The 144,179-nt window shown below is 32.0% G+C and overlaps 4 protein-coding genes across 4 annotated transcripts; 3 read left to right on the forward strand and 1 right to left on the reverse strand.

Moving 5' to 3' along the window:
• Nucleotides 1-9,717: 9,717 nt before the first annotated feature.
• LOC130452001 (KRAB-A domain-containing protein 2-like) lies at nucleotides 9,718-10,284 on the forward strand. The gene has a single exon (XM_056791361.1). It carries the CDS (start codon nucleotides 9,718-9,720, stop codon nucleotides 10,282-10,284), a length of 567 nt encoding a protein of 188 aa, XP_056647339.1.
• A 57,598-nt stretch (nucleotides 10,285-67,882) lies between these two features.
• On the forward strand, nucleotides 67,883-72,400 carry LOC130451957 (uncharacterized). Its single transcript, XM_056791314.1, has 2 exons — nucleotides 67,883-69,225; nucleotides 69,286-72,400. Exons 1-2 carry the CDS (start codon nucleotides 68,109-68,111, stop codon nucleotides 70,260-70,262), a joined length of 2,094 nt encoding a protein of 697 aa, XP_056647292.1. The 5' UTR covers nucleotides 67,883-68,108; the 3' UTR covers nucleotides 70,263-72,400.
• Nucleotides 70,414-72,162, forward strand: LOC130452002 (uncharacterized). The gene is made up of 3 exons (XM_056791362.1): nucleotides 70,414-70,472; nucleotides 70,515-70,919; nucleotides 71,565-72,162. The coding sequence occupies exons 1-3, from the start codon at nucleotides 70,414-70,416 to the stop codon at nucleotides 72,160-72,162; spliced, it is 1,062 nt and encodes a 353-aa protein (XP_056647340.1).
• Nucleotides 72,401-100,230: 27,830 nt separating the features above from the next.
• Nucleotides 100,231-101,278, reverse strand: LOC130452004 (uncharacterized protein K02A2.6-like). Its single transcript, XM_056791363.1, has 3 exons — nucleotides 101,048-101,278; nucleotides 100,605-100,932; nucleotides 100,231-100,550 (listed from the first exon to the last, which is right to left on the reverse strand). The coding sequence occupies exons 1-3, from the start codon at nucleotides 101,276-101,278 to the stop codon at nucleotides 100,231-100,233; spliced, it is 879 nt and encodes a 292-aa protein (XP_056647341.1).
• Between the last annotated feature and the right edge of the window lie 42,901 nt (nucleotides 101,279-144,179).

Here is a 144,179-nt window from a genome sequence, read left to right on the forward strand (position 1 = left end):
ATGCTGGGAATGCTTTATATATTATATAAATCAGTGTTTTTACAATTAAATATATAGATATAAAATTGAATAATATTGCAAACAATTTTTCAACAGAGTTCAAAGATAAATGTCTTTTTCTTAAATTTTCTTGAGCGAAACGTTGATGTGTAATAAAATTGGAATAAACTGACCTTTTCCAATCCAGCGATGAGAGATACCTGCGGTTTCTTGCCTACAGGTGTGAGTTTATAGATGATTCGATCGGTTGTATGTTTCTGATGGCACACTTGATGACTTGTTCTTTTCACTTTCTTGCACTTTGGTTAGCGAGAGAGTTCACTTTGATTTACGTGTATGAGATTTTGTTTAGTTTAGAGTTGCACTGGTTTATCTTGGGGGATTGTAATGAACTAGTTGGATGAAGTGGACTGTCGTGTTTGTCGTTCACTACAGCACCCAAGTAGATGTGTTGTTTTCTTCGACGAGGTTGCGGAATGAAGGACCAGTCGTAATTTTAAGTAACGTTTAATAAAAACACTTAAATACGACAATATTACACGTAAATCGATGTACAAAATAAGCAACAAGATAAATCAACAAGAATGTCCACAGTGATATATAGTTGGTTACAAAAGATAGCGAAGTTTATATGTATATTTTTCCGGTTATTCTTGAACGAAGTAACAGAAAATTGCACTTTTTATGTTGCGTCGTAACGCGAGAAATATTTTGATTATTCAGGTAAATCGTAATTTTGACCGTTTGTAAGGTTAAGATTTTTTATGAGTTGAAAGTGAGAGAGAATCGTTAAGTTGATTTAGATATAGTTCGTTAGTTTTAACGCGCACTGTATGTTTAGTTTCTGTTAAATGTTATGTTAAATTTTATTTATATGGGCTAAAATGGGGGTTAAAAGTATCCCAATATCGTGGTAATATTTTGTGTTAATTGCCGTAAAGCAATAAAAAGAATCTATATTTTTCAAACAGCTTTTTGAAATTTCTCTTTTGTTTGTATAAGGGTTAACCAGATGGACTTGGAATAGTTTGTAAAAGTATAATGAAGGTTTTCAAAAGTTTTCAATAGTAATTGCTTTTGTGTTTATTTGAGAGAAAGTTATCAGTGACACTTTAGAAATTTAACGATTGGTCTCTTGCGGAGAGAGAGAGAGTTATATATTAGGAGTTTAAAGGTACAAAGGACATTCGACATTTGTCATTGTCTCAAAATTCATAAAATTGTGAAAGTCTTAACGATTATGGTATTTACAGTATGTTGAATCGCAACAACTTAAAAACCATATCTCTTAAAAAACGTGCTTCTGTAATCTTCATCAATGAAAATGTATCACACATCTATTATGTTTACCGCGTTTATTAAACAGACTATTCTTTATAATAGCAATAGGACTTTATTGTCAATTTTCAAAGTTAGAGTCATGTTAAAGTTAGTTAAATGTTCAAACATTACTTTTAAATATAACAGCTCTTTCACACATTCTGCAGCTGCAATTAACTCTGCCTCAGTGCTTTACAAGGCAACTACAGGTTATTTTCGTATTATTTCGTATACTCCAATTAACTAGATCATTACAAAAATAGACTGCGTATCCTGCGGTACTTTTACGAGTTGTCTTGTCACCCTCAAAAGCAGAATCACTGTATGCCTATATTTTCATCTTGTTATTGCATTTTGATACAGAATTCCATCCTCTTTGGTATTTTTATTCACATCATTTTCTGTTGGATTATCTATTTTCCTACTACAAAATCCAACTGCATAAGCTGTAGCGAGTTTTACTCGATATGTATAGTACTTAAAACTTATTTTGCCTGTTTTTATATTATCCAAATTTTCATCATATACCATGAGACTTTTCGTGGGTTTTGTATCATTCATGTAGAATCTCTAAAGTATTTCTTCTATATAATTTTCTTGATCTTGAGCTTGATAAAATCATTGCTAAGAATGAATTTCATTGAAATTCTTAATTCCTAAACTTTTCTCAATTTCTCCCTCATATTCCCCAATTATCAATTCATCATCCAATTAGATTGCTAGAAACACAGTTCCTTTTTGGTTTTTAAATAAACATTGATCAAAAGTTATTAACTGTAATCCATATTTTTCTAAAAATGAACTAAAGTGTTTGTTCTATATAAGTAGTGCTTGCTTAAGTCCATATAATGACTGTCTCAGGCTGCATATTTGATTGCTTTCCCTTTCATATCCTTGAAGAATCTCCATGAATACTTCTTCATTCAAATATTCATATGAAATATGTCTTGAAAATCTATACCTTTTTCTTGTCGACATTTCCGCACTACTAATCTTGCTTTATAAGTTCCGTCATCTTTTTCTCTTTTCCAAACATCCATCTGTTGTTTAAGATCTTTTTATTCTGTGCCTCTTTTAGTTCAACTATATCCCATGTATTATTGTTCTGTAATGATTCCTTTTCTTCTTCCATGGAAGTAATTTATAATCTTTATACCTTTTCGGTACTTCTATAGATCTTCCTTTTATGTTTCTGCTTTCTGTGCTTCCTTGTTCCAAATCTAACATCTCTGCTTCGCCTTACCTATTTCAGTTTCCTGGCCATATTAGTGTTCTCCTTTTCCGATTCATTAAAACTCTGCTCAAGATTTCGTGTAGAAGTGGCCTATTCTTTAAAAATTTCCCTTTCATGAACTTGTATTTCTTCCTCGATTTCTTGGTCATCAATCATGGGTTTTTCATTTTAATTTTCATAATTTTCTTTTATGTGTTCTAAACATCTTCCTGTGATTGTTTCATAACCAATTTTCAGGTTCTCTAAACACAATATCTATTCGTATTGTTATCTTGTGGTCTTTTTCATCCCATAGTCTGTATCCGTTTTAACTAAACCCCCCATTTTAAACTTTTCACTTCTTCAATCAATTCCTTCAGATATCAGGTTTTTTTTTAGTCTACATTACATATGGGTTTTTATTTTGCAATGTTCTTGTAGAACTTCTATTTAAAAGATATGCTGCCACTCTTGTTGCTTCTCCTCAAAACATTTTATCCATTTAACTATGGTAAATATGGAACTGTTGAATCTATTTCTATTCCCTTTCGCTTGCATGGGTTATTCGAAATACTCACTAAAATAATTTCAGCTATCTGGAACTTTCGGTTATACCGGAAGTAGACTCCAACTTCGTTATTTTAAGAGGAATACTATGGTTTCTATAAAAGTTGTGGAATCTATGCGAAATTTCAATATAACTTTATATGAGGCATAGTATGGATAAAATCCACCATTTTATAATTATTTCACATTTTCGAAATTTTTGGACACACACAGTTTAAATGAATCAGGTCTAATGATTTTGATATAATAAAAAAAACCATTTCGATATGGTTCCGCAAGACCATCGCCATCCAGAGAGACTGGTGTACAAATTGAAGAAAAATAACGATACTCTTCCATCAACAATCCCGTTTGACACGGTAAGACCGTCAACATCTTATGAAAATAAATCAGAAATGGATCTTTAAGATGCCATGGTTGCTTTTGAAAATGCTTAAAATGTGCATCTAAGAATATAAGTTATACATTAACAGAATCGTTTATTTACATTCTGAAAAGGTTGTCACAAACCCTTTAATGAAGTAAAAATCTTAATTATTTTTTCTAATTGTTTTGAAGAAAAATGTTTACATATGTGTTTGAAATTGAAGGTATGTAGATTGTTCTTTCATATAAGATATAAATGAATTTTTTAAAAAAATTTCAAGTCCTGTTGAGCTCCAAAAGTATTGATACGTTTACTTCCGTGCCCTTGCTGTTCTTCACGCGAGTTTTTTTGGACAGATAGTTAATTCAGATTTAATCAATATATTTAATGATCACAAAAAAAGTTGTTTAGCTAACTTAAGTAGTTTGAATAAATTATTGTTACCAATTTTTTGGTGTATAGATGTAGTAATAAAACAACACTGCATATTGACATGTGCAGTGTTGCCGTTTCAGTTGGGAGGCGGGAAATTCAAAAAGTGATGGACTTATCGATCTGGCTTTGTAAATACTATTTGAGAAGAGGTGATTCATTAGTATTAGATATTGTCAACCTCTTAAAAGCATTTAGCTTGTGTAAATCATACTCATCAATATGCATATTAAATGCATATTCTGTATTTTACATCAGTCTGAAAGATCCGCTTCATCTAAATTTTCATAAATTGAATTATTACACTCATCTGAAACTTTCAGTGCTTCCAAGAGTGAGACTAACTCTTGTAACCATCATGAAGAATGTTCTAATAATATCACTGGTATCGAGGTTCCATTGAAAAAACAGGAAACTAACATGAATACTGATGAATTACCCGAAGCAAGGGACCTATTGTGTACTTCATTTTGCAAAGACTTTGTGGTAGTGAAGAACTAATTTAGCAAAAAAATGTCTTGAATTTATTGATGAAAGAGGGGGAAGATTTTTCAAATTTAAATTTTTGAAAATATTTTTTAACCATTCCATCACCCAAGAAGAGCTTTTTCCCGATCGCTATCATATGGTTTATTTAGTTAGTAATGTTATTATTGAGTAGAGATATTTAGAGAAGTAAGTGAGACTTCAATATAATGAAGGACTCGGAGCACATGATTTGTTGGGGTTTATTTAACAGATACCAAATTTTAAATTGTCCACAGTATCCAGTACAAGATGAGTAATTATTGAACTTACCACTGCATTTGAAAGTTATTCTAATTCAGTCTGAGTAATGATAGACTTTCCTCCAAGAAATAATCCATTGATAATTTGCAGTTGTTGTTTTTTGTTTCTTCCAAAAAAAATGGAACAAATCACATATTTTGTTCAATACCTTTAGTGAGTTTACTAATTCAATCAACTAACGATCTTAATCAAATGATACTCGGTAATATTTTTTTGTTGTGTACAAAACACATAGAGACTAACGGAGAACATCAAAACAGGCGTCTGACAGTGTAATAGTAAGTGTGGTAGTAGTACATATCTTGGATTTCTCATAAAGAATATTCTTCTTATCTTCATAGTATCTTCTGTGGACTTTTACTTTTGTGATATGTTAATTCAACAAATTTTCAGCAACTGTCTGTAGGTCCTCAGTGTCGATTCATTGTACCATCAACCAATCAACATGTATACCATAAGTTTTTACATATATTTATTGTAATTAAATATTTACCTCTATTATTCGATTCACTTTCCCCATTTTGTTATCTATTAGCATCTTCATTGGCCATTCGAAGTATTATCTGATGTGGAATTTTCAATATTGCCATTCGTTTTCCTAGTGCTTCTTTCACAGATCTCAATTTGTCACTGTGCAATCCAATCAAACGTTCATTCCATAATTGTATCCATTCATTTTGAGATTATTATTGTAAGTATCTTTGGCTCCATTTTCCATTTCTTCATACCTATACAATTCGAAATTCTAAAGTCACAATCAGTACTGAAAACAAGTGAACAAAATAGACAAGCTACAAATGCATCATTTCGACTATCCTTATTAACAGCTAAATATGTAACAGCTCACTCTGTAGGGTAGAATATGATTTCACCATCAGCCCAAATAATATCTGAAGTTTTCTTCACTGAAAAGGAAGGAAAAAATTGGTCAAATTCACAGTTACAGTTTTAAAACAAACTTTTCACTTCAACATGATGAAAGTACTGATGTTGCTTGCCAGGCTAATCTATTAGCCTTTCTGGCTTGTACATTTCATTAAGTCGCGGCCTAAGCAATCCCGATTTTTTGCCATTCTGTGAGATGAAATGGGAAGTGAGCACAAATTATTCCTGCTTCATTGTGAAGTATGGTTATTTTTTTCAGACTAGTTTGAGATTTTTAAAGGAAGTCACCTAATTTACTTAACAAAATATGTAATTTAATATTAAATATTGTTGACCAACTACTAATTATTCCATAAGATACTCCAAAGATACTAAAGGCTCTCATGTGAATCCATCCAAATGTTAATATTATATCAATCATCATATACAGATAAATATTTTTAAAAAATCTAATTCTTTTTTGTAACTGGACATTCACAGACATTACAATACAAACTTCCAGGCCTAGTTCAGACCAAGCTACCATAGTTAAATAGGTGAATATGTTAGAGTATGTAAAATTCTTTTTTTTCTATTTATTATTTTGGTAAATCAGAAATCAGGCTCTTTTACCTACATATAAATTATTTGTAAACTACTTCTAGTGTTTGTGTAGTGCCTATACTTGTTATTAAAAAAGATATTCAATTACTTGCCAACCCCTTAAAAGCATTTGGCTTGTGTAAATCATAATCATCAACATAAAACATTGTGGTGTGTACATGAATATTTTCAAATACACACTTGTACTTACAAATAAAGTTCAAAACTCTCTTTTCAGTCAACATTTAGTTCATTACTTAAACTATATTCACCTAATCTTCACGTATAAAACTTAAACGTAAGTAAGTTTTCCAACTAAATACCAATTCCGTTCTTATTATTATAATGAATTCCGAAGTTCCTTTGTTTGAAACTTTGGTTTACTTTGACCTTGGACGAATAAAAAAGATGAATCTAGCTGGCATGTTTGAATATAATTGAAGCCAACTTACAGTAAACCTCTATGTTGTCAAATTTTACAATTAATGTTTATTATACGGATTCATGCTACGTTTCAAAAATCAATAATAATCTGGTTATAGTTCTCACTAAACTTTTTTTAGGCTTCCATTCCAGGCAGCACTAATGAAATTTTGAAAAGAATGCTGGAAGCAGAACTAAAGCATTCTCCAGAGTTGAGGTCTTTTGCTGTATCATTAAGTTTCTATTCATTACTGAAGTAAAGAAGCTTTAAGTGCATTAAAACCAAAAGCAAAAGAATTTTGTGACAGAGAAATTGTATGCAATTTGATTTGTGATGGAATTGCAATAAAAAGACTAATTTAGTAAAAAAGTGCGGTGAATTTAAGTGGGGTATAAGTTTTGTCAATGAAATTTGATGGTGTGTCAAGTCTTTAGGGGCCATTTTTCAAATTTAAATTCTTTAAAATTATTTTTTAACTATCCCATCACCCAAGAAAAGCTTTTTATATTTCCATATGTCTGTCAATTGGTTAAATTAGTTCGAAATTGCTCAGCTACTTACAAAACTCTACTCAATAGTGTCATTGCGTGAAGATATCTAGAGGAGTTAGTAAATCTTCAGATAATGAAGGAAATGAAAAGGAAAAAATGAAAGTTAAATTGACAACCCAAATTTTAAGTGAAACTACACCAGATGCCCTTCTTTATTTATCGAGAACAGATATTAATACATATTTCCATAATGAAGGTGCTACAGCTGAATTTTTTTTAATTTTTAACTCTCTTAATAGATTGACAAAGTAAATATTTTAAAAACTACTTAGTTCAACAACAAAATATATAATTGAATCAATTTATTATTTTTAAAACTACCTCAATACACATATTTCGATTATTTCATTTTCTTTGAAACTAGCTATAACGCAATCATATGTTTATATCAATTTTTCAAAACTCAATTTTTATCTTTTTCGTGGTACTTCTATGTTCGAATAATGTCATGTTTGCTTTCAGCTACGGGAAAACAATAACAAACTGTCGTTAAATTTGCTTTATCGTTCTCAGTGTATTGTGTTATGATCCATCTTTTTTTATATCAAAAATCTACAAAAAACTTTAAAAATAGACAAGATTAATATGAAAATTCATATGATAGGACACTCGAATAACTTATATGGGCTCTGGAATAAAGTTGAAATTCATAAAGATGTGTAATTCGGTGAAGAATATAAAGGTAAAATAAATACTCGGATTTAAAAGATTATAAAAATCAAGATTATGAAGAAAGCAGAAGTGAAAAACAAGATGAAAGTAATGTGGAAAATGATGCTGAAAAGATGTGAGAATGCTTATCGTTTGAAACTATACTTTGTATCAAAAACTCTCAGCTTCTACCAATCATTTTTCCCATAGTATATTTCAGCAGTGATTCTATCATTTAACATCACTTTTGGAGACTGCTTAGTGGATAGATCGGAATACGAATCGAATATTTGGGCAAATTACTATCGACAAACTTTGTTCTGTTGAAGTGTATAGCCTGCAGTAAACTCCTCCACATCACCATTAAAACTGGAAAATTCTTCAAACTTGTTCGATCTAAATTATCGAGCTATACTTTAAATGGTTTTTGATATATATGTTACCGGCAATGTGTATAATCCGGTATTGTATACAATACCTAGGCAATGTATAGAATACCTAAAACGGGCAGGTAAAGTATGAAATAGAATTTATTTTACACTTTACCTAGGTATTTTATATAATGCCAAACTTGCAGAAGGTAATGTAACACTCGAACGCAATTGTGGTTATTACAAACAAATAAGTACGGTAAGCTTCATAGAACCCTCACACCCTTCCTAGAGGCGCCATTTCAAGCATTAATGGAAGTGAATCGTTTTAGCATGACCGTTCACTCGCGAGTGTACACCGCACGCGGGTATCCTTTGCAAATAAAATTAAATCCTTTGACAAGAGACGGCACGGCGCCAAGGCGGCGAGATCAAAGTAAGTTCGTTTAGATAATGTCGGTACACCCGAACGCAATTGTGTTTAATAAAACAAAATACGAATAAAAATTATCGGGACACACAAGCTAGGTGCAAAGATAATTTTAATCCAAAATATGCGAAAGTAGGTAAATTCAAAGTAAAATTATACCACAATTCTTCATCACTCGAACTGTCAGAGTTACTACCACCCGTATTTTTAATAAGAGAGCCATTATCACGCTTTGAATCCAAAACAAAATATTTAGGTACTTATTTTCTCCTGTAATTGCGTGAACTACGTATACTTATGTTCCACATAAATGTGGAATTACCTTTTTTATTAATACTTTCTTTTAGTTTGACTTACGGCTGGAGCGTCTCTAGGTTGCTACGGAGGTAAGTGCATAGGTGTAATTTATCCAGAATCTTATCAAATGTCGGATTTTTTGAGGATAAATTCAATTCGTAGTACAACAGTTCACAAACACAATCTTTCACTACGGAGGCCCTTCGATATAAAACTGTCAATTTCACTTTCGGATGTACGCCGCACGCGGTAGCCTTTGTAAATAAAATTAAATCCTTTGACAAGAGGCGGCGCGGGCGCGGCGGGCGGGCGGCCGGTCAGGTCAAGGGAGCCGCCGCTTGAGAAAAAGGATACCGCGACACTATTTAAGCAAACAGCCGCATTTCTCCATTTCATTTCGCGACGTGCGATGATACTGTTAACACGTGTATTGAGCTATTTGCGTCATAGTTATTACTTTTACTAATTTTCGTCAGGTAGGAAAGTAATTTAATTTATTAAAAAATGGCGGCCGAACAACGAATAGCTGAGATGAAAGAAAGATTTTATTCACAATTACAAATAAAAAGAGAAGCAGCAAATACAAAAAATCGCACGTTTATTGAAAAAAATCGTTATGAACAATTGATAGAAGAAACAAAAAATGCAAAAACGGCTGAAAAAAAGGCTTCTCGGGAAGCATTATGATGTTATAACTGTTGGTCAGAAAGATAAGTTGATTTTTCCTGTGGATGCTACTACAAATAATAATATTATACTTTCAACAGAATTTAATTCTCGCTGTCAAGTAGATTTGATAGACTATCAATCTCATCCAAACCGGGATTATAAATTCATAATGGTCTATCAGGATCATCTCACAAAGTTTGTTATATTAAGAGCCCTGAAAACAAAACACGCTGAGGAAGTAGCGTACAATTTACTGGATATTTTTACACTGATTGGTGCACCAGCCATCTTACAATCGGACAACGGTCGAGAATTCGTAAACCGAGTGGTCAGTAATCTTAAAATATACTGGCCGAACTTAAAAATTGTGCATGGCAAGCATAGACATTCCCAAAGTCAAGGGAGTGTCGAACGAGCTAACCAGGATATTGAAAACATGCTTACAACTTGGATGCAAGATAACGATAGCGAACGTCGGAGTGATGGTCTGCGATTTGTACAACTCATGAAGAATAGGGCGTTTCACTCAGGAATCAAAAGAACACCTTATGAAGCTCTTTTTGGGTCGAAAATAAAAGTTGGCATATCTTTGCCTTTTGAGGATACTCACAACCTGGAGAGCGAAGAAGATTTAGAAAAAGTGATGAAATCATCTTCAGAATCTGTAATAGATGCGGCTGAGACATCAGAAACTGAAACAGCTGGCACTCAACCTCTACAGGCACCAGATCAATAAAACGCTGCACTCGATAGTTTTAACATCGGTAAGGAAGCTTCAAATGTCCAAAGTGGGCATGATGAACACATGGCTATCCCAAATACTAAGAATGTTGTTGAGCCTACGAATGTCGAAAATCTTCCTTGTGAGGTAAATGATCAAGCGTTACATGATCCGAATTTGGTATCAGTACGAGAGGAGTCATTGAGTTGTGCACTTATATGCTGTGTTTGTTTCGAGAAGACAACAGGTGGTCATTCGTGAAGAATGTGCAATAGGCCTATTCATAATATTTGTGCTGCTCCGGAAGAAAATATTGCAGAAGGTTTTGGATCCAAAGTTGCTTGTCCTTTATGCGCAAAAAACGCCTTTTCGATACAAAACCGCATCAGAGCCAAAGAGAATTTGATAGTACAAGCTCAGAAAATGCTTAAAACTTCTGAAAAAAAAATCCCTCCCGTATCGTTGGGTACCACTGTACGCATTCCTGTTCTAGGCACAAAGCAAGGCGTTGTCAAGACATTGTATTCAAGACAACAGTTAACTGTTTCTCATCAGAAATTACTGCAAGAAGAAGACGTCCCCAATCTGGAAACGACACTCCGTACAGTTGCGACTTTTCAATCTACGGGAACAGGACAGGGCTTTGTGAAATGTAGCTGCAAAAAAAACTGTGACTCTAAAAAGTGTTCCTGTGTCAAAAGTAAGGCCCTGTGCTCTTCAAAGTGCCATAATAGTTTGTCGTGTAAGAATAAATAAAACCTACTTTTACTTAAAATTGTGAATGCCTATTAGACCTACTTTTTGTTATAAAGAGAATTGTTTTGTTTGTGAAGTTCAATTACAAAATTACTTATATTATGTTAAAAGATACTTGTAATGTTATGTTACAAACATGATTGTGATTTTAAAGTTGATAATAAAGTTTATTTCAAGTAAATACAACATGTTTCATTTGTCCGCTATTTGATAAGTAAGTCTGTTAAGATTTATTGATATTAACCGGCTTACCTAACATTAGTTTAGTCTTAAGATTTATTTATTTTACACATTACCGGTGAACCAGCAGGTATTCTATACAATCCCTAGGAATTGTATACAATACCTAGGTAAAGTATGAAATGGACAATGATATTCATGATATTTCATACATTGTCTGGACGCCCCAAGGATTGTATACATTACCTAAGGATTGTATACTTTACCTAGGGATTGTATACAATACCTGAATTATACACATTGCCGGTAACATATACATTATACTATAAAACTCCATCAACTTCTTATTAGCCCATGATTTCTCTCTTAGCAAATAGATAATAGTAAAATGCGAAAAATCGTCCAATATTATTGAAAGTTATGGATAGGTAATCGTGATTATTAGGTTTTATATTTATAAATGAAATACACAGTGGTTAACATTAATATATTAAGTCTTTATTTAAAAGACAACGTTTTCGAGAAGCGTCCTCACGCTTGAAAGAGTGGGTTTGTACTAACTAAAAACTAATAATAAAATATTTACAATGAGGTCTAAGCCTCTCCTTAAGAATAGTAAAATTACAGATGTTTTACTAAAATATATGCATTAAAAGAGTCCTTTGTGTGACCCATGTGTCCGGGGTCATAAAACACAGGTAGGACTTACTTTTTCTTTTCTAAAACATCTTTCAACTAAATGTTAAGTTTCCTTAAACATAAAATCTAAGCATAATTTTAAAATACTAAAATAAAAAAAATAATTTGTAAAATAGGATTCAATTTTGCTCAGAGAAATTCAACCCGCCCCCTCAAAAATGAATCCCATCCATAAAAACAAACTTGTAAAAATACAGTCTACATAATGATATTTTACAACTAAAATCCTAAGTATTAAGTACTCCATACATTTCTTACAATATTATCTTTACTTGAATAAAAACCGTAATGACCCTTCTCTCAACGTAGTCCATCAACTTATATGACTCTACCTGGTCCAACATTTGTTGCTTAAGGGTTTAAGGGAAAACCCAACATCTTATGGGAAAACCTTGCCAGACCAATTTACAATAGTGTTACAAAAAAAAATTCTTAAAAACTATTTCAAGTCCATTTTTGTTCTGAGCTCCATAAATTTTGCTCCTGTCAGTGATTTAGTCAATACATCGGCTATCTGCTGATCTGTAGGCATATAAATTAATTTGATTAGTCCCTTTTCTACTTTATCACGAGAATCGTGATATTTTATATCGATATGTTTCGATCTTTTGTGACTTGATGGATTATTTGCAATACTTATGCATCCATTGTTATCTTGATATATTATTATAGGACCTGATATAATTATTTTTATACTCTCTGCTAGTGATCGCAACCACGCTTCTCGTGCAGCCTCATACAAAGTCATATATTCAGCTTCTGGAGTAGAGCCTGCCACGGAAGTCTGCCGCTTCGTAGCCCAACAGATAGTACAATTTTCGTATAATTTAAACAGATAACCCGTCGTACTTTTTCTATCATTAATATCACCCGCCCAATCAACATCAGCATATCCACTTATTATATTTTTATAATGACTTCTAGTATATACTAATTTTAAATCGATTGTGCCCTTTAAATATCTTAAGATTCTTTTTAAATATTGCCATAATTTAATATTATTTTTGTTCCCATATCTACTAACAATATTGACTGAAAAACTCAGATCTGGGCGAGTACAAATCATTAAATACATCAAACAACCAATAATACTTCGACATGGCTTATTACAATTTTTATCTAAATTTAAAGCTTCATAATCTATTTTGTTTTCAAGAAGACTATTTTCTGGATCACAATCTTGCATCTTAAATTTTTCTAGAACTAATTTTACATACGCACTTTGATCTAATGTTATGACTGACTCTGTTCTGGAAACTCTTATATCTAGAAATAATCTTATTTCTTTAAGATCTACCATTTGAAATTTATGCATTAAATATTCTTCTAAACTATTCATCGTATTTTTATTCAGATTGGCAATAACAAGATCATCAACATATAGTACGACATAAATATTTCTGGAAATATCCCCCAAATCTAAGATAATGCACCGATCTACTGGAGAATTTTGAAAATTCATTGATTTTAAAGTTTTGTCAAATACCTCAAACCAACACCGGGCTGCCTGCTTCAAACCATAAAGTGCTTTGTTTAATTTACAGACCTGACCCTTTTTACATTGAACGCCCTCAGGTACTCTCATAAAAATTTCTTCTTTTAATTTGCCATTCAAAAATGCTGTTTTTACATCCATTTGGTGTAGTAACAGATTATTCTGGTTGGCAAAAGCGACAATGAATCTAAAACTAGATATTCTAGCAACTGGCGCAAAAGTTTCGTCATAGTCTACCATATATTCCTGACTAAAGCCTCTTGCTACTAAACGAGCTTTATATTTTCAAGGACTACCAAATTCATTATTCTTAATTGTAAATACCCATTTACAGTCTACAATATTTTTATCAGTAGGTCTTGGTACTAATGTCCAAGTATTATTTGTATCAAGTGAATTAAGTTCACTTTCAATAGCTTGTTCCCATTGAACTCTATCCGGCCTATTTTTAATTTCATCAAATGACTCCGGTACAGCACTTATTATTATTTGAGCTGATAACAGACATTCTTCCGGACTACCAGATTCATCATATGATATTTTAGGAAGACCTCTGATCCTTTCACTCCTCCGACGACTGGCGTCAAAATCACTATTTTCTATTTCTAATCTTGGAAATTTATTTCTGGGATCACAGAGTACATCTGATTTCTTATTATCAGATTCATTACCTGGTTTATCATTCCCAGTTTTACATACACTATCTGATTTCTCAATATCAGATACATTATCTGATTTATATAGATTTATATACACTATATGATTTCTTAATATCAGATTTATTGAAACTATCTGGTTCATCATTACCAGATTTATTTTCCATCACTGAAACTTCAAATGAATCAGTTTCATCTGCGGAACCCTTATTTGTTTTGTCAGATGTTATACCTGGCCGAGACACTATATAATTTATCTCGTCCACAATAACATCCCTTACAACGGCATGTTTATGAGATGCTACATCCCATACTCTGTAACCATTTGGTTCATAACCAACCAGAACACCTTTCCAAGATTTATTATCGAATTTAGTTTTATTGAGTTTATCATCTACATATACAGTAGAACCAAATACTTTTAAATATTTAAACAAAGGCTTTTTGCTATGCCACAACTCATAAGGTGTCATCATTATTTTTAATGCTCTACTCGGAATAATATTTATCTAGTAAGTTGCTGTTAAAACTGCATCACCCCAGAAAACTTTATCCAAACAAGATCCAGCTATCATTGACCGAGCTTTTTCTGTAATTGTTCTAACCATACGTTCAGCAGCGCCATTTAATTGAGGAGTTCGCGGAACTGTTAAATGATAAGTTATGCCTTTATTTTTACAGTAATCTTTCATATCATTTGATAAATATTCTCTACCGTTATCTATGTATAAGTAATTTAATTTGAGATTGAAATGTTATTCACTTTTCGCGACAAAATCTTTAAATACTGAAAACACCTCTGATTTATGTTTAAGCAAATATACTACACAATAATGAGTATAATGATATAGAGAAATAAGCCAACATGATTTTTATCATTTAGTGCCGTCGGAGTGATTGGAACACATACATCAGAATGTACAATAAACAATGGTCTTCTTACATGATCTCGATTTTTAACTTTATTGAAAGGTAATCGAGTTTGCTTGCCATTAATACAAGCTTCACATATCTTATCAATCGGATTAATTTCTTTTATTTCTTCGAAATCATCTATCATATTATGTATCTTTAATTTTACAAATTTATCCTTACTTATATGACCTAATCTCTTATGCCAAATGTCATAATTTATTTTCTTATTGTCGAGTATTTTGACGACAGAATTTATTTCGTAATTTTCAATAGTAAAGTTTATTTGCGTCAAACTATTTAGTGGCTTACCTTGCATGATAAGTGTACCATTTTTACTTATCTTTACTCCATGCTGATCGAACAAGATGACCATGCCTGACTTTTGGAGCTTGGAAACCGACAGTAGATTGTATGGGACTTCTGGACTGTAAAGAACTTCTCCAATTGTCACCTTTACGTCTTTGTTGGTTGTCACATTAATTGAACCTCGTTTGGTTGCTGAAATGTACTGCTCGCTCTTGGCAACTAAAATTTTAATTGCTGTTCCAAGAGGCTCAAATGTTCTGGCCATGTCTTCTCTGTTTATAATATGATCGGATGCTCCGGAATCTAGCAAGAAAACAATTATATTTTGATTTGTTTCAATTAATTTATTTCCACCAGTCATAAAACTGATAGCTTGCGAATTCGGTTCCACTGATTGAGCAATTTGTGCAGCCTTAGTTGTTTTTCGTTCGTTGTACTCTTGGTTTTTCTTAAAGTAAATGCAATCTCTTCTTATATGTCCTATGCGGCCACACTGATCATTTTGTTTTATTTTTACTTTTAAAAGAGTTTTTAAAATTCTTGGATGGCTTGTGACCATTCTTAAATTTTGATTTTCCATTATAATTTGATCTCCGGAAGGGAAACTTCTTTTCACTCGATTTATCACTATTTTCGGCAACTAATATTTTTGTACTAGTATCACGATTTTGTCCTTTCACTTTAATTTCGTGATTCAATAAACGCGATTATACAAAGTCTAAATCTAGTTGATCTTCACGTAATGTTTCGATTGCAATAGATACTGCTTCATACGATGATGGAAGTGTTTTTAATAAACTAAGTACTTTACCTGCTTCATCTATTATTGATCCAGACGCTAACAGATCATTTACGTACGTATCAAAAATTGAAAAGTGTTCTCTTAGTGGCATATCAGGCGCTAATTTTAATTATGATAGTCTTTGATTCATCATCATTTGTGTTGGAAGACTTTTTCGATCATATACAGAATCTAATTTTTCAAAAATATTCTTAGCATATGTCACATCCGTAAAATGAAGCAGCGAGTCCGCCAAAAGCGAACCGACAATATTATGGGCAACGTCATTCTTTTTATTGATGAGTATACGGTGCTCATTCAACAGTAGGCGCACTCTCTTCTTCCAAATACTATAATTCTGTCCATTAAAAGGAGTTATTCCTCTTTGCGAATTTAAGTTCGAATTTGTCATTGTGTCGAATTATCTCAATTTACTCACAATAAAATAATTCACTTAATATATCTTCTATTTAAAATATTTTTTTATACACACACTACAATTATCACTTAATTGTGGAATGTCTAACAAGTACTTTTACAAGTTTGATTTCGATCACAAATTTTTATTTAAGTTCACTATTTTCACGATTTAATTATTCACGTTATCTGGGCCCATAACCTATTTAAAGTTATGGATAGGTAATCGTGATTATTAGGTTTTATATTTATAAATGAAATACACAGTGGTTAACATTCATATATTAAGTCTTTATTTAAAAGACTAAGTTTTCGAGAAGCGTCCTCACGCTTGAAAGAGTCGGTTTGTACTAACTGAAAACTAATAATAAAATATTTACAATGAGGTCTAAGCCTCTCCTTAAGAATCGTAAAATTACAGATGTTTTACTAAAATATATGCATTACTCCGAAAAGTAAAAGAGTCCTTTGTGTGACCCATGTGTCCGGGGTCATAAAACACAGGTAGGACTTACTTTTCCTTTTCTAAAATATCTCTCAACTAAATGTTAAGTTTCCTTAAACATAAAATCTAAGCATAATGTTAAAATACTAAAATAAAAAAAAATAATTTGTAAAATAGGATTCAATTTTGCTCAGAGAAATTCAACAAAAATTGAAAGAAAATTTCTTTTCATTTGTTTTTTAATCTCTAACTTGTTTCGAATTTTAAATGGGGATTCAAAAAATATAGTCAGAGAGATTAACTATCACCGAAGTGTGACATCGTGTGACAAGGGGCATGGAGGGGCCAATAGTTTTGTGATGTCACAAGTTAAAATTCGAAATACTAAAATGCAAAGTGGATGTGAATTGAAAATTTAAAAATTTTTATAAAATGTTGGAATTTATGTTAATTTTATTAGATTATCATTTAATAAAAATAAGTAAAAATGAAAATAGCTGTTTTCTCTCGATTATTTTTAAATACATACATAAATTTAAAAAATGTGTGACGTCACATCAGGAGGGGGGGTTATAAAAATGTGACAACCTGTGGCAAGTACGGGGGGAGGGGTTCAAAAGTCCTAAAATTCGTGTGACGTACTTTATGGATGGCCCCTTATCATTGTTGCCGGTAGTAAAAAGTGAAATAGTCCACTGATGAAAAGAAGTCCCAAAAAGTACACAACGTTTAAAAAAGGCTGCAAATCGGCAACGCTGCATATTTTCAATTTTCCTGTCATTATCTGTAAATTCTAGATTAGTCGTAGAGTACGAGCCATGAGGAGTAACGTGACACGACATCTGATGGACACAAGCGGAAATAGGTAGTATCTTCTACCGCTAACAGAGGGCGCTAATAGCACGGACAGAATAATCTCGTTGGTTCGAGAAAGTTCTGGTGTCTTCCGCTCATTTCTAGATGGCAGTAATTGGAATATATAAGAAGACTAGTGGCACAATCACAAGTCAGTTCCTATGACACTGTTGTTAAATAAAATAGTGCGCATCTCCTTAAAACGTGTTTGTGCGTGTTTAAGTTTAAGACATCTTTGTAACAGTATTTTGATTTGAATTGTTGCTGTGGTATTTAGTAGTATGGAAAAGAAGCGAAAAATTGATACTGAATGCAGAAAATTCAAAGATCAGTGGAACATTCAGTATTTCGTAATTGAGTCCAGTAACAAGGCACTATGTTTGAATTGCAATGGAAGCATAGCTGTTCTCAAAGAATATAACATTAAGCATCATTATGAAACAAAACATTTTCAAAATTATTCAAAATATACAGGAAATTTACGGACATAAAAATTCTAAGCTATTAAGCGCGGATTGAAATCGCAGCAATCTTCATTTACAATACTCAAAACTGAACAAGAGGCTGCAACTCGTGCCAGCTTTCGTGTGGCTCTTGAAATTGCAAAACCATTCACCGATGGAGAAATGATCCTAAAATGCATAATTGCAGTAAGCGAAGAAATGTGCCCTGTGGCTCAAAGGGTAGAAAACATCGTTGAAAATATATCCTCTCAACATTTCGACAAAAATGGACATGTTGGGTGGTTTTTTTGGGCCTTGGATGAGTCAACGGTGTTGATTTATTTTCGAGTAGTAGATAAAAGCTTTGAAGTGCACGAAGAACTTCTTGATATGTATAGTATTCATGGCACAACTACTGGTACAGATATTTTTATAGGAGTTGAAATGGCCATTAATCAAAAGAACCTTCGATGGAAAAACTGTATTACAACTAATGGAGGCAAAATCAATCTGGAAGAAATTGATACTGTTTCAATCACAATTACGAAATAAATGTGTTTCCTGTCGATTTTGCAATCGAAACTTTGAGTGCTTTGAAAATAAAATTTGATACTCGTTTTTCGGACTTTGATGCCATTGCGATTCAAATTAAGATTTCTCAGAATCTTTTTGATACTGACATTGAAACCCTAGCCCTGGAACTTCAAATAGAAATGATTGATATACAGTGCAGTGATATAATTAAGAACAAATATCAAAACTCATCTTTGTTGGAAATTTATAAGAGTCTTTCACTGACACAATTTGATAATTTGCATAAATTTTTTCGTGGGCTGTTTTCTGTTTTTAATACTACTTATTTGTGTGAGAAGACCAAAATAAAGTACACAAAAAATGTTTAAATCTAAATTAACTGATGAGCATCTTAAATCTCTTTTAATAATTGGTACCTAGTAGAATTAGTCCACAACTACAAACTATTGTCAGTGGAAAATCTCAATTACATAAATTTCATTATGTCATTATACTTGTTATAAGTTATGTTTTTATTTAAAATGTATAAAATGTTAGTTGGATTCATTTCAATAATTTGTTAGTTGTTATATACTGAAGTTAAATTTTCTGCATAGTATACATGTCTTTACTCATTACAATTATGTGTTTCTTTATCCAACTTATCACAAAAAAATAACAGCCTTCATTTATTGTTGTCTGTAGGTCTTTGAAAAATCTCTCTTTGATGTTTTCTTCTCTATTATTTTCGGGTGCATATATTCCTATGATATTGAGTAGTTAATCTTTTCTGAATTAATATAGTGACCCCTTCCTTGGCTCTTGTTTCCTTCAACATAGCTTAAGTGGTTGATGCAGTTTAAGAATATCAAGGGGTCTATGTCGCTAAATAGATTGAATGTATTCAAAAGTACAATTTTGATATCAGCTATCTTAGTACCAACTCAGTATTTAGACGATCGTGCCAGCAAACTGTTCCCTCTGCAACTAAGCTTATCCTGAACTAAAATATTATATGTATTATTTTCCTATTATTAAGCCAAATTGTTATTTTATATTATATTAAGCTTATCTCACTCTCTCTCTCTATCTTCCCTCTCTCTCTCTAACCTAGAGTTTGGTTGTTAATCTGGAGAAGGCCTAGTATCCAGCAAAAGAATGAGAAAACTATACGACACTGAAACCACATATGACGATATTAAAGAGAGGGAGAAAGTATGGTTGCACAATACGACGAGGAAGAAACGATATAATCGAAACTCAACAAAAATACTTCTAAAGTTCATACTAAATCGTGAAAATTATTATTATTGTCATCTTTCGTATATGCAAAATCCCAATGGGAAACCTTAAGTAATCCATCAAAATCAACTAGCACTGTTCGAAGAAGTTCACTCTACCGCTGGCCTGCAATACCGCGCCCTATCAAGAACGCACGACGGTGGGCAAAAATCTACTGCGAGAAATTTAATGAATTAGAATGAGAGAATCTAGATGAGTAGATCTCAGCCCCCGGCAAAACACTGAGAATTAAACACGTACGTCTTCTACCTGTTGATAAAAACATATTTTATGATCGATCCACTTACCGCGATGTATGGAAATCGCGTCAAATCCTCCGAGAAAATGTATTGGAAGCCAACGTGAAGAATTTGAGCATGACCAAAATTCCGAGTAACCACTTGGATTGGCGAGTCGTCAGGAACATGATTGAGGTTTTGTTACAGGTTACCGGTGTTCACATATTAATGCGAAGCTATCCACCTATCATCAAAAACATATGGCAGGAAAGTGCAGGAATGGTCAAATTGCAATTCAAACATCCAGTCCAAATTATATATAACTTCAATGAGGAACTTCTTTCTGACGATGGAGTAATGTTACGCACTTGTCCATAACATGAACTGTGAAGCCAGTCCTGTTCGGATACTATGGAAGTCTAAAGATTGATTGATGAGGCAGTGTCTTTGATATTGCCTGAGTAAATGTTTTCATTACAGCGGCGGAAAACATCTGCTCACATGAATACCAAACATGCAGAAAATGCGTGCTGCATGCTTTTTTAATTCCGGGTAATTATCCAAACTCTTGAAATATTGTGTATAAAATGCAAGAGCGTTAATATCATCAACTTTTTCTTTCAAAATACTGTCTGAATGAAGATCTATCAACTTGATTTGCTAATAAACTGGTGGCCGTAAAGCTTCAAAATTGAATGGATTGTTGAAAATTCAATTTAGAAACTAAATTACAAATACTAGAAAAAAATAAATCTAATAAATCTAATAAAAACTGTCGTCAATGTTCTCTTATAAATTAACCACATACAGTTTCAATAAACCTTAAGGTATTTAAAGTCATCAACGGTTGCCTTTGAAATAGTTTCTAAATGCTTCTTCGGTTGAGGCTCGGAGCTCATCTATATTATTATGCCGATTTGCATAAATCTTATGACCACAAAAAAAGTCTATAATACTTAAATCCGATGACCTCAGGGGCCATCTGATGAGTCCTTAAATATTCTCCAACTACCCTTGACTTATAAGCGGGCGCTCCATCTTGGGGGAAAAAGGTATGTCCTCCCGCAACTCTGGCATATTTTGAAATATATTTAGGTATCATTGGGCTGTTAAAATACCCTCAAAAATTGTATATACAACTTTAGTACCCAATACAAAACATGGGATACTAAAACCAAATCGGCATGGTTGTCTTGTATTTTCCCTAGTACCTATATATACTACCCAGCCGCTTGTATGGGATTCATCAGACCATATTACCTTTTTTGCAAAATTCAGATGATCATTACTTTTGGTTAAAAATTAATTTCAAAATTCCAATCGTTTAAATCGATGGTCAAGATGTAATTATTGGACAATTTTAACCTCATACGTTATAAATTTAAGCTTTTTTAATAATTCTTACTTTTTTATGAGGCTCCTACCTCTTCCTCTATTTTTTCACAGGAACTTTTGTGGTCTTGCTTCCACACACACTAAAACATCAACTTCGCCAACCAACATTTTATATGAAATGAAATTTACTGAAGATAAGATAGTGATAGATCAATGTATTCAGAAAAAAAAACTACGTTAAAATAGACAGGGTGTTTCATTTGAAAAATATCAAGTATGTTCCCAATCTTAAAAACAGTGCTCTAAAAACATTTTTGTTTTCGCTTTGTATTTCAGGAACAAAAGTAGTTGGAATATTTCTGTTTGTGATTTTAAAAGTTTAACAAAAAAGTGATACAGGATCGGGAAAAGCGACATGCTTATGTCTTTGATAATACCAGATATAAACTGCCGTCTCAACCAAAATGAGGTACGGTGAACACAAAAAAACACCCTATTCGTTGTACGTATAATTTTTATTTGGACTTTTAATTTAAAAAAAAACGAATTATTAACACTGACAATTTATTTGAAATATAAAGCAGTCGGATTGGATCCAGCAATCATAAAATCCTCTTCTCCTTTTGTTGATTATCCGTACTTTTTAAGAAAGGGGCAAATGTTTTGATTTTTGAGGTACCTGAAAACGATTGTTATTCAATAAGCAAATTTATTTGTTTATAAGCAATAAATTTAATTTACATCTTCAATATGATGTTTTCTTTGACATGATACCATCAATCAACAGTTAATCTAAAGATCAGGAATATTACTTATTTTCACAAAAACTGCCAATATGAATGAGTCTGTTGTTATTTTTAAAAATTAGTATATATGTTAGTAGCTACTTTATTAGAAATGCTAAAAAAATACGAACACGTGGAGTTTCATACGATGTGGTTGTCACCAAGAATGATTATTATTAAAGTTTGGGGGATTTCTTTGAGAATAATAAGAGTTTAAGATAATGTCACGTGATTCGAAATTATTTCGACATATTGATAAAAAATGTAATCGTAGTATGATAGACTAAACAAAGTGTTTATAAAAAAGTAGTACAGTGAAAGAGTTCTTAGAGATTATTGTCATTTTCAAGCGTTTATTCACAATCACAGCTTCAGAGGTGAACATCAAGATAGTTCGTTCCTGGAGAATATTCAGGAATGCATCTTAACATCATCTGTATCTTGGAAGCCACATTACTTATGTCAGACTCCTCTACCTCAGAGTTTAGTATTAACGTCACGTACAAGCATAGTAGACTATAACATAAATAGAAATGATATAGAACCACCCAATTATCAATGTAACTTAAGTATTAACGATTTAAACCGTAATAACACGACAGAAACCAGAGATAACACTACAATGGCCTGCCAGTCCAGTGTTTTATATTGCGTACCCATGACAATTGTTTTCTGCCTACGCCTCTCTTTCCTTATATGGTCAATTGGGGTATTGTACATCTTTCTCCACAAAGAAAGTGACCCAAATATCCAACCATTCGCACCTTGATCAAGTTGATCAACTCCTTCTCAGTTCCCACTCTTCTTAGTACATCCTTGTTCCTCACTGATCTGTCCATGGTATACGCAACAATCTTTGAAGGGTCTACATTTCGAAGGCTTCTATTTTATTGATGGACGATATCTTTAATGACCATGTTTCCATGCGGTACCGTAAAATTGACCAGACATAACATTTGACCATTCTATAATGAAGATCACAGGAGAGATTATGGTTACACAATATCGGTTTAAATTTAATGAATGCCTGTCTTGCGTGTTCAATGCGGCTTTTAATTTTCTGCTAGGGTCCCATTTCTCATTTAGCTATCCCTAGATATTTAAACGTCTTCACTTGCTCGATAGGCGTGTTGGTGTGGTTGGGCTCTTCAAATTGCATTTCAGCTTATTGCCATGCACTTGGTTTTTGTTGCATTTATTTTTGAGCCATATGATTTCCCAATATTGTTTATTTTGCCTAGTAATAATTGCATCTCGAGTACGTTGTCTGTGAGTATTGCCGTATCGTCTGCATAGCAAATATTATTCAGCGGTTATCCATTAACTTCAACACCATAATCAGAGCCTTCAAGAGCCACTGCAAAGATTGCTAGTCAACTTGCAATAAATCAGATAAAAAAAAAATTTGAATATTGTATATTTGTATATTGAAGACATCATAAAGTTGTGTGAGATATGATAAGTAAATAAATAAGATTTCCACCCAAACCAAAATTCATGGTCATGCCTGATAAACCCTTGAAAATCGTTCATACTAATCTATTTCAAGGTAATGGACAGAAATTCCTAATAGTAATAGAGCATTTTCCAAATAGGGACAAGCCCACCCCATAGAAAAAGGAAGCGCACTGAATAACGCCCGCCTTCTCTAAGTCTTAACTCGCCACTGACTACACTCCATGATATGAAATAATCATTTACTTTACCATCCAGACTACCCCAGTTCAACGATATTTGCGAAAGATTTCATTTAATTTTAATCGAACACCTTAGGTTTCCCCAAACACAAGATCTACATTATCCATTAAATAACGAATGTCTTAGGCGTTGCTAGGAAACAAACAAAACCAAATGGAACCTATAAATGGAGCATTATACAGTTTATTGGCAAAATTATTAATAAAAAAGTGAGTTGTCAAGATACTATTCATATTTCCTTCTATAATAAACAACTGACCTTTAGTTTTTGTATTAGATGTAGGTGGTGTCTGAATCCAAATTATTCTGCTTTCTGCAACAAAATAGATTTGATTATTAACAAGGAAAAGTTTCAGATGCATTGAGCTAAATTCGGTGTTTTTCAAAAGAAAACCTGACATTGACAACTTTGATATCATATGTAATTGTTGGATTTGATATATCAATATTGTATTATAATTAGATAATCCTAAAACAAAATAATATTTTTATTAACCATGGGTCTAAGTAACATTTTTGCTAATAATTGAAATTTGGGTATTTCATTAATGACAAATAAAAATAAGAGGATTCTCTTAGCAAAGCCAAAATCATTCAAAAAATTGATGACAAAAACTTTTTCTAGTTGCTACAGTCAGGGCTATATATTCAGCTTTTGTTGAAGAAATAAAAACTGTTGATTGTTTTTTTGGGATTCTAACATTCAGTTTCTCCAAATATTTTAAATAAAAATCCTGTCAGTCTAATCTCCTGCCAAATCTAAGTCAGTATATCCTAATATTTTTATCACTTAGATTAGGTCGTGTAACTAATTAAACAATCTATTAATTCACGAACGGGTTCCTTTGTTTCAGTTTTAGCTCCATTCAAATATATTCTATATTCGACCGACAATGCTCTGTCACCAAGAGATCTTAATAAATGATTCAATGTGATATAGGAATACGAACCCTTATGAGGCTTATTTGCTGAGATATAGGGCGTTCAAAATTTTACATCAAAATCAAAAATTTGCCATACATCAAAAACGCCCTAAAATTTCTTATTCAAATAACCTAACCAATATGCTCCTTAATAAAGTAATATTTTGACATAAACAAACTTTGGAATAATTTAACCAGTGGCACGCTGTCAAGGTTAATTGTCATTTTTATCCTCCTATTTTTCACGCCACTGTATATATATATATATATATATATATATATATATATATATATATATATATATATATATATATATATATGAAATAGAATAACTATTGGAGCGCAAAAAACTATGGGGATTACCGCCAAGATCAAGAAAATAGGTTTATTGGTTCGAGAGATGTTAACGAAAAATTTGATTTTTTTTAACATAACCTCGAAATTTCGTTTCGGATCGTTTTTGATTTGATGATAACTATACGAGCTAAAAAAAACTCGTCTATATCATTCAAAAACGTCCAAATCGGTAGATTGGTTCGTAAGTAGTTATTTTCGAAGCAGAGAACAGCTAATTATCAGAGTTCGGAGAGATCAAAATGAAACATAAATTGTAATTTTGTGTTCGAAGATCTCGCTTGAATAAAACTTAAACCGATTTAAGTACGTTTACCGCTTTATTTGCTTGCCTTGAGTGAACCGAAAACATGAGTCGTGAGCGGACAGAAACGTTAGACACATGCCTGATTTTACAAATTTTGATTGAATTTCTACTTCTAGTTCTAAACGAAAAACAAAGAGTTATTTTCTCTCCCAATTTTATATATTTTAATCATCAGCTAATCCATATGGAGAATTTTACATACCTTCTGCATTTGTACTTTGCACAGTTGGTTCCTGAATCCAAATTAATCTTCCTTCTGCAACACAATCAATTTAATTAAGAGCAACCATATACTCATCACAAAAATAAACAAAAAACATGGGGAAGCATCAAAATATTTACAAAACTGTTATTTGTTTAATAGGTAAATCTCAATTTTTTCCAAGTAAGAATATACCAATAATTTTAGGTCTCTTTCAATCGATAATAAATTGTTGTCTTGATGAAAATATTACCTATAATAACAAAACAAATTAGCTATTGAATACCAAGGGACAGAATCCAATATACGGAAAAGAGAATTTTGAGAAATGGTTCACATATATCATTTTTTTCGAACTTAGAATAAACCAATAATTTCAGGTCAATTTTCAATCAATAATAAATTGTTGTCTTTATCAAAATATTACCTATAATAACAAAAATAAATAAACTATTGTACACCAGGGATGGAATCCAATATATATAAAAGAGAAATTTTTAAAAATGGTTCACATACATAGGAACGAGAAAATAGTCAATGATAAAAAGGAACTAAATAATTTAAGTAAAATTCATAGATAAATTTTTATGCAACTATGAATAATTTAATTTGTAGCTGCCACGTATATTTGAGTTGTGGAAACCAAAGAAAAATTTATCTTTCTTGTTAAAAAAAGATTTCTATTTTGAAGCTATATATATAATCATGCTGTAATCATCAAAATCAAAATAATTTATCAAAAAACTGTCAAAAAGAGTTTCAAAAAATAAAAACAGAAAATTAATTGGAATTGATGAAAAAATATCAACTCACAGTAACATGAGACTTGTATGTGGAAATGAAAACAAACAAATAATGAAAAATTACAAGATAATTGTCAAAAAATTGCGAAGCAGAAAAACCAAAATTTTTTTCTATTTCTATCCAAAAAAGAATAGTTGATACCTACATTTCTAAATTTAAAATTATCTCATATAAAATTTACAAATACTTGTAACATGAATATCAGAATAATGTTTTATTTAGGTTTATGTTTCAAATCATAAAACTATCCATTACCGAATCCATTTAATTATGAAATTATAAAATGAATTGATAGACAAAACAATTATAATAGATAAACAAATTCCTAATAACATTTTCCAAAAATTTGAAGAAAAATTTCTTTACAGAACCGTTTCTTTTTAAAAAATGCAGAGCAAGAACTGTTAAAAATATTAATAACCTAATATTGAAACAATAACCAATTTATAAAAATTGAAATGAAATAATATTGAAATGGATCAAAAATTTAATTGAGATTGAATTGAATAGTTATGAGTGACTAATATCTTAAGTGATATTGAATGCAACACCAAAACACCAATCATCTAAATAATAAAACTCAAAATAAAATAAGATCTGACAGTTGTAATATTATCAGTAATTTCAAAAATAAATTAAGAAGCAGTAGTGAAATAATATCATCTGATCTGAAATTGGAAATTAATAATGCCATATCCTCTAAAATATATGGTCTGTTAAAAGTGCACAAATCTATAACACCTATTTGACCAATTGTTTCCAGTATTCAGATACCTCTAACCCTAACCTAAATTATTTGAGGTGCAAAATGTAACAAAAGACAAGTAAACACGCCTCGTGGCGACTAATAATAATAGACTGTTGCCTATACACAACACATTTATAACAACACATACAGAGCAAATTATTTTTGTTTTGTTTTAAATTGCCTGATTATTTTTAGTTAAAAAACTAATAACCTTTCATGGAGGTAAAATGAATGGTGTTGTAGAAATTTGCCTCTAAACAAATGTCTGCAAGTATGTAATTTACAAATTTATTAATTATTCATTTAACTTCGAATAATGATGCATAAGTAGATCAAAACAAATAAAAATTATTCATAATCTCAATTTCAAACAAAAATGACTTATCAAAGTTATAAAGCTAACTCTTAGAATAACATACTTCAAATATAAGAATGAAATAAATAAAGAAATTGTCAGTTGTACTATAGGACTTTCCATATCACATACAACATAAATATTCCATTCTTTTTCCTGACTGTAAATGTAAATGACTGCATTACTGCTGTACCAATAAAAACAAATTGAAATTATAAATAAATAATATCAAAATATGTTGATAAATACTTAAAAGAAAAGTCGAAACTTCAAAATTTATCTTTCTTTTAAAAACTATCAAAACTAATTTTGAAATAGAAGAGACCTAAAATGAAGAACATTTAGATGCATTAATATATACATATATACATATATACATATATATATATATATATATATATATATATATATATATATATATATATATATAAATTCACTTACTTCCAAACATGATAAGCTTCTATATTAATGATATACGCCAACTATAACAAAAATGAGCTGTATATAGAGTTCAAAAATATTATAAAATGTCTTCCTTAAAATGATTATGGACATTTGCTGGCATTCGGCGGAATTTCGGAAACTATTCTCATCCATCACAGAACTAATAGTAATACAAGGTTCGTTCCAACCAGGTTGGGGTTGACCTATGTTCCAGCCTTTGCTGCCAACCCAAAAACTTGAAATGACTGACAGTTAGCTGGTTGTTAACCCATAATAACTAGATTTCTCCCTAGAATTGCAACTTGCACGCAATAAAAATGGCAAAATACTAAATTGTTTGTTCTTTGCGAATATGTAATACTTCCCTATGACAGTTTCTATATATATGATACTTCTATATGACAGTCTCTACATATGTGTAATACTTCTATATGGATAGTTTTTATAAGTGGAAGACCAAGAAAGACAGAATGGCAACGATTTCTCTATCCTCCGCATATATGTAATACTCCTATATGGACTGTTGGTATGGTGCGTATGCCATTTTTATTGCGTACAAGTTGCAATTCTAATGAGAAATCTAGTTATTTTTCGCTTAACAACCAACAAAATGTCAGTGTCAGATCAGTTGACCATAGAAGTAACCTAATATCTTTTCGATCTCGTGGTAAATCTAACCGTGTATATAATCTTTGGATCTAAATTTAATTCGATTTTCTTCTTGTTGTTCTTTCCAATATTTTTATTTATTTTTTATTATTGTGATCAAGAATGGATAAAGCATCCTGCAAAAAGTAAGTAAACTATACATTATTTTCTCATATATACTGTTACGTTTTTGCCTTCACCTCTTTGTCTTTTTACATTCTTTCTCGACAGTCGGCTCAAGACTGTCGAATTCATAGCAAAAATAATGGATTTCATTATATATTAAAACAGATATTATAATTACATATATCATAATTAGTATGTATATGTAAGTTAATCATAGTAGTAGAGTAGAGAGTCGTGTGCTTAAATTAAGCCTGTGGTAGGCCTGAAATGAATTGTAAAAGGTTAGAGAGAGCTCCATTAGCGTAAGATCACGGACATGTAAACAACAATTAATAAATATAACAAATATTAACAATACTTATACCTCACAACTGCTTTAGATTTATTACATATTACAACAGATTGTGCCATGAGAATATCATCAGGGAAATAAATAATTTAAATTCAACAAATCTCACTGTGAAGGATGTTAAAAAAGGTTCATTGTTATAGGATCCAGTTTGTAGCTGAAAAGCTAAAAATATAAAAAAATGACCTTCTATTTATTAATCAAGTAGCATCCAATGTGTTCAAAGGTAAATTAAATCTAAAAATTATAGTAAGTAGTATATAAAGTATATCAGAAAGTGTATGTAATTTTTAGTTTAAATATTCAATAAGTGCTTAAAATTTCTCTTTTTTTGTAGCAGAACCTTGAACCTGAAATTGTGTACAGTGATGTAGAAAGCTTGGGATGCTTATCCCAAAAAGGATAATCTGAAACACCATCTCAGTAGGGCCCAAAGTCATTCAAAATAAAAAAAGGCGGTAGAACGGAGGAACCAGAAAAAGAAAATATCACAAATCTATTCACCTCTGCAGTAACAGTGCTGCCAAGTACAAATAAGAATAGTGAAGAAGTTCATCATCAGCTAAAAAGCATCATTTATTTGCAGAGTAAGTTTTTTAAAAAAGTACTAAAAAAGAGGCTGTCCCCTGCTCATATTATCTACATATCATTTAATCTGCCATTATTACTCACTAGAAATTGGATCAGTGAAATTAATTAATGGAACAAAAACTATAATAACAGCAGAGGGATATGTAGTTGATGGAAGACTTGAAAACTATCAGTTTCTAACTAAACAAACTAAAATTTCTAACCTTTAGTTTGATGCAAAAAGAGAGCAATAAAAAATGAATTACTATTCAATTCTAATTATATTTTATTTCTTATCTTTTTATTTATTCTACAGTTTCCTTTTTTCAATAGTTCTCATAATACTTAATATTCAATAAAAGTATATCTAATTTATATTCTATTACATTAGACTTTAATATCTAAAAGTAAGTAACAATTTTTTAACTTAAAACTAAAAATAGAAAAACTAGATATTGAAACAATATTGTTTTTCCAATGTATTTTATTCATTATTCACTCATTAAAATAATTTGTAACTTCTCAGATGTGCAAAACTTCTCGTGCAAAAGCGGCTTCTGCTACACATTCAAAAAATTATAATTTGCATTTCTTGTAGTTATAATTCAAATTCTTTGGAAATTTTTAGCCACTCTGCTTTAGTTGTTGAATATCATTATAGAAACAGAAAGCAAACATTTTTAAAACAATAGAAGAAATGTCTATTGCAAACTAATATTTTTGAAAAATATCATGTAAATTGAAAAACTCTTTAGATTTTTCACTCAATTCACTTTCCTATTGCAATGTTATAATTTCCACAAAAACAACAGGAATAAAATGAAATATAGTGCTCTCTGAAATTCAGTAATAAAATTGCAAGCTTTGAAAACTTTCCCCTGTAGCTAGGTATCTTAGTGTTACAATGAGTTTTTCAAATGTTTCTTCATCTATTGTCAAATAATTTTTGAATGTTTTTTCACCTAGTTCTCTAACTAAATTGTTTCTTTTTGTTCTATCTAACCACAGCCCGGCCCTTCACTGCCTGGCTGCTTTTTTCTGCTTCCATACTCCAAAAGGAAGGCAGCCACAGATGTAATTATTGCCAGTGATGCACCAACCCACTTTTTCTTGTTTACTTTACTTTTACTTATACAATTTTGTAAGTTGGAATTTCTGGAACCGTTGGCAATAATCATACTGAATACACTGTTTACACTACTACACCAACACAATTACACTGTCTGACTGTTAGTCAGTGTAATTACGAATTACGATAACTTGGTTTTTGAAATGCCACAGACAGTGTAATTGTGAGTGTTGATGTTTCAGTATATAATTTTGGTTAGTGGCAGCCATGTTGGGATGGCAACAGAATTGTAGGTCAAATAAAGTTCAATATTCGTCTGTGCAATATTTTGAACTGGAAATTAAATAATTTTATTTTCTTTTAATGAAGATCTTTTAGGAAATTTAATTTGTTCACTAGTTCAAATTAAATGGTAATAAGGACTTTGGTCTATTATTTAAATAATATCTTTTAACGAAACAATCAAAAATAGATATAAGTATCTGAAATATATTTTTGTATAATTTGTATAATTTAGGAGCATTTTTTATTAACGAAGAAATTTTAAAAATTGTAAAAATAACTGTTGAAGAATCTTTGAATTTTTCTGTTATAATTTATGCAACTAGACGATCGTTATTTGATACTGCATCTGTAAAGAATAATTGTAATGCCCTATATGGTTAGATAAAGTGATTGCATCCGCTACAGAAAGTTTGATTGAAGCCAAAAATGAGTCCTGAAAATGACTAAAATCATTAACATATATACCAGCATATACAAATGTTTTATTTCTGATTATTCATTTACTATCAAAGAAACTTTCTTCTTTCACAACTCCTTCCAATTTAAATGAATAACTTGACGTCCCCATACGTTTTTTACTATAGCTGCAATTATTGTTGGAGGACATGCTAGTCTCTGAGAAATGTTTTGAGTCATCACAAATTGCTTTTATTTAATCTGGAAAATGTGTCATGGTTGTAAATGAAAAATTGTGTTTATGTAAAAATTACGGTGTTTGAAAAAATACACCTTACCTCCTTTAACTTTTTCCTGGCTTTTACCAATTGTACCAGCTTTCATATATGAAACTATAGATTTTTGTGTAACAAGTACCTTACATTTTTCTTTATATATATATTTCTTGATGAATGTTTAATTATTAAAACCCTTTCCATTTTCTACATTTATATGCTTATTAAAAATTTTACAAGATGTTTACCGAAATTGTGAAAATCTAAAAATTGGTGTATCGAGCCATCATCATATACCTATATTTAAAAGGGTTAAGAAGATTTACGAAGATATGCTTAATACCCTTGACAATCAATGTCCTTTGTATGCAACCGTAAAAAATTGGACTGCAAGCTTCAAAGGAAGTAAATTTTCAATTTCATTGAAGATGTTTGAATGTTGACCAAAAGCGTGCAAACGTAGAAGATGTAGACTTCTTTAACCGAATTGTTACCATGGATGAGATTTCGGTACATTTCTACGATCCTGAAACAAAGCAACAATCGAAGGAATGGCGACACTCTGGTTCTCCAAGACCTAAGAAGTTTCGTGTCCAAAAATCTGCTGGAAAAGCTCTTGCTTCAGTTTTTTGGGATTGCCATGGAGTACTCATGATTGATTTTTTTTTCGGATAAGGGTAGAACAATAACTGGAGATTACTATTCGACATTACTGACCACAATATGGGGAAAAATTAAAGAGAAAACACACGAAAAAGCTACTCAAAGTTGTTTTGTTTTGTTTTCGTAGGACGACGCCCCTGCACACAAATCTCATGTTGCCATGCAAAAAATTCATGATTTAGGATTTGAATTACTAGAACAACCCCCTTATTCACCAGATTTAGCTCTGTCCGACTATCATCTCTTTCCTCAACTGAAAAAAAAGTTAAAAGGTCGTAAATTTTCTTCCAACGAGGTCTGGTTTACAGAGTAAGAAGAAACATTTTTTTAAAGGTCTAGAGACGTTGCAGGTTCGCTGTAGTATGTTGAGTAATAAAATATTTTGGCTTTGAAATTTTGTTTGGTTCTATAGAAGGCTAAGAATTTTTCAATATATCATCATACAGTAAGCAAATTGGTCACCTATTTTACTATTTTTTATCCCAAAAATCTTTTGTGTGGTTGCTACTTCTTGCTAGATGTGTACTGTGATATATAATTAAAAAAAATTCAACTGCTGGAGTATTTTTCGTGTAAATGAATAAAGATAGAAATTAATATATTCTCTATACACTATGAATCAATGTAAGTCTAAAAACTAATCAAAATTGTAATTCGCATTAAAAATTTACATATATGTTACAAAAATTCTCATATTATTTTAAAGTATTTAATTTTCCTTCACACATTTCCAATCTTAGGAGTGACAAAAAAGAATAAATATTCTCAACTGACGTGCTTAAAAATTTAATTGATTCTTGTGTGTTTTTTGACACGTTTATACCACGATGATTCTAAAAAAATATTTTATTTAATTATGTAGTAACTATTGCAACTATTTAATCTGATAATACCTCTGTTTATCTATTTCTCATTTTTTGTAGGGTATTATAAGAACCCCAGCCAAACAACCCACTTTTAATACTACTCGATAAAATGATTAACATTCTCTGCTTGTACATTTCTAGGTATCTAAAATTTGTTAATATTCGTCTCCTTTAATATGATATTCGTCATTGTCATTTCCTCTCTTATTTCAATTCTTACTATATTTGGTGTGTATCTCCTGTGGGATTTTGAAAAAAAATTATTAATTTTTTTATATATTTTAAAACTTTACTAATAATATTGATAATTCATACTAAAAATTTAAATACAATTTTTTTCAATTAATTATAAACTTTACACAATTGATTGAATTTAAAAATAAATCACGTGACTATGAACGCGCTACAATTGGTCAGTTGTGACATCATAATGTTAAAGCTATTTCATAACAGGACAGTGTTTACGGCTATAACACATGACTTAACAATAATATTTACTGCTAGAAAACAATTATGTGGTTGCACATGCATTAGCATTACTTATGTGTATTTATCACAGAAGTGAAGATCCGATACAAACTGAAGTAGTTTGCTGAAAAAATTATCAAAAAAACCTCTGCTACTGCTGCCGAAAACTTTCAGGATAATAGTATATTTTTCGAAAGAGGTGATTCAATTTGTCAATAATCAACAAATAAATTCGGAAATTGGGCAATTGAACTTTGATTTAGAATTGAAAAAGTTTATAAGAAGAATCTTTATGTAAAGAAGCTGAACAGTTAACTATGGACGTAATCCTAAAGTTTTAGGAATCTGCTCATTGTAAAACTGACAATGGTTCGCTAGTTCAACAAATCATTGGTGCGAGTAAAGTTCATGAGACCAGTGCTATGACACGAGGCAAAGAATATGAAAAAAACGTAATTCAAGTCTTGAGCTAGAAATAAAAATACACATCTGGGGATGTATCTTGTATCAATTTATCCGTTTTTTGCAGCATCTCCTGATGGAATGACTGGCAATGCCATTATTGAAGTAAAATTTTCCTCCAGTTGAAAATCATTGAATACGTTTTTAACAAAAGGTAAAATTAACTTGAAGTGTAACGCACAAATGCAACTACAAATGTAATTGACAGGTATAAAATAAGATTTTTTCTGTTGCTGAATTTAACTTTAAAATGGAACTATCTACACTAAAAAAAGCTCTCATTAAAGAAACTTTAATATTTTGGTCTAAAAATATATTTCCAAAACTATTAAAATCTGTACAAACTCAAAGCAGACAGTAATGTTATTGGTTTGCGAGTACAATAAATAATAAAAATAGTAGTTTCAATAAAACATACATCTAGTAATTTATTTTATAATGCAAATACTCCTATGTTTAAGTTGAAATTATAGGCGCTTGTAAATTCACTAGTGCTGCAGTAAAGGCAACAATGTAGGTAATATATTGTGATTAACAACCTCAAGAGGTTTCAGGAAATCTAACTCCCTCATTCTTCTATTTAAATACGTAAAGCAGCGATTTGTTTGCTTATGACAATTTCAATCCAGAATTAACTGACGGTGGTCTAATAAATTCAACATTTTTATTATCAAGAAGTGAAACAATGTTTTTGTACCCTCTACCGGCCATGACAGCACAAGCTTCGGGTAACTCTTCTAGTAATCCGCTTTCTTGAAATAATAGCTCATCCGAAATCTGACCTCCAAATCCTCTTAACATGAAATTTATGAAACCATCTGGTGTATAAGATATCAAATATTTTAAAGTATTACACTTTTTATATTCTGGCCAAGTTAAAGATTGGTATTCTGGATCACTTGGTTTTTCAATTTGTACTTCAAATACATCTATAATAGCAATCACGTGATTATATGAAGTTCTAAATTAGGGATGGGGAAACTTTTTTCTTCGCGCGCCAATTTTTGCTAACGAAATTTATGGCGGGCCATGTTGAGGCATTACGTTATTTACTAAAATAAAAATAAGGCCATAATTTTTCTGAAATACTAATTTATTGTGCAGTATTAAAAAATAACATTTAATTAATTGAACTTTAATTAGCTGCGAAGTAGAAGGTTGAGGGGCGCTGGTCTTTGTGCATCAAATAGGTAGTGCGTTCGACGACAGTCGGACTTACGAGTTTTATGCCCGACGTGTACTGCCTTTACTGCCAATTCATGAGAATGTAATTTCTGATAAAAAGAAAATTGTACTTAATTTTTGTTTGCTGGTCGCGGGCCGGATTTCAACGCTTTGCGGGCCGGAGATGGCCCACGGGCCGTGGTTTCCCCATCCCTAACTAAATGGTATCGGTAGTATTTTTTATGTCATCAGGCTTCGGCATATAAATAAGCTGTTTTAATAAATGTGCCAATACAGGAACCGTTTTATTGAAAATAATACCAGCATTGCTGACACTCATTCCAACCCCGTCAGTTAAAAGTCAAAATTTCAGCTTTTTCCACAGCTGTTAGAATTCATAGAACTAGAGTCGGTATTTTGTGAAGGCTCATAAATAAGTTGTGATCTATTTGAATGTGTAAAACTAATAGATGATAAACTTATCTGAGCATCAACAAGTAAATTAGAAATTGATTTTTGACATAATGGTTTTATTGGAGATGTTGCAGTACTTATGCTACCAGTTTTAATTGGTGAGCAGGATTTATCTATTTTTGAACTGATACGCTGCGATACTTAGAACCACTATTCAATTATACAGCAACAGTACGATTGTTAATTTTAGTTTGTGTTTTAACATTGACCTTTTTGTCGGATGTTACATTTAAAGGAGCAGGGATCCATTTCAATATTTTCTGACGATTCACTAAAAATTTCTTGAATGATTTGTTGTCCGCATCTTTTTTTGCAGTTAGTCGAGAAATCGTTCTAGTGCCTTAGTAATTAGATCAATGAGAGTAGAACAAATAGACAGTAGCCATCCAGTTTATGGTCTCATCCGGTGAAGAAGTGGTGAAGCTTCTGGAGACAATCACAAGAAGTAGTGACGTCACAGAAAAATGGCGTAGCGTATCGGGACGTAATAGAAGATATTTTTTATATAATAAAAATGTTGGCCTATGCGGATTCGAACCATTGATCTATGTGCTCACACTCGGCTACACCATTACGACTCAACGGGAATAAATTCGAGATGAATCTATTTAAAGAGTGTGGCGCACCGCTCTGGTTGAACGGAAGTGTTATTTTTTATATTTTAAGTGGTATTTTTGAAAGTGCGCAATTGTGCTTACAGTTTTGTTAATAATAAATGTGAGAACATGTGTGTGTGTTTGTATCATAATGTCGTTAAAAGAGTATAGACGCAAATTGGAATAGTTTACTAAAAGTGCTCGAGGGCTGGATAAAGATATTAAAAATCCTTAAAAATCGACGACTGCCACCTACTTCAAAATATCCACTTAATAGAATTAAACCGACTACAATATGAATAATACAATGGACAAGCATACCGTCAAGAATGATATTAATGTGTTTGCAATAACATGTGTAATTTTAGCAACAGTATTTATTTTAATATTGAAAATTGTAAATATAAACATTAATTATTCATGTAATTTAGACATAAATGAGGAGTTACATTGTGTTTTATTAAAACTTTTCATATGTTTTTTTATATTATTTATCAAAACAAAAATAAGTTACAATGGTATTATACTTGAAAACCAGTATCGAAGTCGTTCTATATTAATTCTTGTACAATTGAAAGTTCCATTGGTATGGCAACCCTTTGAATCTTTTTTGGATTTTTCCATGGCAGAGGATGTTCCATCAAATTTGCAGACATCAACAATCATCATAGAAATTTCATATTCTTCACATTTCTTTTGTAAAAATTTAGCTTTTTGATTACCGCGAACGTGAATGTAATCAACATTAGGCTTACGCTTTTCAAAATCTCGTCCAATTTTGCATAATCAACATCCCCAGAAGAATACTTAATTCCATAGATGTAAAGTTCTAAACACTTGCTTGCTTTTTTATCTTGATTGTTTAGAGAATCGATTGGTTGTTTTTCTGTTGCGTCTATCCATTTGGAAACAGACGATAACATATCGGAGTCTCTCAACAGAGGAGCTCGTTTTAACTGACCAAATCTCATTTTTAGCGTTCATTTCCATTTTAACTTCCATAACGCAGTTTCCCGATGACAGCATAAGGTATATTATATATATATATATATATATATATATATATATATATATATATATATATATATATATATATATATATATAGAACAAGGAAAGACAATTCCTTAATTAAAACTGCATGTTTCCATTCAACATTTTTCAAGGATAGCTAAATAAAAAAAGAAATAGCGCCCTCTAGCGTATACGTTACTCATTAGGTTGTTTCGAAATTATAACTCTTACATCGGTAGAGCTCTCTTCAAAAAGACTAAGTTACGTAGAACTGGACATACAGGCGTTTTTTCATAATAAAGTTCCCACTTCCCCCCACCTCTTATTTGAAGAGATAGACTAAAACTTGTAAAATCAAATATACACTGAATTTCTTGAAGAATACGATAATCATAGTTTAAATTCATCTCAATTAGGCAAAATTTGTAAATTATTCATTTTATAATTTTTGGTATTTAATTACGCCCTGTAGCGGTGGACCTACAACTAATTTCCAGGTTTTTTCGAGGTCACTTATGTTATAAATTTTTTTTCCGAAGCTGTACTATAAACGGTTCCCGAGATATGGCCAAGAGTCATTCTTATTGGGACACCCGGTACAATACCCCGATTGACCATACAAAGAAAGACCGAAGAGAAGAGAGACGTAGGCAGAAAACAAGGATTTCAAAAATGTATATGTACAATATAACAAAACTAAGACTTCTCTATCCATAGTTGCTGATTTAACACAATCAACATTAGATACAATTTGTTTAGTCCTACATACATGTCGAAATTATTTCGAATGACGTGATATTATGATATTATGTGCGTATTTTTTTGGAATTTCGAATAAAGTAGCTACTAACCAACAAAAGGAGAAGAGGATTTTATGATTGCTGGATACAATAGTATCCGATTTGAATTAAGAGCAAATCCGTCGGCTTTATATTTCAAATAAATTCTCAGTGTTAATAATTCGTTTGTTTTTTGAATTAAAAGTCCAAATAAAAATTATACGTACAACGAATAGGGTGTTTTTTTGTGTTCACCGTGCCTCATTTTGGTTGAGACTGCAGTTTATCTCTGGTATTATTAAAGACATAAGCATGTCGCTTTTCCCGATCCTATATCACTTTTTTGATAAACTTTTAAAATCACAAACAGAAATATTCCAACTACTTTTATTCCTGAAATACAAGGCGAAAACAAAAATGTTTTTAAGATTGTCTCAAAGGCAACCTTTGATGACTTTAAATACCTTAATGCGTATTGAAACTGTATAAGACAACGTGGACGACAGTTTGAACTATGGAGTGTAGAGAAGGAGTAACATCTCTTATGGACGGTACGTTTAAAATATGGTCTGAATTCTGTAGGGATAATACGTGGTGCTATGGGATTGAAGTTAGACACTTACTATATCTGAAACTAGCTTCAGATTCTATAAACTAACGAAAACAGAATATTATGTAGGTGGTGAAAAGAATTAAACAACGGTTAAAAATATTTAAAAAATAGTAAAAAAAGAATACAAAAACTTGTTGTATTTCAGGATGTATAAGTGGTTCTTTAAAAGATCGTGGAATTCGTTCATCTCAAAATATAAAACAAGCAAGTCTCTTTGGAATACCAAAGGTAAGTCATGTTTGAATCTGTTAGAAAGCAAAATTCATTAGAGGAAAATCAATAATTATTTATCCATGCTCCCAAAATATTTGTTGATTAACATTGATTTCTCATTAAATTTGAAAAATAATAAGTAACACAGTGACGTTAATTCAAAATCATTAAATTTATTTTATAGGACGCTACGCTACTAACACAATGGTCTTCTATTTTGAACATGACTTTAACGAAACATCATTGTATCTGCGATTATCATTTTAAAGAAGAAGATATTGTGAAATCGCGGAAGATTGATTATTCAGGTGGAATAATCAAAGAATATGAATTGAAACGATGGACCCTATTGCCAAATGCTGTACCAGTTAACCTACAGCCAAGACAATATGATATTGAAGTAAAGTTTTATAGAAAATTTCATTGACTTTCAAAGATATTACAAAATTTGTACTAACTTTAAATGTAGCTTTCAGAAAATTGTATGAAAAAAATTATGAAAACGAAGATTTGAAAGATTTTGAACCGACTTTTAAGTTTATAATGCTAGTTCATAACTTAATAAAAGCAATGACTGCAAGACATAAATCTAATTCACCACACACCAATGAAACTTGTAAAAATAGAAAGGTACATTAACGTACAATTATTTACGGTACAATTATTTTTTTTGTGGAAAGTTTACTAAATCGAAAATATATATACTTGAAGAAACTCATACATTTCGTGAATATAAACCAATATTTATTATTAATTCGCAGGCTATAACAGATTTTTTAGATTTTTTGGAAGAATGGGAGTCTGGTATGGAAATTTTAGGGGTTTCTATGCCTTTTTCTGAAATTACACTAGCTTCAACACTTGAAATAACTGATATGATGCATAATGAGTGTTACTTTGAGTACTTTATGACATCTCGTCTATCACAGGATTATCTGGAGGTAATAAAGATTTTGTAATTACTTAGAAATATTGTAAGCATTTATTATATTTGTATCTATTTCAATTTCAGCAACTTTTTTCAATAATGAGGTACAGCTGTGGATCTAACGAGCACCCAGACGCGAAATGGTTTTTGCAAGTTTTCAGATTATTCTGTCTGTTTTAGCTAATTCGACCACCTAAAGGTAGCAATGTGACCGGGGTTGAATTGCTTCAAAGTTTTATTCAGAATAAAGACACTATAAAAGCTTCAAAAAAAAACTCACGAAGAGTGGATTCTTAAACTCGATGAAGCTTTGGAAAATTGTGCTTTGCCAGGTGACCAGGTTCTTATATATGGAAATGAACAGGGTCAAAAAGAAGCAAGTGATAATGATAACTCCAAAGATTTGAACCAAATTGTTGTTCGAGAGAATGAAGACAAGCTCATAGATCATGACTAATGTAACTTATACTAGTGAACAAGTATTAGCATATTTGGCTGGCTATGTGTCCCGTAAAATGAAAAAAAAACGAATTCTGCAAAAATTGTTTTGATTCTTTATCTTCGGCTGGATCGGTAGAAGAGAATCAACAAAACGAATTAATCAACGAACTGTCCTTGTATGGCGGCCTAGCATATCCCAGTCAGGGATTGTTTGAATTAACTCGCCGGTTAGAAAATACAGTTTTGGATGTTGTTGGGAAAAAGGAAATTGAAGGGAATACTATACAAATGATTTTTGATCGAATTACTCAAATTCAATTGCCCAAAATTGGTTGCCACGAACATTGTGCAATCCTTAATATCTTATTAGATGTTTATTTTTTATTAAAAACCTAACCTAACCTAACCTAAAAACTTGATATATTTCTGTACCTGCTTGCATAAGCTAATTACCAATGATATTTTAACAAAACTATAATTATTATATTTGTTGAGGATAGAGTTCCATATTTTATTTCTATGAACCAAAATGTTTTATTTTCAATTATTTTATTATTCTTATTGATATTTTTATATGACTATAACTATTATATTAGTTGCTAATGAAGTTCAATATTTTATTTTCATGAACCGAATATTTTTTTTATTGATCTAATTCTTTCGCTATAATTATTATATTAGTTACGGATAAAATTCAATATTTTATTTTAATCAACCAAAATATTTTTTTATACTATTTCATTATTGTTACATGATTCTACTTTTTTTTCATATTAGAATATATGTATTTTCTAAACCAAATAAATTGCTAAATAATAAAGTTAATTTAACGAGATTCTGTTTTGTTAATCGTTTCATTATTTTAATACTACTAATTTCATTATCACGGTGCATTATTTAAAGCATTACTATACAGTTATTTTCAAATTAAAAAAAAATTCAAGCGAATACCCTCTATAATCAGCGCCACCTATTTTCCCATCAAAAATCAGCTCACATTTTTTAACCCAGAGACTATCCTTCTCTACACTCCATAGTTTGAACAATGTTATAAGATTTAAGTTTTTCCAGTATTTGTAATTTAGTTTCTAAATTAAATTCCCAATTTTCAACAATCCATTCAATTTTGAAGCTTTACAGCCACCAGTTTATTAGCAAATGAAGTTGATAGATCTTCATTCGGACAGTATTTTGAAAGAAAAAGTTGATGATATTAACGCTCTTGCATTTTATACACAATATTTCAAGAGTTTGGATAATTACCGGAATTAAAAAAGCATACAGCACGAATTTTCTGCATGTTTGGTAGCATCTATAATTACTTAAGATTACGATTACTTACAGTTTCCCATTGGGATCTTGCTTATGCGAAAGATGACATTAATAATCCTTTTCTCGATTTAGTATGGAATTTAGATCTCTTATATCCCTTCATAGTTTTCTCATTTTCTTGATAGATACTTTGGCCTTCTCCAGGCTAACAACTAAACTCTAGGTTAGATAGAGAGAGATAAGCTTAACATAATATAAAATAACACTGTGGCTTAATAATACGAAAATAATACATATGATATTTTACTTCATATTAATCGCCCATTTACTTCCTTCCATTTCCAAATCATTTTTAGGTACTACGACTTCTTCAGGATAAACTTAGTTGCAGAGGGAACAGTTTGCTGGCACGGTCGTCTAAATACTGAGTTGGTACTTCGCTAGCTGATATCAAAATTGTACTTTTGAATGCGCTCAATCCATTCAGCGACAGAGAACCCTTGATATTCTTAAACTGCATCAACCACTCAAGTGCTGCATGGTCAGTTGGAGATAGGAACCTCCTACCATAAAGATACGTCCATAGTTTTCATCTTATTCTTAATAACAGATCCTATATCTTCTCAATCATATGTTATGTTCAATGATAAATATTGGCAGAAATATCGTCCTTCGTAGTCGAAATCTTCTCTTTAATATTGACAAAAATATAGTTTTTCAATGTTGAAATGTCATCTTTTGTGGTCAAAATTTTCCTGTCCATTTTAGAATTTGGTTAGATCAAGATGGGATAAACACTATTTACTATTCTTACTGGACGTTTAAGTAGATGAACAACGTATGTCTGACTATAGAAATAGGGAAAAAAATTATATATACCATTATTATTCGCTAATCTTGTAACATAAAAGTATAATGTATAAATAAAAAGAGATTTTTGTCAATGTAAGGTATCACGCACGTAATCGAGACAGATTCGTTGCGATGATAACAGTGGGAGCGCTAATCTTGTAATATAAAAATCTGCGGTTAACTGATAGCGTCTTATTACTGAAATACAGTTAAAAGTATTCCTATATCACAATCGTTGTGAAGAAGTGATTCATGAGTAAAAATGCAAATAAAATTTGAAAACATTATTTCTTTGGCCAGCTTATATAATATCAACAAAATACTTTATCAAAATAAAAAACATACAATATTATCACCTTTGCATAAAAAAGTACCAACTCAATACTCAACGAAAAGTATGTATATCAATCAGTTGTTCTACAGTTTACAGACTAATTATAATTACCTAATTATAAAATAATCTTTCTTGCTTTCTGAGTGGCAAATTTATCAATAATTTCCTTAAAACCTATTTTTTCACAGATTTCGAATTTAATTTGAAGAGAGATTTTCTTTGAAGAACCACTCTATTTTTCAGAATACTCATATTTTTTCTTGGCCTTCATCAGTGTATCAAAATCAGAACTTCTGAGATTTCCTGCAAAGTTTCTAATTTTGTTGGAACCTTAATACCAATGACATTATAAGAACATTTTTCTTGTTGGTTACAAGAGTTATTCATACTTTCAGAAGCAGAAGAAGAAGTTTCAGGTGAGTGAAATAATTAAATTTCTAAAAATTTGGATGAAGCGAATCTTTCTACTACAAAATCTGCAATAAGTATGCATTAACAACATTTTTCCAACAGACAATAAATACCTTTCAGATGTTGAACCTAAACACTGCCAAGAAGTACCCGGTTTAATAACCCCAAATTTAACATAACTTTTTGCCCGAAAACAAAATTATTTTCTTGGTCTTGAAATTATTTTTGTTTAGATTAATTGTGGAAAATATTGCCCATTAACCAAATTTAGTGAGAACTGAAGCCAGATCATAATGATTTTAATTATATTACGATTTATAAATAAATATTTGACAACATTGAGGTTTACTGTCAAACCACAAGTTTACAAAAATCGTGTAAAAATGAGACAGCAACTGAAATAAATGAAGAAAAACCATTTCGATTCGAAGCTACCAGTCTAACAACATTCATAGAGAAAAGACTATTGTGCAGATTGGGAAATACAACGATAACCTTCAACTAGGAACATCAATCCAATCTAATACCGCAAGAGGAAAATAACGATAAACCTCCAAAGAAAAAAATATGTCTAGTTTAGATGCCTCGGTATAATTCCGCAATCCCGCTATTATCCAGTGGAGTCAGAGAACTGCATTAAAACGTTAGCCCTCCATATCTACACCCACTTACAACAAAACCACAAACTGAAAATCTTACAAGATGCTTTCAAGAAAAAGATTAATCCGATATAAATCCGTCAGACCTACAGCATCCAGTCAAAATTATCCACAAACTGATATAAATAGAGAAAGATCATGGCGACTTGATTCCGCAAGTCTACCGACATTGAACCAGTATAAGACACAGATTGAAATAAATGAAAAAAACCAGTTCGATATGGTTCCGCAAGTCTTTTACCATTCAGAGACAGTAGTGTACAAATTGAAGAAAAATAACGATATTCTTCCACGAAGAACATCGATCCCTTTTGATGCAGCAATGCCGTCAACATCTTATAAAAATAAATCAGGAATGGATCTTTGTAATTGCTTGAATTTAAGATGCCTTGGTTGCTTTGGAGAATGCTTAAAATGTGCTTTTAAAAAATGTGGACCAGAATGTAAGTTTAATCGACCGTTTTACATTAACAGAATCATTTACTTACATTCTGAAAAGGTTATCACAAACCCTTTGTTGATTTCAAATCTTGTTGAGCTCCAAAACTATTGATACGTTTACCTCCGTGCCCTTGCTGTTCTTCACGCGAGTTCTTTTTTGACAGTTAGTTAATTCAGATTTAATCAATATATTTAATGTTTATAAAAAAAGTTGTTTAAATAACTTAAGCAGTTTGAATAAATTATTGTTAGCAATTTTTTGGTGTATAGATATAGTAATAAAACAACACTGTATTTTGACATGTACAGTGCTGCCGTTTCAGTTGGCAGGTGGGAAAATCAAAAAGTGATGAACTCATCGATCTGGCTTTGTAATTACTATTTGGGAAGAGGTGATTCATTCATTAGTATTAGATATTGCCAACGTCTTAAAAGCATTTAGCTTGTGTAAATCATATTCAAGCATATTTATTGAATATTCTGTATTTTACAACAATGCATGAAAGAGCCGCTTCATCTAAATTTTCCTAAATTGAATTATTACACTCATCTGAAACTGAAGTCCTTCCTAGAGTGAGACTCTCTTATAACCAATAAGAAAAATGTTCTAATAATGTCACTGATATTGAGGTTACAATAAAAAATAAAAACAGGAAACAAACATGAATACATGGACCTATTGGGTACTTCATTTTGCAAGGACAAGGAAAAACTAATTTACAAAAAAAATGCCTTGAATTTATTCATGAAAGTGGGGACAGATTTTTAAAATTCAAATGCTTTAAAAACATTTTTTAAACATCTCATCACCTAAGAAAAGCTTTTTATTATTATTATTTTTTATTTCCCGATCCTATCGTATTGTTTAATTAGTTAGTAATGTTGTTCGACTTGGAAATGATGAAGGAGTTAGAGCAGAAACAAAAATTAAAACAATACATATTTTCTACGAAAAGGATTTTAGTGATCTCAAATATTTGAGTTTATCTACTCGAAAGTAGTTTTTTCATAACTACGGAGTTTTATATAAAATCATATGATTTGTTGGGATTCATTTAAGAGATACCAAGATTCAAATTGTCCACAGTATCCAGTAAAAGATGAGTAATTATTGAACTTACCACTGAATTTGGAAGTTGTTCTAATTCAACCTGAGTAATGGTAGTCTTTCTTTCAAGAAATAGTCCAAATGGATCAAAGTACATATTTTGTTCAATGCCAGAGTGAGTTTACTAATTCAATCAACTGACTATCTTAAATGAAATTATACTCGGTAATATTTTTTTGTTTTGTACAAAACACATAGAGACTAACGGAGAACATCGAAACAAGCGTCAGACAGTGTAATAGTGAGTGTGGTAATAGTAGTACATGTCTTGGATTTCTCAATGTGAATATTCTTCTTATCTTCATAGTATCTTTTAAGGACTTTTACTTTTGTAATATGTTCATTCAACAAATTTTCGTCAGCTGGCTGAATGACCTCAGTTTCGATTCATTGTACAATCAACCAATCAACATGTATACCATAAGTTTTTACATATATTTATTGTATTTAAATATTTACCTCTATTATTCGATTCACTGTCCCCATTTTGTTTTCTATTAGCATCTTCATTAGCCATTCGAAGTATTATCTGATGTGGAGTTGTCAGTATTGGTATTGCCATTTGTTTTCTTAATGCTTTTACACTTGTCAATTTGTCACTGTGCAATCCAATCAAACGAAGACTACGAATAAGAAGTAGAGTAGTTTGAAGTAGAGAAGGAGGTCGAAGTATAAGGAGAATAGCAGAAAGATACTTTTGATTGGCGGTGTCGTGATTTTTAAAAAATTTTCTGTCGGAATTCAAATTTCCGTTCTAATTTTTAATAAAAATTTGTAATTTTCTCACTAAAGTTTGTTGAAAAATCCTATTTTCCCATTAGTTTTATGCAAATCATTATGCCAAATTTTATCATTTTCATGCTTTTCCTTAAATTTCGAAGAAAAATTCAATTATATTGTCTTAAAGCGTCATAAGTACGAGTAATTCCATGATTAACACGTTGACCGCAGAGCCAAACATGTTTATGCCCCTTTCCGTCAATTTGATGCCCAATTCCATTTGGCACAAAAATTTCATAAATATGACTAAACTCATTGTTCAACTGTCAAGCCGATAATGTTTCTTATGTCCAAGTCAATCAATTTTATTTATTTTTCAATAAATTCCAATAAAACATTTTGAAAATAGCAATTTTTTTCGCGTAATTTCGATGCACAAATCAAAGAATTCCAACATTTAAGGTAGAATATTGTTGCGTATCATAAAAAGAATAGATAGAAAATTTTTGGAGACTCTCAAAAACAGCAGTGAGCGAAGAATTACTTAAACTAAAAAAATTTGGTTGTTGTATTATACTTGTATTTTCTAAAATTAATATTCATCATAATAGAAGGGTGATAGTAAATTAACGAAATTTCGACTGGGAAAATGTGAAAATCAACCTGGAAAAATCGGGAGGAGACTAGTACTTGATTTTCAATTTTTACTGGACACCCTATTTCAAGAAAAGTTGTAGATGTAACGTATAAAAGTATGGACAAATGTTGACTCGTTTTTCCTGAATTTTCTGTATCTGAGTTGAGAAGCTATGTGCACATCCATGTACTCTGCTTGGAGTTGAAGGTAAAGTTATTCCAAGTGTCTCAGACAGAACTAAGACACTGAATGAAAACTTTTACGAGAGACTAGAGTGCAGGAAAGCACATTCATTACTTCCTCTACCTTCAGTTGAACTATCAAGAGCTTCTAGAAGAGCGGGGAGTGCAGGAAGTTGTTTCATTAAGGTCAACACAGCTTGGAGCATTTCTATACACCTTGTTTTACACAGTGACTTTGAACTATATTTACCTAGTTTAATTCAATCGGAGATATAGACAGTTGCTGTATACTACAAGGAGTTAAATCTTGGAAATTCTGGTTTGGACTTTCTTAACTATTCCACTTTTCGATTCGATTTACTTCGGCGCAAATTCTGAAGCTAGATATACTGTGAAATTCCCTTGGCCGAAACAACTCCCAGTTGCATCTATAATTTCATCTTCTATATAATACGTTTTGGACACAACATGAAACCACCATTTAATAATTGGAATAAGCTTAATTGAGGTGCAATCTGCGAAACGGTTTTTGTTGGTAAAAATCTTGAAGAAACCTATGGATATTTAGCGTCAGTGTGTGAAGTAACTTTTCTTAATTTCAAAACTTTCCCATTTTCTGAAAAATTCTACTATTCAATGGCAAACAGAAACATCATCTAAATAGTTTTAGTTTGAAAATAAAAAGGTATAAGACATCAATAAATCCAAAATATAAGTCAAATTCACTTTATTTACAATCCAAATTACAAATTTAATGATATGAATATTCACTATCTATGGAAATTTAAATACCCGGATCTCATCGACGGTTATTGAACAAAGTCATAGAACATTCTAATCTTGGAGCTTTTGGCGAACATTATCTAATCAAAGTGTTTTTCGAACTAGAGTTTCCATAGATAATCCAATTGTTTTATCCTAATTTCACAAAATCTGGTTGCGAATGTGAAGAATCAGAGATCAATGTCCAATTTGGCGAAGATTCAATTGAACTACTCATATTATTGGTTGTTATACTAATAGATGGAGTATTGTAAATATTCTCAGTAGTTCTAGAATCACTAATTTCATTTATTATTTATTCTGCTATTTTTTTTCTATATCCGTATATTCTACTTGATCGTGATTGGTTTTTTCTATCAGATCACCAGATGCAACATTTTCCTACAGACAAATTTAGAAATTATTATATTAAAAATTGGTATTTTCATCTTATCTCTTCATTCACAAAGTTATCCTCAAATCCACTTGATGAAGGACTGGCTTTTCCACTACATTCACTTTGTGATTGCTCTTCTAATAGACTTTCCGTGGTTAAAATGGTCTTTGGAGCTGTACGCTACAGCAGAACATTGTAAAATAAAGTGTTACGAGAAATCTGCTTGATTTTTGAAGAAGACAACACTGTTCATATTCCGAGTTGATCTACTCGAGGTTACTGGAATCGGAAATAAGTGAAATTGCCAGTTTAAATCTGGAGGAAGCCTGATGTGAGAAGTATTTTTCGAAGTCCACGAACTAGTGATCAGTGGCGGAAGGCTGCAAATTTTTTTTAGATACATTCTAACAATACTTGTATAAAAAAAAGGGCAGAATACATTTGTACAAACTATAATTATCGAAATTCAATTAGTTTATCTGAATTACAAAATATTTTCTGTAGCTAAGGTGAATAATAGGTTTATATTGTATTGATTGTAACGGACATTTTTGAGGATAATTTGGTTTTTCCTTTGCTGTAAAAACGAGATATTTTTTTATATGGCATATTTGTTTTCTGAGTAGAAAAGTACAGGATTAAGTTTTAATAAACGAAAGACAAAGAGTTATTTTCTTCTATTTTTTTTCAAATTTTATATATTTTGCGTAGAATCAATCATGACAACGTTAAGTTCTGTAGGTAGAATTGGTCACAACATTAAGTATGCAAAACTCAAAGTTATAAAAGTTTTACATTTGTTTTTCTAAAGACTGCGAACCGTGGAGAACTCGTTAGGCGCTACATGCGTTTCCGTGGCTCAATAGGCAGGAAGTGAAGAAATTAATAGAAAACTACAAACCACTCAAAGCGAAGATAACAAATATTGAGATGAAAATTGTACTGAAAAGCGAAGAACCGATTTATTAGCGACCAAGAAGACTATCGGCATCGGAAAAAGAAGAAGTAGATGATATATTGTATAAATACGATAATGGATTAAAATTACTTGTCATTCCAAACAACATCAACAACAAAGAACAAAAAATAATAATAAAAGTCCACGAGATAGGGAATTTTTGAAAGAAAAAAACAGAAGAAATAGTAAACAAGGAATTCTACATACCAAGACTAAAAGACAAAATAGAAACGATTAAAAATAACTGTATACCTTGTAAATTATAGAATAAAAAAGAAGAAAAGAAAGAATGAGTGCTTCATCCTATACAAAAGCTAGAAGATCCGCTAGAGAGGTATCACGTCGACCAATTAGGACCAATGAAGTCAACAAAAAAAAATATCAGTACAATTTTGTGGTAATTGATGACTTTTCCAAATTTGTGTGGCTTTACCCAACAAAATAAACCACGACGAAAGATGTGATATGTTGTCTTAGCGTAAAATATTTGGAAGACCTTCAAGGATAATATCTGACAGAGGATCCGCGTTCCGTTCTGAAAAATTCGAATCATATTGTCGAGAAGAAAATATTAAACATATGTTAACAACTTGTGAAGTCCCACGAGGTAATGGAGAAGTGGAAAGGGTAAATAGGAACCTTATACCAGTCTTAACAAAACTTAGCGGCCGCAAGTTGAACTAAATAAAAATTCTATTTGTGTTTAATTTCTAACACACTAGCGCCTCCCGCTATCCAAACGCCAAATTAAACACGATTCTATAGACACTATCTATCTCTGTCGACCAATCGCCAAGCTAAAACACTATTCTATGGACACTAGCGCCTCCTGCCGGTCAAACACCAAATTAAACACGATTCTTTAGACACTATCTATCTCTGTCGACCAATCGCCAAGCTAAAACACTATTCTGTGGACACTAGCGCCTCCTGCCGGTCAAACGCCAAATTAAACACGATTCTATAGACACTATCTATCTCTGTCGACCAATTAGTTTATCTGAATTACAAAATATTTTCTGTAGCTAAGGTGAATAATAAGTTTATATTGTATTGATTGTAACGTACATTTTTGAGGATAATTTGGTTTTTCTTTTGCTGTAAAAACGAAATTACTTGTCATTCCAAAGAACATGAACAACAAAGAACAAAAAATAATAATAAAAGTCAACGAGATAGGAAATTTTTGAAAGAAAAAACAGAGGAAGTAGCAAACAAGCAATTTTACATACCAAGACTAAAAGACAAAATAGAAACGATTAAAAATAACTGTATACTTTGTAAATTATAGAATAAAAAAGAAGGAAAGAAGGAATGAGTGCTTCATCCTATACAAAAGCTAGAAGATCCGCTAGAGAGGTATCACGTCGACCAATTAGGACCAATGAAGTCAACAAAAAAAAAATATCAGCACATTTTTGTGGTAGTTGATGACTTTTCCAAATTTGTGTGGCTTTACCCAACAATGCCCTGGGGTTTTGCTGTCTCTCTTCTGGGCCCTCGTGGTCGCAGCGTTGCCAGGTATAGCTTCCATATAAAATTTAGAAGTCGTAACAATCAATCTTAACAAACTTAGCGGCCGCAAATTGAACTAAATGAAACTTCTATTTGTGTTTGATTTCTATACACACTAGCGCCCCCCGCCGGCCAGACGCCAAACTAAGCATGATTCTATAGACACTACCGCCCTCTGCCGGACAAGTGCCAAACTAAAACACGAACTGGTGCCATCTAGCAAAGAATAGTCGAACTGAAAGTACATAGCGGCAGCAAGTTGAAGAAAATAAAAATTCTATTTGTGTTTAATTTCTATACACACTAGCGCCCCCAGCCGGCCAGACGCCAAACTAAACACGATTTCATAGACAGTAGCTCTACCTGCCAGCCAGAAGCCAAACTAAACACGATTCCTAAGACACTAGGGCCCTCGTCGGCCAGATGCCAATTTAAATACGATTCTATAGACACTAGCGCCCTCCGCCGGCCAGACGCCAAACTACACGTTTTTATAGATCCAAGACCCTGCCGCCAGACAAACGCCAAATTAAACATGATTCCATAGACACAAGCGCCCGCTGCCGGTTAGACGCCCAGCTAAACAAGACTTATGGTATATATGTTGATTGGTTGATTGTACAAAGAATCGACACTGAGAACATACACACAGCTGCCCAAAATTTGTTAACTGAACATATCACAAAAGTAAAAGAAGATAAGAGAATATTCACATTGAGAAATCTAAGACATGTACTACTACTTTTACCACACTTGCTATTACACTGTCTGACGCCTGTTTCGATGTTCTCCGTTAGTCTCTATTGTTTTGTACAAAACAAAAAAATATTACCGAGTATAATTTGATTTAAGATCGTCAGTTGATTGAATTAGTAAACTCACTAAAGGCATTGAACAAAATATGCAATTTGATACATTTGGACTATTTCTTGAAAGAAAGACTATCATTACTCAGATTGAATTAGAACAACTTCCAAATTCAGTGGTAAGTTCAATAATTACTCATCTTGTACTGGATACTGTGGACAATTTAAATTTTGGTATCTCTTAAATGAATCGAGTAGATAAACTCAAATATTTGAGATCCCTTAAATCCTTTTCGTAGAAAATATGTATTGTTTTAATTTTTGTTTCCGCTCTAACTCCTTCATTATCTCGAAGTCGAACAACATTATTAACTAATTAAACCATATGATAGGATTGGGAAATATAAAAAGGTTTTCATAGGTGATGGGATGATTAAAAAATGTTTCTAAGAATTTAAATTTTAAAAATTTGTCCCCAGTTTCATGAATAAATTCAAGGCATTTTTTTGTAAATTTGTTTTTCCTTGTCCTTGCAGAATGAAGTACCCAATAGGTCCCTTGCTTCGGGTAATTCATCAGTATTCATGTTTGTTTCCTGTTTTTATTTTTTATTGGAACCTTAATATCAGTGACATTATTAAAACATTTTTTTTATTGGTTATAAGAGAGTCTCAGTCCTGGAAGCACTTAAAGTTCCAGATGAGTGTAATAATTCAATTTAAGAAAATTTAGATGAAGCGGATCTTTCAGACTGATGTAAAATACAGAATATGCATATTGATGAGTATGATTTGCACAAGCTAAATGCTTTTAAGAGGTTGATAATATCTAATACTAATGAATCACCTTTTCTCAAATAGTAATTACAAAGCCAGATTGATAAGTCCATCCCACCTGCCAACTGAAACGGCAACAATGTACATGTCAAAATACAGTGTTTTCTCATTACTATATTTATACACCAAAAAGTTATTTAAACAACTTTTTTTATAAACATTAAATATATTGATTAAATCTGAATTAACTATCTGTCAAAAAAAACTCGCGTGAAGAATAGCAAGTGCACGGAGGTAAAGGTATCAATAGTTTTGGAGCTCAACAAGATTTGAAATTTAAGTGCTTCTGAAAGTATGAATAACTCTTGTAACCAACAAGAAAAATGTTCTTATAATGTCATTGGTATTAAGGTATTAATAGAGTGACTCTTCGAAGAAAATCTCTCTTCAAATTAAATTCGAAATCTGTGAAAAAACAGGTTTTACGGAAATGATTGATAAATTTGCCACTCAGAAAGCCAGAAAGATTATTTTATAATTAGGTGGTTATAATGATTAGGTACTTAGTCTGTGAACTGTTGAAGAACTGATTGATATACTTTTCGTTGAGTATTGATTTGGTACTTTTTCATGCAAAGGTGATAATATTGTTTGTTTTTTATTTTGATAAAGACACCTAGAAGATGCTTGATGCTTTACCTATATTCTCTGGAGGTGTCAGATACCACCAGGAAGCGTATGTAACAGAAGACGAGGATCTGCAGAAATCCCACATAAAGATTGGGTTCCTCACTATATACTTACATTAGTTATCTCGAAATCCGGAAAGTGGAGGATTTCAATACATTTATATAGCTTGTAGACTTTTATTACTTTTTTTTGGAGAAATCCATTTATTTTTATTAGTATAAAAAAGAAGAAAAATATTTCAAGGTTATGATAAGTATGTTGGATACAAATAATCAATTGTAAAAAACAAAATGTTTTTTTTGGGGTTATGTTAGGTAAATTTGACATTAACGCGTTTGTATGTCAAATATTGATATAAATTGGAAACCGATATGTCTAGGTTGAGAAAAGAGAAGCGTTGCTTTTGCGATGCAATTAAACCGGGTCCTTTGAGTTATAAACGCAAAATTATGGAAAATTTGAGAAATGATACACCCGCTACGGATAGTAATACCGATTGTAGTAGCGTCCCAACGAGTTCGAGCGCTCGAGATAATTCCAAACCAACACCCGAAGCTACCAAAGAAGAAAACATCAAACTTCAAAGAATGAAAAGATTTGAAATGCAATCGGACGGTGTTATTACATCTATTAATTGCGATACGTAAGATAATGAATTTTCTTATAAAAAAGACAATGTTAAGGATAAAACTAAGAATAGCGAAAGAGTTTTGTTAATTGAAGCACAAAATGTAAATATTCAGAGTCATTATTATACAATTTCTTAAACTATTATGATTATTTGTATTTACTACCAACTCCGGAAGTTTCTTTTCAAGCCATTTTCAAGGTAAGTTCATCCTCAAACTTAAGCTTATTTACCAATACTTTCCATTTGTACCTATCCATGGTTATTTTCATTCTCTTTTTTCTTTGTTCCTTACATAAATGTAACATAAACTTTTGACTTTAAACAGCCCCTCAAAAAAAATTCACAGCAATTAAATTTGGTGACATAACCTATTTCGTATTTTCCAAAATTTTAAAAAAACAGACTAAAAAAATATTTTTCGTCTGGATGTTTGGTACAATGACCTCAATTTGTAGAAAAATCTGCGGGACTTTGACCTGTAAGGGATTTTAAATTATTATAACTGTGTTAACGAGTTGTGTCTGAAATATACGTGACCACAAAACTGAACTCTTAGTATTTAAAGCCTCATGATATTTCTGACAATTCCGGTATTAAGTTTAATCAAAGATTTCATCGGATGAAGAATAAAAATTAATTAAATTTTGAGTTTTGGACTGGTATTCGTTTAAACGTAATAGCATCCCAAAAGCCGTTGGGATATAAAACGACGACGCGCAGTAATCACCATTTTTAAATTACCCAATCAAAAAAAAAAAGAATTAAATAATTGACGTTTCTTGAACAGAAAGGATTTTTCAAAATTGTTCATTTGTGGATTATTTAAACCTACGAACTTTTGATTTGAGGTTAACTCAACAATTAAATCACCGCGCGTTGTTCAACACGATACATTTTGATACTTGTCCAGGTAAACATCGAAATATTTAATTTTCAGAATCAGTTGATTATTCAAAAGTGTGAATAAACAACAACAGTACACAAAAAATTAATTCCTTGGAGTTACTAAATCGAATTAAGCTACAATTGATTTTTTAAAAATTAGTCAGAGAAAACTTTGTAAGTAAATAAGTGAAGTTTCCGTTTGTTGATATATTATTGGAATGGATTTTACATTTTATGAATAGCACTTGTCAAATCTTTAAGCAAACAAAGCGGGCATCTCAATTCGCTAAAGCTTCGTAACAGAAATTTTACATTTCATAATAACTTGGGAATATTTTGTTTATTCCCAAGGAATATCGAGTTTGTGTGTAGTTTTGCCCGTTTCTCCAAGGATAAATTCGAAAGAGAATTCTCTCATGTTTCAATACGAAATTACTTGTAATGCAAATTCAGTTTTATTATAAAATTTCGTTTGTATATACGTGCATTATAATAAATTTTAATCTAAAGACTTCCTCGAGGAGCTCCATATTCAAACCACCTTATTGTTTCCCATATGGAATTTTACGATGGGTTCAGTATAGGCCCAGACTTGGAGCAAGTGTCCTAAACGTGGTGGGACTGTGATTCAAACCTGGTTGGGCTAACGTATGACTATCATTTATGTATCCCAATAAAGTTGGGCTAAAGTATAACTATCATTTATGTATCCCAATAATGTTGGGCTAAAGTATAACTATCCTTTATGTATCCCCAGGAAGTTGGGCTAAAGTATAACTATCATTCATGTATCCCAATAAAGTTGGGCTAAAGTATAACTATCATTTATTTATCCCAATAAAGTTGCTCTAACGTTTTTAATAAAGTTTATTGTGGTGTTTTATTCTAATATGATTGGAGGATTTTAGTGGGGAGTATGGGACACCCAAAATGATTTATTTTCATTGGTTGTTGTTGATTTATGTCAAACGATTTGACCATACTTTCGTCCTTTTTTTTATTTGGCTTAACTTTTTTTACTTTTTTATTTACTTAATGAGTCTTTGTCGCGCATTTTCAGATTGTGGTTTAACGAAATGGGTCATGTGGATATTTTTTTCATTACAATTTCAACTAAACACTATCTCAGTTCTACCATAAGATTACTTAGTTTAGGAGTTATTCCCGACGCTGTTTAAGGGGATCATCGTCATCGGAAAACCGTAAATTGGCCGCATTACAACGAGGTCCGGTTTCAACTTCTAAACCATTCCCGTTTTATCGTCAGATATATAGAATATACGTCAGAAAATAACTTTTTTTTTATCTCTTTCAATCTGGACTCGCAGAATATGTTACCAATAGAACGATTGTCGATGTGATTACGAAAATAAATATATTGTATGAAAGGAATTTATATAAAACGACGATTGTTATAATGATAATCCACTGAAATGTTTACCTTCAGTTTTTGAAGAAGACAACATGGTTATATAAACGCGAATCAATCATCTTATTTGTGAATGTTGTCGATTAGCTGAGGAAGCTGTACAAATGCTTTTTCAAGATCAAAAATCGATAGTGATTCAGATTCGATCAACTTTATTCAACAAAATCCCCACCTAGAGCAGTTTTTCCAAGAATTATTCGAGAGGTAGAGGTTAGGGGATTACTATTAATGGAGTAGTGCAATTCCGAAGAATCAGCTACCAAGGCACGTCTTTCCCGAACAGAACTTCAAGATCAAAAAGGGTTCATACTTTTTCTTTTCGCATTTTACATAAGTAAACAGTTTTATTTAGAACATGGTTCTGTTTTGTAGTTAAAACTTTCATTCCTTCGACGTAGAGGTGGTTTTCCTTTGGTTTTGTATTAATTTTGATAGATTCTTCTTTGAAACCAATTGGTGAGTCGAAAAATAGACATTTGTTTTAAGAGACTTTCTGTTTCAATTAGAAATCAAAATTTGTTTGTACAAACTTCATTTTTCAAAAATAAGATGAGATTCGTCTTTAGAAACTTTGTTTTTCAAATAGCAAACCAAAATTTGACTTCGGGAATTGCCATTTCGATAAAAAACAAAATTCGCCTTTGGAAACTTTGTTTTTCGAAAACAAAAAAAATATTGTCACTAGAGGCTTTCTTTTGCAATTAGAAACCAAATTTTGTTTGTAGAAACTTTATTTTTCAAAACAAACCAAAATTGGTCTTCAGAAACTTTGTTTTTCAAAAATAAACCGACATTTGGTTTTCATAACTGTCGTATTCGAAAAAACAAACGAAATTTGTTTTGTTTTTTCCAAAAATAAATTGTCAGTTATCATAAAAAAATGTTGGTGGATTTCTAGGAACCAGAAATAAGTGGACTTAGGGAGAGATACATAACATATAAGAAAAATAACTCTGCCAGTATGGCCGTTGGGCGGATTGAGTAGCTCAACGACCATGCTGCCGGTCCCAAGCCCGGATAAAAGAGGAGGGTTGTAAGGCAAGGCTAGCTACCTACCCCATGTAAAACAGCCATTTGCTCAGAGAACGAAGAAACTAGCCTCGGATAGGACTGATAAAACTTATAACGACCCGGCAAAGTTAAAGAAAAAACGATTTTGGAAGCGACAACAATTGCGAATAGCCACCTGGAATGTTACATCAATTGCTAACAAAGACTAAGAAACCATAATAGAGAAAGAAACATAAAATAGACATATGTGCCTTGTCTAAGACGAAAAAGAAAGGAGCTGGCAACTTTAGAATCGCGGAGTATACATTGATATATAATGGGAAACCAAAAGATGAAAGAGCAGCATCGGGAGTAGGCCTATTAGTGCAGGAGAAATACGACAAAAACATAATAGACATAAAGTATATAAGCGACAGACTTCTACAATCCACGTTTAAATTTACAGAAACAACTAAAACCCATATATTAAGCGTGTATGCTCCTGATACGAGTAAAAGTCAAGAAGAAGCAGACTCATTCTATGATGAACTGCAGATCACCATGGATAAGATACCGAAGCAAGACGAAATTATGATACTGGGGGATTTTAATGGAAGGATTGGTAACGAGGTTATTAGTGGAATTAAGAATCGGTTTAACGAAGAACACTCAACAGCGATGGAGAACAACTCATACAATTCTGTGCACATAATGAACTACGCATTAACAACACGTTTTATCCCCATAAACAACAGCACAAGTATACGTTCGAGAACACAAGAGGACATAAATCGATTATAGACTACATTATTATAAACAGAAATATTCATCCCTCAAAAATATTAGATGTCAGAACATTAACCTCAGTAAACACAGGGACTAACCACCATATGGTGCTAGCCATAATGCGGAACTGCGTACAAAGGAAAACCTAGAACAAACCGAAAGTGACAGAAAAGCTGAACATAGAAAGCCTTAGCGATGATACCACAAAATACTTCTACCAGCAAAGACTAAGGAAGGCAATAATAGAAAACAACATCTTGAAAGATGATACCGTAGAACTAGCATGGAAAAGATTAAGTACTAATATAAGGACAGCTGCAGAAGAAGCATTAGGCAAACGAAAGGTGAACAGGAAAACAGGGAAACGGAAAGCCCAACACGAAACAAGAAAAAAGGAAAGCATATCTTCAATATAGAAATCAAACAATAACATATGCTGATTATAAAGTCGTGAGGAATAGGACAAATATGGAAATACAAACGATTAAGAGACAATTCTGGGAGAAATACTCATCAGACATGGAAAACGACTTATATGGGGGACAAAAAAAGATCTGGAATATGATAAGGAACATCAAAAGACCAATCAATGAATACATCCGCTCGAAAACAATAACGTTAAAAGAATGGGAAAGGTATTTCCATGAACTCTACGGTGACATAATAAGAAGCCAATCCACAGAACAGAAACAAGAAAATATATCTGAGGAAGGGAAGACATCCAACAACAATTAATATCAAAAGACAAAATTGAAGCAACAATGCGCAAGATGAAAAATAGGAAATCACCAGGGCTGGATAACATTAATAACGAGCTTCTTAAATATGGTGGCAATGAATTAATACACCAAATGCATGTCATGTTCAACAAGATATACGACCAGAGAAAAGTACCAGGGGAATCGAAAGTAAGCATAACAATCCCCGTCTTTAAAAAAGGGGAAAAGAAAGATCCAAATAATTATAGAGGGATCAACCTCCTAAGCACGACTTCAAAATTACTAACAAAAATTATTGCAGAAGAAATCTCAAGTAGCGGCATGAGCGAAGAACAACAGGGATTTAGAAAAAATAGATCAACCATAGACGCTATATTCATCTTAAGACAGATTGCCGAAAAGGCCATAGAGTACAATAAAACCGCGTTTATGTGCTAGACTTAACAAAAGCATTTGACAGAGTGAGATTACATGACGTCATTGAGCTACTAAAAAAACGAGGCGTAAACCAAAGGACAATAGACATCATTCGGGACATGAACAACGGAAATAGCACATATGTAAGAGTAAACAACGAACTCTCCAGTAAAATGCCAGTATCAACAGGGATCAGACAAGGAGATAGTCTCAGCCCAATACTCTTCAACATTATAATGGACGAAATCATAAAAGAAGTCAAAACGGCAGGCAGAGGATACAGAATGGGAAAATATGAGTTTAAGATAGTTTGCTACGCTGATGACGCGCTTGTGATATCTGAAGATGAGGATAATCTGCAAAAACTGCTACACAGATTTGAAACAGTTGCAGGAGAATTCAATATGATCATATCGAAACAAAAGACACAATCCTTGACAATAGCGAGAGAACCAAGAAGATGCAAACTGGAAATTTATAATAAAAGTGTAGAACAGGTTATGTCTTTTAAATATTTAGGGGTTAATATCACGAGCAATAGGAACTTGAAACAAGAAGTCAAAACGCAAAGAACAGCAGCATCTAGGATATCAGGATTCCTTCGAACCGTGATATGGAGGAATAAATTTTTAAGTATCGAAAACAAAACACGGATATATAAAACTTGTGTCAGACCAGTAATGACATACGCCATAGAAACGAGGGAGGGGACTGCAACTACTAAACGGATTCTTAGAACAACCGAGATGAAGACATTACGCTCAATTACAGGGAAAACACTAAGAGACAGAATAAGGAGCAATGAAATCAGAAGAATGTGTGACGTTCCGGATATAGTGAGATGGGTCAGAACTAGAAGAAGAGCATGGAGAGATAATGTCAATAGAATGAACAACGATCGACTGGCGAAAATCGCAAAGGAAGAGAGACCCGAGACCGCCTGGAAGACCACCAAAGCGCTGGTATGAGAGCTGGTCCTCGCAGTGAGAACTTAGGCTGCCTCTTTGAAAACACAAGACACAGTCTTAAAATAAGAAGAAGAAGAAGAAAAATAAGATCCAAGATTATTTTATATATCAAACAATATATGTGAACGTCCATTTTCAAAATAAAATAATTTCGACTATCAAACCAACAATAGATTGTATTCAACGATTTAATTTAATGAAAAGTTACAAAAATACAAAATTAATAAAAACGTATACAACGTAAAGTTTTACACTCCGTTAGAACTTCATGTATGTCCTGGAAAAAAGACATAAAAAATCCCCCAAAATAAAATACGTTGCGAAAAATATTCCGAATAAAAAATTTCACAACGAGGTCGTATTAGAGAAATTTTCAGTACCTAGCCGGACCTAGACATGTCTACTCCTTATATTTTAAGCCACTTTTCTGGACATTCGAATTTCATTGTGTAATGAAACGCTTTGGCATATCTTGACAAACGATTACCACTCGAATAATTGTTCATAGTCGATTTTTAGCCAATTACGTTTCTCAATTCGTAAAACTGAATGAATTATTATGTTAATTCATTACATACTGTTAATACGAAATGTACAAGTTTATTTTGATATACAGCGTACTACAAGGGATTTATTTATAAAAAGCAGTGGCTATATAACCAAACAGACTAAATACATTGTTTACGCCGATATAGATTGACGCGCGTTTCGATAACCAAGTTATATCATCTTCAGAAACTGAATATAAACTGTTTATTCTAATAGCATTTAGGCCCTCGAAACCTCCCGCATAGATATCTGATTTTTCAAAAGCTTTACCTGACTTTTGTATATGTTTATTTAATTTCTTATTTTTTAGACCTTTTAATATGTTCATACTTCTAAATTTTCTTGATTTTTGTAGTCTGTTATTTTGAAAAACGTCAAATTTTTATTAGTATTTCAAAATTAAATTGAAATAATGTCGAAAAATAGACAAAAATCATACTAAATATGTAGTTATTAGTAAAAATTTAATAAAAGAACGTCTAAAAACGTACAAAAATATAAAAAAACAAAAATAAAAGTAACGTGTAAGTCTTACGTTAAACAAAGTCGAAGAAAAATATTTAACAGTATAAAATTTATTTAAAAAAATGGTAGTTTCGTTGTTGTTGAGTTTCAACCCAAAACTCATCAACCTCTATATATTGGAAACCAAAAAAAAAAAAAAAATCAAAAACAATTGCTCATAATGGATAGAACAAATTTTTAGAAAAATATAGAAAACCAAACACGTTTATCGGTTAAATAATCACTCCCCGATTCACATCAATTTGCTTTTTTTATGGTGCACGCGCGCTTTTTGTATTTATTTTCTATGACACTTTTCCAATTAGAGTTGATTGGTTCTTGTTTATGTATCCATCTTTTCATAGCGAGAGGAATAAATATGCATTTTGAATGATTAAAAATGTAATAAAAAAACTGGTATACATTTTATCACAAAAAAACATCCAAAAACAATAATGTATGTAATGTATAAAACATGGAAATTCGTAATAAAAGTTGCAGACGGTGGTAGAATGAAGCTGTTAAAGTAACAGCGATGTTCAGAAACTATAATTTTGTATAATGTTCAAAAAAAAAACAACAACAACAATATATATATATATATATATATATATATTTAAATAAATTTATTCATACAATTTAACAAATTAAAGTTATTTATTTGAAAAAATGATTATTAATAATAACAGTATGAGCTCTAATAGTAACTATTTAAACATCTAAATTTTCGGAATCATTGTCTGGTTTTTCTACACGATTAGAAGTATCGACAGCTTCTTCATCGAAAGCTAATTCTAGTTGAGGTATTGTCGTATCTTCGTTATCGTTTTCAATAATAGTACCCAGTTTGAGATCTTCTTGTTTATAACTAGAAGGTTTGCTTAACATGATAGATACATTCAAATCTTCAACGCTTCTTTCAACTGGACTCACGAATCTAACGGTTTTCTTCCATTTAGTTATTATCGGTTTATCGATGTCGGTCAACGTGGCATTCACCGTTTGATTCTTCTTTATAGATATTTTAAGACTTTTTCTACGTAAAGAATGTCTTGGTGGTACACGAGTTAATTTCTCCAAAAGTACTATGGGGAATGTACATTCCGTTTGCGTGGAAGTATAGTTAATTGTTCTTCTTAATATATTCATGTTCATCATTATAGTAAACGATTCAGTGATTATGACAGGTGTCAAAACAGATCTGTTAATTTTGATAAATAAACTGTCAATTATTATTGTAGAACTAGATATTAGAATGTGGGTTTTTTTACGTAAAAAGCAAACACAAATTTCGATTAAATTCTAAGTTTATGTGAAAAAAATGTGGAAATAAAAGTTATAGATCTTTTAATTTTTAACAACTTTGTCATTTAACTTTTTTCTATAAGACTTCTATAAGACTGTCAGAAATCGAGATAAACCGTTTTTCATCGAACTATTATTTTTTTGTTCCAAAAATTATCAACCAAGATTTATGTACTGATGAATTGTAAACTTTTAATACGAGGACGGTTCGAATATAAGGTAATAACCTTCGCTGGTTACATATTTTTGGGACTTCTTCAGAAGGTTTTTGATCCTTGGACAACTCGGATAAACTCCTCCATCAAGCTTCAACTTCTTCATGAGCTCTTAAGAGTAGATTCGGAGAGACGTTTGGAGTTTTGTCAAATCTTCATGAGGAATTATGATGAAAATCGAATGTGGAATTATCTTAGATTGTTTTTGATATAATCATTCAGACAAGAATCCCGAGAAAAAAATCGTAGATGAACTTGAGATTTTTAGTTGGAATTCAACTAGTTTTGTTGGTTTTTATTGGAAACTTTTTGGTGTGAAAACTTTCTAATTGCCGTGGTTAAGAGACGCCGCGTTTGGGGTAAAACTTAGGTAAATAGTCAGACCGAAAATTACGAAGTTTAGAGAACGAAGTATGTTTTCACGGCAATAACAATTGTCTACAACATCATATCATAATCTAAAATATTCATTATTTAGTTATATCTTTTCACTTTTTACCGTTCTGGAAAGGAAAAAAAATCCTATTCTGTAGGATTAATTTATAGAAGTTTTTATGTAATTCCAATATCAAAAAAACATGTTTGTTTAGACCGTTCCATATATGTATGCAAATCAAATTAGTTTTTCACATAAAAACACAGTCAACTATTTTATTTTCATTTTTCTTTAATATGTATGCAAATCAAATTATTTTTTCATATAAAAACACAGTGAACTACTTTATTTCCATTTTTCTTTAATATCGTAGAAGTTTATTTCAATTTTTTTTTGAAAATAATTTTTAATATTTTCATAAATTTTCAAACATTACATCTCTAAGCGCATTTTATAGTTTTCATTTTTCTGTAATTACTACAACTGATGATTAAAACATATACGTATTTAATTAGATCAGTTCCACGGACGTTTTTCTATAAAACGAGGTTATCAAAAAGGATGATCTAACGAGATAACATTTGCTATAATTCAGATCCTACTAAAACTTCTATCCTCTACTCTAATTATTATTTTCCTATCAAAATCTATCAACGTCTCCAACAACAAACAATACAATCATTTATTATTTGTTTGTTATCAACTAATACGTCGTTTTAGATCCAAATTTTAATATAGTTTATGGAAAATGTTTCCACCTTAAGAACTAACCGTTTCTTCTCAAAATAGGTGATTATTAATGAACATTTTTCTTCTGCAAGTGAAAATTTACATCTTGTACTATAATCATTTAATTCCACTTAGAAAAACGATTATTTAACCTTCCATTAGGCGCGCGGATATTTCTAACGTATTTAGTCGCGTTGTATCTAGCAGATACATATATCAAATAAATTTTTTTTTTGTTATTATTATTTTTAATATAATAATACAGCAAATTTTATATGAATACTTCTTTTCTCCACTTTCAATTTAACATTTTTGCAAGTAAAAAAAATAATTATTTTATATGTAAAATGTGTAAAATTTTAATTAGGTTATCGCCAGAACTAGAATTAAAGTTACATTATTTATTCAATATATTTGGAGTAATCACCCTCTTCAATTTATTTATTATAACATTTATTACAAATCATATTTGTATGGAGTTTTATACATAAACGAATTCCACATTTTTTACAACAATATGCAGACACTGACGTTTTCTTATTTTCTACATAACCTCAATATCAGTGACATTATTATAACATTTTTCTTATTGGTTATAAGAGAGTCTCACTCTTGGAAGCACTTAAAGTTTCAGATGAGTGTAATAATTCAATTTAGGAAAATTTAGATGAAGCGGATCTTTCAGACTGATGTAAAATACAGAATATGCATGTAATATGCATATTGATGAGTATGATTTACACAAGCTAAATGCTTTTAAGAGGTTGACAATATCTAATACTAATGAATCACCTCTTCTCAAATAGTAATTACAAAGCCAGATCGATAAGTCCATCACTTTTTGAATTTCCCACTTGCCAACTGAAACGGCAACACTGCATATGTCAATATACAGTGTTTTTTTTATTACTTTATTTATACACCAAAAAGTTATTTAAACAACTTTTTTTATAAACATTAAATATATTGATTAAATCTGAATCAACTATCTGTAAAAAAACTCGCGGGAAGAACAGCAAGGGCACGGAGGTAAACGTATCAATAGTTTTGGAGCTCAACAAGATTTAAAATTTTTATAAAAAAATTCGTGTATATCTTTATATTATTTCAGTCACCTGAAATTTTAAGTGTTTCTGAAAGTATGAATAACTCTTGTAACCAACAAGAAAAATGTTCTTATAATGTCAATGGTATTAAAGATCCAACAAAATTAGAAACTTTGCAGAAAATCTCAGCAATTCTGATTTTGATGCACTGATGAAGGCCAAGAAAAAATATGAGTATTCTGAAAAATAGAGTGGTTCTTCAAAGAAAATCTCTTTTCAAATTAAATTCGAAATCTGTGAAAAAATAGGTTTTACGGAAATGATTGATAAATTTGCCACTCAGAAAGCCAGAAAGATTATTTTATAATTAGGTAATTATAATGATTAGATACCTAGTCTGTAAACTGTTGAACAACTGATTGATGTACTTTTCGTTGAGTATTGATTTGGTACTTTTTCATGCAAAGGTGATAATATTGTTTGTTTTTTATTTTGATAAAGACACCTAGAAGATACTTGATGCTTTATCTATATTCTCTGGAGGTGTCAGATACCACCAGGAAGCGTATGTAACAGAAGACGAGGATCTGCAGAAATCCCACATAAAGATTGGGTTCCTCACTATATACTTACATTAGTTATCTCGAAATCCGGAAATTGGAGGATTTCAATACATTTATATAGCTTGTAGACTTTTATTACTTTTTTTTTTTTTTGGGGAAATCCATTTATTTTTATTAGCATATTTATACTCCGCAATCCGATTCAAACAGTGTCTAATTGAATCTGACACCGCTCAGACGTATAAAAAAGAAGAAGAATATTTCAAGGTTATAATAAGTATGTTGGATACAAATAATCAATTGTAAAAAACAAAATGTTTTTTTGAGGTTATGTTAGTTAAATTTGACATTAACGCATTCGTATGTCAAATATTGATATAAATTGAAAACCGATATGTCTAGGTTAAGAAAAGAGAAGCGTTGCTTTTGCGTTGCAATTAAACCGGATCCTTTGAGTTATAAACGCAAAATTATGGAAAATTTGAGAAATGATACACCCGCTACGGATAGTAATACCGATTGTAGTAGCGTCCCAACGAGTTCGAGCGCTCGAGATAATTCCAAACCAACACCCGAAGCTACCAAAGAAGAAAACATCAAACTTCAAAGAATGAAAAGATTTGAAATGCAATCGGACGGTGTTATTACATCTATTAATTGCGATACGTAAGATAATGAATTTTCTTATAAAAAAGACAATGTTAAGGATAAAACTAAGAATAGCGAAAGAGTTTTGTTAATTGAAGCACAAAATGTAGATATTCAGAATCATTATTATACAATTTCTTAAACTATTATGATTATTTGTATTTACTACCAACTCCGGAAGTTTCTTTTCAAGCCATTTTCAAGGTAAGTTCATCCTCAAACTTAAGCTTATTAACCAATACCTTCCATTTTTACGTATCCATAGTTATTAACCCCTAGTTTCTCATCCCTTTTCTTTCCAAATCAATCTTCACACCATCTAATATCTTTGGATCATTATTCTCGATCATCAAACTTTTATTTTCATTCTCTTTTTTCATTGTTTCTTACATAAATGTAACTTTTGACTTTAAACCACCCCCTCAAAAAATATTCGCTGCAATTAAATTTGGTGCCTTATAACCTATTTCGTATTTTCCAAAATTTTAAAAAAACTCGGGGGGTACATGATAGATTTTTGCTTAAAATTCGATTATAACAGAATAAAAAAATATTTTTCGTACGGATGTTTGGTGCAATGAACTCTAGTTGTAGAAAAATCTTTGAGCGGTAAGGGATTTTAAATTATTATAACTGTGTTAACGAGGAAACCTATTAGCTTTTGTATGCACAACTCCGCGCGCGATTTCCCAGTTGGTTGTGTCAGAAATATACGTGACCACTAAACTGAATTTTCCAACTATCATATGTTAATAATCATGTCGGAGCTGCGATCAAACCACTGCTACTAAAAGATATGATAAACGGAACTTGAATTTTGGATATATCTCGTAGAATTCAAATCCTCATGATATTTCTGATAATTCCGGTATTAGGTTTAATCAAAGATTTCTCAGGATAAAGATTAAGAATTAATTAAATTTTGAATTTTAGACTGGTATTCGCTTAAACTTAATAGCATCCCAAAAGCCGTTGGGTTATAAATCGACGACGCGCAGACTTTACCATTTTTAAATTACCCAATCAAAAAAGAAGAATTAAATAATTGACGTTTCTGGAACAGAAAGGATTTTCAAATTTCAAAAATGTTCATTCGTGGACAATTTAAACCTACGAACTTTTGATTTGAGTTTAACTCAATAATTAAATCACTGCGCGTTGTTCAACACGATCCATTTTGATACTGCATTCGAGCTTATGACGTTATTAATCTTTATTTTTGATAATGAGGACAGTTGAGCTTTTGGACTGAACAATTCATCTCGAAATAATGCTTGAAATTGGACTTTTAATTAATAAGAGTGAATCCAAAAGAGCTGATATCAGATCTCATCCTTCCAGAAAGTTTTCTCAAACACAGCTTCGTTTACCATGTGAGTTTTTCCAAAAATAAATACAATAAACGGCTATAAAAACTTGTTGTTTGGAATGTCTACCTCAAGTTGCCTAATCTATAATTAACTTGTTTCATGATAAAAAATATTATTAAGGAGCTTTTATATTTTTTCTGGGAATTGTGATCAAATAACTTATAAATCGTGCGAAAAAGAATTAAATAAAAAAAACTGGGTTTTGAATTTATAAAACAACTTGTCCAGGTAAACATCGAAATACTTAATTTTCAGGATCAGTTGAATATTCAAAAATATGAATAAAGTTACAATTGATTTTTTAAAAATTAGTTAGAGAAAACTTTGTAAGTAAATAAATGAAGTTTCCGTTTCCGTTTGTTGATATATTATTGGAATGAATTTTACATTTAACGAATAGCACTTGTCAAATCGTTAAGCAGAAAAAGCGGGCATTTCATTTCGCTAAAGCATCTCCAAAGAATATCGAGTTTGTGTGTGTTTTTGCCCGTTTTCCAAGGATAAATTAGAAAGAGAATTTTCTCATGTTTCAATACGAAATTACTTGTAATGCAAATTCAGATTTATTATAAAATTTCGTTTCTATATGTTACGTATATGACACTTCACAGTGCCATGTACTAGCTTGAATGTTCTATGGTCATCTGGCAAGTGACAGTTGGGAAGCGGGGGACTTAGATAGTTAGGTTAGAACATATAGAGGAACGAAGTAAAACGTGTTCTCAAAACTAATCGTGTTTTATTTAAATAATAATATTAAAGCTAACCTGAAACATGGTGTCAGGTGTGAATTAACAAGAAGAGTGAGTTTAATAAATATAAAATACAGAACTTTAGTTGAGAATAAGATTTTAATATGGATTCAAGCGGATTTAAACCGCCATCAAGTCTTGTATTTGATCAAAACCTTCATAAAAATTATGAGAAGTTTAAACAACATTTCGAAATTTACTTAAAAGCAACCGAATTAAGAGGAAAGTCAGATGAACGCAAAATCGCTTTGTTTTTAAACTCCGCTGGTGAGGAGGCTATAGAAGTATTCAGCACATTAAGTCTATTAGAAGATCAAAAAGGAAATTACAAAGAAGTCATAGCAGCTTTTGACAATTATTATAAACCACGCAATAATGAAACGTTTGATCGTTTCAAATTTTTCTCAAGAAATCAGGCAGAGGGAGAAAGCATGGATCATTTTATAAAAGACTTGAAATTATTAGCTAAACCGTGCAATTTTGGAACTCAAGAAGATAGTCTTATAAGAGATAGAATAATTTTAGGGGTCCAAGATCATAATTTGCAAGAAAAACTATTGGGAATAAATAATTTAAATCTGGAAACTGCAGAAAGCACTTGTAGAACAACAGAAGCTACTAAGCTTCAAGCAAAAGATTTAAACAAGGAAGAAGTGAATTTAATTCGAAGAAGAGGATACAGTCAAGGTGACCCTAGTACTAGCGACAGTGGCAATAATAACGGAAGAGAGTACAGGTGCTTGAAATGTGGCAGAAGACACACCAAAGGCAAGTGCTTTGCTTTCGGAAAAAACTACGCTAAGTGTGGACTGGAAGGACATTTTGCTGTAGGATGCAAAACAGGATACAATAAAAAAGATAACTTTAGTAACAGTAAGATAAATAAGAACAAAGGTAAATATTTTAACAGTCACAATAGAAATATAAATAGTAATCAACATGTAAATCTTGTTGATGAAAATGATTCGAGTGATGAAGATTTTGTTATTAACAATCTAACTGTATTCAATATTTATGAGAATGATAATTCAGAACTTGAAAAAATATGGACAGAAAATGTATGTATTGATAATAGTGTAATTAAGTTTAAGGTTGATTCTGGAGCTCAATGTAATGTGCTTCCAATAAGTTATATAAAAAAATTAGAAAGGGAGAATGACATAATACATTCAGAGCAAAGTATTATAGCCTATGGCAACAATAAAATCAGAGTTGTAGGAAGTATAATTTTAAAATGTTTAATTAAAAATAATATTCAAAATGTAAAGTTCTTGGTTGTAGATATACGAGGCAAACCTATTCTTGGATTAAAAACCTGTGTAAAATTAAATATAATATGCAAGCTGGATGAAGTTAACTTAAAGAATAAAAGAGATCCTAAAGAAAATTTCATCAATCGGAATAAAAAGTTGTTTGAAGGTACTGGTAAGGTTCCGTTTAAATATAGGATTTTATTAAAAGAGGGTTACAAACCAGTTGTAAGTAATTGCAGAAGAGTCGCTGGAAAAATTAAAGGAAAGCTAAAAAACACTTTGGATGAGTTAGTAGACAAAGATATAATTGAGAAGGTCGATGAACCTTCAGAATGGGTAAGTAATATAGTATGTGTCGAAAAACCTAATTCAGACAAGTTAAGAATCTGTTTAGACCCTATACATTTAAATAAGTATATTTGTATAGATAGGCATCCTATACCAACAACAGAAGAAATAGGCTTAAAATTAAGAGGGAAAAGTATCTACAGTGTGATAGATATGTCAGATGCCTTCTATCACATAGGATTGGTTAAAGATAGCCAAAAATTATGCACATTTATAACACCATTCGGTAAATATCGTTTTAAGAGGTTATGTTTTGGTCTATCATGTAGTCCAGAAGTTTTCCAACGAGTAAATGAAAGAATTTTCGGAGATTTAAATATCCCAATATATTTTGATGACTTAATAATTGCTGGTAAAGACGAAAGAGAACATGATTTGATAATGAATAAAGTACTAGAGAGAGCTAAACAGTTTAATGTAAGATTTAATGCTAACAAGTTACAATACAAAGTAAAGGAAGTAAAATACTTGGGGCAGGTTTATTCCAAAGAGGGGATAAAACCAGATAATTCATATGTAGAGGCAATAATGGCTTTAGAAGCGCCAGAAAATAAAAAAGAATTGCTGAGAATTCTGGGCATGGTAAATTACTTAACGAAATTTATACCAAAGATGTCAGAAATAGTAGCACCTCTAAGAGGTTTAATAAAAAAATAACGTAAATTTCTTGTGGACTGCTGATCATGAAAATACATTTAGCAATCTGAAAAAAGTTATAGGTAATTTACCAACCCTTAAAATATTTAACCCAAACTTACTTATTACAGTACAAAGTGATAGTTCCCAGTATGGAGTGGGAGGGTGCTTTATGCAAGGAGGTCAACCCATAGCATTTTGCTCAAGACGTCTTACTGAAACCGAGACAAGGTACGTACAAATAGAAAAGGAGTATTTATCAATTTGTTTTAGTCTAATTAAGTTTCATCCGTTTGTTTACGGTAATAAGATAACAGTACAAACCGATCACAAGCCAATAATTGGCATTCAGCAAAAAGATAATAATAAAATTACGTCCAGACTACAGAGAATGCGCTTGAAAATCTTAAAATATAATTTCGAAGTTGAGTACATACCAGGTTCAAAGATGTATATAGCTGATCTTTTAAGTAGGTCATTCATAAAAGACAAAGTAGATGAAGATTGTGAAATGGAAGAGGTTGTGCATACAATTGACATTGAAAGACCCATTACAAATAGTCGATTAGCTGAGGTAAGCAAGGAATCTTTGTATGATAGTACTCTTAAAAAAGTTACTGAATATTGCATTAAAGGTTGGCCAGATAAAAAAGTATTGAATAACACTGAACTAAAGCAGTATTATAAAATAAAAGACGATCTACTGGTTCGCCATGGAATTTTATTTTTCAACAAGCGAATTTGCGTACCCAAAAAACTACAAAATCATATGACTAGAGAGCTACATAAATCCCATTTTGGCATGGAAAAAACAAAGAAGTGGGCAAGGAAAATATTATACTGGCCGGGTATAATAACTGATATTGAAAATTTTATTTCAAGGTGTCGCATATGTGAGAAATTCAGCAGAAATAAAATAAAAGAACCGCTAATACCGCACGAGGTACCTAAATACCCATTTGAGATAGTGGGGTCTGATATATTAGAATACGCATCAAAATATTATTTAGTTGTAGTCGATTACTACAGCAATTGGATTGAATTGAAAGAAATACAAAGAAAAAGTATAGAAGAAAACTTAAAACAATTAAAAGTAATATTTTCTAATTTTGGATTACCTGCAAAGTTTATATCTGATAACAATCCCTACAACAGCTTTAAATTTAAAGAATTTTGTAATCAATACAACATACAATGTGTTTTTACGAGTCCCAGGTACCTGAAGTCGAATGGGTTGGCTGAAAAAGCCGTACACATATGTAAACAGTTATTAAAAAAGTGTAACAATGAAGACGAAATATTTGTTCATTTGTTAAATTACAGAGTTACACCACTATGTGGTCTTGAGGCCTCACCTTCAGAGTTACTACAAAGCAGGTTACTAAGAACAGGTTTGCCTATATCCAACAAATTATTGGAACCCAAAACCACTAACGAGTATGGGAAAAAAGTAGAAAGAAAGTTGGCAGTAAAAAGCTATCATGATAAATCTGCACGTAGCAGCTCGGATTTTAACGAAAATCAAGATATACTATTTAAATTGAAGAAGGATGGGTATTGGACACCGGGAAAAGTCTTATCAAATACTAATACTCCACGATCATACTTGGTGAGTGATGAAAATGGCAGGGTTTATAAAAGAAATTCTTCCTTTCTAAAAAATACAAAAAATCCAACGGTTATAAATGCGTCAAACAACAACGAAAATATAAACATAAACTGTAAACCTAGTAGTGCTGATGAATCAAGTGAGAACACTTGTTTGTCTAATAGAACTGATGTATATAATGAAAACGGTTGTGGAACTAATAATAATAAAACGGCAAATGAATGTACAAGTGTCAAGGAAGCAAATAGCAAATGCACAAGATCAGGTCGGGTCGTCAATGTACCAAATAGGTTAAGAGACTATTATACATAGCGAAAAAAAATATTATTATTAGTTTCATGTCTAGTTTATAGTATTAGTTAGTTAGTTAGTATTTCAATTATTTCAGTATAAGTCCAAAAAGGGGAGATGTTACGTATATGACACTTCACAGTGCCATGTACTAGCTTGAATGTTCTATGGTCATCTGGCAAGTGACAGTTGGGAAGCGGGAGACTTAGATAGTTAGGTTAGAACATATAGAAGAACGAAGTACAACGTGTTCTCAAAACTAATCGTGTTTTATTTAAATAATAATATTAAAGCTAACCTGAAACAGTATCTGACACCTCCAGAGGATATAGATAGAGCATCAAGCATCTTCTAGGTGTCTTTATCAAAATAAAAAACAAACAATAATATCACCTTTGCATAAAAAAGTACCTACTCAATATTCAACGAAAAGTATATCAATCAGTTGTTCAACAGTTTACAGACTAAGTACCTAATCATTATAATTACCTAATTATAAAATAACCTATTTTTTCACAGATTTCGAATTTAATTTGAAGAGAGAGTTTCTTCGAAGAGTCACTCTATTTTTCAGAATACTCATATTTTTTCTTGGCCTTCATCAGTGTATCAAAATCAGAATTGCTGTGATTTTCTGCAAAGTTTTTAATTTTGTTGGAACCTTAATACCAATGACATTATAAGAACATTTTTCTTGTTAATTACAAGAGTTATTCATACTTTCAGAAGCACTTAAAGTTTCAGGTGAGTGAAATAATAGAAAGATGTACATGAATTTTTTAATAAAAGTTTCAAATCTTGTTGAGCTTCAAAACTATTGATACCTTTACCTCCGTGCCCTTGCTGTTCTTCACGCGAGTTTTTTTTGACAGATAGTAAATTCAGATTTAATCAATATATTTAATGTTTATATAAAAAGTTGTTTAAATAACTTTTTAGTGTATAAATATAGTAAAAAAAAGCACTGCATATTGACATGTGCAGTGTTGCCGTTTCAGTTGGCAAGTGGGAAATTCAAAAAGTGATGGACTTATCGATCTGGCTTTGTAATTACTATTTGAGAAGAGGTGATTCATTAGTATTAGATATTGTCAACCTCTTAAAAGCATTTAGCTTGTGTAAATCATACTCATCAATATGCATATTAAATGCATATTCTGTATTTACATCAGTCTGAAAGATCCGTTTCATCTAAATTTTCCTAAATTGAATTATTACACTCATCTGAAACTGTAAGTGCTTCTAAGAGTGAGTCTCTCTTATAACAAATAAGAGAAATGTTCTAATAATGTGACTAATATTGAGGTCCCAATAAAAAATAAAAACAGGAAACAAACATGAATACTGATGAATTACCCGAAGCAAGGGACCTATTGGGTACTTCATTTTGCAAGGACAAAGAAAAACTAATTTACCAAAAAAATGCCTTGATTTTATTCATGAAATTGGGGACAGATTTTTAAAATTTGAATTCTTAAAAACATTTTTTTATCATCCCATCACCTATGAAAAACTTTTTATATTTCCTAATCCTATCGTATGGTTTAATTAGTTAGTAATGTTGTTCGACTCCGAGATAATGAAGGAGTTAGAGCGGAAACAAAAATTAAACAATACATATATTCTACGAAAAGGATTTAAGGGATCTCAAATATTTGAGTTTATCTACTCGAATCATTTAAGAGATACCAAAATTTAAATTGTCCACAGTATCCAGTACAAGATGAGTAATTATTGAACTTACCACTGAATTTGGAAGTTGTTCTAATTCAATCTGAGTAATGTTAATCTTTCTTTCAAGAAATAGTTCAAATGGATCAAATTACATATTTTGTTCAATGCCTTTAGTGAGTGTACTAATTCAATCAACTGACGATCTTAAATTATACTCGGTAATATTTTTTTGTTTTGTACAAAACAATAGAGACTAACGGAGAACATCGGAACAGGCGTCAGACAGTGTAATAACAAGTGTGGTAAAAGTAGTAGTACATGTCTTGGATTTCTCAATGTGAATATTCTCTTATCTTCTATTACTTTTGTGATATGTTCAGTTATCAAATTTTGGGCAGGTGTGTGTATGTTCTCAGTGTCGATTCATTGTACAATCAACATGTATAACATAAGTTTTTACATATATTTATTGTATTTAAATATTTACCTCTATTATTCGATTCACTTTCCCCATTTTGTTTTCTATTAGCATTTTCATTAGCCATTCGAAGTATTATCTGATGTGGAGTTGTCAGTATTGGTATTGCCATTCATGCTTCTTTTATACTTGTCAATTTGTCACTGTCACAATCAAACGAAGACTACGAAGAACAAGAAGAAGAAGAGGAGAAGCAAGAAGTAGAGGAGGATAAAGAAGAGAACGTGGACGAAGTATAAGGAGAACAGCAGAAAGATACTTTTGAATGGAGATGTCGTGATTTTTAAAGGAATTTTCGGTCGGAATTCAAATTTCCGTTCTAATTTTTGATAACAATTTCTTAATTTTCTCAATAAAGTTTGATGAAAAATCCTCTTCATATTATTGGTTGTTATACTAATAGATGGAGTATTGTCAATATTCTCAGTAGTTCTGGAATCACTAATTTCATTTATTATTTATTCTGCTACTTTTTTATTTTTTTCTGTATCCTTATATTCTGCTTGATTGCGATTGGAGGAAGCCTGATGTGAGAAGTATTTTTCCTTTTATTATTCGAAGTCCACGAACTAGTGATCAGTGGCGGAAGACTGCAAATTTTTTTTAGATACATTCTAACAATACTTATTTAAAACAAAAGAGCAGAATACATACAATAGTACAAACTATAATTACCGAAATTAAATTAGTTTACCTGAATTACAAAATATTTTCTGTAGCTAAGGTGAATAATAAGTTTTATCGTATTGATTGTTACTGACATTTTTTAGGGAAATTTGGTTTTTCCTTCGCTGTAAAAACGAGATATTTTTTTATATAGTATATTTGTCATCTGAGTAGAAAGGTACAGGATTAATTTTTAATAAACGAAAGACAAATAGTTATTTTCTTCTATTTTTTTCCAAATTTTATATATTTTGTGTAGAATAAATCTTTTATTTTAATCATGACAACGATAAGTTCTGTAAGTAGTAATTGTTCACAACATTAACCAAGCAAAACTCAAAGTTATAAAAGTTTTACATTTGTTTTTCTAAAGACTGCGAACCGTGGAGAAAAGCTCTACATGCTTTTCCGTGGTTCAATAGGGAGGAAGTGAAGAAATTAATAGAAAACTACAAACCATTCAAAGAGAAGACAACGAATATTGAGGTGAAAATTGTACTGAAAAGCGAAGAACCGATTTATTAGCGACCAAGAAGACTATCGACTCCCGAAAAAGAAGAAGTAGATAGATAGATAGAGGAATGGTTAAAAGATGTAATAATCAAATCGATTTTTTCGGATTTCGCTAGTCCTATTGGACTAGCTAGAAAAAAGGATGGCCGAACCGAGGTACACAAATGGCAATAAAAAGGATATTGACTAGAGAAGAGTATGAAGATATTTATTTAGAGCATGATATATTGTATAAATACGATAATGGATTAAAATTACTTGTCATTCCAAACAACATGAACAACAAAGAACTAAAAATAATAATAAAAGTCCACGAGACAGGAAATTTTTGAAAGAAACAAACAGAAGAAATAGTAAACAAGGAATTTTACATACCAAGACTAAAATACAAAATAGAAACGATTAAAAATAACTGTATACCTTGCAAATTATAGAATAAAAAAGATTCGCTAGGAAGTATCACGTCGACCAATTAGGACCAATGAAGTCAACAAAAAAAATATTAGTACATTTTTGTGGTAGTTTATGACTTTTCCAAATTTGTGTGGCTTTACCCAACAAAATAAACCACGACGAAAGAAGTGACATGTTGTCTTGAAAAATAGCGTAAAATATATCACCTCGTCCTGTAGGAAAGAAAGAAGGAATGTTTCATCCTAAAATCAACAAAATCAACCACGACGAAAGAAGTGATATGTTGTCTTAGCGTAAAATATTTGGAAGCCCGTCAAGGATAATATCTGACAGAGGATCCGCGTTCCGTTCTGAAAAATTCGAATCATATTGTCGAGAAGAAAATATTAAACATGTGTTAAACAACTTGTGAAGTCCCACGAGGTAATGGAGAAGTGGAAAGGGTAAATAGGACCCTTATACCAGTCTTAACAAAACTTAGCGGCCGCAAGTTGAACTAAATAAAAATTCTATTTGTGTTTAATTTCTATACACACTAGCGCCTCCCGCTATCCAAACGCCAAATTAAACACGATTCTATAGACACTATCTATCTCTGTCGACCAATCGCCAAGCTAAAACGATTCCATAGACAGTAGCGCCCCCAGCGAGCCAAACTAAACAAATTCCCATAGACACTGGCGCCTCCCGCTAGCCAAAAGTCAAATTAAACACGATTCTATAGACATATAAATCTATTTCAACAAATCGTCAAACTAAAATACGATTCTATAGTTACTAGCGCCCCCTACCGGCCAGATGCCAAATTAAGCACAGTTCCATAAACAAAAGCGCCTCTCGCTAGCAAAACGAAAAATTAAATACGATTCTGTAGACACCAGTGACCTCTGCCGGCCAGACGCCAAACTAAACAAGATTCCATACACACTAGTGCCTCCCGCTAGCCAAAAGTCAAATTAAACACGATTCTATAGACATATAAATCTATTTCAACAAATCGCCAAACTAAAATACGATTCTATAGTTACTAGCGCCCCTACCGGCCAGACGCCAAATTAAGCACGGTTCCATAAACAAAAGCGCCTCTCGCTAGCAAAACGCCAAATTAAATACGATTCTGTAGACACCAGCGACCTCTGCCGGCCAGACGCCAAACTAAACAAGATTCCATAGACACTAGCGCCCCCGCTAGCCGAACGACAAATTAAACACGATTCTATTGACCGATCGCCAAACTAACGAAACACGAATTTACGCCATCTGGCGAGGAATAGTCAAACTGGAAGTACCTAGCGGCTGCAAGTTGATCTTGATAAAAATACTATTTGTGTTTGATTTCTATACACATCAGCTCCTCCTGCCGGTCAGACGCCAAACTAGACACGATTCTATAGACACTAGCGCCCTCTGCCGGCCGGACGTCAAACTAAACACGATTCTATACACGTCCGCCCTCTGCCGGCTAAACGATAAACTAAAACACGAACTAGCGCTATCTAGCGAGGTATAGTCGAACTGAAAGTACTTAGCGGCCGCAAGTTAAACTAAATAAAAATTCTCTTTGTGTTTAATTTCTATACACACTAGTGCCCCAAACTAAATACGGTTCCATAGACGCCAAACTAAACAAGGTTCCATAGACACAAGCGCCACCTGCCGGTCAAACGCCAAATTAAATACGATTCCATAGACAATAGCGCCCCTGCCGGCCAGACGCAAAACTAAACACGGTTCCATAGACACTAGCGCACCCTGCTGGCCAGATGCCTAATTAAATTCAATTCTATAGACACTAGCGCCTCCCGCCAGCCAGATATTGTCAGTCGTTTTCTTAATGCTTAATTGACCCTTCTCAATTTGTCACTATGCAATCCAATCAACCGTTTATTCTATAATTATATCCATTCAGATTTGAGATCATTATTGAAGGTATCTACGGCTCCATTTTCCAATTCTTCTTCATACTTATACAATTCGAAATTATGTATGATTGTACCATTCAAGTCCAGAAAGAAATCATGCTCATATACGTTTCAAACGATAAGCATTCTTACTTCTTTTCAGCATCATTTTCCTCATCATGGCTCTTCACATTACTACAAATATATAATAATAATTTGTTCTTCAGCTAAGTGGTTTTTAAAATATTTATTTTGCCAATCTATTACGAGATTTAAGTATATTAAATAAATCATTAAAATTTAGAAGAAATTCATCTGTAGTACCTGCATTAAGGAAATATGTATTAATATCTGTTCTCGATAAATAAAGAGGTACAGCTGCTCAATAACCATCACAAAAAGCCATTACATTGTTTCCACCTTTACACTGATAAATTTCGCAAATCATGCAACTTGGAATTTCGTCGAAATGGTCCAATTACAACTCTGGTTAGCAAAAAGATATCGAAAAAAATTATATATCATTAGAAAATCTACACTCTAGCGATGTTTATAAAAAAACAAAAGCTTCCTACCAACTTTACTTTTTTTTAAACGCATGAATTGTTGTAATAATATGAATATTTAAGATATAATACATACTGTTAAAGTTATGAAGTTATAACTTCTTGCATAAGTTAAAATAAGAAGAGACATGAAAATCAGGAAAATGAAGAAAATAAAGTGAATTATTGAAGAAATGAGTTTTAGAAAATATCTTGTTTAACAATTCAACAATTTTCTAAGTAAAATTGGGTTGGATGTCAGTAATTTACAAAAAGTTTTTGTCATAATAGTACAGCAAGTCAGCAATGTAAAAAATGAGATCAGGAGTTATTATGCTATATACTATATACAGCTATATATGATAAGGAATCAATCTGATGAGTTTTAAACACGAGAAAAAAAGGATTATGATAGAGTGGAGTGATTAACTCCACTTTTATAATAAAATAATGAATTTTGATCTTCTGCTTTAGAAGATAATCTATAAAAAATACATCGAGTGAAAAAGAAGACATGTACCAACAAAATTAAAAGGAGTATCAGAAAGAGGCATATTCAAAATTATACTTATCTACAATTATTCTATATATCTCGTAACAGTAAAGGATGACAGAGAGTAGAAAAGCTAAGAACAAATGTGCGAAAACATTTAGAAATGTGGTCCCCTCAAAATTCTTTATATATATAATTAATATAAAATAGATACCTTCCATAGGACAGCTGTAAGCCTACATTTTGATGTTTAGGACTTGTTTTGAAAAGAATACTGTTCCCTTTTCGTTCTCTCAACGTTTTTGCTTCCATTAGAATGACTTGATAACAATATACTTTCAACTGGTTGTTGAGAAGCTAAAAAAATAAAACAAAAGTGTGTGGGTATGTATCAGTAGAAATGGCATTACCTCACCCAATTCAAACAAACATGTTTCTTCAATATTCAACAACTCTAAAATACCTTTGACATGGAGTGCAATAAACCATGAAGTTGCATTACAATGTATTCGCTAAGCTAAATTTACACTCAACCAAGTCATATGCATACAGGACTTTTCAGGAAAATTCTCATTACTCATTTAGTTTTATTGGCAGATATAGTGTTGAATTTGTACAAAGTGATGAAATGGTAAGTGACTTGAAAGTTCTTATTCAAAAACTGGTAAGACAATAATTTGAAATAATGATGGAAACATGACATTGCTAAAGTTATTTTTTTCAGACTAGTTTGAGATTTTCAAAGGAAGTCACCTAAAATACTTAACAAAATATATGAATTAATATCAAATATTGATGAGCAACTACTAATTATTTTGATTAAGAGTAAATTTATTAGAAAAATATTAATATTTAGACAAATATCAACTCACTGGCAACATTTTTCATCAATTCATTGCAAACTACAAGTTACTTATTTTTCACAATTGGGGTGGAGTCTCTTTAAATCAAACCAATCAAAAATTACTCAATATTTTATTTTCATACCTCAGAAATATGAATAAAACAAGTAAGATGTGTCAGAACAATACGGGGATCTTTTCTATCATTTATTTATTGTGCAGAAATACCACAGTTCATTTGAATGATCTTTATCTTGCAATTCCATAAGGTAGGTACTCCAAAACTACTAAAGGTCCCCATGTGAATCCATCCAAACGCTCCTATTATATCAATCATTATATACAGGTAAATATTTAAAAAAAAATGTGTTGTTGGGGATTGTTTTATCAAATTTCCAAAAATATTTCCTAAATGATAGAATCACTGCAAAAATCTTCAAAGCCGGGTAGATGCGGTTCTCTTGTTGCTACTTCAATAATCTAATTCTTTTTTTGTAACTTGACAATTCTTTTTTATTAGAGGCCATTTTGGTAAATGAGAAATCACGCTCCTTTACCTAAAAATAAATTATTTGTAAACTACTTCCAATATTGGTGTAGTGCCTATACTTGTTATTAAAAAAGATATTCAAACACTTGCCAACACCTTAAAAGCATATTCATCAACATAAAACATTGTGGTGTGTACGTGAGTATTTTTATCAAATTACTTAGTTAAAGGTGTAGAAAATGTGAAAAATAATTGTACATGCCTACTATAAGAATCAAAATTTTAAAAATTTATACATTTTCAGTCAAAATTTACTTCATTACATAAACTACATTCACTTAATCTTCACGTATAAAACTTAAACAAAACTTAAGTTTTCCAACTAGATACCAAATCCGTTTCTAACATTATAATGAATTCCGAAGTTCCTTTGTTTGAAACTTTGGTTTACTTTGACCTTGGACGAATAAAAAAGATTAACCCAGCTGGCATGTTTGAATATAACTGAAGCCAACTTACAGTAAACCTCAATGTTGTCAAATTTTACAATTTATTTGTTTATTATCTGGATGCATGTTACGTTTCAAAAATATTTATTTATACATCGTAATATTATTAAAAACCAATAAGAATGTGGCTCTAGTACTCACTAAATTTGGTTAATGGACAATATTTCCTACAATTGATCTAAACAAAGATCATGAAAATAATTTTGGCGAGAATGTTTATGAAAAAATATAAGCTAGGCAACATTGCAATGTAACTGTATTCATTTATGTTTTTGTTTTATCTAGCATATAATGTTTGAAAGAAATAATATCAAATACTAGTTTTATTTGAATACAAATATACTATAGACATATACCAACAAATCTTCGAGACAAACATATAGGTTTTTAATGAGGATATGCTTATTTATTATAATTATTAGTCAATTTAAGTCAAAAACAAGATGAAAGTAATGTGGAAACAAAAAACAAAGGCTAATAGATTAGCCTGGCCAGCAACTTCAGTACTTTCATCAAGTTGAAGTGAAAAGTTTGTTTTATTTAAATTGTAACTGTAAATTTGACCGATTTTTTTTGCTTCCTTCTCAGTGAATGAAACTTCAGATTCTAACCTACAGAGTGTTCTGTTCCTTTTTTAGCTATCAATATGAATAGGCAATAAGATGCAAATGTAGCTTGTCTATTTTTCTCACCAGAAATTGATGTTTTCGTTATTGAGTTTGACTTTAAGAATTCTTTTTCTTTGTACTGAAAGAAATACATATGTTTTTTTGTGAAAAGTCTTTACAGTTTTGAAGGTTTCATACTCTCATCAGCAAATACTTCGAATCATAAAACACACTGAACTAGCAAGTTGTCATCTGTGCCAGTAACCACAAAAACCATATTTCAAATAATCAGCAATGTACTTATGGTTCGGTTTTGCCTTCTTAGGGACCTCTTTTAAAAATTCTAAACTAGCCTAATAAAAATAAGTTTTGCATTGAGATGTTTATTATTATAAATTATTAATAAATGAATTTTGTCTTATCACTTGTTTTTAAATAAGTATTTTTAAGGCAATTACCATTTAACCAATCTAATCACTTTGTACAAATTAAACATTATATGTGCAAATCGAACTAAACGAGTAATGGAGAACTGTTCTGAAAAGTTTTGATTGTATGTGACTTGGTTGAGATATTATAGATTATAAGGGAGACTAGCTAAAACGTTCAAATAAGATGAAGATAAGAGAATGCTTATCGTTTGAAACGTAAATAAAAATGATTTCTTTCTGAACTTGATTGATACAATCATACATAATTTAGAATTGTATAAGTATGGAGAATTGGAAAATGGAGCCGAAGATACCTCCAATAATGATCTTTAACTCGAATGGATACAATTATGGAATAAACGTTTGATTGAATGGAAAAGTGTTGATTATTTCATAAAGTACGCGAGGACAATTTGTGTGCTGCATTTACTACTACCTACTGCTACCACCACACTCACCATTATACTGTCTGACGCCGGTTTCGATGTACTCCTATAGTTTCTATGTGATTTGTACAAAACAAACAAACAAAATATTACTACGTATAATTTGATATCAGATGGTTATTTGATTGAATTAGTAACTCACTGAAGTTATTGAACAAAATATGTAATTTGATCCATTTGGTCGAAAGATACAAAAAACTACAGGAAGAAGTGAATATGTAACTAAATCCTAATTTTAATGTACGGACAAAAATAATTATTGAAAATTGTGAAGTTAGTGCTCGTTTCTATAATTGATCTTCACACAAATGTTTTTGTAATCCATTTACTTAACACACTTTATCTGTCTTGATTGAACTTCTCTGTGAATATGTAACTAAATCCTAATTTTAATGTACGGACAAAAATAATTATTGAAAATTGTGAAGTTATTTTGGTTTTCTAGAAAATCCCAGTGAGATAGATTTTGTATAGAAATTTTAAAACTTTGACTTATATTTTGTATTGATTGATGTCTTATACCTTGTTATTTTCAAACTAAAACTATTTAGATGATGTTTCTGTTTGCCAATGAACAAGAGAATTGTTCAGAAAATGGGAAAGTTTTGAAATTAAGAAAAAAGAAAGATCGTTTTAATTCCATAAAAGGTTATTAGTTTTTCAACTAGAAATATTCAGACAATTTAAAACAAAATATGCTCCAGTCTCAACAACTAGGCCACGTAAGGATTCACATTCCTATATCAAAATGAATTATTTATTGAGATCTCTCTGTGGTAAAGCATTGCCGGTCGAATATAAAATCCCAGCGGGGCAGTGTCATTCAAACTATTACCAACCATAGAGGCATGTATAGGATGAACCGATTGAGTATCGGTATAATAACAGCTCCCTCTGAAATGTTGATGAGGTGAGTGAGAACTGTATCCCAGACTACTCTAATAAATATCGATTTTTTCTCTATTTGTTTCCCCTGTTATATGTGAATTTTATTTTTTTATTTAAGGATAAGGCTGAAACTGTTGAAATTAGGCATAAAAAATGATTTGCATAAAATTAATAAAAAAAAAATGATTTTATAACAAACTTTATTGAGAAAATTAACAAATTTTTATCAAAAATTAGAACGAACATTTTTCCTTCAAATCACGATACCATCACTCAAAAGTCCTCCTCCTCTACTTCTTGCTCCTCTTCTTCTTCTTCTTCGTAGTCTTCCGCCGAAGATTCCGTCTCATCACCCAACTTCGCGCGTTTCTTCTGTTTACCGCCGCCATCCTCACTCGCGTATCTCTGTCGCTTCGTGTTTCTCGAAGATTTCGCATATCTATATATGAAGCTGTACTTTTTCAGTCTGTCGAGCAGCTTCATTTCGACAAAATGAATGGCTTGTTTGACGGCTACGTCCATCCTGAGTTTGAGTTTATTGAATTTATCGTTCAGCACAAGGTTATCGTCGATATTTTTCAAGAACGGTTTCAAATTTTCGGCCTTCACCCAAGATCTAGTCACCGCGTCGGAATCGAAAAATGTCACGTGGTAGTGCGTCTGAAAATAATCGTTATCCGTCAATACACAGTGTGACTAACTCCATAGATCGAATACCTTGTGTCGTTTCAAGAATTTTATCGAAATATATTACGAAAAAAAGTCGATTAATCACCCTGTATATGGCCATCAAAATTTACAAATTAAAAAAAAAATAAAGCTGTATACGAGTTTACAAATTTCCCACTCTCCACTTTCAATTGATAAAAAGAATCGCACTCTATTTAAGGTAACTTGAAATTTATTTCGATTTCCACTCCAAATGAAATATTGGAATAAGTAAAAAAATCACCCTGTATATAAGGTAACTTAATAATTTCGATATTAAAACAAAATCATCCTGTACGTGACATGAACTAAAAAAATGGTACTTACAACACTAACCTAATGAAAGTGACCAAGATAAATATTAGACTTACCGGTTCTAAGGAATCTTTCAAGCAAAAATAATTCTCGATTTCCGGATCATCTTCCACCATAACCGGCCACCATGGATAACCTTCGATTTTCGCCCAGACGATGCTACCCGCGTTATATTTATTAAATATCATCAGCTCCTTTTCTTTATCGTCGATCGATTCTTCCTTGATTTCGCATCTATTATACCTCCCATCTGGATTCATCCAACAATACCATTTGTCAGATAGATCCAGGGGATCTTTTACGTCGGGCAGGTATCTATACTTATCGCAAGAGTCGCAATATACGTAGAGACCGACGTTTCTGAATTCTTGAAGTAATCTCATTTTCTCGTAGAAGCTCTCGTTCAAAAAATCCATATGTTCCTCCTCTTTCGCATCTTTTCTGTTTAGAACTTCCTTGGAATTGGCGTCGCTACAGTTCATTGGTGGTGATGCATCGAACTCATCTGCAGGAGTCACGATAATCTTCGTATCGTTAGCATCTTTTTCCTCCTTTGGAGCTTGGAGCGATACCGTTGAGTTTTGGTTTTGATAAGTTTGTTTTTTCTTCTCCTTAACCATTTTCAACCAGTTATTGAATTTTGTCACTACCAAATTTTTGTAATACAAATTGGTTTCTTTACTCAAAGTCGACGGCATTTTAAAACTTCTACAATTTTAATATACAAATAACACTTATTAACCGTCTTACTTTCATTCACTTAAAAAAATATTTTTGACAATTGTTGACTTTTGAAATTTAAGCACTTTGAAATGTTTATCTCGTTAACCAATCGAAATCATCAATTGATGATATCTTTACGTATATTTAAGAAAAAAACGATTTTTCGCGTTGTACATCACGAAATAAAACCGCTATAATTACGATGATTTAACTATCTGAAACAAATAAAATGAAAATATGTAGACATATATGTAATACCAACTGTCCATATAGGAGTCTTACCTATATGAGTAATAATAGTATAACCATTGTATAAAGAATATTCTTTATACAATGTTATTACAGTATATGTTAGACAACGTATTATAACAAAAATAATATTTTACAACGATGCATAGAATATTTTTTGTGTTGAAAGTTAAAATGGCAACATGCTAGTACGCTGTGAAGTTGGCTTCTAGTGATATTAGACAGTTTAGGTTATTGCATATCTGTCTTTATATTAAGTTATAACAATAAAAAGGATATTTTTATTCTAATAATACTAAAAACAACAAGTTATAGGTCCGAGACTTTTCACTGTATAAATAAATAATTCCGATTACGAAACTAAAAACGAAAATTCATTAGAACAAAAAACTTTTCTGGAAACTGTAACATAAATGGAATAACTTTAAAAGCATATAGAATTATGGACTTGGTTATAAACCGCATAGGTACCGAGTAGTATGAATATATAAAAACATACATTTGTACATACATACATAACACATATTATGAGCTGTACTGGTAAATGATGAAATATTTGAAAAATTGTCTAAGCTGAATGAAGGAGATACAGAACAATTAAAAGGTAAGGTCACTCAAAAATTTTTCAGCTATATCTATAAGAGAAATGACATTCAATATATCTGTATTCGTAAGCGATAATAATAACCACAATGAGAGGCGATGAGTACACATTTAAAAAACTAGAAAATCAAAGCATGATGAAATCTACAAAACGTGACATAAGCGTAAAAGGTATTGGAAACAAACATTTTGATGAATGCTTTCTTCAGAATGTTATAATATTTTCACTGGAACACAAAAGTTAAGTATCAGACTGGATAATAGAATACATAAAAATGGTTGAAACTAAATTTGATACAAAAGTTCATTAAGTAAGATAGGAAATAATGGAGAATATACGAGTAAACGAATGAAAGAATATATGAAAAAATGAGGTACTATTCTTGATTATACTCCAGCAAACTTCCCATAACTTAATGGAAAATTGGATTGAGGGTAAACCTTGGACACTAAGAAATCTAAGTGTATTTGGCTCAGATGCGAGGATTTGGCGAAGATACTCGAAAGGATATCGGCTCTGGAATAAAATTGAAATACATGATATAAAAATAATAACTAGGATATTAAAAGATAATGAAGAAACCAGAAGTCAAAAACAAGATGAAAGTAATGTGAAGAATAGCCATGATGAGGAAAATGATGTTAAAAACAAAGAACAAATAACGTGAGAAGTGTAAAATAATATTGAGGAGAACAAGGAACAGGAAATAAGGAAATCAAAAAGAAAAATTTCTGACCTATTGTGATTTTCCAACAAAAACAATATTATTTCCTTAAGAAGCTTGAACAATCTTGACAGCACTTTACCTCTTAAGAGCGACCGTACTTCACAATGAAGCAGGAATGCTTTTTGCTCACTTCCCATTTGATCACACAGAATAGCAAAAAGTCAGCAAGTTAGCAAGCAACTTCAGTACTTTCATTAAGTTGATGTGAAAAGTTTTTTTTCAAAACTGTAACTGTGAAATTGAGCGATTTTTTTATTTTCTTTTCAGTGAATGAAACTTCAGATTCTACCCTAGAGAGTGTTCTGATCCTTTTTTAGCTAGCTGTCAATATGAATAGGCGATATGATGCAATTGTAGCTTGTCTATTTTGCTCACCACAAATTGATGTTTTCATTAGTGAGTGAGACTTTAATAATAAGTTCGAATAAGAGGTGAGAATGCTTATCATTTGAACTGAACTTGAATGTTACAATCATCATAATTTCGAATTGTATAGGTGTGAAGAAATGGAAAATGGAACCGAAGATACCTACAATATTAAACACAAACCTGAATGGATGCAATTATGGAAAGAACGTTTGATTGGATTGCACAGTGACAAATTGAGAAGTGTCAAAGAAGCATTAAGGAAATGATTGGCAATATTGAAAATTCCACATCAGATAATACTTTCAAATGGCTAATGAAGATGCTTATAGAATACAAAATGGGGAAAGTGAATCGAATAATAGAGGTAATCATTTAATTACAATAAATATATGTAAAAACTTATGATATACATATTGATTGGTTGATTGTACAATGAATCGACACTGAGGACATACACACAGCTGCCCAAAATTTGTTAAATGAACAATTCACAAAAGTAAAAGTCCTTAAAAGATACTAGAAGAATATTCACATTGAGAAATCCAAGACATGTACTACTATTACCACACTCACTTTTACACTGTCTGACACCTGTTTCAATGTTCTCCATTAGTCTCTATGTATTTTGTACAAAACAAAAAAATATTACTGAGTATAATTTGATTGAAGATCATCAGTTGATTGAATTAGTAAACTCACTCTCTACTCAATAACAACATTCTGTAGGCTGTTTGAATTTCCCGCCTCCCAACTGAAACGGCAACACTGCACATGTCAATAAGCAGTGTTGTTTTATTACTATTATTACTATATCTATACACGAAAAAATTACTAACAATAATTTATTCAATTTGCTTAAGTTATTTAAACAACTTTTTTTATTAATAGCAAGGACACGGAGGTAAACGTATCAATAGTTTTGGAGCTCAACGAGGTTTGAAATTTTTATAAAAAAATTCATGTATATCTTATATGAATGAATAATCTACATACCTTCAATTTCAAACACATATATAAACATTTTTCTTCAAAACAATTAAAAAACACAATTAAGATTTTTATTTCACCAAAGGGTTTGTGATAACCTTTTCAGAATGTAAATAAATGATTCTATTAATGTAAAACGGTCGGTTAAACTTATATTCTGTTCCACATTTCTTAGAAGCACATTTTAAGCATTCTCCAAAGCAACCATGGCATCTTAAATTCAAGCAGTTACAAAGACCCATTTTTGATTTATTTTCATAAGATGTTGACGGCATTGCTGCGTCAAACGGGATTGATGTTCTTCGTGGAAGAATATCGTTATTTTTCTTCAATTTGTACACTACTTTCTCTGAATGGTAATAGGCTTGCGGAACCATATCGAAATGGTTTTTTTCATTTATTTCAATCGGTATCTTATACAGATTCGATGTCGGTAGACTTGCGGAATCAAGTCGCCATGATCTTTCACTATTTATATCAGTTTGTGGATAATTATTACTGGATGCTGTAGGTCTGAGGATTTAAATCGGATTAATGTTTTTCTTGAAAGCATCTTGTAAGATTTTTCAGTTTGTGGTTTTGTTGTAAGTGAATATAGATATATTTTCGAGATCAAATCTTACTTTCTTCTTTTTGGAGGGCTAACGTTTTCATTCAGTGCTCTGACTCCACTGGATATTGACGGTATTGCGGAATTATACTGATACGTCTTAACTAGACATGATTTTTTCCTTGGAGGTTTATCGTTATTTTCCTAAATAAAAATATTTTCAAGACCAAGAAACTAATTTTGGTGAAAAAGTTTATGAAAATATATAAGCTAGGCCAAATCGTTATGTATCTGTATTCGTTTGCGATAAAATGGCTGCCTTTGTTTACTAAATACTGAGAAAGCATTTTGAATAGATTTTTTGGAGTGAAATATTTTTGAGTGTTTAGATATTGTTCAAGTGATATATTAGTCTTAGTTTCAAATTTTAGTAAAGCTTTTTATATTTCCCCATTCCAGTCATATGGTTAAATTAGTTACTTACAAAACTCTACAGAATAGTATCCTCGAATAATGTATATTTTGACTTATAATATTATTATGAGGAAAGCAGTAGTCAAAAACAAGATGAAAGTAATGTGAAGAAGAGCTATGATTAGGAAAACGATGCTGAAAACAAAAAACAAGAAACAGAAAAGTCAAAAGTGTAAAATGAAGAAAGAAAGAACAAGAAATAAGGAAATAAAGAAGATAAAATTATGCCCCATCGCGTAATTTTACAACAAAAACAATCATAATTCATTAACAAGCCCAAACAATCTTGACAGCACTTTCACTCATTTCATCGCACAGAATGGCAAAAAGTCGGGATTGCTTAGGCTGCGACTTAATGAAATTACAATCTTCACTGTATTATCAACCGCCGCTGGCTAAATTCTTTTTCTGTTCAAAGTCAAATGCCTTTAAATTTATTGTTATGCTGCAGTTTTGTTATTTTTCAGTTTTTATGGAAAAATAGATTACATAGTTAGATATTTTTATCGTATTCCTACATCACAATCGTTGTGAAGAAGTGATTCATGAGTAAAAATGCAAATAAAATTTGAAAACATTATTTTTTTGGTCAGCTTATATAATATAAACAAAATACTTTATCAAAATAAAAAACATACAATATTATCACCTTTGCATAAACGTAAAGTATGTATATCAATCAGGTGTTCTACAGTTTACAGACTAGGTACCTAATCATTATAATTACCTAATTATAAAATAATCTTTCTTGCTTTCTGAGTGGCAAATTTATCAATAATTTCCTTAAAACCTATTTTTTCACAGATTTCGAATTTAATTTGAAGAGAGATTTTCTTTGAAGAACCACTCTATTTTTCAGAATACTCATTTTTTTTCTTGGCCTTCATCAGTGTATCAAAATCAGAACTTCTGAGATTTCCTGCAAAGTTTCTAATTTTGTTGGAACCTTAATACCAATGACATTATAAGAACATTTTTCTTGTTGGTTACAAGAGTTATTCATACTTTCAGAAGCAGAAGAAGAAGTTTCAGGTGAGTGAAATAATTAAATTTCTAAAAATTTGGATGAAGCGAATCTTTCTACTACAAAATCTGCAATAAGTATGCATTAACAACATTTTTCCAACAGACAATAAATACCTTTCAGATGTTGAACCTAAACACTGCCAAGAAGTACCCGGTTTAATAACCCCAAATTTAACATAACTTTTTGCCCGAAAACAAAATTATTTTCTTGGTCGTGAAATTATTTTTGTTTAGATTAATTGTGGAAAATATTGCCCATTAACCAAATTTAGTGAGAACTGAAGCCAGATCATAATGATTTTAATTATATTAAGATTTATAAATAAATATTTGACAACATTGAGGTTTACTGTCAAACCACAAGTTTACAAAAATTGTGTAAAAATGAGACAGCAACTGAAATAAATGAAGAAAGACCATTTCGATTCGAAGCTACCAGTCTAACAACATTCATAGAGAAAATACTATTGTGCAGATTGGGAAATACAACGATAACCTTCAACTAGGAACATCAATCCAATTTAATACCGCAAGAGGAAAATAACGATAAACCTCCAAGGAAAAAATTATGTCTAGTTAGGATGCCTCGGTATAATTCCGCAATCCCGCTATTATCCAGTGGAGTCAGAGAACTGCATTAAAACGTTAGCACTTCATATCTATACCCACTTACAACAAAACCACCAACAAGATGCTTTCAAGAAAAAGATTAATCCGATTTAAATCCGTCAGACCTACAGCATCCAGTCAAAATTATTCACAAACTGATATAAATAAAGAAAGATCATGGCGACTTGATTCCGCAAGTCTACCGACATCGAATCAGTATAAGACACAGATTGAAATAAATGAAAAAAACCATTTCGATATGGTTCCGCAAGTCTTTTACCATTTAGAGACAGTAGTGTACAAATTGAAGAAAAATAACGATATTCTTCCACGAAGAACAATTTAAGATGCCATGGTTGCTTTGGAGAATGCTTAAAATGTGCTAAGAAATGTGGACCAGAATGTAAGTTTAACCGACCGTTTTACATTAACAGAATCATTTAATTACATTCTGAAAAGGTTATCACAACCCCTTTGTTGAAGTAAAGTTCTTAATTGTGTTTTCTAATTGTTTTGAAGAAATATGTTTATATATGTGTTTGAAATTGAAGGTATGTAGATTATTCATTCATATAAGATATACATGAATTTTTTTTTAAAAATTTCAAATCTTGTTTAGCTCCAAAACTATTGATACGTTTACCTCCGTGCCCTTGCTGTTCTTCACGCGAGTTCTTTTTTGACAGTTAGTTAATTCAGATTTAATCAATATATTTAATGTTTATAAAAAAAGTTGTTTAAATAACTTAAGCAGTTTGAATAAATTATTGTTAGCAATTTTTTGGTGTATAGATATAGTAATAAAACAACACTGTATTTGGACATGTACAGTGTTGCCGTGTCAGTTGGCAGGTGGGAAAATCAAAAAGTGATAGACTCATCGATCTGGCTTTGTAATTACTATTTGGGAAGAGGTGATTCATTCATTAGTATTAGATATTGCCAACGTCTTAAAAGCATTTAGCTTGTGTAAATCGTATTCATGCATATTTATTGAATATTCTGTATTTTACAACAATGCATGAAAGAGACGCTTCATCTAAATTTTCCTAAATTGAATTATTACACTCATCTGAAACTGTAAGTGCTTCCAAGAGTGAGACTCTCTTATAACCAATAAGAAAAATGTTCTAATAATGTCACTGATATTGAGGTTCCAATAAAAAATACAAACAGGAAACAAACATGAATACATGGACCTATTGGGTACTTCATTTTGCAAGGACAAGGAAAAACTAATTTAAAAAAAAATGCCTTGAATTTATTCACGAAAGTGGGGACAGATTTTTAAAATTCAAATTCTTTAAAAACATTTTTTAAACATCTCATCACCTAAGAAAAGCTTTTTATATTTCCCGATCCTATCGTATTGTTTAATTAGTTAGTAATGTTGTTCGACTTGGAAATAATGAAGGAGTTAGAGCGGAAACAAAAATTAAAACAATACATATTTTCTATGAAAAGGATTTTAGTGATCTCAAATATTTGAGTTTATCTACTCGAAAGTAGTTTTTTCATAACTACGGGGTTTAATATAAAATCATATGATTTGTTGGGATTTATTTAAGAGATACCAAGATTCAAATTGTCCACAGTATCCAGTAAAAGATGAGTAATTATTGAACTTACCACTGAATTTGGAAGTTGTTCTAATTCAATCTGAGTAATGATAGTCTTTCTTTCAAGAAATAGCCAAATGGATCAAAGTACATATTTTGTTCAATGCCAGAGTGAGTTTACTAATTCAATCAACTGACTATCTTAAATGAAATTATACTCTGTAATATTTTTTTGTTTTATACAAAACACATAGAGACTAACGGAGAACATCGAAACAAGCGTCAGACAGTGTAATAGTGAGTTTGGTAATAGTAGTACATGTCTTGGATTTCTCAATGTGAATATTCTTCTTATCTTCATAGTATCTTTTAAGGACTTTTACTTTTGTAATATGTTCAATCAACAAATTTTCGTCAGCTGTCTGAATGACCTCAGTTTCGATTCATTGTACAATCAACCAATCAACATGTATACCATAAGTTTTTACATATATTTATTGTATTTAAATATTTACCTCTATTATTCGATTCACTTTCCCCATTTTGTTTTCTATTAGCATCTTCATTAGCCATTCGAAGTATTATCTGATGTGGAGTTGTCAGTATTGGTATTGCCATTCGTTTTCTTAATGTTTCTTTTATACTTGTCAATTTGTCACTGTTACAATCAAACAAAGACTACGAAGAACAAGAAGAAGAGGAGAAGTAAGAAGTAGAGGATAAAGAATAGAACGTGGACGAAGTATAAGGAGAATAGCAGAAAGATACTTTAGAATGGCGATGTCGTGATTTTTAAAGGAATTTTCTGTCGGAATGCAAATTTCCGTTCTTTTTTTCGATAACAATTTCTTAATTTTCTCAATAAAGTTTGTTGAAAAATCCTATTTTTTCATTAGTTTTATGCAAATCATTATCTATGCCAAATTTTATCATTTTCATGCCTTTTCCTTAAATTTCCAAAAAAAAATTCAATTATATTGTCTTAAAGCGTCATAAATATGAGTAATTCCATGATTAACACGTTGACCGCAGAGCCAAACATGTATGCCTCTTTCCGTCAATTTGATGCCCAATTTCAATTGTCACAAAAATTTCATAAATATGACTAAATTCATTATTCAACTGCCAAGCCGATAATTTTATTTATTTTTCAATAGCAATTTTTTTCGCATAATTTCGATGCACAAATCGAAGATTCTCAACATTTTTTTCCGCCACAATTAGGGTACAATATTGTTGAGTATCTTAAAAAGAATAGATTGAAAATTTTTGGAGACTCTCAAAAACAGCAGTTAGTGAAGAATTACTTAAACTAAAAAAATTTGGTTGTTGTATTATACTTGTATTTTCTTAAATTAATAATCATCATAATAGAAGGGTGATAGTACATTGACGAAATTTCGACTGGGAAAATGTGATAACCTGGAAAAATCGGGAGACTAGTACTTGACTTTCAATTTTTACTAGACACCCTATTTCAAGAAAAATTGTAGATGTAACGGATAAAAGTATGGACAAATATTGACTCGTTTTTCCCGAATTTTCTGTATCTGAGTTGAGAAGCTATGTGCACATCCATGTACTCTAGTAGGAGTTGAAGGTAAAGTTATTCCAAGTTTCTCAGACAGAACTAAGACACTGAATGAAAAATCTTACGACAGAATAGAGTGCAGGAAAGCACATTCATTACTTCCTCTACCTTCCGTTAAACTATCAAGAGCTTCTAGAAGAGCGGGGAGTGCAGGAAGTTGTTTCATTAAAGTCAACACTGCTTCGAGCATTTCTATACACCTTGTTTTACACAGTGTCTTTGAACTATATTTACCTGGCTCAATTCAATCGGAAATATGGACAGTTGCTGTATACTGCAAGAGGTTAAATCTTGGAAATTCTGGTTTGGACTTTCTTAATTATTCCACTCATTTTCATCTGCCATTATTGTGAAAAAATCTAGACTCTTTTAGATTCGTTTTTGTTGGCAAAAATATTGTAGAAGCCTATGGATATTTAGTGTCAGTGTGTGAAGTAACTTTTCTTAATTTCAAAACTTTCCGATTTTCTGAATAAGTCTCCTATTCAATGGCAAACAGAAACATCATCTAAATAGTTTTTGTTTGAAAATAACAAGGTATAAGACATCAATCAATCCAAAATATAAGTCAAATTCACTTTATTTACAATCCAAATTAAAAATATTATGATATGAATATTCACTATCTATAGAAATTTAAATACCCGGATCTGATCGACGGTTATTGAACAAGTAATAGAACATTCTAATCCCGGAGCTTTTGGCGAACTTTATCTAATCAAAGTGTATTTCTAACTAGAGTTTCCATAGATAATTCAATTGTTTTATCCTAATTTCACAAAAACTGGTTGCAATTGTGAAGAATCAGCGATCAATGTCCAATTTGGCGAAGAATCAATTGAACTACTCATATTATTGGTTGTTATACTAATAGATGGAGTATTGTCGATATTCTCAGTAGTTCTAGAATCACTAACGTCTCTCCGAATCAAGTCTTAAGAGCTCGCGAAGAAGTTGAAACTTGATGGAGGAGTTTGTCCGAGATGTCCAAGGATCAAAAACCTTCTGAAGAAATCCCAAAAATATGTAACCAGTGAAGGTTATTACCTTATATTCGAACCGCCCTCGTATAAAAAAGATTACAATTCATCAGCTCATAAATCTTGGTTGATAATTTTTGAAACAAAAAAAATAATAGTTCGGTTTATTACGATTATTGGTAGTCTTATAAAAAAAAGTTAAATGACAAAGTTGTAAAAAATGAAAAGATCTATAACTTTTATTTCAAAATTTTTTTCACAAAAATTCAAAATTTAATCGAAATTTGTATTTGCTTTATGTGTAAAAAAAACCACATTCTAATATCTAGTTCTAGAACAATAATTGACAGTTTATATATCAAAATTGACAGATCTGTTTTGACACCTGTCATAATTTCTGATTCATTTATTATAATAATGAACATGAATATATTGAAAAGAAGGACCAGCGGTACTTCCACGCAAACGGAATGTACATTCCCCATAGTACTTTTGAGAAATTACCTCGAGTACCACCAATACATTATTTACGTATAAAAAGTCTTAATACCAACGATTCGATCGTTATAACTAAAAGTAAATCGTGCGTAATCCGTAAATTACCTTCTCATTATAGTAATTTCGCTAAATCCATAAACAAGAATCAATCGGTGAATTCCACGTTGACCGACATCGATAAACCGATAATAGCTAAATCGAAGAAAACCGTTAGATTCGTGAGTCCAGTTGAAAGAAGCGTTAGAGATTTGAATGTACCTATCATGTTAAGCGAACCTTCTAGTTATAAACAAGAAGATCTCAAACTGGGTACTATTATTGAAAAGAATAACGAAGATATGACAGTACCTCAACTAGAAGTAGCTTTCGATGAAGACGCAGTCGATACTTCTAATCGTGAAGAAAAACCAGACAATGATTCCGAAAATGTAGATGATGTTGGAATAGTTACTATTAGAGCTCATACTGTTATTATTAATAATCATTTTTTCAAATAAATAACTTTAATTTGTTAAATAATATGAATAAATTTATTTAAATATATAGAAATGTTCTTTAAGACACTTAACTTTTTTAAAAAGTACTTTTATTTACAATAAACGACTTATAATTTGTACAGAAAATAACTTTACAGACAAATCAATATTTTAACAATGAACAGTAACAAAACAATGAATGAACTCTAATTTAATGCAATGAACTTATATTTATTTGATACGTATTTTGGAATCCGCTGACTATGTGAATGTTGTTTATTGCACTTTGGAATCCGCTGGTCGTGTGGCAGTGTCGGGGACCTTTCACATTTCTCCTCCCTCCTTTGGTGTTGACTTCGTCCTCGAAGTCTCTGAGAACAAATCTTGAGAATCTGGATTTGAGTGGGTTGTAGTTTGGGACCATATAAGAATCTGGAAATTATTTTTCGTTTCTTTACAGAGACTGTTATTAAAATGGCTAAAATAATCAAAATTGTAATTAAAGAAACAATACTGAGTCCTGCGGAAAATTGCGGCAGGAGTGGGATTGGTTCAATGGGTTGAACTTGTCCGTGCGTCTCTGGAATTTGGAGTTTTTCTAGCATAATTTCGTGTTTCGAATGCAGCTTGATTGGGACTACTTGCGGCACTGTAATTTCTTGCACAATTTTCTTATTGTATCATATTCCTTATATAGTAATTGGCTCGTTTGTCATTAAGATGCTACTTCTAATTTCTTGGTTTTGAATTATGGTTGGATGAACTATTCCTAATAGAATTACTTTGCTGGTTTCTTGTGAAAAGTTCTCTGTTGTGATTGACTTGGTGCTTCGTGAGTGAGGAATGTTGTACTTACAAGAGGATGATCACTGGTGATGTCTTCTGCATACTACGTTTTTCTCGCCTTGGTTCGATGGATCGTCTCTTTTAACAACTAAAGTTGACCAGGAAAACTTGTGTTTCTGTACGAATTTGATCCTGTTCGCAGCGCCAGAAATGTTCTTTAAGACACTTTTAACTTTTTTAAAAAGTATTTTTATTTACAATAAACGACTTATAATTTGTACAGAAAATAACTTTACAGACAAATCAATATTTTAACAATGAACAGTAACAAAACAATGAATGAACTCTAATTTAATGCAATGAACTTATATTTATTTGATACGTATTTTGGAATCCACTGACTATGTGAATATTGTTTATTGCACTTTGGAATCCGCTGGTCGTGTGGCAGTGTCGGGGACCTTTCACATTTCTATATATATAAGTTGTTGTTTTTTTTTGAACATTATACAAAATTAGTTTCGGAACATCGCCGTTACTTTAACAGCATCATTCTTCCACCGTCTGCAACTTTTATTACGAATTTCCATGTTTTATATATTACATACATTATTGTTTTTGGATGTTTTTTTGTGATAAAATGTATATCAGTTTTGTTATTACATTTTCAATTATCCAAAATGCATATTTATTCCTCTCACTATAAAAAGATGGATAAATAAACACGAACCAATCAACTCTAAATGAAAAAGTATCGTAAAAAATAAATGCAAAAAGGGCGCGAGAACCATAAAAAAAGCAAATTGATGTGAATCGGTGCGTGATTATTCAACCGATAAACGTGTTTGGTTTTCTATATTTTTCTAAAAATTTGTTATATCCATTATGAGCAATTGTTTTTGATTTTCTTATCGTTCTCAACATATAGAGGGTGATGAATTTTAGGTTGGAGCTCAACAACAACGAAAGTACCATTTTTTAAAATAAATTTTACACTGTTAAATATTTTTCTTTGACTTTGTTTAAAGTAAGACTTACTCGTTACTTTTATTTTTGTTTTTGTATATTTTTGTATGTTATAGACGTTCTTTTATTAAATTTTTATTACTAACTACATATTTAGTTTGATGTTCGTCAATTTTTCGACATTATTTCAATTTAATTTTTGAAATACTAATAAAAAATTGACGTTTTTTAAAGATAAGACTCCAAAAATCAAGAAAATTTAGAAGTATGAACATATTAAAAGGTCTAAAAAATAAGAAATTAAATAAACTTATACAAAGGTCAGGCAAAGCTTTCGAAAAATCAGATATCTATGCGGGAGGTTTCGAGGGCCTAAATGCCCTTAGAATAAACAGTTTATCTTCAGTTTTTGAAGATAATATAACTTGGTTATCGAAACGCGCGTCAATCTATATCGGCGTGAACAATGTATTTAGTCTGTTTGGTTATATAGCCACTGCTTTTTATAAATAAATCCCTTGCAGTATGCTGTATATCAAAATAAACCTGTACATTGTACAAATTTTGGTTTGCTTTTTGAAAAACAAAGTTTCTAAAGACGAATCTCATCTTATTTTTGGAAAAATGAAGTTTGTACAAACAAATTTTGATTTCTAATTGAAACAGAAGTCTCTTAAGACAAATTTCTAGCTAAATCGACAACATTCACAAATACACTGATGGATTTGCGTTTATATAACCATGTTGTCGTCTACAAAAACTGAAGTCAAACATTTCAGCTAATTATCATTACAACAATCGTCGTTTTATATAAATTCCTCTCATACAATATATTTACTTTCGTAATCACATCGACAATCGTTCTATTGGTAACATATTCTACGTGTCCAGATTGAAAGAGATAAAAAAAAAGTTATTTTCTGACGTATATTCCATATATCTTACGATAAAACGGGAAAGGTTTGGAAGTTGATAAGGGACCCGTTGTAATGCGGCCAATTTACGGTTTTCCGATGACGATGGTCCCCTTAATAAGCGTCGGAAATAACTACTAAACTAAGTAATCTTATGGTAGAACTGAGACAGTGTTTAATTTGAAATTGCAATGAAAAAAATATCCACACGACCCATTTCGTTAAACCCCAAACTAAAAATGCGCGAGAAAGACTCATTAAGTAAATAAAAAAGAAGTAAAAAGAGTTAAACCAAATAAAAAAAAGGACGAAAGTATGGTTAAATCGTTTGACATAGATAAATCAACAACAACCAATGAAAATAAAACATTTTGGGTGTCCCATACTCCCCACTAAAATCCTCCAATCATATTAGAATAAAACACCACAATATGTTATGCGTAGTGAATAACTCTCAAAACAAACTTTATTAAAAACGTTAGAGCAACTTTATTGGGATAAATAAATGATAGTTATACTTTAGCCCAACTTTATTGGGATACATAAATGATAGTTATACTTTAGCCCAACTTCCTGGGGATACATAAAGGATAGTTATACTTTAGCCCAACTTTATTGGGATACATAAATGATAGTTATACTTTAGCCCAACTTTATTGGGAAACGTAAATGATAGTTATACTTTAGCCCAACTTTATTGGAATACATAAATGATAGTTATACTTCAGCACAACTTTATTGGGATACATAAATGATAGTTATACTTTAGCCCAACTTCATTGGGATACATAAATAATAGTTATAATTTAGCCCAACTTTATTGGGATACATAAATGATAGTTATACTTTAGCCCAACTTTATTGGGATACATAAATGATAGTTATACGTTAGCCCAACCAGGTTTGAATCACAGTCCCACCAAGTTTAGGACACTTGGTCCAAGTCTGGGCTTATACTGGACCCATCGTAAAATCCCATATGGGAAACAATAAGATGCTTTGAATATGGAGCTCCTCGAGGAAGTCTTGAGATTAAAATTTGTTATAATACACGTATATAGAAACGAAATTTTATAATAAAACTGTATTTGCATTACAAGTAATTTCGTATTGAAACAGGAGAAAATTCTCTTTCGAATTTATCCTTGGAGAAACAGGCAAAACTACACACAAACTCTATATTCTTTGGGGATGAACAAAATATTCGCTAGAGTTATTATGAAATGTTAAATTTCTGTTACGAAGCTTTAGCGAATTGAAATGCCCGCTTTTTTTGCTTAACGATTTGACAAGTGCTATTCGTTAAATGTAAAATTCATTCCAATAATATATCAACAAATGGAAACTTCACTTATTTACTTACAAAGTTTTCTCTAACTAATTTTTAAAAAATCAATTGTAACTTTATTCGATTTAGTAACTCCAAGGAATTTATTTTTTGTGTAATGTTGTTGTTTATTCATACTTTTGAATAATCAACTGATTCTGAAAATTAAATATTTCGATGTTTACCTGGACAAGTTATTTACTATTCAGTTCGCAAGGAAGCGTTAATTATCTTTTGAGATTTTCGTTATTGCACGAACAGTTTTATAAATTCAAAACTCAGTTTGTATTTTATTAATTCTTTTTCGCACGATTATAAGTTATTTGATCACAATTCCCAGAAAAAATATAAAAGCTCCTTAATAATATTTTTCATCGTGGAGCAAGTTAATTAAAGTTCTAACAACTTGTAGTAGACAATCCAAACAACAAGTTTTTATAGCCGTTTATTGTATTTATTTTTGGAAAAAACTCGCATGGTGTAATGTCTTGATTAGGGTTGAGCAAAAGTACCACGAGTGAAAACTCACTTACTTTATTAATTAAAAAAGAAACAATTCTTAATTAATATTACAATCTGTTCAATCTGACAACCGTGTATTCGATGTTAACGGTTCAACGATTCAAATAAATGAGAGTGGCGAACTCCTACTACAATAAGGAAAACGTGCATGCATACAATAAAAAATAACTCTTAAACGCCTGCGTTAAATATTCAAAATATCGTATCAAGAAGAAGTAATAAGGGTTAGGTTCATAAGAAGATAGGTTCAAAAACATTATTAAAATATAAAATTATTCCCTTTACCCAAGAAGGCTTATTAATAACTCTATAATCCCTTACTGCTACATGATCTCCTATTAAATAAGTTTTATTTCTACTACCTTTGAAATATTTACATTGATTGTCTCGACTTTTAGATATTTGATTAAGATCTACTTTTACATTTTGTTTACTAATACTAAAGTCTGTTACATCAATAGCTTTATGATTTACAATATTTACATTGTTATTCCAAAAATCATAAACACTTCTTATGTTTCTTTGAAACATTAAATTGGCTGGAGATTTTCCTGTAGAACAGTGTGGTGTAATTCGATAAGATAAAAGAAAATTGTTTAAATTACGGTTAAGTTCAGACAATGAACTCCTTTTTAAAATCTTAAGTAGTGCTTGTTTAACTGTTTTAACCGCATTTTCAGCTTGACCATTAGATGCTGGATGAAAAGGTGCAATTTCTTTAAATTCTATGTTGTTTTTACTTAAAAATGTTTGGAATTCATTAGATTTAAAAGTAGTAGCGTTGTCAGAAACTAAAGCAAAAGGTAAGCCAAATCTAGAAAGAATATCCCTTAAAATATTTATTGTTGCACTAGATTTAGTGTTTGAAGTGACAACAGCTTCTAGCCATTTTGTATGAGCATCAACTAACACTAAAATATATTTATATTGGACCTAAAAAATCAATATGAATTCTTTCCCATGGTCTATCAGGAAAATCCCAATTTTTTAATGGTGTTTTGGGAGGATCACTTTTAGTTTTTAAACAATATTCGCAAGATTTAATTACATTTTCATTATCATAACTAATTTGCGGCCACCATACATAAGAACGAGCCAAGCTTTTAGTTTTGACTATTCCAAAATGAGGAGAATGTAGTTGTTTTAATATATTTCCTTTTAAATTACAAGGAATTACGACTTTGTGGCCCAGCATCAAACAACCATCGACCACACTAAAATTGTTTTTATAATTAAGATAAGGTTTACATAACTGTGGTATCTTTTTAGGCCATCCCATATTAACATATTTACAAATTTGTAATAAAATTTTATCATGTTGAATTTCCGTTTTGATCTGTTCCCAAACAATCGGCAAATCAGTATTTGAGGCAATAAAGTTTAAGTAAGAACTCTCAATGTCAAACTCTTTTAATCCTTCCCCTAAGGGTAAACGAGAAAAATAGTCAGCCGTATTATCTTTTGATTGCACATACTCCACATCAAAAACAAAATTAGAAAGTATTAGAGCCCAATCTGTTAGTGGCAAGTGGTGGAATGCCTTTCTTATTTCCAAATAAAGTTACTAAACATTTGGCATCCGTTTTTATCGTGAATCTCCTACCATACAGATACTGATAAAACTTCTTCACACCAAAAACAATGGCTAAAGCTTCTTCTTCTACTTGAGAATATTTTTGTTGACTGCTAGAGTGTGTTAAAGATGCAAAACTAATGGGGTTTTCTACATTATTAATGGCATGTGAAATCATAGCTCCAACACCATAATAATAACTATCAACAGTCAACTTTACTGGTAAATTTGGGTCATAATGCTCCAAAATGGGAGCAGAGCTAATTATGTTTTTAATTTTATTATATGCCATTGTACATTGTTCAGACCAAATAAATTCAACATTTTTCTTCAATAAATTGTACAAAGGCTGAAGTACTGAGGCCACGTTAGGTATAAATTTATTATAAAAATTCAAAAACCCCAAAAATGATCTAATTTGAGTAATATTTTGAGGTACTGGAGCTTCAACAATCGCTCTAACTTTATCTTCACTTGTATGCAATCCGTATTTATCCCAAATATTGTACTGAGTTTTTGAAAAATTCACATTTGTCTAATGCTACCGTAAGACCACTTTTTTGTAACCTATCCAAAACTTTTTCCAGTAATTAAAATGTCATCTAAAAAACAAACAACCCCATCTAAACCTGCTAAGATTTGTTCAATTATTCTTTGAAACATTGCTGGAGCACTAGCAAAACCAAAAGGTAAACAATTATAACTAAATAACCCCTTTGGAGTATTAATAGTTGTTAATTTCTTTGACTCATTGTCTAACTCAATCTGCTGATATGCTTGAGAAAGATCAATTTTTGAAAACTCAACTCCGCCTTGTAGTTTAGAAAATAATTCCTCAATACGGGGCAATGGGTATTTATCAATTAACAATACAGGATTAAGAGTAATTTTATAGTCACCACAAATTCTGATGGTCCCATTTTTCTTAGCTACTGGTACAATGGGTGTTGCCCAACTGCTGTATGATACTGGGCTCAAGATGTTTTCAGTGACAAGTCGGTCTAGTTCCGCCTCAACTCCTCGGCATAAGGCAAAAGGAATGGAACGGGCTTTGCAAAACTTGGGCTTGGCTCCCTCTTGCATATCCAGTCGCAGAGCACCTCCATTAAATTTACCCAAGGAAGGAGAAAATACTTTAGAATATTTCTTTGATAACATTTTCTTTATCTTAATTACATTATTTAAATCCTCAATTTGTAGTAAGTTTTCATTTTTATCAATTAAATTATTAATGCTATTTACACTTAGTTTAAATAAATTGAAAAAATCTCTACTCAATAATGGAGGGCCCCCATTAGAAATTATATACAACCGTATTGTTTCTGTTTTTAAATTAAAGGTCAATTTTACCTCAATAAATCCCAAAGGATGAATACTTGAACCATCATAACTTGCCAAAGTTTTGCTGGTTCGATAAACAATGAACTTATTCAAATGTTTTTCTCTAAATTGTTCAGAAATTACAGAGACCGAGGCCCCTGTGTCCAATTGAAAAGTATACAGTTGCTTGTTTATCGTTATTTCATCATTTGAAGCAGATAAATTAAAAATGTGATCAAATTTACTGTTTTCATCATCAGATGATAAATCAGAATTATTATTATCTAAAAAATAATTACCCCTCTTAAGTTTTTTCTGGCAAATATTGGCTAAGTGGCCTTTTTCATTACAAAAATTACAAAAATAATTTTTAAAAACACACTTATCTTTGTTATGTCCTGTTTTTCCGCAGACCTCGCAGCTGACCTGATTGACATTTGACGCGTTGACAGGTTGGCGTCGACTTGGGCCGGCTCCATCTTGCGAGCTCCGCTCAAACTTGGGTTGCTGTCGGTAGTTTCCATTTTGTGGTACAGGAAACTGACGTGGTCTTCGCTGCGGCGGCGCCGACCCCCTGTTGCCAAATTCTCTTCCTCCTCGTTGATGCACATGGTCTTGATAGAAAATTTCTTCTTTCACGGTTACGTCATGTTGATTTCTTACAATACTGGCTATCTCCATTGCTCTGTCGAGGGAAATTGTCACCTTTTCTTCAAATAGTCTCTCCAGGACCTTGGTATTATCCATCCCCATGATGAACCTGTCTCTGAGCAACGTTTCTAATTCAGTTTCGAAATCACATTTTGAAGCCAGGTTACGTAATCTTGCGGCCCATTCAGCGGCCGTTTTAACACGACTCTTCGTGGCTTCATAAAACTTCTGGCGTGCTGCAAAGGCACTGGTTGTTGTTTAAAATGTTTGTCGAAAAGCTTAATTAAGTCCTTGTAGGTCTTCGTTTCGGGCTTATTTGGAACATACAGGCTATAAATCAATCTGTAGGCATCTTCGTCGCATGCATTCAGCAAAAGAGCACGTTTTACTTCTGAATCCGTAACGCCGTTTGCAATAAAATATTGCTCTAGCCTGGCGCTAAAAATCGACCAATCGGAATCTTTGGCCGAAAACTCTGTTAGCTTACCAATAGCTGAAGATGTAGCAGGAGTAGAAGGATTTTCTTGTGCCATGCCGACGATAACCACGTGCAACGTGCGCGAAACTTCCGGACAATTTCTCAACCAAAAAAAATAATATACGCGTTTCCGTTTTACCTCGTCGCCAATTGTAATGTCTTGATTAGGGTTGAGCAAAAGTACCACGAGTGAAAACTCACTTACTTTATTAATTAAAAAAGAAACAATTCGAAATTAATATTACAATGTGTTCAATCTGACAACCGTGTATTCGATGTTAACGGTTCAACGATTCGAATAGAAGAGAGAGGCGAACTCCTACTACAATAAGGAAAACGTGCATACAAATTAAATATTTGATGTGGAATACATTACACATGGTAAACGAAACTGTGTTTGAGAAAGCTTTCTGAAAGGATGAGATCTGATATCAGCTGTTTTGGATTCCCTCTAATTAATTAAAAGTCCAATTTCAAGAATTATTTCGAGATAAATTCTACAGTCTTAAAGCTCAACTCTCCCCAGAATCAAAAATAAAGATTAATAACGTCATAAGCTCGAATTCAGTATCAAAATGGATGGTGTTGAACAACGCGCGGTGATTTAATTATTGAGTTAACCTCAAATCAAAAGTTCGTAGGTTTAAATAATCTACAAATGAACATTTTTGTAATTTGGAAAATCCTTTCTGTTCAAGGAACGTCAATTATTTAATTCTTTTTTTTTTTTGATTGAGTAATTTAAAAATGGTAATGACTGCGCGTCGTCGTTTTATAACCCAACAGCTCCGACATGATTATTAACATATAATAGTTGGAAAACTCAGATTTGTGATCAGGTATATTTCTGACACAACAGCCTTGGAAATCGCGCGCGGAGTTGTGCATACAAAAGCTAATAGTTTCCCTCGTTAACACAGTTATAATAATTTAAAATCCCTTACCGCCCAAAGTCCCGCAGATTTTTCTACAACTAGAGTTCATTGTACCAAACATCCGTACGAAAAATATTTTTTTAGTCTGTTATAATCGAATTTTAAGCAAAAATCTATCATGTGCCCCCCGAGTTTTTTTTAAATTTTGGAAAATACGAAATAGGTTATAAGTGACCAAATTTAATTGCTTGCGAATTTTTTTTTGAGGGGCTGTTTAAAGACAAAAGATTAGGTTACATTTATGTAAGAAACAATGAAAAAAGAGAATGAAAATAAAAGTTGGATGATCGAGAATAATGATCCAAAGATATTAGATGGTGTGAAAATTGATTTGGAAAGAAAAGGGATGAGAAACTAGGGGTTAATAAGTATGGATAGGTACAAATGGAAGGTATTGGTAAATAAGCTTAAGTTTGAGGATGAACATACCTTGAAAAGGGCTTGAAAATAAACTCCCGGAGTTATTAGTAATACAAATAATGGTAATAGTTTAAGAAATTGTATAATAATGATTCTGAATATCTACATTTTGTGCTTCAATTAACAAAACTGTTTCGCTATTCTTAGTTTTATCCTTAACATTGTCTTTTTTATAAGAAAATTCATTATCTTCAGACGTATCGCAATTAATAGATGTAATAACACCGTCCGATTGCATTTTAAATCTCTTCATACTTCGATGTTTGATGTTTTCTTCTTTGGTACCTTCGGGTTTTGGTTTGGAATTATCTCGAGCGCTCGAACTCGTTGGGACGCTACTACAATCGGTATTACTATCCGTAGCAGGTGTATTGCATCGCAAAAGCAACGCTTCTCTTTTCTCAACCTAGACATATTGGTTTTGAATTTATATCAATATTTGACATACAAACGCGTTAATGTCAAATTTACCTAACATAACCCCAAAAAAACATTTTGTTTATTACAATTGATTATTTGTATCCAACATACTTATTATAACCTTGAAATATTCTTCTTCTTTTTTATACTAATAAAAATAAATGGATTTCCCCCCAAAAAAGTATTAAAAGTCTACAAGCTATATAAATGTATTGAAATCCTCCAGGGACTCCCGGAGTCCGAATGGTGGCTTTCCGGATTTCGAGATAACTAATGTAAATACATACAAAGGAACTCAATCTTTATGTGGGATTTCTACAGATCCTCGTCTTCTGTTCCATACGCTTCCTGGTGGTATCTGACACCTCCAGAGAATATAGATAGAGCATCAAGCATCTTCTAGGTGTCTTTCTTATTACATTCGACATATTTTCTCTGATTTTAACTTTCCGGGAGAATTTTGCCTGCGTAGATTGTCCCAGTAATTTCTATATACCACCATCTTCAACGGTTCCTCTATGGATCTATAGCTGATACCACAGACGGATTTAGGTTCTATAAAGGGTATGCCCGCCACTATTTTAGAGATTCTGTCAGTTATTTCGTTACCCTCTAATACAGTATGTCCCCGAATCCATTGCAGGGTAGTAGGCTAGATATTAGAGCTCTAATCGCTGCTTAATTGAAAAATGCTTGATCTTCTGCCCAGATTTCCAGATTATTTGATACATTGATAGTTTCCTTAAAGTCATATTTCAGGTTTGGTTATTTTTTTTGCTAATCCTTCTCTGAACGTTCTAACGTTGTAATTCAATTCTTAGGATGTTGTATTTAAGAATATTTTCTTCTAAAGTTTAGTAAAGAGATTCAAGGACGTTGATATATAAACATAAAGTTTTATCACGTTTTCGAACCGCCTTTTCAGTCAGCAAAAGACGATGTAGACTAGTTTCAATTTTACATGACATATACTTTTTCAATTTGCATCGCGCCATATCTTATAACTAGAAAATACACGTGAGTAGCGTTCAACTTAAATAATCGATTTTCTAAGTGGAATTAAATGATTATAGTACAAGATGTAAATTTCAACCATTTTCATATTTATTTGTTGCAGTTTAGGCAACATTTTTATGACGATTCACACTTAGTCCACTACTAAACTTCTAATACGAAAAAATAATAAAGACAGTGGGTTTTAAACGGTAGAAATGCTCAAGAAGGCAGTTTAGTTAGCTGGAAAAAAGATTACGATCATTTTTTTGGAGACTATGTTTATCAATTATCTTATTAAAAAAGAAAAAGAAAGTACTTTGAATTTATTCGCGAATTGGTTTACCTACCACCTTATTAACCAGATTTAGCCCTCCGCGACTGTTATTGTTACCCGACCTCAAATTTTCACTTGCAGAAGGAAAATGTTCAGCAATAATCGCTTGTTTTTAGAAGAAATGGTTAGTTCTTAAGGTGGAAACATTTTCCATAAAGTATATTAAAATTTGGATCTAAAACCACGTATTAGTTGATAACAAACAAATAATAAATGATTGTGTTGTTTTTTGTTGGAGACGTTGATAGATTTTGATTGGAAAATAATAATTAGAGTAGAGGATAGAAGTTTTAGTAGGATCTGAAGTATAGCAGATGTTATCTCGTTAGATCATCCTTTTTGATAACCTCCTTTTATAGAAAAACGTCCGTGGAACTGATCTAATTAAATACGTATATGTTTTAATCATCAGTTGTAGTAATTACAGAAAAATGAAAACTATAAAATGCTCTCAATTGATTTAGAGATGTAATGTTTGGAAATTTATGAAAATATTAAAAATTATTTTCAAAAAAAAAAAATTGAAATAAACTTGTACGATATTAAAGAAAAATGAAAATAAAGTGGTTGACTGTGTTTTTATGTGAAAAACTAATTTGATTTGCATACATATATGGAACGGTCTAAACAAACGTGTTTTTTTGATATTGAAATTACATAAAAACTTCTATAAATTAATCCTACAGAATAGGATTTTTTTTTCCTTTACAGAACAGTAAAAAGTGAAAAGATATAACCAAATAATGAACATTTTAGAGTATGATATGAAGTTGTAGACAATTGTAATTGCCGTGAAAACATACTTCGTTCTTTAAACTTCGTAATTTTCGGTCTGACTATTTACCTAAGTTTTACCCCAAACGCGTCGTCTCTTAACCACGAGAATTAGAAAGTTTTCTCACTAAAAAGTTTCCAATAAATACCAACAAAACTAGTTGAATTCCAACTAAAAATCTCAAGTTCATCTACGATTTTTTTCTCAGGATTCTTTTCTGAATAATTACATCAAAAACAATTTAAGATAATTCCATATTCGATTTTCATCATAATTCCTCATGAAGATTTGACAAAACTCCAAACGTCTCTCCGAATCTACTCTTAAGAGCTCGTGAAGAAGTTGAAGCTTGATGGAGGAGTTTGTCCGAGTTGTCCAAGGATCAAAAACCTTCTGAAGAAATCCCAAAAATATGTAACTATTGAAGGTTATTACCTTATATTCGAACCGCCCTCGTAATTAAAAGTTTACAATTCAACAACACATAAATCTTGGTTGATAATTTTTGGTACAATAAAAATAATAGTTCGATGAAAAACGATTTATCTCGATTTCTGGCAGTCTTATAGAAGTCTCATAGAAAAAAGTTAAATGACAAAGTTGTGAAAAATTAAAATATCTATAACTTTTATTTCCACATTTTTTTCACATAAACTCAAAATTTAATCGAAATTTGTATTTGCTTTTTACGTAAAAAAACCCACACTCTAATATCTAGTTCTACAACAATAATTGACAGTTTATTTATCAAATGGACAGATCTGTTTTGACACTTGTCATAATTACTGATTCGTTTACTATAATAATGAACATGAATATATTGAGAAGAAGAACCAGAGATACTTCCACGCAAACGGAATGTACATTCCCCATAGTACTTTTTGAGAAATTACCTTGAGTACCACCAATACATTCTTTACGTAAAAAAAGTAATACCAAAGATTCAATCGTTATAACTAAAAGTAAATAGTGCGTAATCCGTAAATTACCTTCACATTATAGTAATTTCGCTAAATCCATAAAGAAGAATCAGTTGGTGAATTCCACGTTGACCGACATTGATAAACCGATAATAGCTAAATCGAAAAAAACCGTTAGATTCGTGAGTCCAGTTGAAAGAAGCGTTGGAGATTTGAATGTACCTATCATGTTAAGCGAACCTTCTAGTTGTAAACAAGAAGATCTCAAACTGGGTACTAGTATTGAAAACGATAACGAAGATACGACAATACCTCAACTAGAATTAGCTTTCGATGAAGACGCTGTCGATAATTCTAATCGTGAAGAAAAACCAGACAATGATTCCGAAAATGTAGATGCTGTTGGAATAGTTACTATTAGAGCTCATAATGTTATTATTAATAATCATATTTTCAAATAAATAACTTTAATTTGTTAAATTGTATGAATAAATTTATTTAAATATATATATATATATATATATATATATATATATATATATATATATAATAAAAGTTGTTTTTTTTTGAACATTATACAAAATTATAGTTTCTGAACATCGCCGTTACTTTAACAGCTTCATTCTACCACCGTCTGCAACTTTTATTACGAATTTCCATGTTCTATATAAAAGTACACTGAGAAACATATAACAAATTAAATTACCAACTCTATCTTTTTTATTTTTTATTGTTGATATTACGAAAAAAAATTATTCTTTATAAAATGTTCTGCGTGGTTTAAAATCTAAAATGCAATCAATAGATTTAAAAAAAATTCATTCGTCTACGAGATATGATGAATAATATGAATTTCATACAACTTAACCTAACAAAAGAGCAATTTGATAAAATATCGGTCAAATTTTTATTAGTTTTAACTATTATTTCACATTTCTATATATATATAAGTTGTTGCTTTTTTTTGAACATTATACAAAATTATAGTTTCGGAACATCGCCGTTACTTTAACAGCTTCATTCTTCCACCGTCTGCAACTTTTATTACGAATTTCCATGTTTTATATAAAAGTACACTGAGAAACATGTAACAAATTAAATTACTCACTCTATCTTTTTTATTGTTGTTATTACGAAAAAAAAATATTCTTTATAAAATGTTCTGCGTGGTTTAAAATCTAAAATGAAATCAACAGATTTAAAAAATTTTCACTCGTATACGAGATATGATGAATAATATGAATTTCATTCAACTTAACCTAATAAAATTGCAATTTGATAAAAAATTAGTCAAATTAGAAAGTGTACAATATGGATGCCGCGTTTGCGCACATTGAAACAAAACCATCGACGCGAAGATGTTTCCATCGAGCGTTTAACAATGTTTTACAGAAATAGAACCGGTTTATATGTTATAGATGAAACGTGGGTTCATAACAACGTCCTCGAGATTGGGTTTCATCACCGAATTCGTCAACATTCTGTAGTTAATTAATCTACGTCGAAAATCGTAATAAACAACATTACAAATGTCAAACTTTATGATGACAATGACAGATTTAACATAATCACATCAGTGTTGCCGTATCACGAAACTTAAGTATCTATCAAATAACTCTGTTAAACAGGGTTGATCAGAACGCGGAAAATATATCAATATTAATTTATACATTATCGTTTTTGGATGTTTTTTTGTGATAAAATGTAATGTATACCAGCATTGTTATTACATTTTCAATTATTCAAAATGCATATTTATTCCTCTCGCTATTAAAAGATGGATACATAAACACGAACCAACCAACTCTGATTGAAAAAGTGTCGTAGAAAATAAATGCAAAAAAGCGCGCGTGCACCATAAAAAAAGCAAATTGATGTGAATCGGGGCGTGATTACTTAACCGATAAACGTGTTTGGTTTTCTATATTTTTCTAAAAATTTGTTCTACCCATTATGAGCCATTGTTACTGATTTTTTTATCTTTTTCAACGTATACAGGATGATGAATTTTAGGTTGGAACTCAACAACAACGAAACTACAATTTTTTTGAATAAATTTTACACTGTTAAATATTTTTATTTGACTTTGTGTAACGTAAGACTTACACGTTACTTTTATTTTTGTATATTTTTGTACGTTCTTAGACGTCCTTTTATAAAATTATCACTACTAACTACATATTTAGTATGATTTTTGTTTATTTTTCGACATTATTTCAATTTAATTTTGAAATACTAATAAAAATTTGACATTTTTTAAAACCAAAGACTCCAAAAATCAAGAAAATTTAGAAGTATGAACATATTAAGAGGTCTAAAAAATAAGAAATTAAATAAACTTCTACAAAAGTCAGACAAAGCTTTCGAAAAATCAGATATCTATACGGGAGGTTTCGAGGGCCTAAATGCTCTTAGAATAAACAGTTCATCTTCAGTTTCTGAAGATGATATAACTTGGTTATCGAAACGCGCATCAATCTATATCGGCGTGAACATTGCATTCAGTCTGTTTGGTTATATAGCCACTGCTTTTTATAAATAATTACCTTGTAGTACGCTGTATATCAAAATAATTGTACATTTCGTATAAACAGTATGTAGTGAATTAAAAACCGAAATTGCAGGATATGTTGTGATGTCTGCTAGTCAAAAACGGATATTTTAAATTTCAAAAAGTCATAAAAAAATATCACGAATTCGTAATAAAACAAACAATATCCAATAGAAAGTTTGATTATTAAATTTTATACAACAAATATTAAAACATAATAATTCATTCAGTTTTACGAATTGAGAAAGGTAATTGGCTAAAAATCGATTATGATCGGTTATTCGAGTGGTAATCGTTTTGATTGTCAAGATATCCCAAAGCGTTTCATTACACAATGAAATTCGAATGTCCAAAAAAGTGGCTTAAAATATAAGGAATAGACAGTGCCGGATTGACAGTTGTAATATGGCATTAATAAATCTCGTCTAAACTTTGCTACACAATATTTTACTGTTTATAACGAACTAGAAATCTCGCCCAGCGTAGAATTCAGTTCAGCTTCCATATTATTTGGGCTAATGCCTTTCAAATAAAAGTTTTGTATAGATTGTGTACTTTCTAATATTTTTCAAATAACTACCGCCATCTCTAGGTCAGGCTAGGTACTTGTGGGAGCACCCACTCCATTGAAAATTTCTCTAAAACGACCAGGTTGAGAAATTTTTTATTCGGAATGTTTTACGCAGAGGTATTTTTTTTGGGGAGGGGGGATATTTCATATCTCCCTTTTTTTTCCAGGACGTACATGAAGTTCTAACGGCGAGTAAAACTTAACGTTGTATACTTTTTTATTAATTCATCCTCCCAAATAAATAAAAGCGTGGAGGGAAAAAGGTTGGAAATGGAAAACAAAAGGTGAACCTCCTCGTCGAGTTTATAAACTGTGTTACAGAGAAATTTTGTTGTAACTGTTTATTAAATTAGATTATTGAATACAATTATTGTTGATTTGATAGTCGAAATTATTTTATTTTGCAAATGGACGTTCACATGTATTGTTTGATATATAAAATAATCTCGGATCTTATTTTCCTTATAGGTAATGTATCTCTCCCTAAGTCCACTTATTTCTGGTTCCTAGAAATCCACCAATATTTTTTTATGATAATTGACAATTTCTTTTTAGGAAAAACGGTTTCTATAAACAAATTTCGTTTGTTATTTCGAATACGACAGTTCTGAGAAACAAATGTCGGTTTATTTTCGAAAAACAAAGTTTCTGAAGACCAATTTTGGTTTGTTTTGAAACATAAAGTTTCTACAAACAAAATTTGGTTTCTAATTGCAAAAGAAAGTCTCTTGTGACAATATATTTTTGTTTTCGAAAAACAAAGTTTCTAAAGACGAATCTCATCTTATTTTTGGAAAAATGAAGTTTGTACAAACAAATTTTGGTTTTTAATTGAAACAGAAAGTCTCTTAAGACGAAAGTCTATTTTTCGACTCACCAATTGGTTTCAAAGAAGAATCTATCAAAATTGTTAAAAAACCAAAGGCAAACCACCTCTACGTCGATGGAATGGAAGATTTAACAACAAAACAGGACCATGTTCTAAATAAAACTGTTTACTTAAGTGAAATGCGTGAAGAAAAAGATGAACCCTTTTTGATCTTGAATTTTTGTTCGGGAAAGACGTGCCTTGGTAGCTGATTCCTCGGAATTGCACTTCCCCATTAATAGTAATCCCATAGCCTCTACCTTTCGCATAAGCCATGGAAAAACTGCTCTAGGTGGGAATTTTGTTCAATAAAGTTGATCGATTTTGGATCTCGTAGAATAACTAGCGATTTTTGATCTTGAAAAAGCATTTGTACATCTTCCTCAGTTAAATCCACAACATTCACAAATACACTGATTGTCGTCTACAAAAACTGAAGGTAAACATTTCAGTGGATTATCATTATAACAATCGTCGTTTTATATAAATTCCTTTCGTACAATATATTTACTTTCGTAATCACATCGACAATTGTTTTATTGGTAACATATTCTATGAGTCCAGATTGAAAGAGATAAAAAAAGTTATTTTCTGACGATGATCCCCTTAAACGGCGTCGGGAATAACTCCTAAACTAAGTAATTTTATGGTAGAACTGGGAGAGTGTTTAGTTGGAATTGCAATAAAAAAATATCCACATAACCCATTTCGTTAAACCACAAACTGAAAACGCGCGAGTAAGACTCATTAAGTAAATAAAAAAGAAGTAAAAAAAGTTAAACCAAATAAAAAAAAAGGACGAAAATATGTTGAAATCGTTTGACAGATAAATCAACAACAACCAATGAAGATAAAACATTTTGGGTGTTCCATACTTCCCACTAAAATCCTCCAATCATATTAGAATAAAACACCACAATATGTTATGCGTAGTGAATAACTCTCAAAAAGAACTTTATTAAAAACGTTAGAGCAACTTTATTGGGATACATAAATGATAGTTATACGTTAGCCCAACTTTCTGGGGATATATAAATGGTAGTTATACTTTAGCCCAATTTTATTGGAATACATAAAGGATAGTTATACGTTAGCCCAAGCAGGTTGGAATCACAGTCCCTCCAAATTCAGGATACCCATCGTAAAATCCCACATGGGAAACAATAAGATGCTTTGAATATGGAGCTCCTCGAGGAAGTCTTGAGATTAAAATTTGTTATAATACACGTAATTTTATAATAAAACTGTCTAAAAGTCCAATTTCAAGCATTATTTCGAGATAAATTGTACAGTCCAAAAGCTCAACTGTCCTCACTATCAAAAATAAAGATAAATAACGTCATAAGCTCGAATTCAGTATCAAAATGGATCGTGTTGGACAACGCGCGTTTATTTAATTATTGAGTTAACCTCAAATCAAAAGTTCACAGATTTAAATAATCTACAAATGAACATTTATGAAATTTAAAAAATTCTTTCTGTTCAAGAAACGTCAAGTATATAGTTCTTTTTTTTTTGATTGGGTAATTTAAAAATGGTAATACTGCGCGTCGTCGTTTTATAACCCAACGGCTTTTGGGGTGCTATTACGTTTAAACGAATACCAGTTTAAAAATTTAATTAATTTTTTATCTTCATCCGATGAAATCTTTGATCAAACTCGGAATTGTCAGAAATATCATGAGGCTTTGAATACTACGAGGTATAACCAAAACTTAAGTTCCCTTTTTTATATCTTTTAGTAGCAGTACTTTGATCGCTGCTCCGGCATGATTATTAACATATAATAGTTGGAAAATTCAGTTTTATGGTCAGGTATATTTCTGACACAACAGCCTTGGAAATCGCGCGCGGAATTGTGCATACAAAAGCTAATAGTTTCCCTCGTTAACACAGTTATAATAATTTAAAATCCCTTACGGCTCATGGTCCCGCAGATTTTTCTACAACTAGAGTTCATTGTACCAAACATCCATAAGAAAAATAATTTTTTAGTCTGTTTTTTTAAAATTCTGGAAAATACGGAATAGGTTATGTCACCAAATTTAATTGCTGTGAATTTTTTTCGAAGGGCTGTTTAAAGTCAAAAGTTTATGTTACATTTATGTAAGAAACAACGAAAGAAGAGAATGAAAATTAAAGTTGGATGATCGAGAATAATGATCCAAAGATATTAGATGGTGTGAAGATTGATTTGGAAAGAAAAGTGATGAGAAACTAGGGGTTAATAACTATGGATAGGTACAAATGGAAGGTATTAGTAAATAAGCTTAAGTTTGAGGATGAACTTACCTTGAAAAGGGCTTGAAAAGAAGCTCCCGGAGTTGGTAGTAAATACAAATAATCGTAATAGTTTAAGAAATTGTATAATAATGATTCTGAATATCTACATTTTGTGCTTCAATTAACAAAAATCTTTCGCTATTCTTAGTTTTATCTTTAACATTGTCTCTTTTATAAGCAAATTCATTATCTTCAGACGTATCGCAATTAATAGATGTGATAACACCGTCCGATTGCATTTTAAATCTCTTCATACTTCGATGTTTGATGTTTTCTTCTTTGGTAGTTTCGGGTTTTGGTTTGGAATTATCTCGAGCGCTCGAACTCGTTGGGACGCTACTACAATCGGTATTACTATCCGTAGCGGGTGTATCACTTCTCAAATTTTCCATAATTTTGCGTTTATAAAGCAAAGGAACCGGTTTAATTGCATCGCAAAAGCAACGCTTCTCTTTTCTCAACATAGACATATCGGTTTTGAATTTATATCAATATTTGACATACGAACGCGATAATGTCAAATTTAACTAAAATAACCCCAATAAAATATTTTTTTTTACAATTGCTTATTTGTGTCCAACATAATTATTATAACCATGAAATATTTTTCTTCTTTTTTATACTAATAAAAATAAATGGATTTCCCCAAAAAAAGTAATAAAAGTCTACAAGCTATATAAATGTGTTGAAATCCTCCACGGACTCCCGGAGTCCGAATGGTGGCTTTCCGGATTTCGAGATAACTAATGTAAATACATACTGAGGAACCCAATCTTTATGTGGGATTTCTACAGATCCTCGTCTTCTGTTCCATACGCTTCCTGGTGGTATCTAACACTTCCAGAGAATATAGATAGAGCATCAAGCAACTTCTAGGTGGCTTTCTCATTACATTCGACATATTTACTCTGATTTTAACTTTCCGGAAGAGTTTTGCCTGCATAGATTGTCCCATTAACGTCTATCTTCCACCATCTTCAACGGTTTCTTTATGGTTCTGTAGCTAATACCACAGACGGATTCAGGTTCTATAAAGGGTATGCCTGCTACTATTTTAGAGATTCTGTCAGTTATTTCGTTACCCTCTAATACAGTGTGTCCCGGAATCCATTGCACGGTACTAGTTTAGATATTAGAGCCCTAATCGCTGCTTGATTGAAAAATGCTTGATGTTGACCTAACCTAACTAATTACCTAAGTTTTACTCCAAACGCGGCGTCTCTTAACCACGGCAATTAGAGAGTGTTCACACCAAAAAGTTTCCAATAAAAACCAACAAAACTCGTTGAATTCCAACCAAAAATCTCAAGTTCATCTACGATTTTTTTCTCAGGATTCTTGTCTGAATAATTACATCAAAAACAATTTGAGATAATTCCATATTCGATTTTTATATTACCATTTAACCAATCTAATCACTTTGTACAAATTAAACATTATATGTGCAAATCGAACTAAACGAGTAATGGAGAACTGTTCTGAAAAGTTTTGATGTGTGTGACTTGGTTGAGATATTATAGATTATAAGGGAGACTAGCTAAAACGTTCAAATAAGATGTGAGAATGCTTATCGTTTGAAACGTAAATGAAAATGATTTCTTTCTGAACTTGATTGATACAATCATACATAATTTAGAATTGTATAAGTATGGAGAATTGGAAAATGGAGCCGAAGATACCTCCAATAATGATCTTTAACTCGAATGGATACAATTATGGAATAAACGTTTGATTGAATGGAAAAGTGTTGATTATTTCATAAAGTACGCGAGGACAATTTGTGTGCTGCATTTACTACTACCTACTGCTACCACCACACTCACTATTATACTGTCTGACGCCGGTTTCGATGTACTCCTCTAGTTTCTATGTGATTTGTACAAAACAAACAAAATATTACTGCGTATAATTTGATATTAGATGGTTATTTGATTGAATTAGTAACTCACTAAAGGTATTGAACAAAATATGTAATGTTGAGATTTTATAAATTATAGAGTTGGCAACAATGCAGTTTGTCAATGATCCATTCATTGGCACTTTTGGCGCGACATGATGTATTAATTGTAAGGTTAGCTAGTAGTTTTTCACTCACCACGTTGTGTTATATTTTTGACCAAAAATCAATAAACCTTATATTTGGAGGATGTTTTAATCTAGTGACAACCTAAAACCGTAACGGGTTCTTAACATGTAATTTGATCCATTTGGTCGAAAGATACAAATAACTACAGGAAAAATTGATTTATAAGATATCAACTGATTTTGGTATTTGTAATAACTGCAAATTATCAAAGGATTATTTCTTAATGGAAAGACTATCATTACTCTGACTGAATTAGAACAACTCTAAAATTCAGTGGTAAGTTCAATAATTACTCATCTTGTACTGGATACTGTGAACAATTTGAATTTATTATTATAATTATTTTCTAGTTTATGCTCTTTGAAAAATAGCAAATGAATGCTCTCAAATTTTTTCGATAATAATATAATGGGAATCGTATAGAACTGCTTTTGTTACTTGCCATTTTTCTTGATTAAAAAATTTCTAATAATTAAAAATCACATTGTTAACAGAAGTTGATTTGAAATTAGAATTTTCTGTATTTACTGAGTTATATTTAGATTATGTAAATTCCAAAGATAATAATAATCTTTTTGTATTTACTCAACTTCTAAACAGAACTAAATTTGTTTATTTCAAAGAAGATCTGTGTATATTTTAGGATTTAGCTTTACTTCGTTTATTTTATATGTATATTTTAATACAATTTCATTGTTGCTCTATTTTATACTGTTCACTCCTTTATTGTATGAGCAGCTTGAAATTGTTGTTGTTAGGTTTAAATGTGCGTTGTATAGAGTGTGTTAAATGAAATTATTTATTGGAACAAAATGACTACAATAATTCTTTATAATAATAACTAAAAACTTAATTCACTCTGTCGACCATGCTTTCGACACCACCTTCAGTCTATCTACTCAGCTTCCCGCTCTCCTTCTTTTTTGTATATGAAACACATTTTTCAGGTTTGACCACAGAACTATATTGTTTGTCAATATTAACACCCTTCCTCAAACCTATAAAATGTGAGAAATGAATTTAAAACATATAACACTTTTTCATCACAACAAATTTAACATTTTTACAAATTTAATAAACTTTTCATTTGTTAAGGCTTTAGTGAATACATCCGCTAGTTGCTCAGTAGTACATAAGTATTCAATCCTGATAATATTTTCATTTATTAAATCTAATACAAAATGTAACTTAACATCTATGTGCTTACATCTCTTGTTGTTTTCAAAATTTTGCAGTAGTTTAATGGCACTTTGGTTATCTTCAAATAAACAAACTGGTAAATCTAAAGTAAGATTTAAATCTTCTAACAAGTTTTTAATGTAAAGTAGTTGACATGATGCAACACATACTGCCACAAATTCAGACTCTGTACTTGACAATGTTACAAATGGTTGCTTCTTAGAGCACCAAGAAATAATATTATTGAATAGTTTAAAACAATAACCACTTATAGATTTTCTATCTAAAATATCATTGGCCCAGTCTGCATCACAGTATCCAACTAATTTACTGTCACCTTTGTAAAAATGCAATTTACAATTAACGCTAAACTTTAAATATTTGAGCACTCTTAGAAGATGTTTGAAATGTTCGTCACTAGCGCAATCTTGAAACTGCCCAAAGAAACTAATACTGAAACAAATATCAGGCCTTGTGCCCATCATTATATACATCAAACTCCCCAAAAGTTCTTTATAAGGTAATTTTGTTTTTTGACTTTCTTCACATCTTTTTAAATTCAAATTTTTTTCGATAGGAGTTTTGACCTTTTTACAATTTTCTACATTGAATTTTTTTACTAAGGTGTTGATAGCAGAAATCTGAGCTAAAGTCATGACTCCACTTTTCTGATTCCTCTGTATTTTAATACCTAAGAAATCAAATTCATCATTAATACTTTTTTTATTTTGAACGTTTGACATAGCTTTAACTTAAGTTGATTGAGAAAAGTAGAATCATTGCACGCAATCAAAATGTCATCAACATACAGAAGTAAGTAGCATCTTATGCTTTGATCAAGGAAACTATATAAATAGTAGTCAGATTTTGATCTTTTAAAATTCAAGTTTTCTAAATTTTAATGATTTATTTAATATACTTAAATCACGTAATAGATTGGCAAAATAAATATTTTAAAAACCACTTAGCTGAAGAACAAATTATTATTATTATATACTTGTAGTAATGTGAAGAGCCATGATGAGGAAAATGATGCTGAAAAGAAGTAAGAATGCTTATCGTTTGAAACGTATATGAGCATGATTTCTTTCTGGACTTGAATGGTACAATCATACATAATTTCGAATTGTATAAGTATGAAGAAGAATTGGAAAATGGAGCCGTAGATACCTTCAATAATGATCTCAAATCTGAATGGATATAATTATAGAATAAACGGTTGATTGGATTGCATAGTGACAAATTGAGAAGTGTCAAATAAGCATTAAGAAAACGAATGACAATATCTGGCTGGCGGGAGGCGCTAGAATCTATAGAATTGAATTTAATTAGGCATCTGGCCAGCAGGGTGCACTAGTGTCTATGGAACCGTGTTTAGTTTTGCGTCTGGCCGGCAGGGGCGCTACTGTCTATGAAATCGTATTTAATTTGGCGTTTGACCGGCAGGAGGCGCTTGTGTCTATGGAACCTTGTTTAGTTTGGCGTCTATGGAACCGTATTTAGTTTGGGGCACTAGTGTGTATAGAAATTAAACACAAAGAGAATTTTTATTTAGTTTAACTTGCGGCCGCTAAGTACTTTCAGTTCGACTATTCCTCGCTAGATGGCGCTAGTTCGTGTTTTAGTTTATCGTTTGTCCGGCAGAGGGCGCTAGTGTCTATAGAATCGGGTCTAGTTTGGCGTCTGACCGGCAGGAAGAGCTGGTGTGTATAGAAATCAAACACAAATAGTATTTTTATCAAGATCAACTTGCAGCCGCTAGGTACTTCCAGTTTGACTATTCCTCGCTAGATGGCGAAAGTTCGTGTTTGGTTAGTTTGGCGATCGGTCAATAGAATCGTGTTTAATTTGACGTTTGGCTAGCGGGAGGCACTAGTGTCTATGGAATCTTGTTTAGTTTGGCGTCTGGCCGGCAGAGGTCGCTGGTGTCTACAGAATCGTATTTAATTTGGCGTTTTGCTAGCGAGAGGCGCTTTTGTTTAAGGAACCGTGCTTAATTTGGCGTCTGGCCGCTAAGGGGCGCTAGTAACTATAGAATCGTATTTTAGTTTGGCGATTTGTTGAAATAGATTTATATGTCTATAGAATCGTGTTTAATTTGACTTTTGGCTAGCGGGAGGCACTAGTGTCTATGGAATCTTTTTTAGTTTGGCGTCTGGCCGGCAGAGGTCACTGGTGTCTACAGAATCGTATTTAATTTTGCGTTTTGCTAGCGAGAGGCGCTTTTGTTTATGGAACCGTGCTTAATTTGGCGTCTGGCCGGTAGGGGGCGTTAGTAACTATAGAATCGTATTTTAGTTTGGCGATTTGTTGAAATAGATTTATATGTCTATAGAATCGTGCTTAATTTGACTTTTGGCTAGCGGGAGGCGCCAGTGTCTATGGGAATTTGTTTAGTTTGGCGCTTGGCTCGCTGGGGGCGCTACTGTCTATGGAAACGTGTTTAATTTGGCGTTTGGATATCGGGAGGCGCTAGTGTGTATAGAAATTAAACACAAATAGAATTTTTATTTAGTTCAACTTGCGGCCGCTAAGTTTTGTTAAGACTGATATAAGGGTCCTATTTACCCTTTCCACTTCTCCATTACCTCGTGGGACTTCACAAGTTGTTTAACACATGTTTAATATTTTCTTCTCGACAATATGATTCGAATTTTTCAGAACGGAACGCGGATCCTCTGTCAGATATTATCCTTGACGGGCTTCCAAATATTTTACGCTAAGACAACATATCACTTCTTTCGTCGTGGTTGATTTTGTTGATTTTAGGATGAAACATTCCTTCTTTCTTTCCTACAGGACGAGGTGATATATTTTACGCTATTTTTCAAGACAACATGTCACTTCTTTCGTCGTGGTTTATTTTGTTGGGTAAAGCCACACAAATTTGAAGAAGTCATCAACTACCACAAAAATGTACTGATATTTTTTTTTTTGACTTCATTGGTCCTAATTGGTCGACGTGATACCTCTCTAGCGGATCTTTTTTATTCTATAATTTACAAGGTATACAGTTATTTTTAATCGTTTCTATTTTGTATTTTAGTCTTGGTATGTAAAATTCCTTGTTTACTATTTCTTCTGTTTGTTTCTTTAAAAAATTTCCTGTCTCGTGGACTTTTATTATTATTTTTTGTTCTTTGTTGTTCATGTTGTTTGGAATGACAAGTAATTTTAATCCATTATCGTATTTATACAATATATCATGCTCTAAATAAAAATCTTCATACTCTTCTGTAGTCAATATCCTTTTATTGCAATTTGTGTACCTCGGTTCGGCCATCCTTTTTTCTCACTAGTCCAATAGGACTAGCGAAATCCGAAAAACTCGGTTTGATTATTACATCTTTTAACCATTCATCTATCTGTCTATCTACTTTTCTTTTTCGGATGCCGATAGTCTTCTTGGTCGCTAATAAATCGGTTCTTCGCTTTTCAGTACAATTTTCACCTCAATATTCGTTGTCTTCGCTTTGAGTGGTTTGTAGTTTTCTATTAATTTCTTCACTTCCTGCCTATTGAACCACGGAAAAGCATGTAGCGCCTAACGAGTTCTCCACGGTTCGCAGTCTTTAGAAAAACAAATGTAAAACTTTTATAACTTTGAGTTTTGCATACTTAATGTTGTGACCAATTCTACCTACAGAACTTAACGTTGTCATGATTGATTCTACGCAAAATATATAAAATTAAAAAAAAAATAGAAGAAAATAACTCTTTGTCTTTCGTTTATTAAAACTTAATCCTGTACTTTTCTACTCAGAAAACAAATATGCTATATAAAAAAATATCTCGTTTTTACAGCAAAGGAAAAACCAAATTATCCTCAAAAATGTCCGTTACAATCAATACAATATAAACTTATTATTCACCTTAGCTACAGAAAATATTTTGTAATTCAGATAAACTAATTGAATTTCGATAATTATATTTTGTACAAATGTATTCTGCCCTTTTTTTATACAAGTATTGTTAGAATGTATCTAAAAGAAATTTGCAGCCTTCCGCCACTGATCACTAGTTCGTGGACTTCGAAAAATACTTCTCACATCAGGCTTCCTCCAGATTTAAACTGGCAATTTCACTTATTTCCGATTCCAGTAACCTCGAGTAGATCAGCTCGGAATATGAACAGTGTAGTCTTCTTCAAATTAGCAGATTTCTCGTAACACTTTATTTTACAATGTTCTGCTGTAGCGTACAGCTCCAAAGACCATTTTAACCACGGAAAGTCTATTAGAAGAGCAATCACAAAGTGAATGTAGTGGAAAAGCCAGTCCTTCATAAAGTGGATTTGAGGATAACTTTGTGAATGAAGAGGTAAGATGAAAATACCAATTTTTAATATAATAATTTCTAAATTTGTCTGTAGGAAAATGTTGCATCTGGTGATCTGATAGAAAAAACCAATCGCGATCAAGTAGAATATACGGATACAGAAAAAAAATAGCAGAATAGATAATAAATGAAATTAGTGATTCTAGAACTACTGAGAATATTTACAATACTCCATCTATTAGTATAACAACCAATAATATGAGTAGTTCAATTGAATCTTCGCCAAATTGGATATTGATCTCTGATTCTTCACATTCGCAACCAGATTTTGTAAAATTAGGATAAAACAATTGGATTATCTATGGAAACTCTAGTTCGAAATACACTTTGATTAGATAATGTTCGCCAAAAGCTCCAGGATTAGAATGTTCTATGACTTTATTCAATAACCGTCGATGAGATCCGGGTATTTAAATTTCCATAGATAGTGAATATTCATATCATTAAATTTGTAATTTGGATTGTAAATAAAGTGAATTTGACTTATATTTTGGATTGATTGATGTCTTATACCTTTTTATTTTCAAACTAAAACTATTTAGATGATGTTTCTGTTTACCATAGAATAGTAGAATTTTTCAGAAAATGGGAAAGTTTTGAAATTAAGAAAAGTTACTTTTTCACAGTATATCTAGCTTCAGAATTTGCGCCGAAGTAAATCGAATCGAAAAGTGGAATAGTTAAGAAAGTCCATACCAGAATTTCCAAGATTTAACTTCTTGTAGTATACAGCAACTGTCTATATCTCCAATTGAATTCAACCAGGTAAATATAGTTCAAAGTCACTGTGTAAAACAAGGTGTATAGAAATGCTCCAAGCTGTGTTGACCTTAATGAAACAACTTCCTGCACTCCCCGCTCTTCTAGAAGCTCTTGATAGTTCAACTGAAGGTAGAGGAAGTCATGAATGTGCTTTCCTGCACTCTAGTCTCTCGTAAAAGTTTTCATTCAGTGTCTTAGTTCTGTCTGAGACACTTGGAATAACTTTACCTTCAACTCCAAGCAGAGTACATGGATGTGCACATAGTTTCTCAACTCAGATACAGAAAATTCAGGAAAAACGAGTCAACATTTGTCCATACTTTTATACGTTACATCTACAACTTTTCTTGAAATAGGGTGACCAGTAAAAATTGAAAATCAATTACTAGCCTCCTCCCGATTTTTCCAGGTTGATTTTCACATTTTCCCAGTCGAAATTTCGTTAATTTACTATCACCCTTCTATTATGATGAATATTAATTTTAGAAAATACAAGTATAATACAACAACCAAATTTTTTTAGTTTAAGTAATTCTTCACTAACTGCTGTTTTTGAGAGTCTCCAAAAATTTCCAATCTATTCTTTTTAAGATATGCAACAATATTGTACCCTAATTGTGGCGGAAAAAAATGTTGAGAATCTTCGATTTGTGCATCGAAATTATGAGAAAAAAATTGCTATTGAAAAATAAATAAAATTGATTGGCTTGGACAAAAAAAAATTATCGGCTTGACAGTTGAATAATGAATTTAGTCATATGTATTTATGAAATTTTTGTGACAAATGAAATTGGGCATCAAATTGACGGAAAGGGGCATACATGTTTGGCTCTGCGGTCAACGTGTTAATCATGGAATTACTCATATTTATGATGCTTTAAGACAATATAATTGAATTTTTCTTTGAAATTTAAGGATAAGGCATGAAAATGATAAAATTTGGCATAATGATTTGCATAAAACTAATGGGAAAATAGGATTTTTCAACAAACTTTATTGAGAAAATTACAAATTGTTATCAAAAATTAGAACGGAAATTTGAATTCCGACAGAAAATTTTTTAAAAATCACGACACCGCCATCCAAAAGTATCTTTCTGCTATTCTCCTCATACTTCGACCTCCTTCTCTTCTTCATACTCCTCTACTCATAGAGATATTACCATAGAGTAGGCATGCCTACAAGTGTGAGCGTCTCGCGAATGAAAAGAGAAAGATAATCATTTATGTATTTCTATCTCTTTCTTTTGTTGCGTACTGCGCATGCGTGTCTCTGATTCAACGGGCAACGGTAAAGTGCGTACACGAAATCTAATCAACGCGCATGTGCCATTAGACAGAGACAACAATACATAAATTATTCTCTCTCTCTTTCTATCGGCCAGACGCTCCCACTTGTATGGGCGCCTATAGTATGCCTACTCTATCTGTAATATCTCTATGCCTCTACTTCTTATTCGTAGTCTTCGTTTGATTGGATTGCACAGTGACAAATTGACAAGTGTAAAAGGAGCATTAAGAAAACAAATGGCAATACCAATACGGACAACTCCACATCAGATAATACTTCGAATGGCTAATGAAGATGCTAATAGAAAACAAAATGGGGAAAGTGAATCGAATAATAGAGGTAAATATTTAAATACAATAAATATATGTAAAAACTTGATTGGTTGATGGTACAATGAATCGAAACTGAGGTCATTCAGACAGCTGACGAAAATTTGTTGATTGAACATATTACAAAAGTAAAAGTCCTTAAAAGATACTATGAAGATAAGAAGAATATTCACATTGAGAAATCCAAGACATGTACTACTATTACCACACTTACTATTACACTGTCTGACGCCTGTTTCGATGTTCTCCGTTAGTCTCTATTGTTTTGTACGAAACAAAAAAATATTACCGAGTATAATTTCATTTAAGATAGTCAGTTGATTGAATTAGTAAACTCATTCTGGCATTGAACAAAATATGTACTTTGATCCATTTGGACTATTTCTTGAAAGAAAGACTACTATTACTCAGATTGAATTAGAACAACTTCCAAATTCAGTGGTAAGTTCAATAATTACTCATCTTTTACTGGATACTGTGGACAATTTGAATCTTGGTATCTCTTAAATAAATCCCAACAAATCATATGATTTTATATAAAGCCCCGTAGTTATGAAAAAACTACTTTCGAGTAGATAAACTCAAATATTTGAGATCACTAAAATCCTTTTCGTAGAAAATATGTATTGTTTTAATTTTTGTTTCCGCTCTAACTCCTTCATCATTTCCAAGTCGAACAACATTACTAACTAATTAAACAATACGATAGGATCGGGAAATATAAAAAGCTTTTCTTAGGTGATGAGATGTTTAAAAAATGTTTTTAAAGAATTTGAAATTTAAAAATCTGTCCCCACTTTCATGAATAAATTCAAGGCATTTTTTTTGTAAATTAGTTTTTCCTTGTCCTTGCAAAATGAAGTACCCAATAGGTCCATGTATTCATGTTTGTTTCCTGTTTGTATTTTTTATTGGAACCTCAATATCAGTGACATTATGAGAACATTTTTCTTATTGGTTATAAGAGAGTCTCACTCTTGGAAGCACTTACAGTTTCAGATGAGTGTAATAATTCAATTTAGGAAAATTTAGATGAAGCGTCTCTTTCATGCATTGTTGTAAAATACAGAATATTCAATAAATATGCATGAATACGATTTACACAAGCTAAATGCTTTTAAGACGTTGGCAATATCTAATACTAATGAATGAATCACCTCTTCCCAAATAGTAATTACAAAGCCAGATCGATGAGTCCATCACTTTTTGAATTTTCCCACCTGCCAACTGAAACGGCAACACTGTACATGTCAAAATACAGTGTTGTTTTATTACTATATCTATACACCAAAAAATTGCTAACAATAATTTATTCAAAATGCTTAAGTTATTTAAACAACTTTTTTATAAACATTAAATATATTGATTAAGTCTGAATTAACTAACTGTCAAAAAAGAACTCGCGGCACGGAGGTAAACGTATCAATAGTTTTGGAGCTCAACAAGATTTGAAATTTTTATAAAAAAATTCATGTATATCTTATATGAATGAATAATCTACATACCTTCAATTTCAAACACATATATAAACATATTTCTTCAAAACAATTAGAAAACACAATTAAGAACTTTACTTCAACAAAGGGTTTGTGATAACCTTTTCAGAATGTAAATAAATGATTCTGTTAATGTAAAACGGTCGGTTAAACTTACATTCTGGTCCACATTTCTTAGAAGCACATTTTAAGCATTCTCCAAAGCAACCATGGCATCTTAAATTCAAGCAGTTACAAAGATCCATTTCTGATTTATTTTCATAAGATGTTGACGGCATTGCTGCATCAAACGGGATTGATGTTCTTCGTGGAAGAATATCGTTATTTTTCTTCAATTTGTACACTACTTGCGGAACCACATCGAAATGGTTTTTTTCATTTACTTCAATCTGTGACTTATACTGATTCATCATTCATTTATATCAGTTTGTGGATAATTTTGACTGGATGCTGTAGGTCTGACGGATTTAAATCGGATTAATCTTTTTCTTGAAAGCATCTTGTAAGATTTTCAGTTTGTGGTTTTGTTGTAAGTGGGTGTAGATATGGAGGGCTAACGTTTTAATGCAGTTCTCTGATTCCACTGAATAATAGCGGGATTGCGGAATTATACCGAGGCATCTTAACTAGTCATAATTTTTTCCTTGGAGGTTTATCGTTATTTTCCTCTTACGGTATTAAATTGGATTGATGTTCCTAGTTGAAGGTTATCGTTGTATTTCCCAATCTGCACAATAGTCTTTTCTCTATGAATGTTGTTAGACTGGTAGCTTCGAATCGAAATGGTTTTTCTTCATTTATTTCAGTTGCTGTCTCATTTTTACACGATTTTTGTAAACTTGTGGTTTGACAGTAAACCTCAATGTTGTCAAATATTTATTTATAAATCGTAATATAATTAAAATCATTATGATCTGGCTTCAGTTCTCACTAAATTTGGTTAATGGGCAATATTTTCCACAATTAATCTAAACAAAAATAATTTCAAGACCAAGAAAATAATTTTGTTTTCGGGCAAAAAGTTATGTTAAATTTGGGGTTAATAAGCCGGGTACTTCTTGGCAGTGTTTAGGTTCAACATCTGAAAGGTATTTATTGTCTGGTGGAAAAATGTTGTTAATGCATACTTATTGCAGATTTTGTAGTTTACATCAGTCTGAAAGATTCGCTTCATCCAAATTTTTAGAAATTTAATTATTTCACTCACCTGAAATTTCTTCTTCTGCTTCTGAAAGTATGAATAACTCTTGTAACCAACAAGAAAAATGTTCTCATAATGTCATTGGTATTAAGGTTCCAACAAAATTAGAAACTTTGCAGGAAATCTCAGCAGTTCTGATTTTGATACACTGATGAAGGCCAAGAAAAAATATGAGTATTCTGAAAAATAGAGTGGTTCTTCAAGGAAAATCTCTCTTCAAATTAAATTCGAAATCTGTGAAAAAATAGGTTTTAAGGAATTGATAAATTTGCCACTCAGAAAGCAAGAAAGATTATTTTATAATTAGGTAATTATAATGATTAGGTACCTAGTCTGTAAACTGTAGAACAACTGATTGATATACATACTTCACGTTGAGTATTGAGTTGGTACTTCTTTATGCAAAGGTGATAATATTGTATGCTTTTTATTTTGATAAAGTATTTTGTTGATATTATATAAGCTGACCAAAAAAATAATGTTTTCAAATTTTATTTGCATTTTTACTCATGAATCACTTCTTCACAACGATTGTGATGTAGGAATACGATAAAAATATCTAACTATCTAATCTATTTTTCCATAAAAACTGAAAAATAACAAAACTGCAGCATAACAATAAATTTAAAGGCATTTGACTTTGAACAGAAAAAGAATTTAGCCAGCGGCGGTAGATAATACAGTGAAGATTGTAAATTTCATTAAGTCGCAGCCTAAGCAATCCCGACTTTTTGCCATTCTGTGCGATGAAATGAGTGAAAGTGCTGTCAAGATTGTTTGGGCTTGTTAATGAATTATGATTGTTTTTGTTGTAAAATTACGCGAAATTTTATCTTCTTTATTTCCTTATTTCTTGTTCTTTCTTTCTTCATTTTACACTTTTGACTTTTCTGTTTCTTGTTTTTTGTTTTCAGCATCGTTTTCCTAATCATGGCTCTTCTTCACATTACTTTCATCTTGTTTTTGACTACTGCTTTCCTCATAATAATATTATAAGTCAAAATATACATTATTCGAGTATCCTATTCTGTAGAGTTTTGTAAGTAACTAATTTAACCATATGACTGGAATGGGGAAATATAAAAAGCTTTACTAAAATTTGAAACTAAGACTAATATATCACTTGAACAATATCTAAACACTCAAAAATATTTCACTCCAACAAATCTATTCAAAATGCTTTCTCAGTATTTAGTAAACAAAGGCAGCCATTTTATCGCAAACGAATACAGATACATAACGATTTCGCCTAGCTTATATATTTTCATAAACTTTTCCACCAAAATTAGTTTCTTGGTCTTGAAAATATTTTTATTTAGGAAAATAACGATAAACCTCCAAGGAAAAAATCATGTCTAGTTAAGACGTATCAGTATAATTCCGCAATACCGTCAATATCCAGTGGAGTCAGAGTACTGAATGAAAACGTTAGCTCTCCAAAAAGAAGAAAGTAAGATTTGATCTCGAAAATATATCTATATTAGCTTACAATTGCATCATATCACCTATTCATATTGACAGTTAAAAAAGGATCAGAATACTCTCTAGGGTAGAATCTGAAGTTTCATTCACTGAAGTGAAAATAAAAAAATCACTCAAATTAGTTTTGTTGAGAAAAAACAATGTCATTAGTGAGCCATTTTGGATTTTCCCCTCTCGGTCAAGTCATAGTGAAACACACTTTCCGAATATGATATTATTATGGGGGTGACACATTCAATGGCAGAGCATCGAAGACTTTACTTTTTTTTACGAAACGTGGCATTGTCGGAATCACATAACGTGTTTCTAAATGACCTACCGAATTCCATCTTCCCTTCACCGTTTCGACAACTAACAATTCTCTCCCACTTTTCGATTAGTTTTGTTGAGAAAAAACAATGTCATTAGTGAGCCTTTTTGGATTTTCTCCTCTCCGTCAAGTCATAGTGAAACACACTTTCCGAATATTATATTATTATGGGGGTGACACATTCAATGGCAGAGTATCGAAGATTTAACTTTTTTTTTACGAAACGTGGCATTGTCAGAATCACATAACGTGTTTCTAAATGACCTACCGAATTCCATCTTCCCTCCACCGTTTCGACAAATAACAATTCTCTTCCACTTTTTGATTAGTTTTGTTGAGAAAAAACAACGTCATTAGTGAGCCTTTTTGGATTTCCCCCTCTCCGTCAAGTCATAGTGGAACACACTTTCCGAATATTATATTATTATGGGGTTGACACATTCAATGGCAGAGCATAGATGACTCGACTTATTTTTACGAAACGTGGCATTGTCGGAATCACATAACGTGTTTCTAATTGACCTACCGAATTCCATCTTCCCTTCGCCGTTTAGACAACTAACAATTCTCTTTCACTTTTTGATTAGTTTCGTTGAGAAAAAATTATGTCATTAGTGAGCCGTTTTGGATTCTCCCCTCTCCGTCAAGTCATAGTGAAACACACTTTCCGAATATTATATTTTTATGGGCGTAACACATTCAATGGCAGAGCATCGAAGATTTGACTTTTTTTACGAAATGTGGCATTGTCATAATCACATAACGTGTTTCTAAATGACCTACCGAATTCCATCTTCCCTTCGCCGTTTCGACAACTAACAATTCTCTTCCACTTTTTGATTAGTTTTGTTGAGAAAAAACAATGTCATTAGTGATCCTATTTGGATTCTCCCCTCTCCGTCAAGTCATAGTGAAACACACTTTCCGAATATTATATTTTTATGGGCGTAACACATTCAATGGCAGAGCATCGAAGATTTGACTTTTTTTACGAAATGTGGCATTGTCATAATCACATAACGTGTTTCTAAATGACCTACCGAATTCCATCTTCCCTTCGCCGTTTAGACAACTAACAATTCTCTTTCACTTTTTGATTAGTTTTGTTGAGAAAAAATAATGTCATTAGTGAACCTTTTTGGATTTTCCCCTCTCCGTCAAGTTATAGTGAAACACACTTTCCGAATATTATATTATTATGGGGGTAACACATTCAATGGCGGAGCATCGGAGATTTGATTTTTTTTACGAAATGTGGCATTGTCAGAATCACATAACGTGTTTCTAAATGACCTACCGAATTTCATCTTCCCTTCAACGTTTCGACAAATAACAATTCTCTTTCACTTTTTGATTAGTCTTGTTGAGAAAAAATAATGTCATTAGTGAGCCTTTTTGGATTTTTCCCTCTATGTCAAGTCATAGTGAAACACACTTTCCGAATATTATATTACTATGGGGGTAACACATTCAATGGCAGAGCGTCGAAGATTTGACTTTTTTTACGAAATGTGGCATTGTCAGAATCACATAACGTGTTTATAAATGATCTACCGAATTTCATCTTCCCTTCACCGTTTCGACAAATAACAATTCTCTTTCACTTTTTGATTAGTCTTGTTGAGAAAAAATAATGTCATTAGTGAGCCTTTTTGGATTTTCCCCTCTATGTCAAGTCATAGTGAAACACATTTTCCGAATACTATATTTTTATGGGGGTAACACATTCAATGGCAGAGCATCGAAGATTTGACTTTTTTTACGAAATGTGGCATTGTCAGAATCACATAACGTGTTTCTAAATGACCTACCGAATTTCATCTTCCCTTCACCGTTTCGACAAATAACAATTCTCTTTCACTTTTTGATTAGTCTTGTTGAGAAAAAATAATGTCATTAGTGAGCCTTTTTGGATTTTCCCCTCTATGTCAAGTCATAGTGAAACACACTTTCCGAATATTATATTACTATGGGGGTAACACATTTAATGGCAGAGCGTCGAAGATTTGACTTTTTTTACGAAATGTGGCATTGTAAGAATCACATAACGTGTTTCTAAATGACCTACCGAATTCCATCTTCCCTTTACCGTTTCGACAACTAACAATTCTCTCTCACTTTTTGATTGGTTTTGTTGAGAAAAAACAATGTCATTAGTGAGCCTTTTTGGATTTTTCCTCTCCGTCAAGTCATAGTGAAACACACTTTCCGAATATTATATTATTATGGGGCTGACTCATTCAATGATAGAGCATCGAAGACTTGACTTTTTTCACGAAACGTGGCATTGTCGGAATCACATAACGTGTTTCTAAATGACCTACCGAATTTCATATTCCCTTCGCCGTTTAGACAACTAACAAATCTCTCCCACTTTTTGATTAGTTTTGTTGAGAAGAAACAATGTCATTGAAGAGCCTTTTCGGATTTTTCCTCTCCGTCAAGTCATAGTGAAACACACTTTCCGAATATTATATTTTTATGGGGGTAACACATTCAATGGCAGAGCATCGAAGACTTGACTTTTTCTTACGAAACGTGGCATTGTCGGAATCATATAACGTGTTTCTAAATGACCTACCGAATACCATATTCCCTTCACCGTTTCGACAACTAACAATTCTCTCCTACTTTTTGATTAGTTCTGTTGAGAAAAAATAATGTCATTAGTGAGCCTTTTTGGATTTTCCCCTCTCTGTCAAGTCATAGTGAAACACACTTTCCGAATATTATATTATTATGGGGGTGACCCATTCAATGGCAGAGCATCGGAGATTTGACTTATTTTACGAAATGTGGCATTGTCATAATCACATAACGTGTTTCAAAATGACCTACCGAATTCCATCTTCCCCTTACCGTTTAGACAACTAACAATTCTCTCCCACTTTTTGATTAGTTTTGTTGAGAAAAAACAATGTCATCAGAGAGCCTTTTTGGATTTTCCCCTCTCTGTCAAGTCATAGTGAAACACACTTTCCGAATATTATATTATTATGGGGGTGACCCATTCAATGGCAGAGCATCGGAGATTTGACTTATTTTACGAAATGTGGCATTGTCATAATCACATAACGTGTTTCTAAATGACCTACCGAATTCCATCTTCCCCATACCGTTTCGACAACTAACAATTCTCTTCCACTTTTTGATTAGTTTTGTTGAGAAAAAACAATGTCATTAGTGATCCTATTTGGATTTTCCCCTCTCCGTCAAGTCATAGTGAAACACACTTTCCGAATATTATATTTTTATGGGGGTAACACATTCAATGGCAGAGCATCGAAGATTTGACTTTTTTTACGAAATGTGGCATTGTCATAATCACATAACGTGTTTCTAAATGACCTACCAAATTCCATCTTCCCTTCGCCGTTTAGACAACTAACAATTCTCTTTCACTTTTTGATTAGTTTGGTAAAAAAAAATAATGTCATTAGTGAGCCTTTTTGGATTTTCCCCTCTCCGTCAAGTTATAGTGAAACACACTTTCCGAATATTATATTATTATGGGGGTAACACATACAATGGCAGAACGTCGAAGATTTGACTTTTTTTTACGAAATGTGGCATTGTCAGAATCACATAACGTGTTTCAAAATGACCTACCGAATTCCATCTTCCCTTTACCGTTTAGACAACTAACAATTCTCTCCCACTTTTTGATTAGTTTTGTTGAGAAAAAATAATGTCATTAGTGAGCCATTTTGGATTTTCCCCTCTCCATCAAGTCATAGTGAAACAGACTTTCCGAATATTATATTATTATGGGGGTAACACATTCAATGGCAGAGCGTCGAAGATTTGACTTTTTTTACGAAATGTGGCATTGTCAGAATCACATAACGTGTTTCTAAATGACCTACCGAATTTCATCTTCCCTTCACCGTTTCGACAAATAACAATTCTCTTTCACTTTTTGATTAGTCTTGTTTAGAAAAAATAATGCCATTAGTGAGCCTTTTTGGATTTTCCCCTCTCCGTCAAGTCATAGTGAAACACACTTTCCGAATATTATATTACTATGGGGGTAACACATTCAATGGCAGAGCGTCGAATATTTGACTTTTTTTACGAAATGTGGCATTGTCAGAATCACATAACGTGTTTATAAATGATCTACCGAATTTCATCTTCCCTTCACCGTTTCGACAAATAACAATTCTCTTCCACTTTTTGATTAGTTTTGTTGAGAAAAAATAATGTCATTAGTGAGCCTATTTGGATTTTCCCCCCTCCGTCAAGTCATAGTGAAACACACTTTCCGAATATTATATTTTTATGGGGGTAACACATTCAATGGCAGAGCATCGAAGACTTGACTTTTTCTTACGAAACGTGGCATTGTCAGAATCACATAACGTGTTTCAAAATGACCTACCGAATTCCATCTTCCCTTTACCGTTTAGACAACTAACAATTCTCTCCCACTTTTTGATTAGTTTTGTTGAGAAAAAACAATGTCATCAGAGAGCCTTCTTGGTTTTTCCCCTCTCCGTCAAGTCATAGTGAAACACACTTTCCGAATATTATATTATTATGGGGGTGACACATTCAATGGCAGAGCATCAAAGATTTGACTTTTTTTACGAAACGTGGCATTGTCAGAGTCACATAACGTGTATCAAAATGACCTACCGAATTCCATCTTCCTTTTACCGTTTAGACAACTAACAATTCTCTCCCACTTTTTGATTAGTTTTGTTGAGAAAAAATAATGTCATTAGTGAGCCATTTTGGATTTTCCCCTCTTCACCAAGTCATAGTGAAACAGACTTTGCGAATATTATATTATTATGGGGGTAACACATTCAATGGCAGAGCGTCGAAGATTTGACTTTTTTTACGAAATGTGGCATTGTCAGAATCACATAACGTGTTTCTAAATGACCTACCGAATTTCATCTTCCCTTCACCGTTTCGACAAATAACAATTCTCTCTCACTTTTTGATTAGTCTTGTTTAGAAAAAATAATGCCATTAGTGAGCCTTTTTGGATTTTCCCCTCTCCGTCAAGTCATAGTGAAACACACTTTCCGAATATTATATTACTATGGGGGTAACACATTCAATGGCAGAGCGTCGAATATTTGACTTTTTTTACGAAATGTGGCATTGTCAGAATCACATAACGTGTTTATAAATAATCTACCGAATTTCATCTTCCCTTCACCGTTTCGACAAATAACAATTCTCTTCCACTTTTTGATTAGTTTTGTTGAGAAAAAATAATGTCATTAGTGAGCCTATTTGGATTTTCCCCTCTCCGTCAAGTCATAGTGAAACACACTTTCCGAATATTATATTTTTATGGAGGTAACACATTCAATGGCAGAGCATCGAAGACTTGACTTTTTCTTACGAAACGTGGCATTGTCAGAATCACATAACGTGTTTCAAAATGACCTACCGAATTCCATCTTCCCTTTACCGTTTAGACAACTAACAATTCTCTCCCACTTTTTGATTAGTTTTGTTGAGAAAAAACAATGTCATCAGAGAGCCTTCTTGGATTTTCCCCTCTCCGTCAAGTCATAGTGAAACACACTTTCCGAATATTATATTATTATGGGGGTGACACATTCAATGGCAGAGCATAGATGACTTGACTTATTTTTACGAAACGTGGCATTGTCCGAATCACATAACGTGTTTCTAAATGACCTACCGAGTTCCATCTTCCCTTCACCGTTTCGACAACTAACAGTTCCCTCCCACTTTTCGACTAGTTTTGTTAAGAAAAAACTATGTCATTAGTGAGCCTTTTTGGATTTTCTCCTCTCCGTCAAGTCATAGTGAAACACACTTTCCGAATATTATATTATTATGGGGGTGACACGATCAATGGCAGAGCATCAAAGATTTGACTTTTTTTTACGAAACGTGGCATTGTCAGAATCACATAACGTGTTTATAAATGACGTACCGAGTTTCATATTCCCTTCGCCGTTTAGACATCTAACAATTCTCTTCCACTTTTTGATTAGTTTTGTTGAGAAAAAATGATGTCATTAGTGAGCCATTTTGGATTTTCCCCTCTCCATCAAGTCATAGTGAAACACACTTTCCGAATATTATATTATTTCGGGGGTAACACATTCAATGGCAGAGCGTCGAAGATTTGACTTTTTTTACGAAATGTGGCATTGTCAGAATCACATAACGTGTTTCCAAATGACCTACCGAATTTCATCTTCCCTTCACCGTTTCGACAACTAACAATTCTCTCTCACTTTTTGATTAGTTTTGTTGAGAAAAAACAATGTCATTAGTGAGCCTTTTTGGATTTTTCTTCTCCGTCAAGTCATAGTGAAACACACTTTCCGAATATTATATTATTATGGGGGTGACACATTCAATGGCAGAGCATAGATGACTTGACTTATTTTTACGAAACGTGGCATTGTCCGAATCACATAACGTGTTTTTAAATGACCTACCGAATTCCATCTTCCCTTCACCGTTTCGAAAACTAACAGTTCCCTTCCACTTTTCGACTAGTTTTGTTGAGAAAAAACTATGTCATTAGTGAGCCTTTTCGGATTTTCTCCTCTCCGTCAAGTCATAGTGAAACACACTTTCCGAATATTATATTATTATGGTGGTGACACATTCAATGGCAGAGCATCGAAGATTTGACTTTTTTTTACGAAACGTGGCATTGTCAGAATCACATAACGTGTTTCTAAATGACCTACCGAATTCCATCTTCCCTTCACCGTTTCGACAAATAACAATTCTCTCCCACTTTTTGATTAGTTTTGTTGAGAAAAAACGCTGTATTAGTGAGTCTTTATGGATTTCCCCTCTCCGTCAAGTCATAGTGAAACACACTTTCCGAATATTATATTATTATGGGGGTGACACATTCAATGGCAGAGCATCGAAGACTTGACTTTTTTTACGAAACGTGGCATTGTCGGAATCATATAAAGTGTTACTAAATGACCTACCGAATTCCATATTCCCTTCACCGTTTCGACAACTAACAATTCTCTTCCACTTTTTGATTAGTTTTGTTGAGAAAAAACGCTGTATTAGTGAGTCTTTATGGATTTTCCCCTCTCCGTCAAGTCATAGTGAAACACACTTTCCGAATAATATATTATTATGGGGGTGACACATTCAATGGCAAAGCATCGAAGACTTGACTTTTTTTACGAAACGTGGCATTGTCGGAATCACATAACCTGTTTCTAAATGACCTACCGAATTCCATATTCCCTTCACCGTTTCGACAACTAACAATTCTCTCCTAATTTTTGATTAGTTTTGTTGAGAAAAAATAATGTCATTAGTCAGCCTTTTTGGATTTTCCCCTCTCCGTCAAGTCATAGTGAAACACACTTTCCAAATACTATATTACTATGGGGGTGACACATTCAATGGGAGAGAATCGAAGACTTGCCTTTTTTTTACGAGACGTGGCATTGTCAGAATCACATAACGTGTTTCTAAATGACCTACCGGATTCCATCTTCCCTTTACCGTTTCGACAACTAACAATTCTTTCCCACTTTTTGATTAGTTTTGTTGAGAGAAAACAATGTCATTAGAGAGCCTTTTTGCATTTTCCCTTCTCCGTCAAGCCATAGTGAAACACAATTTCCGAATATTATATTATTATGGGGGTGACACATTCAATGACAGAGCATCGAAGACTTGACTTTTTTTACGAAACGTGGTATTGTAGGAATCATATAACGTGTTTCTAAATGTCCTACCGAATTCCACATTCCCTTCACCGTTTCGACAACTAACAATTCTTTCCCACTTTTGATTAGTTTTGTTGAGGAAAAACAAGAGAGAGCCTTCTTGGATTCTCCCCTCTCCGTCAAGTCATAGTAAAGAAGAAGACTTGACTTTTTTCTACGAAACGTGGCATTGTTGGAATCATATAACGTGTTTCTAAATGACCTACCGAATTCCATATTCCCTTCACCGTTTCGACAACTAACAATTCTCTCCTACTTTTTGATTAGTTTTGTTGGGAAAAAATAATGTCATTAGTGAGCCTTTTTGGATTTTCCCCTCTCCGTCAAGTCATAGTGAAACACACTTTCCGAATACTATATTACTATGGGGGTGACACATTCAATGGCAGAGAATCGAAGACTTGCCTTTTTTTTACGAGACGTGGCATTGTCAGAATCACATAACGTGTTTCTAAATGACCTACCGGATTCCATCTTCCCTTTACCGTTTCGACAACTAACAATTCTCTCCCACTTTTTGATTAGTTTTGTTGAGAGAAAACAATGTCATTAGAGAGCCTTTTTGCATTTTCCCTTCTCCGTCAAGTCATAGTGAAACACACTTTCCGAATATTATATTATTATGGGGGTGACACATTCAATGACAGAGCATCGAAGACTTGACTTTTTTTTACGAAACGTGGTATTGTAGGAATCATATAACGTGTTTCTAAATGTCCTACCGAATTCCACGTTCCCTTCACCGTTTCGACAACTAACAATTCTTTCCCACTTTTGATTAGTTTTGTTGAGAAAAAACAATGTCATTAGAGAGCCTTTTTGGATTCTCCCCTCTCCGTCAAGTCATAGTAAACACACTTTCCGAATATTATATTATCATGGGGGTGACACATTCAATGACAAAGCATCGAAGACTTGACTTTTTTTTACGAAACGTGGCATTGTAGGAATCATATAACGAGTTTCTAAAAGACCTACTGAATTCCATATTCCCTTCACCGTTTCGACAACTAACAATTCTCTCCTACTTTTTGATTAGTTTTGTTGGGAAAAAATAATGTCATTAGTGAGCCTTTTTGGATTTTCCCCTCTCCGTCAAGTCATAGTGAAACACACTTTCCGAATACTATATTACTATGGGGGTGACACATTCAATGGCAGAGAATCGAAGACTTGCCTTTTTTTACGAGACGTGGCATTGTCAGAATCACATAACGTGTTTCTAAATGACCTATCGGATTCCATTTTCCCTTTACCGTTTCGACAACTAACAATTCTCTCCCACTTTTTGATTAGTTTTGTTGAGAGAAAACAATGTCATTAGAGAGCCTTTTTGCATTTTCCCTTCTCCGTCAAGTCATAGTGAAACACACATTCCGAATATTATATTATTATGGGGGTGACACATTCAATGACAGAGCATCGAAGACTTGACTTTTTTTTACGAAACGTGGTATTGTAGGAATCATATAACGTGTTTCTAAATGTCCTACCGAATTCCACGTCCCCTTCACCGTTTCGACAACTAACAATTCTTTCCCACTTTTGATTAGTTTTGTTGAGAAAAAACAATGTCATTAGAGAGCCTTTTTGGATTCTCCCCTCTCCGTCAAGTCATAGTAAACACACTTTCCGAATATTATATTATCATGGGGGTGTCACATTCAATGACAAAGCATCGAAGACTTGACTTTTTTTTACGAAACGTGGCATTGTAGGAATCATATAACGTGTTTCTAAATGACCTACCGAATTCCATCTTCCCTTCACCGTTTCGACAAATAACAATTCTCCTCCACTTTTTGATTAGTTTTGTTGAGAAAAAACAATGTCATTAGTGTGACTTTTTGGATTTTCTCCTCTCCGTCAAGTCATAGTGAAACACACTTTCCGAATATTATATTATTATGAGGGTAACACATTCAATAGCAGAGCATCGAAGATTCGACTTTTTTTACGAAATGTGGGATTGTCATAATCACATAACGTGTTACTAAATGACCTACCGAATTTCATCTTCCCTTCACCGTTTCGACAAATAACAATTCTCTTCCACTTTTTGATTAGTTTTGTTGAGAAAAAATAATGTCATTAGTGAACCTTTTTGGATTTTCCCCTCTCCGTAAAGTCATAGTGAAACACACTTTCCGAATATTATATTATTATGGGGGTAACACATTCAATGGCAGAGCATCGAAGATTTGACTTTTTTTACGAAATGTGGCATTGTCAGAATCACATAACGTATTCCAAAATGACCTACCGAATTCCATCTTCCCTTTGCCGTTTCGACAACTAGCAATTCTCTCCCACTTTTTGATTAGTTTTGTTGAGAAAAAACAATGTCATTAGTGTGACTTTTTGGATTTTCTCCTCTCCGTCAAGTCATAGTGAAACACACTTCCCGAATATTATATTATTATGGGGGTGACACATTCAATGGCAGAGAATCGAAGACTTGACTTTTTTTTACGAAACGTGGCATTGTCAGTATCATATAACGTGTTTCTTAATGACCTACCGAATTCCATTTTCCCTTCACCGTTTCGACAACTAGCAATTCTCTCCCACTTTGTGATTAGTTTTGTTGAGAAAAAACAATATCATTAGTGAGACTTTTTGGATTTTCTCCTCTCCGTCAAGTCATAGTGAAACACACTTTCCGAATATTATATTATTATGGGGGTAACACATTCAATGGCAGAGCATCGAAGAATTGACTTTTTCTACGAAACGTGGCATTGTCGGAATCACATAACGTGTTTCTAAATGACCTACCGAATTCCATCTTCCCTTCGCCGTTTAGACAACTGAAAGTTCTCTTTCACTTTTTGATTAGTTTTGTTGAGAGAAAACGCTGTATTAGTGAGTCTTTATGGATTTTCCCCTCTCCGTCTAGTCATAGTGAAACACACATTCCGAATATTATATTATTATGGGGGTAACACATTCAATGGCAGAGCATCGAAGATTTGACTTTTTTTACGAAACGTGGCATTGTCAGAATCACATAACGTGTTTCTAAATGACCTACCGAATTCCATCTTCCCTTCGCCGTTCAGACAACTGAAAGTTCTCTTTCACTTTTTGATTAGTTTTGTTGAGAAAAAACAATGTCAATAATGAGCCTTTTCGGATTTTCCCTCTCCGTCAAGTCATAGTGAAACACACTTTCCGAATATTATATTATTATGGGGGTGACACATTCAATGGCAGAGCATCGAAGATTCGACTTTTCTTACGAAATGTGGCATTGTCATAGTCGCATAACGTGTTTCTAAATGACCTACCGAATTTCATCTTCCCCTCACCGTTTCGACAAATAACAATTCTCTTCCACTTTTTGATTAGTTTTGTTGAGAAAAAATAATGTCATTAGTGAGCCTTTTTGGATTTTCCCCTCTCCGTCAAGTCATAGTGAAACACACATTCCGAATATTATATTATTATGGGGGTAACACATTCAATGGCAGAGCATCGAAGATTCGACTTTTTTCACGAAATGTGGCATTGTCATAATCGCATAACGTGTTTCTAAATGACCTACCGAATTCCATCTTCCCTTTACCGTTTCGACAACTAACAATTCTCTCTCACTTTTTGATTAGTTTTGTTGAGAGAAAACGCTTATTAGTGAGTCTTTATGGATTTTCCCCTCTCCGTCAAGTCATAGTGAAACACACATTCCGAATATTATATTATTATGGGGGTGACACATTCAATGGCAGAGCATCGAAGATTTGACTTTTCTTACGAAATGTGGCATTGTCATAGTCGCATAACGTGTTTCTAAATGACCTACCGAATTTCATCTTCCCTTCACCGTTTCGACAAATAACAATTCTATTCCACTTTTTGATTAGTTTTGTTGAGAATAAATAATGTCATTATAGAGCTTTTTTGGATTTTCCCCTCTCCGTCAAGTCATAGGGAAACACACTTTCCGAATATTATATTATTATGGGGGTAACACATTCAATGGCAGAGCGTCGAAGATTTGACTTTTTTTACGAAATGTGGCATTGTCATAATCACATAACGTGTTTCTAAATGACCTACCGAATTCCATCTTCCCTTTACCGTTTCGACAACTAACAATTCTCTCTCACTTTTTGATTAGTTTTGTTGAGAGAAAATGCTGTATTAGTGAGTCTTTATGGATATTCCCCTCTCCGTCAAGTCATAGTGAAACACACATTCCGAATATTATATTATTATGGGGGTAACACATTCAATGGCAGAGCATCGAAGATTTGACTTTTTTTTACGAAACGTGGCATTGTCAGAATCACATAACGTGTTTCTAAATGACCTACCGAATTCCATCTTCCCTTCGCCGTTTAGACAACTGAAAATTCTCTTTCACTTTTTGATTAGTTTTGTTGAGAAAAAACAATGTCATTAATGAGCCTTTTCGGATTTTCCCTCTCCGTCAAGTTATAGTGAAACACACTTTCCGAATATTATATTATTATGGGGGTGACACATTCAATGGCAGAGCATCGAAGATTTGACTTTTTTTTACGAAATGTGGCATTGTCATAATCGCATAACGTGTTTCTAAATGACCTACCGAATTTCATCTTCCCTTCACCGTTTCGACAAATAACAATTCTCTTCCACTTTTTGATTAGTTTCGTTGAGAAAAAATAATGTCATTAGTGAGCCTTTTTGGATTTTCCCCTCTTCGTCAAGTCATAGTGAAACACACTTTCCGTATATTATATTATTATGGGGGTAACACATTCAATGGCAGAGCATCGAAGATTTGACTTTTTTTTACGAAACGTGGCATTGTCAGAATCACATAACGTGTTTCTAAATGACCTACCGAATTCCATCTTCCCTTCGCCGTTTAGACAACTGAAAATTCTCTTCCACTTTTTGATTAGTTTCGTTGAGAAAAAATAATGTCATTAGTGAGTCTTTATGGATTTTCCCTTCTCCGTAAAGTCATAGTGAAACACACATTCCGAATATTATATTATCATGGGGGTAACACATTCAATGGCAGAGCATCGAAGATTCGACATTTTTTACGAAATGTGGCATTGTCATAATCGCATAACGTGTTTCTAAATGACCTACCGAATTCCATATTCCCTTCACCGTTTCGACAACTAACAATTCTCTCCTACTTTTTGATTTTTTGTTGAGAAAAAATAATGTCATTAGTGAGCCTTTTTGAATTTTCCCCTCTTCGTCTAGTCATAGTGAAACACACTTTCCGAATATTATATTATTATGGGGGTAACACATTCAATGGCAGAGCATCGAAGATTCGACTTTTTTTACGAAATGTGGCATTGTCATAATCGCATAACGTGTTTCTAAATGACCTACCGAATTTCATCTTCCCTTCACCGTTTCGACAAATAACAATTCTCTTCCACTTTTTGATTAGTTTTGTTGAGAGAAAACGCTTATTAGTGAGTCTTTATGGATTTTCCCCTCTCCGTCAAGTCATAGTGAAACACACATTCCGTATATTATATTATTATGGGGGTAACACATTCAATGGCAGAGCATCGAAGATTTGACTTTTTTTTACGAAACGTGGCATTGTCAGAATCACATAACGTGTTTCTAAATGACCTACCGAATTCCATCTTCCCTTCGCCGTTTAGACAACTGAAAATTCTCTTCCACTTTTTGATTAGTTTCGTTGAGAAAAAATAATGTCATTAGTGAGTCTTTATGGATTTTCCCTTCTCCGTAAAGTCATAGTGAAACACACATTCCGAATATTATATTATCATGGGGGTAACACATTCAATGGCAGAGCATCGAAGATTCGACATTTTTTACGAAATGTGGCATTGTCATAATCGCATAACGTGTTTCTAAATGACCTACCGAATTCCATATTCCCTTCACCGTTTCGACAACTGAAAATTCTCTTCCACTTTTTGATTAGTTTCGTTGAGAAAAAATAATGTCATTAGTGAGTCTTTATGGATTTTCCCTTCTCCGTCAAGTCATAGTGAAACACACATTCCGAATATTATATTATTATGGGGGTAACACATTCAATGGCAGAGCATCGAAGATTCGACATTTTTTACGAAATGTGGCATTGTCATAATCGCATAACGTGTTTCTAAATGACCTACCGAATTCCATATTCCCTTCACCGTTTCGACAACTAACAATTCCCTCCTACTTTTTGATTTTTTGTTGAGAAAAAATAATGTCATTAGTGAGCCTTTTTGAATTTTCCCCTCTTCGTCAAGTCATAGTGAAACACACTTTCCGAATATTATATTATTATGGGGGTAACACATTCAATGGCAGAGCATCGAAGATTTGACTTTTCTTACGAAATGTGGCATTGTCATAGTCGCATAACGTGTTTCTAAATGACCTACCGAATTTCATCTTCCCTTCACCGTTTCGACAAATAACAATTCTATTCCACTTTTTGATTAGTTTTGTTGAGAATAAATAATGTCATTATAGAGCTTTTTTGGATTTTCCCCTCTCCGTCAAGTCATAGGGAAACACACTTTCCGAATATTATATTATTATGGGGGTAACACATTCAATGGCAGAGCGTCGAAGATTTGACTTTTTTTACGAAATGTGGCATTGTCATAATCACATAACGTGTTTCTAAATGACCTACCGAATTCCATCTTCCCTTTACCGTTTCGACAACTAACAATTCTCTCTCACTTTTTGATTAGTTTTGTTGAGAGAAAACGCTGTATTAGTGAGTCTTTATGGATTTTCCCCTCTCCGTCAAGTCATAGTGAAACACACATTCCGAATATTATATTATTATGGGGGTAACACATTCAATGGCAGAGCATCGAAGATTTGACTTTTTTTTACGAAACGTGGCATTGTCAGAATCACATAACGTGTTTCTAAATGACCTACCGAATTCCATCTTCC

This window comes from Diorhabda sublineata, chromosome Y, assembly GCF_026230105.1.
Source record: "Diorhabda sublineata isolate icDioSubl1.1 chromosome Y, icDioSubl1.1, whole genome shotgun sequence".
Lineage (NCBI taxonomy): Eukaryota > Metazoa > Arthropoda > Insecta > Coleoptera > Chrysomelidae > Diorhabda > Diorhabda sublineata.

Bases quoted from the DNA above. Each gene is read 5' to 3' on its own strand.
- LOC130452001 (XM_056791361.1), top strand. From the start codon at position 9,718: ATGGTCTATCAGGATCATCTCACAAAGTTTGTTATATTAAGAGCCCTG.
- LOC130451957 (XM_056791314.1), top strand. From the start codon at position 68,109: ATGGATTCAAGCGGATTTAAACCGCCATCAAGTCTTGTATTTGATCAA. The intron at 69,226-69,285 runs GTATAATTTTAA...TCTTGGTTGTAG, and splicing joins TAAAATCAGAGTTGTAGGAA to ATATACGAGGCAAACCTATT.
- LOC130452002 (XM_056791362.1), top strand. From the start codon at position 70,414: ATGCAAGGAGGTCAACCCATAGCATTTTGCTCAAGACGTCTTACTGAA. The intron at 70,473-70,514 runs GTACGTACAAAT...AATTTGTTTTAG, and splicing joins CTTACTGAAACCGAGACAAG to TCTAATTAAGTTTCATCCGT. The intron at 70,920-71,564 runs GTATTATAAAAT...GTTAAATTACAG, and splicing joins AATAACACTGAACTAAAGCA to AGTTACACCACTATGTGGTC.
- LOC130452004 (XM_056791363.1), bottom strand. From the start codon at position 101,278: ATGGGATGGCCTAAAAAGATACCACAGTTATGTAAACCTTATCTTAAT. The intron at 100,933-101,047 runs GTAATTAAATCT...TTGATTTTTTAG, and splicing joins TTAGTTATGATAATGAAAAT to GTCCAATATAAATATATTTT. The intron at 100,551-100,604 runs GTAATTTAAACA...ACTGTTCTACAG, and splicing joins TTCATTGTCTGAACTTAACC to GAAAATCTCCAGCCAATTTA.